The sequence below is a fragment of the Aquarana catesbeiana genome, linkage group LG09 (assembly GCF_042186555.1).
Source record: "Aquarana catesbeiana isolate 2022-GZ linkage group LG09, ASM4218655v1, whole genome shotgun sequence".
Lineage (NCBI taxonomy): Eukaryota > Metazoa > Chordata > Amphibia > Anura > Ranidae > Aquarana > Aquarana catesbeiana.
In genome coordinates this window covers 2,300,027-2,444,205 of record NC_133332.1, presented here as the reverse complement: position 1 = coordinate 2,444,205, position 144,179 = coordinate 2,300,027, and the positions used below count along the sequence as shown (strand labels likewise).

General features: G+C 48.8%; 3 protein-coding genes and 2 non-coding genes across 11 annotated transcripts; 3 read left to right on the top strand and 2 right to left on the bottom strand.

Annotated features, from left to right (window-relative positions):
- Nucleotides 1–36,767: 36,767 nt before the first annotated feature.
- Nucleotides 36,768–74,266, top strand: RTN2 (reticulon 2). 6 transcript variants are annotated; one of them, XM_073598074.1, is made up of 10 exons: nucleotides 36,768–36,938; nucleotides 39,328–39,378; nucleotides 46,022–46,066; nucleotides 46,151–46,486; nucleotides 59,559–59,766; nucleotides 65,254–65,392; nucleotides 65,703–65,772; nucleotides 68,545–68,591; nucleotides 70,377–70,435; nucleotides 74,020–74,266. In XM_073598074.1, the coding sequence occupies exons 1-10, from the start codon at nucleotides 36,908–36,910 to the stop codon at nucleotides 74,060–74,062; spliced, it is 1,029 nt and encodes a 342-aa protein (XP_073454175.1). In that variant the 5' UTR covers nucleotides 36,768–36,907; the 3' UTR covers nucleotides 74,063–74,266. The 6 variants fall into 6 exon arrangements, with proteins under 6 accessions (XP_073454175.1, XP_073454176.1, XP_073454177.1 ...); XM_073598072.1 differs by having other exon boundaries at nucleotides 36,810–36,852; XM_073598075.1 differs by lacking the exon at nucleotides 46,022–46,066.
- Nucleotides 74,267–79,014: 4,748 nt separating this feature from the next.
- Nucleotides 79,015–92,361, top strand: LOC141107378 (calpain-1 catalytic subunit-like). Of its 2 annotated transcripts, XM_073598070.1 has the most exons (14): nucleotides 79,015–79,053; nucleotides 79,310–79,426; nucleotides 82,059–82,128; nucleotides 83,180–83,304; nucleotides 83,946–84,079; nucleotides 84,276–84,447; nucleotides 84,557–84,640; nucleotides 84,823–84,908; nucleotides 85,513–85,587; nucleotides 86,434–86,573; nucleotides 86,764–86,927; nucleotides 87,044–87,058; nucleotides 90,051–90,253; nucleotides 92,188–92,361. In XM_073598070.1, the coding sequence occupies exons 2-14, from the start codon at nucleotides 79,310–79,312 to the stop codon at nucleotides 92,195–92,197; spliced, it is 1,395 nt and encodes a 464-aa protein (XP_073454171.1). In that variant the 5' UTR covers nucleotides 79,015–79,053; the 3' UTR covers nucleotides 92,198–92,361. The 2 variants fall into 2 exon arrangements, with proteins under 2 accessions (XP_073454171.1, XP_073454172.1); XM_073598071.1 differs by lacking the exons at nucleotides 79,015–79,053; nucleotides 82,059–82,128 and having other exon boundaries at nucleotides 79,304–79,426.
- LOC141107114 (uncharacterized) lies at nucleotides 79,542–81,819 on the top strand. The gene is made up of 3 exons (XM_073597866.1): nucleotides 79,542–79,552; nucleotides 80,987–81,501; nucleotides 81,599–81,819. Exons 1-3 carry the CDS (start codon nucleotides 79,542–79,544, stop codon nucleotides 81,817–81,819), a joined length of 747 nt encoding a protein of 248 aa, XP_073453967.1.
- Nucleotides 92,362–102,937: 10,576 nt separating the features above from the next.
- Nucleotides 102,938–103,024, bottom strand: TRNASTOP-UCA (transfer RNA opal suppressor (anticodon UCA)). The gene has a single exon. It is a non-coding gene; the product is annotated as a tRNA-Sec (tRNA).
- A 940-nt stretch (nucleotides 103,025–103,964) lies between these two features.
- On the bottom strand, nucleotides 103,965–104,051 carry TRNASTOP-UCA (transfer RNA opal suppressor (anticodon UCA)). The gene has a single exon. It is a non-coding gene; the product is annotated as a tRNA-Sec (tRNA).
- Nucleotides 104,052–144,179: the final 40,128 nt, after the last annotated feature.

Here is a 144,179-nt window from a genome sequence, read left to right as displayed (position 1 = left end):
AGAGATGACATCATCTCTCACCACCCGGCGCCCGCCCTGCATTCCTGCAGTTCCCCCCTCACTGTGCAGGCAGCGACGGCAGCGACGGCAGCAGAGAAATGACATCATCTCTCTGCTGCCTGAGAGGTATTCTGCTGTCTGACTCTGGGACACAAGAGACCACCTTAGCAGGAAAGTGACAGAGCAAGTGACTGTCAATCTGCATCTGGTGACAGGCGACGTGGCAAGTGACAATCTGCATCTGGTGACAGGCGACGTGGCAAGTGACAATCCACATTTGGTGGCAGGCGACGTGGCAAGTGACAATCCGCATTTGGTGGCAGGCGACGTGGCAAGTGACAATCTGCATCTGGTGACAGGCGACGTGGCAAGCGACAATCCACATTTGGTGGCAGGCGACGTGGCAAGTGACAATCCGCATTTGGTGGCAGGCAACGTCGCAAGTGACAATCTGCATCTGGTGACAGGCGACGTGGCAAGTGACAATCCGCAACATGTGGCAGGCGACGTGGCAAGTGACAATCTGCATCTGGTGACAGGTGACGTGGCAAGTGACAATCCACATTTGGTGGCAGGCGACGTGGCAAGTGACAATCCGCATTTGGTGGCAGGCAACGTGGCAAGTGACAATCTGCATCTGGTGACAGGCGACGTGGCAAGTGACAATCCACATTTGGTGGCAGGCGACGTGGCAAGTGACAATCTGCATCTGGTGACAGGCGACGTGGCAAGTGACAATCCGCAATATGTGGCAGGCGACGTGGCAAGTGACAATCTGCATCTGGTGACAGGTGACGTGGCAAGTGACACACTCGGGGCTCCCACTGATTCTGCATTATAGTGAGTTAAACTATTTAATTTTTTATAACAATTTAATAATAGTAATAATGCGCTTCAATCATCCTGACACCATAACAACTATGGTGCCGTGATGATTGAAGCGCCAACACCAGCCATTTCCCCGATAGATTTACCCCAAAAATATATATTTTCTGGCAGTGCCCCTCCCGAGACTAGACTCTGGATCCGCCCCTGGAGGGGGGTGATGTGTTCCGAGGTCACCAGTGAGGGGGGGTGATGTGTTCCGAGGTCACCAGTGAGGGGGGGTGATGTGTTCCGAGGTCACCAGTGAGGGGGGTGATGTGTTCCGAGGTCACCAGTGAGGGGGGGTGATGTGTTCCGAGGTCACCAGTGAGGGGGGGTGATGTGTTCTGAGGTCACCAGTGAGGGGGGGTGATGTGTTCCGAGGTCACCAGTGAGGGGGTGATGTGTTCCGAGGTCACCAGTGAGGGGGGTGATGTGTTTTCCGGGGTCACCAGTGAGGGGAGGGGGGATGTGTTCCGAGGTCACCAGTGAGGGGGGTGATGTGTTTTCCGGGGTCACCAGTGAGGGGAGGGGGGATGTGTTCTGAGGTCACCAGTGAGGGGGGTGATGTGTTCCGAGGTCACCAGTGAGGGGGGGGATGTGTTCCGAGGTCACCAGTGAGGGGGGGTGATGTACTCAAAGGTCACCAGTGAGGGGGGTGATGTGTTCCGAGGTCACCAGTGAGGGGGGTGATGTGTTCCGAGGACACCAGTGAGGGGGGGTGATGTGTTCCGAGGTCACCAGTGAGGGGGGATGTGTTCCGAGGTCACCAGTGAGGGAGGGTGATGTGTTCCGAGGTCACCAGTGAGGGGGGGTGATGTGTTCCGAGATCACCAGTGAGGGGGGGTGATGTGTTCCGAGGTCACCAGTGAGGGGGGGGATGTGTTCTGAGGTCACCAGTGAGGGGGGTGATGTGTTCCGAGATCACCAGTGAGGGGGGGTGATGGATGTGTTCCGAGGTCACCAGTGGGGGGGGGATGTGTTCCGAGGTCACCAGTGAGGGGGGGGATGTGTTCCGAGGTCACCAGTGAGGGGGGGGGATGTGTTCCGAGGTCACCAGTGAGGGGGGGATGTGTTCCGAGGTTACCAGTGAGGGGGGGTGATGTGTTCTGAGGTCACCAGTGAGGGGGGGTGATGTGTTCCGAGGTCACCAGTGAGGGGGGTGATGTGTTCCGAAGTCACCAGTGAGGGGGGGGATGTGTTCCGAAGTCACCAGTGAGGGGGGGATGTGTTCCGAGGTTACCAGTGAGGGGGGGTGATGTGTTCTGAGGTCACCAGTGAGGGGGGGGATGTGTTCCGAGGTTACCAGTGAGGGGGGGTGATGTGTTCCGAGGTTACCAGGGAGGGGGGTGATGTGTTCCGAGGTTACCAGTGAGGGGGGTGATGTGTTCCGAGGTCACCAGTGAGGGGGGTGATGTGTTCCGAGGTCATCAGTGGGGGGGATGTGTTCTGAGGTCACCAGTGAGGGGGGGATGTGTTCCGAGGTCACCAGTGGGGGGGGATGTGTTCCAAGGTCACCAGTGAGGGGGGTGATGTGTTCCAAGGTCACCAGTGAGGGGGGTGATGTGTTCCGAGGTCACCAGTGAGAGGGGGTGATGTACTCAGAGATCACCAGTGAGGGGGGTGATGTGTTCCGAGGTCATCAGTGAGGGGGGTGATGTGTTCCGAGGTCACCAGTGAGGGGGGTGATGTGTTCCGAGGTCACCAGTGGGGGGGATGTGTTCTGAGGTCATCAGTGAGGGGGGGATGTGTTCCGAGGTCACCAGTGAGGGGGGGATGTGTTCCGAGGTCACCAGTGGGGGGGATGTGTTCCAAGGTCACCAGTGAGGGGGGTGATGTGTTCCAAGGTCACCAGTGAGGGGGGTGATGTGTTCCGAGGTCACCAGTGAGGGGGGTGATGTACTCAGAGATCACCAGTGAGGGGGGTGATGTGTTCCGAGGTCACCAGTGAGGGGGGTGATGTGTTCCGAGGTCACCAGTGAGGGGGGTGATGTGTTCCGAGGTCACCAGTGGGGGGGATGTGTTCTGGGGTCACCAGTGAGGGGGGATGTGTTCCGAGGTCACCAGTGAGGGGGGGGTGATGTGTTCTGAGGTCACCAGTGAGGGGGGTGATGTGTTCCGAGATCACCAGTGAGGGGGGGTGATGTGTTCCGAGGTCACCAGTGAGGGGGGGGATGTGTTCTGAGGTCACCAGTGAGGGGGGTGATGTGTTCCGAGGTCACCAGTGAGGGGGGGGATGTGTTCTGAGGTCACCAGTGAGGGGGGGGATGTGTTCTGAGGTCACCAGTGAGGGGGGTGATGTGTTCCGAGGTCACCAGTGAGGGGGGGGATGTGTTCTGAGGTCACCAGTGAGGGGGGGGATGTGTTCCGAGGTCACCAGTGAGGGGGGGGATGTGTTCCGAGGTCACCAGTGAGGGGGGGATGTGTTCCGAGGTTACCAGTGAGGGGGGGTGATGTGTTCTGAGGTCACCAGTGAGGGGGGGTGATGTGTTCCGAGGTCACCAGTGAGGGGGGTGATGTGTTCCGAAGTCACCAGTGAGGGGGGGGATGTGTTCCGAAGTCACCAGTGAGGGGGGGATGTGTTCCGAGGTTACCAGTGAGGGGGGGTGATGTGTTCTGAGGTCACCAGTGAGGGGGGGGATGTGTTCCGAGGTTACCAGTGAGGGGGGGTGATGTGTTCCGAGGTTACCAGGGAGGGGGGGTGATGTGTTCCGAGGTTACCAGTGAGGGGGGTGATGTGTTCCGAGGTCACCAGTGAGGGGGGTGATGTGTTCCGAGGTCATCAGTGGGGGGGATGAGTTCTGAGGTCACCAGTGAGGGGGGGATGTGTTCCGAGGTCACCAGTGGGGGGGGATGTGTTCCAAGGTCACCAGTGAGGGGGGTGATGTGTTCCAAGGTCACCAGTGAGGGGGGTGATGTGTTCCGAGGTCACCAGTGAGAGGGGGTGATGTACTCAGAGATCACCAGTGAGGGGGGTGATGTGTTCCGAGGTCACCAGTGAGGGGGGTGATGTGTTCCGAGGTCACCAGTGAGGGGGGTGATGTGTTCCGAGGTCACCAGTGGGGGGGATGTGTTCTGAGGTCATCAGTGAGGGGGGGATGTGTTCCGAGGTCACCAGTGAGGGGGGGATGTGTTCCGAGGTCACCAGTGGGGGGGGATGTGTTCCAAGGTCACCAGTGAGGGGGGTGATGTGTTCCAAGGTCACCAGTGAGGGGGGTGATGTGTTCCGAGGTCACCAGTGAGGGGGGTGATGTACTCAGAGATCACCAGTGAGGGGGGTGATGTGTTCCGAGGTCACCAGTGAGGGGGGTGATGTGTTCCGAGGTCACCAGTGAGGGGGGTGATGTGTTCCGAGGTCACCAGTGGGGGGGATGTGTTCTGGGGTCACCAGTGAGGGGGGATGTGTTCCGAGGTCACCAGTGAGGGGGGGGGTGATGTGTTCTGAGGTCACCAGTGAGGGGGGTGATGTGTTCTGAGGTCACCAGTGAGGGGGAGATGATGTATTCCAAGGTCACCAGTGAGGGGGGGATGTGTTCCGAGGTCACCAGTGAGGGGGGATGTGTTCTGAGGTCACCAGTGAGGGGGGTTATGTGTTCTGAGGTCACCAGTGAGGGGGGGTGATGTGTTCCGAGGTCACCAGTGAGGGGGGTGATGTGTTCCGAGGTCACCAGTGAGGGGGGTGATGTATTCCGAGGTCACCAGTGGGGGGGGGGATGTGTTCCGAGGTCACCAGTGAGGGGGGTGATGTGTTCCGAGGTTACCAGTGAGGGGGGGTGATGTGTTCCGGGGTCACCAATGAGGGGGGGATGTGTTCCGAGGTCACCAGTGAGGGGGGTGATGTGTTCTGAGGTCACCAGTGAGGGGGGGTGATGTACTCAGAGGTTACCAGTGAGGGAGGTGATGTGTTCTGGGGTCAACAGTGAGGGGGGGATGTGTTCTGAGGTCACCAGTGAGGGGGGTGATGTGTTCTGAGGTCACCAGTGAGGGGGGGTGATGTATTCCAAGGTCACCAGTAAGGGGGAGTGATGTATTCCGAGGTCACCAGTGAGGGGGGGGTGATGTGTTCTGAGGTCACCAGTGAGGGGGGGATGTGTTCCGAGGTCACCAGTGAGGGGGGATGTGTTCTGAGGTCACCAGTGAGGGGGGTGATGTGTTCTGAGGTCACCAGTGAGGGGGGGTGATGTGTTCCGAGGTCACCAGTGAGGGGGTGATGTGTTCCGAGGTCACCAGTGAGGGGGGGTGATGTATTCCGAGGTCACCAGTGGGGGGGGGATGTGTTCCGAGGTCACCAGTGAGGGGGGTGATGTGTTCCGAGGTTACCAGTTAGGGGGGGTGATGTGTTCTGAGATCACCAGTGAGGGGGGGGATGTGTTCCGAGGTCACCAGTGAGGGGGGGATGTGTTCCGAGGTCACCAGTGAGGGGGTGATGTGTTCTGGGGTCACCAGTGAGGGGGGGATGTGTTCCGAGGTCACCAGTGAGGGGAGGGGATGTGTTCCGAGGACACCAGTGAGGGGGGGTGATGTGTTCTGAGATCACCAGTGGGGGGGGGATGTGTTCCGAGGTCACCAGTGATGGGGGGATGTGTTCCGAGGTCACCAGTGGGGGGGATGTTTTCCGGGGTCACCAGTGAGGGGGGGATGTGTTCTGAGGTCACCAGTGGGGGTGTGTGTTCCGGGGTCACCAGTGGGGGGGGATGTGTTCCGAGGTCACCAGTGAGGGGGGGTGATGTGTTCCGAGGTCACCAGTGAGGGGGGATGTATTCTGGGGTCACCAGTGAGGGGGGGATGTGTTCTGGGGTCACCAGTGAGGGGGGATGTGTTCCGAGGTCACCAGTGAGGGGGGGTGATGTGTTCTGAGGTCACCAGTGAGGGGGGTGATGTGTTCTGAGGTCACCAGTGAGGGGGGGTGATGTATTCCAAGGTCACCAGTGAGGGGGGGTGATGTATTCCGAGGTCACCAGTGAGGGGGGTGATGTGTTCCGAGGTCACCAGTGAGGGAGGTGATGTGTTCTGAGGTCACCAGTGAGGGGGGGTGATGTATTCCGAGGTCACCAGTGAGGGGGGTGATGTGTTCTGAGGTCACCAGTGAGGGGGGTGATGTGTTCCGAGGTCACCAGTGAGGGGGGGTGATGTATTCCGAGGTCACCAGTGGGGGGGGATGTGTTCCGGGGTCACCAATGAGGGGGGGATGTGTTCCGAGGTCACCAGTGAGGGGGGTGATGTGTTTTCCGGGGTCACCAGTGAGGGGAGGGTTGATGTGTTCTGAGGTCACCAGTGAGGGGGTTGATGTGTTCTGAGGTCACCAGTGAGGGGAGGGTTGATGTGTTCTGAGGTCACCAGTGAGGGGGTTGATGTGTTCTGAGGTCACCAGTGAGGGGGTTGATGTGTTCTGAGGTCACCAGTGAGGGGAGGGTTGATGTGTTCTGAGGTCACCAGTGAGGGGGTTGATGTGTTCTGAGGTCACCAGTGAGGGGGGTGATGTGTTCTGAGGTCACCAGTGAGGGGGGCAGGGGCGGATCCAGGGGGGGGCAACGGGGCGATTGCCCCCTCCAAGAATGATGGTGAGTGAGAGAGCCGACGGGTAGATCCGCGGATGAGAGAGCCACTGGGCGGCTCCGTAGGTAAGAGAGCCGGCGGGCGGCTCCGCGGGAGAGAGACAGCGGGCTTGCCCGGCGGCTCAGTTGGTGAGAGCGCGGATGAGCAGCTGTGCAGCTCGATGTGTGAGTGGGCTGCTGGCCAATCCGGGAGCCGACGGGCGGGGGAGCAGAGAGATGACATCATCTCTCACCACCCGGCGCCCGCCCTGCATTCCTGCAGTTCCCCCCTCACTGTGCAGGCAGCGACGGCAGCAGAGAAATGACATCATCTCTCTGCTGCCTGAGAGGTATTCTGCTGTCTGACTCTGGGACACAAGAGACCACCTTAGCAGGAAAGTGACAGAGCAAGTGACTGTCAATCTGCATCTGGTGACAGGCGACGTGGCAAGTGACAATCTGCATCTGGTGACAGGCGACGTGGCAAGTGACAATCCACATTTGGTGGCAGGCGACGTGGCAAGTGACAATCCGCATTTGGTGGCAGGCAACGTCGCAAGTGACAATCTGCATCTGGTGACAGGCGACGTGGCAAGTGACAATCCGCAACATGTGGCAGGCAACGTGGCAAGTGACAATCTGCATCTGGTGACAGGCGACGTGGCAAGTGACAATCCACATTTGGTGGCAGGCAACGTCGCAAGTGACAATCTGCATCTGGTGACAGGCGACGTGGCAAGTGACAATCCGCAACATGTGGCAGGCAACGTGGCAAGTGACAATCTGCATCTGGTGACAGGCGACGTGGCAAGTGACAATCCACATTTGGTGGCAGGCGACGTGGCAAGTGACAATCTGCATCTGGTGACAGGCGACGTGGCAAGTGACAATCCGCAACATGTGGCAGGCGACGTGGCAAGTGACACACTCGGGGCTCCCACTGATTCTGCATTATAGTGAGTTAAACTATTTAATTTTTTATAACAATGTAATAATAGTAATAATGCGCTTCAATCATCCTGACACCATAACAACTATGGTGCCGTGATGATTGAAGCGCCAACACCAGCCATTTCCCCGATAGATGTACCCCAAAAAAAAATATTTTCTGGCAGTGCCCCTCCCGAGACTAGACTCTGGATCCGCCCCTGGAGGGGGGGTGATGTGTTCCGAGGTCACCAGTGAGGGGGGGTGATGTGTTCCGAGGTCACCAGTGAGGGAGGTGATGTGTTCCGAGGTCACCAGTGAGGGGGGGTGATGTGTTCCGAGGTCACCAGTGAGGGGGGGTGATGTGTTCCGAGGTCACCAGTGAGGGGGGGTGATGTGTTCCGAGGTCACCAGTGAGGGGGGTGATGTGTTCCGAGGTCACCAGTGAGGGGGGTGATGTGATCCGAGGTCACCAGTGAGGGGGGGGTGATGTGTTCTGAGGTCACCAGTGAGGGGGGGTGATGTGTTCCGAGGTCACCAGTGAGGGGGGGTGATGTGTTCCGAGGTCACCAGTGAGGGGGGGTGATGTGTTCCGAGGTCACCAGTGAGGGGGGGTGATGTGTTCCGAGGTCACCAGTGAGGGGGGGTGATGTGTTCCGAGGTCACCAGTGAGGGGGGGGTGATGTGTTCCGAGGTCACCAGTGAGGGGGTGATGTGTTCCGAGGTCACCAGTGAGGGGGGTGATGTGTTTTCCGGGGTCACCAGTGAGGGGAGGGGGGATGTGTTCCGAGGTCACCAGTGAGGGGGGGTGATGTGTTTTCCGGGGTCACCAGTGAGGGGAGGGGGGATGTGTTCTGAGGTCACCAGTGAGGGGGGGTGATGTGTTCCGAGGTCACCAGTGAGGGGGGGTGATGTGTTCCGAGGTCACCAGTGAGGGGGGGGATGTGTTCCGAGGTCACCAGTGAGGGGGGGGTGATGTACTCAGAGGTCACCAGTGAGGGGGGTGATGTGTTCCGAGGTCACCAGTGAGGGGGGTGATGTGTTCCGAGGACACCAGTGAGGGGGGGTGATGTGTTCCGAGGTCACCAGTGAGGGGGGATGTGTTCCGAGGTCACCAGTGAGGGAGGGTGATGTGTTCCGAGGTCACCAGTGAGGGGGGTGATGTGTTCCGAGGTCACCAGTGGGGGGGGATGTGTTCCGAGGTCACCAGTGAGGGGGGGGATGTGTTCCGAGGTCACCAGTGAGGGGGGGATGTGTTCCGAGGTTACCAGTGAGGGGGGGTGATGTGTTCTGAGGTCACCAGTGAGGGGGGGTGATGTGTTCCGAGGTCACCAGTGAGGGGGGTGATGTGTTCCGAAGTCACCAGTGAGGGGGGGGATGTGTTCTGAGGTCACCAGTGAGGGGGGTGCTGTGTTCCGAGATCACCAGTGAGGGGGGGTGATGTGTTCCGAGGTCACCAGTGGGGGGGGGGATGTGTTCCGAGGTCACCAGTGAGGGGGGGGATGTGTTCCGAGGTCACCAGTGAGGGGGGGATGTGTTCCGAGGTTACCAGTGAGGGGGGGTGATGTGTTCTGAGGTCACCAGTGAGGGGGGGTGATGTGTTCCGAGGTCACCAGTGAGGGGGGTGATGTGTTCCGAAGTCACCAGTGAGGGGGGGATGTGTTCCGAAGTCACCAGTGAGGGGGGATGTGTTCCGAGGTTACCAGTGAGGGGGGGTGATGTGTTCTGAGGTCACCAGTGAGGGGGGGGGATGTGTTCCGAGGTTACCAGTGAGGGGGGGTGATGTGTTCCGAGGTTACCAGGGAGGGGGGGTGATGTGTTCCGAGGTTACCAGTGAGGGGGGTGATGTGTTCCGAGGTCACCAGTGAGGGAGGTGATGTGTTCCGAGGTCATCAGTGGGGGGGATGTGTTCTGAGGTCACCAGTGAGGGGGGGATGTGTTCCGAGGTCACCAGTGGGGGGGGATGTGTTCCAAGGTCACCAGTGAGGGGGGTGATGTGTTCCAAGGTCACCAGTGAGGGGGGTGATGTGTTCCGAGGTCACCAGTGAGGGGGGTGATGTACTCAGAGATCACCAGTGAGGGGGGTGATGTGTTCCGAGGTCACCAGTGAGGGGGGTAATGTGTTCCGAGGTCACCAGTGAGGGGGGTGATGTGTTCCGAGGTCACCAGTGAGGGGGGTGATGTGTTCCGAGGTTACCAGTGAGGGGGGGTGATGTGTTCTGAGGTCACCAGTGAGGGGGGGTGATGTGTTCCGAGGTCACCAGTGAGGGGGGTGATGTGTTCCGAAGTCACCAGTGAGGGGGGGATGTGTTCCGAAGTCACCAGTGAGGGGGGATGTGTTCCGAGGTTACCAGTGAGGGGGGGTGATGTGTTCTGAGGTCACCAGTGAGGGGGGGGGGATGTGTTCCGAGGTTACCAGTGAGGGGGGGTGATGTGTTCCGAGGTTACCAGGGAGGGGGGGTGATGTGTTCCGAGGTTACCAGTGAGGGGGGTGATGTGTTCCGAGGTCACCAGTGAGGGAGGTGATGTGTTCCGAGGTCATCAGTGGGGGGGATGTGTTCTGAGGTCACCAGTGAGGGGGGGATGTGTTCCGAGGTCACCAGTGGGGGGGGATGTGTTCCAAGGTCACCAGTGAGGGGGGTGATGTGTTCCAAGGTCACCAGTGAGGGGGGTGATGTGTTCCGAGGTCACCAGTGAGGGGGGTGATGTGTTCCGAGGTCACCAGTGGGGGGGGATGTGTTCTGGGGTCACCAGTGAGGGGGGATGTGTTCCGAGGTCACCAGTGAGGGGGGGTGATGTGTTCTGGGGTCACCAGTGAGGGGGGATGTGTTCCGAGGTCACCAGTGAGGGGGGGTGATGTGTTCTGAGGTCACCAGTGAGGGGGAGGTGATGTATTCCAAGGTCACCAGTGAGGGGGGGATGTGTTCCGAGGTCACCAGTGAGGGGGGATGTGTTCTGAGGTCACCAGTGAGGGGGGTTATGTGTTCTGAGGTCACCAGTGAGGGGGAGGTGATGTATTCCAAGGTCACCAGTGAGGGGGGGATGTGTTCCGAGGTCACCAGTGAGGGGGGATGTGTTCTGAGGTCACCAGTGAGGGGGGTGATGTGTTCCGAGGTCACCAGTGAGGGGGTGATGTGTTCCGAGGTCACCAGTGAGGGGGGTGATGTGTTTTCCGGGGTCACCAGTGAGGGGAGGGGGGATGTGTTCCGAGGTCACCAGTGAGGGGGGGTGATGTGTTTTCCGGGGTCACCAGTGAGGGGAGGGGGGATGTGTTCTGAGGTCACCAGTGAGGGGGGTGATGTGTTCCGAGGTCACCAGTGAGGGGGGTGATGTGTTCCGAGGTCAACAGTGAGGGGGGGGTGATGTACTCAGAGGTCACCAGTGAGGGGGGTGATGTGTTCCGAGGTCACCAGTGAGGGGGGTGATGTGTTCCGAGGACACCAGTGAGGGGGGGTGATGTGTTCCGAGGTCACCAGTGAGGGGGGATGTGTTCCGAGGTCACCAGTGAGGGAGGGTGATGTGTTCCGAGGTCACCAGTGAGGGGGGTGATGTGTTCCGAGGTCACCAGTGGGGGGGGATGTGTTCCGAGGTCACCAGTGAGGGGGGGGATGTGTTCCGAGGTCACCAGTGAGGGGGGGATGTGTTCCGAGGTTACCAGTGAGGGGGGGTGATGTGTTCTGAGGTCACCAGTGAGGGGGGTTGATGTGTTCCGAGGTCACCAGTGAGGGGGGGGATGTGTTCTGAGGTCACCAGTGAGGGGGGTGATGTGTTCCGAGATCACCAGTGAGGGGGGGTGATGTGTTCCGAGGTCACCAGTGGGGGGGGGGATGTGTTCCGAGGTCACCAGTGAGGGGGGGGATGTGTTCCGAGGTCACCAGTGAGGGGGGGATGTGTTCCGAGGTTACCAGTGAGGGGGGGTGATGTGTTCTGAGGTCACCAGTGAGGGGGGGTGATGTGTTCCGAGGTCACCAGTGAGGGGGGTGATGTGTTCCGAAGTCACCAGTGAGGGGGGGGATGTGTGCCGAAGTCACCAGTGAGGGGGGATGTGTTCCGAGGTTACCAGTGAGGGGGGGTGATGTGTTCTGAGGTCACCAGTGAGGGGGGGGGATGTGTTCCGAGGTTACCAGTGAGGGGGGGTGATGTGTTCCGAGGTTACCAGGGAGGGGGGGTGATGTGTTCCGAGGTTACCAGTGAGGGGGGTGATGTGTTCCGAGGTCACCAGTGAGGGAGGTGATGTGTTCCGAGGTCATCAGTGGGGGGGATGTGTTCTGAGGTCACCAGTGAGGGGGGGGATGTGTTCCGAGGTCACCAGTGGGGGGGGATGTGTTCCAAGGTCACCAGTGAGGGGGGTGATGTGTTCCAAGGTCACCAGTGAGGGGGGTGATGTGTTCCGAGGTCACCAGTGAGGGGGGTGATGTACTCAGAGATCACCAGTGAGGGGGGTGATGTGTTCCGAGGTCACCAGTGAGGGGGGTAATGTGTTCCGAGGTCACCAGTGAGGGGGGTGATGTGTTCCGAGGTCACCAGTGAGGGGGGTGATGTGTTCCGAGGTCACCAGTGGGGGGGGATGTGTTCTGGGGTCACCAGTGAGGGGGGATGTGTTCCGAGGTCACCAGTGAGGGGGGGTGATGTGTTCTGAGGTCACCAGTGAGGGGGGTGATGTGTTCTGAGGTCACCAGTGAGGGGGAGGTGATGTATTCCAAGGTCACCAGTGAGGGGGGGATGTGTTCCGAGGTCACCAGTGAGGGGGGATGTGTTCTGAGGTCACCAGTGAGGGGGGTTATGTGTTCTGAGGTCACCAGTGAGGGGGGGTGATGTGTTCCGAGGTCACCAGTGAGGGGGGTGATGTGTTCCGAGGTCACCAGTGAGGGGGGTGATGTATTCCGAGGTCACCAGTGGGGGGGGGATGTGTTCCGAGGTCACCAGTGAGGGGGGTGATGTGTTCCGAGGTTACCAGTGAGGGGGGGTGATGTGTTCCGGGGTCACCAATGAGGGGGGGATGTGTTCCGAGGTCACCAGTGACGGGGGGTGATGTACTCAGAGGTTACCAGTGAGGGAGGTGATGTGTTCTGGGGTCAACAGTGAGGGGGGGATGTGTTCTGAGGTCACCAGTGAGGGGGGTGATGTGTTCTGAGGTCACCAGTGAGGGGGGGTGATGTATTCCAAGGTCACCAGTGAGGGGGGGTGATGTATTCCGAGGTCACCAGTGAGGGGGGGGTGATGTGTTCCGAGGTCACCAGTGAGGGGGGATGTGTTCTGAGGTCACCAGTGAGGGGGGTGATGTGTTCTGAGGTCACCAGTGAGGGGGGTGATGTGTTCCGAGGTCACCAGTGAGGGGGTGATGTGTTCCGAGGTCACCAGTGAGGGGGGGTGATGTATTCCGAGGTCACCAGTGGGGGGGGGATGTGTTCCGAGGTCACCAGTGAGGGGGGTAATGTGTTCCGAGGTTACCAGTGAGGGGGGGGTGATGTGCTCAGAGGTCACCAGTGAGGGGGGGGTGATGTGCTCAGAGGTCACCAGTGAGGGGGGTGATGTGTTCCGAGGTTACCAGTGAGGGGAAGTGATGTGTTCCGAGGTCACCAGTGAGGGAGGTGATGTGTTCCGGGGTCAACAGTGAGGGGGGGATGTGTTCCGAGGTCACCAGTGAGGGGGGTGATGTGTTCCGAGGTCACCAGTGAGGGGGGGTGATGTGTTCTGAGATCACCAGTGAGGGGGGGGGGATGTGTTCCGAGGTCACCAGTGAGGGGGGGATGTGTTCCGAGGTCACCAGTGAGGGGGTGATGTGTTCTGGGGTCACCAGTGAGGGGGGGATGTGTTCTGAGGTCACCAGTGAGGGGAGGGGATGTGTTCCGAGGACACCAGTGAGGGGGGGGTGATGTGTTCTGAGATCACCAGTGAGGGGGGGGATGTGTTCCGGGGTCACCAGTGAGGGGGGGATGTGTTCCGAGGTCACCAGTGAGGGGGGGTGATGTGTTCCGAGGTCACCAGTGAGGGGGGTGATGTGTTCTGGGGTCACCAGTGAGGGGGGGATGTGTTCTGGGGTCACCAGTGAGGGGGGATGTGTTCCGAGGTCACCAGTGAGGGGGGGTGATGTGTTCTGAGGTCACCAGTGAGGGGGGTGATGTGTTCTGAGGTCACCAGTGAGGGGGGGTGATGTATTCCAAGGTCACCAGTGAGGGGGGGGTGATGTGTTCCGAGGTCACCAGTGAGGGGGGTGATGTGTTCTGAGGTCACCAGTGAGGGGGGGTGATGTGTTCCGAGGTCACCAGTGAGGGGGGGATGTGTTCTGAGGTCACCAGTGAGGGGGGGTGATGTATTCCAAGGTCACCAGTGAGGGGGGGTGATGTGTTCCGAGGTCACCAGTGAGGGGGGTGATGTGTTCTGAGGTCACCAGTGAGGGGGGGTGATGTATTCCGAGGTCACCAGTGGGGGGGGATGTGTTCCGGGGTCACCAATGAGGGGGGGATGTGTTCCGAGGTCACCAGTGAGGGGGGTGATGTGCTCAGAGGTTACCAGTGAGGGAGGTGATGTGTTCTGGGGTCACCAGTGAGGGGGGGGATGTGTTCCGGGGTCAACAGTGAGGGGGGGATGTGTTACGAGGTCACCAGTCAGGGGGGTGATGTGTTCTGGGGTCACCAGTGAGGGGGGGGATGTGTTCCAGGGTCAACAGTGAGGGGGGGATGTGTTCCGAGGTCACCAGTGAGGGGGGGGGATGTGTTCCGAGGTCACCAGTGAGGGGGGGATGTGTTCCGAGGTCACCAGTGAGGGGGGGATGTGTTCCGAGGTCACCAGTGAGGGGGGTGATGTGTTCCGGGGTCACCAGTGAGGGGGTTGTTCCGAGGTCACCAGTGAGGGGGGGGTGATGTGTTCCGAGGTCACCAGTGAGGGGGGGATGTGTTCGGGGGTCACCAGTGAGGGGGGTGATGTGTTCCGAGGTCACCAGTGGGGGGGGGATGTGTTCTGGGGTCACCAGTGAGGGGGGATGTGTTCCGAGGTCACCAGTGAGGGGGGGTGATGTGTTCTGAGGTCACCAGTGAGGGGGGTGATGTGTTCTGAGGTCACCAGTGAGGGGGAGGTGATGTATTCCAAGGTCACCAGTGAGGGGGGGATGTGTTCCGAGGTCACCAGTGAGGGGGGATGTGTTCTGAGGTCACCAGTGAGGGGGGTTATGTGTTCTGAGGTCACCAGTGAGGGGGGTGATGTGTTCCGAGGTCACCAGTGAGTGGAGGTGATGTGTTCCGGGGTCACCAGTGAGGGGGGGATGTGTTCCGGGGTCAGCAGTGAGGGGGTGATGTGTTCCGAGGTCACTAGTGAGGGGGGGTAATGTGCTCAGAGGTCACCAGTAAGGGAGGGTGATGTGTTCCGGGGTCACCATTGAAGGGGTTGATGTGTTCCGGGGTCACCAGTGAGGGGGGGTGATGTGTTCCGGGGTCACCATTGAGGGGGGTGATGTGTTCCGGGGTCACCATTGAGGGGGTTGATGTGTTCCGAGGTCACCAGTGAGGGGGGGATGTTTTCCGGGGTCACCAGTGAGGGGGGTGATGTGTTCCGAGGTCACCAGTGATGGGGGGGTGATGTGTTCCGAGGTCACCTGTGAGGGGGTGATGTGTTCTGAGGTCACCAGTGAGGGGGGGTGATGTGTTCCGGAGTCATCAGTGAGGGCGGGTGATGTGTTCCAGGGTCACCAGTGAGGGGGGTGATGTGTTCAGAGGTCACCAGTGAGGGGGGTGATGTGTTGCGGGGTCACCAGTGAGGGGGGTGATGTGTTCCGGGGTCACCAGTGAGGGGGGTGATGTGTTCCGGGGTCACCAGTGAGGGGGGAGTGATGTGTTCCGGGGTCACCAGTGGGGGGGGGTGATGTGCTCAGAGGTCACCAGTGAGGGGGGGATGTGTTCCGAGGTCACCAGTGTGGGGGGGGGGTGATGTGCTCAGAGTTCACCAGTGAGGGGGGGTGATGTGTTCCGAGGTCACCAGTGAGGGGGGTGTGATCTCCTGACCCTACATAGGAGGATGGCTAAATTTGAGCTTCTGACCCTACATAGGAGGATGGCTAGGTGTGATCTCCTGACCCTACATAGGAGGATGGCTAGGTGTGATCTCCTGACCCTACATAGGAGGATGGCTAGGTGTGATCTCCTGACCCTACATAGGAGGATGGCTAGGTGTGATCTCCTGACCCTACATAGGAAGATGTCTAAGTGTGAGCTCCTGACCCTACATAGGAGGATGGCTAGGTGTGATCTCCTGACCCTACATAGGAGGATGGCTAGGTGTGATCTCCTGACCCTACATAGGAGGATGGCTAGGTGTGATCTCCTGACCCTACATAGGAGGAAGGCTAAATTTGAGCTTCTGACCCTACATAGGAGGATGGCTAAGTTTGAGCTCCTGACCCTACATAGGAGGATGGCTAGGTGTGATCTCCTGACCCTACATAGGAGGATGGCTAGGTGTGATCTCCTGACCCTATATAGGAGGATGGCTAAGTGTGAGCTTCTGACCCTACATAGGAGGATGGCTAAGTGTGAGCTTCTGACCCTACATAGGAGGATGGCTAGGTGTGATCTCCTGACCCTACATAGGAGGATGGCTAGGTGTGATCTCCTGACCCTACATAGGAGGATGGCTAGGTGTGATCTCCTGACCCTACATAGGAGGATGGCTAGGTGTGATCTCCTGACCCTACATAGGAGGATGGCTAGGTGTGATCTCCTGACCCTACATAGGAGGATGGCTAGGTGTGATCTCCTGACCCTACATAGGAGGATGGCTAGGTGTGATCTCCTGACCCTACATAGGAGGATGGCTAGGTGTGAGCTTCTGACCCTACATAGGAGGATGGCTAGGTGTGATCTCCTGACCCTACATAGGAGGATGGCTAGGTGTGAGCTTCTGATCCTACATAGGAGGATGGCTAGGTGTGATCTCCTGACTCTACATAGGAGGATGGCTAGGTGTGATCTCCTGACCCTACATAGGAGGATGGCTAGGTGTGAGCTTCTGACCCTACATAGGAGGATGGCTAGGTGTGATCTCCTGACCCTACATAGGAGGATGGCTAGGTGTGAGCTTCTGACCCTACATAGGAGGATGGCTAGGTGTGATCTCCTGACCCTACATAGGAGGATGGCTAGGTGTGATCTCCTGACCCTACATAGGAGGATGGCTAGGTATGATCTCCTGACCCTACATAGGAGGATGGCTAGGTGTGATCTCCTGACCCTACATAGGAGGATGGCTAGGTGTGATCTCCTGACCCTATATAGGAGGATGGCTAAGTGTGAGCTTCTGACCCTACATAGGAGGATGGCTAAGTGTGAGCTTCTGACCCTACATAGGAGGATGGCTAGGTGTGATCTCCTGACCCTACATAGGAGGATGGCTAGGTGTGATCTCCTGACCCTACATAGGAGGATGGCTAGGTGTGATCTCCTGACCCTACATAGGAGGATGGCTAGGTGTGATCTCCTGACCCTACATAGGAGGATGGCTAGGTGTGATCTCCTGACCCTACATAGGAGGATGGCTAGGTGTGATCTCCTGACCCTACATAGGAGGATGGCTAGGTGTGATCTCCTGACCCTACATAGGAGGATGGCTAGGTGTGATCTCCTGACCCTACATAGGAGGATGGCTAGGTGTGAGCTTCTGACCCTACATAGGAGGATGGCTAGGTGTGATCTCCTGACCCTACATAGGAGGATGGCTAGGTGTGAGCTTCTGACCCTACATAGGAGGATGGCTAGGTGTGATCTCCTGACCCTACATAGGAGGATGGCTAGGTGTGATCTCCTGACCCTACATAGGAGGATGGCTAGGTGTGATCTCCTGACCCTACATAGGAGGATGGCTAGGTGTGATCTCCTGACCCTACATAGGAGGATGGCTAGGTGTGATCTCCTGACCCTACATAGGAGGATGGCTAGGTGTGATCTCCTGACCCTACATAGGAGGATGGCTAGGTGTGATCTCCTGACCAGTTGTAATCATTGCTGTGGATATATAATTACATTGTAACATTGTGAAAATGTTAGTTCTTTACATGCCCAAGTCCTCTATGGTGGTGACAGGTTCTTTTTATCAAAATTCAGAGATAAGCAAACTACAAGAAGATATTTGGAATAGATTGACTAGATCTTTCCCCGCTGTACACTGGTACATGTACCCCATGGCAGTGCCCGGCTTCGCATGAATAGACAAACAAGATATTTGGGGGGCACACCCTAAAAGAGGCATTAACCCCTTGCTTACCGGGCACTTAAACCCCCCTCCTACCCAGACCAATCTTCAGCTTTCAGTGCTGTCGCACTTTGAATGACAATTACTCAGTCATGCAACACTGTACCCAGATGAAATTTTTATCATTTTTTTCCCCACAAATAGAGATGTCTTTTGGTGGTATTTAATCACAGCTGGGATTTTTATTTTTTGCTAAACAAACAAAAAAAGATGGAAAATTTTGAAAAAAAAAAAAAAAAATCATGTTTCATAGTTTGTTATAAAATTTTGCAAACAGGTAATTTTTCTCCTTCATTGATATGCGATGATGAGGCGGCACTGGTGGGCACTGATAGGCTGCACTGATGGGCACGGATAGGCACAGTTAAGGTGGCACTTATAGGCACAGTTAAGGCGGCACTGATAGGCACAGTTAAGGCAGCACTGATGGGGACAGATAAGGCGGTACTGATGGGCACAGATAAGGCAGCACTGATGGCCACTGATGGGTGCTGATGGGTGGCAGGGATAGGTGGCACTGATGGGCACTGATAGGTACCACTGATGGGGGGGCACTGATGGGCGGCACTGATGGGGGACACTGATGGGTGGCACTGATGTACAGTGATGAGCGGCACTGATGGGCACTTATGGGCACTGGTAGGTGACACTGATGGGCACTGATAGGTGGCACTGATGTGCAGCACTGTTGTTGTGGCACTGATGTGGGCGCTGATGGGTGGCACTGTGGGTGCTGATGGGTGGCACTGATGGGTGGCACTGTGGGCACTGATGGGTGACGCTGGTAGGTGGCACTGCTGCCTATTGCTAGGTGTCACTGGCAGGGGGCACAGATGATCGCCGTGATCGGGACTGATGTCCCTCTCACGGCCGCCGGTGATCGTTTTTTTTTTTTCCTCCTCACGCTGTCAGCGCGAGGAGAAAAAATAGCCGATTACCGGCTCCGTTTACATCAGATGATCAGCTGTCATTGGCTGACAGATGATCATGTGGTAAGGGGTTGGGACCGAACGCAGGCATTATCAAAAAATATGGGGATTTGGTCACACTGTATTGCTATATGGTGCTAAGCCCACTTACTGCGACAAAGTACCCCATGATTAGTGGGTCCTACACGATCCATAGAATGGGAAATCCTGCTTCTCTAAACCATGAGAGACATACACTCCTCTATATGGGAGAACTTGAGGTCTCCACCCTGCATGTGTGCGCTGTAATATTTTCTTCTACTGTACGGTCTTATAGCTGCACCATCTTTAATGCATCTTTTAGGGTGTGCCCCCCAAATATTTTGTTTGTCTATTGTATGGATTCTGACCAAATCCCTTTGGGTGAGGAGCACCCCTCCCCCTCATTAAGAACCTCTAATTAGTGTCCACTTGTGTGATGGGTGGAGACCTCAAGATTCTCCCATATAGAGGCGTGTACGGCTCCCATGGTTCAGAGAAGAGGATCTCCCAGTCTATGGATAGTGTAGGACCCACTAATCATGGGGTACTTTGTCGCAGTAAGTGGGCTTAGCACCATATAGCAATACAGTGTGACCAAATCCCCATATTTTTCGATAATGTTTTTTTGAAAATGTTCAGGTGTTTTAAACTAGCCTTGCTGGAGGTAAATGTCTTTTTTGCATGTGTGCGCTGTAATATTTTCTTCTGCTTCGCATGAATAGACCCTCCCCCGCTGTACATTGCTATATGTCCCCCATGGCAGTGCCCAGCTTCCTATAAATAGACCCTCCCCCGCTGTACATTGCTATATGTCCCCCATGGCAGTGCCCGGCTTCCCATGAATAGACCCTCCCCCGCTGTACATTGGTACATGTCCCCCATGGCAGTGCCCGGCTTCCCATAAATAGACCCTCCCCCGCTGTACATTGGTACATGTCCCCCATGGCAGTGCCCAGCTTCCTATAAACAGCCCCTCCCCCCCTGTACATTGGCACATGTCCCCCATGCCAGTGCCCAGCTTCCTATAAACAGCCCCTCCCCCCCTGTACATTGGTACATGTCCCCCATGCCAGTGCCCAGCTTCCTATGAACAGACTTTATGGCAGATCTTCTTCTAGGAGAACATAAAGATTCTTCCCACATTTCATTACACAATAATGAGGAAACTGAAATTCTCTGATTATTATTAATATTATATACAAAGCATAATGAGTCAATACTTTGTAGAACCCCCTTTCTCTACAAGTCTTTTTGGGGATGTCTCTACCAGCTTTGCACATCTAGAGAGGACATTTCTGCCCATTCTTCTTTGTAAAATATCTCAAGCTCTGTCAGATTGGATGGAGAGCGTCTGTGAACAGCAATTTTCAAGTCTGGCCACAGATTCTCAATGGGATTTAGGTCTGGACTGTGACTGGGCCATTCTAACACATGAATATGCTTTGATCTAAACCATTCCATTGTAGCTCTGGCTGGATGTTTCGGGTCGTTGTCCTGCTGGAAGGTGAACCTCCGCCCCAGTCTCAAGTCTTTTGTAGACTCTAACAGGTTTTCTTCTAAGATTGTCCTGTATTTGGCCCCATCCATCTTCCCATCAACTCTGACCAGCTTCCCTGTCCCTGCTGAAGAAAAGCATCCCCACTACATGATGCTGCCACCACCATGTTTCACGGTGGGGATGGTGTGTTCAGGGTGATGTGCAGTGTTAGTTTTCCCCACACATAGCGTTTTACTAGGCCATAAAGTTGAATTTTGGTCTCCTCTGACCAGAGCACCTTCTTCCACATGTTTGCTGTGTCCTCCACATGGCTTCTCACAAACTACAAACAGGACTTCTTATGACTTTCTTTCACCAATGTCTTTCTTCTTGTCACTCTTCCATAAAGGGCAGATTTGTGGAGAACACGACTAATAGTTGTCCTGTGGACAGATTCTCCCACCTGAGCTGTGGATCTCTGCAGCTCCTCCAGAGTTACCATGGACCTCTTGGCTCTTCTCTGATGAATGTTCTCCTTGCCCGGCCGGTCAGTTTAGGTGGACGGCCATGTCTTGGTAGGTTTGCACTTGTGCCATACTCTTTCCATTTTCCGATGATGGATTGAACAGAGCTCCGTGAGATCTTCAAAGCTTGGGAGATTAGGTGACTTCTGAAGGCAATTGGTTCCACTAGATTGTAGTTAGGGGTATCAGAGTAAAGGGGGCTGAATACAAATGCCCCCCCACACTTTTCACATATTTATTTGTATCATTTATCATTTTCCTTCCACTTCACAATTATGTGACACTTTGTGTTGGTCTATCACATAAAATCCCCAATAAAATACATTTATGGTTTTGGTGTAACATGATAAAATGTGGGGAATTTCAAGGGGTATGAATACTTTTTCAAGGCACTTTACATTCTAGATATAGCCCACCCATGGGATATTACCGATCCAAGCCAATGCAAACCCCTCCCCCATGTGCACAGTTATTCGTAGCATTTCTCCCCTCTCAATGTTCACACCGTTCTTAGAACAATACAAAGTCTATCACAACACGTTGACCCCGGCGTTAGGTTTGTGGTTGGGACAAAACTAAACCAAGTCCTCCATCTTCTCTGTGGAAACATCTCCCGTACTTCTCCCTTCAGAGCAACATATTAAAGGCTCGGCTCACACCGGAGCGATGTGGGAACCCTGCGAATCCAGTGCATCGCATACAACTCGCAGGCAGGTCACACTGCCCTATGCAAACTGCTGGGGATGTCAATAGAAAGCTAATGACACCCCCAAATCAGTTTGTGTATCGCAGAGCGAACTGCAGATTCGGACAGGAATCGTATCGCATCAAATCCGATTCTGCTGCGGACCAAAATAAGTGTTCTGTGCAGGTTTGGTCAGAATGCGATGCAAATCCAGCCATACTATATCTGTATACTATATCTGTATACTATATCTGTATACTATAGCTGTATACTATATCTGTATACTGCATCTTTATACTATATATATATATATACTATATCTGTATACTACATCTTTATACTATATATACTATATCTGTATACTATAGCTGTATACTACATCTGTATACTATAGCTGTATACTATATCTGTATACTATATCTGTATACTACATCTTTATACTATATATACTATATCTGTATACTATATCTGTATACTACATCTGTATACTACATCTGTATACTACATCTGTATACTATATCTGTATACTATATCTATATACTATAGCTGTATACTATATCTGTATACTATAGCTGTATACTATATCTGTATACTATATCTGTATACTATAGCTGTATACTATATCTGTATACTATATCTGTATACTACATCTTTATACTATATATACTATATCTGTATACTATCTGTATACTATATCTGTATACTACATCTTTATACTATATATACTATATCTGTATACTATATCTGTATACTATAGCTGTATACTATATCTGTATACTATAGCTGTATACTATATCTGTATACTACATCTTTATACTATATATACTATATCTGTATACTATATCTGTATACTATATCTGTATACTACATCTTTATACTATATATACTATATCTGTATACTATATCTGTATACTATATCTGTATGGCTGAGTTCGCATCGCACAGAGATCGCATGTGATTTGCACAGCAGTGTGAAGCGGCCCGTAAGGAGTAATAACCCAAAACAAGAAATATATAATAGGGGGCTCTACAACACCTCTTTCAGTTGTTGTAGTGTAGAGTGAGGTTGGCACAGTATGGGGTACGGTTGTTGTAGTGTAGAGTGAGGTTGGCACAGTATGGGGTACGGTTGTTGTAGTGTAGGGTGAGGTTGGCACAGTATGGGGTACGGTTGTTGTAGTGTAGGGTGAGGTTGGCACAGTATGGGGTACGGTTGTTGTAGTGTAGGGTGAGGTTGGCACAGTATGGGGTACGGTTGTTGTAGTGTAGGGTGAGGTTGGCACAGTATGGGGTACGGTTGTTGTAGTGTAGAGTGAGGTTGGCACAGTATGGGGTACGATTGTTGTAGTGTAGGTTGAGGTTGGCACAGTATGGGGTACGGTTGTTGTAGTGTAGGGTGAGGTTGGCACAGTATGGGGTACGGTTGTTGTAGTGTAGGGTGAGGTTGGCACAGTATGGGGTACGGTTGTTGTAGTGCAGGGTGAGGTTGGTACAGTATAGGGTACGGTTGTTGTAGTGTAGGGTGAGGTTGGCAGAGTATAGGGTATGGTTGTTTTAGTGTAGGGTGAGGTTGGCACCATATAGGGTGTGGGGTACAGTGTAGTGTATGCTTGCAACAATGTAGGGAGAGGTTGGCACAGTGTATTGTATGGTTGGCACAGTGGAAGGTATGGTTGACACAATGTGGAGTAAGGTTTGCCCAAGCATAGTGTGTAGTTGGCACTGTGTAGGGTACTGTTGGCACTGTGTAGGATTAGGATGGCACAATGTAGTGTATTCTTGGCACATTGAAGGTTACTACTACTACTACTACTGGCACGGTGTAGGGTGAGGTTGGCACAATATAGAGGGAGGTTGGGTTGTTGGATGAGGTTGGCACAATGTGGGGTGAGGGTAGCACAATGTATAGTAAGGTGACACAGTGTGGGGTGAGGTTGGCACAGTAGGGAGCGGTTGGGTTGTTAAATGAGGTTGACACAATGTGGAGTGAGGTTAGCACAATGTAGGGTGAGGTTGGCACAATGTAGGGTGAGGTTACCATAATGCAGGGTGAGATTGGGTTGCATTAGATTGACTCAATGTAAGCTGAGGTTGGCACAGTGTGAGGTGAGGGCGGCACAATGTAAGGTGAGGTTGGCACAGTGTAAGGTAGGGTTGGTGCAATGTAAGCTGACGTTGGCAAAGTGTGGAGTGAGGTTAGCACAATGTAGGGTGAGGTTGGCACAATGTAAGGTGAGGTTGGCATAATGCAGGGTGAGGTTGTTGAATTAGATTGACTCAATGTAAGGTGAGGTTGGCACAGTGTGAGGTGAGGGCGGCACAATGTAAGGTGAGGTTGGCACAGTGTAAGGTAGGGTTGGTACAATGTAAGCTGACGTTGGCAAAGTGTGGAGTGAGGTTAGCACAATGTAGGGTGAGGTTGGCACAATGTAAGGTGAGGTTGGCATAATGCAGGGTGAGGTTGTTGAATTAGATTGACTCAATGTAAGGTGAGGTTGGCACAGTGTGAGGTGAGAGCGGCACAATGTAAAGTGAGGTTGGCTCAGTGTAAGGTGAGGTTGGCACAGTGTGGGATGAGGTTGGCACAGTGTTGGGTGAGGTTGGCACAGTGTTGGGTGAGGTTGGCACAGTGTGGGATGAGGTTGGCACAGTGTGGGATGAGGTTGGCACAGTGTGGGATGAGGTTGGCACCATGTAGGGTAAGGTTGGCACCGTGTAGGGTAAGGTTGGCACCGTGTAGGGGGAGGTTGGCACAGTGCAGGGTGAGATTGGCACAGTGTGGGATGAGGTTGGCACAGTGTGGGATGAGGTTGGCACCATGTAGGGTAAGGTTGGCACCGTGTAGGGTAAGGTTGGCACCGTGTAGGGGGAGGTTGGCACAGTGCAGGGTGAGATTGGCACAGTGTGGGATGAGGTTGGCACAGTGTGGGATGAGGTTGGCACAGTGTAAGGTGAGGTTGGCACCGTGTAGGGTGAGATTGGCACAGTGTGGAATTAGGTTGGCACAGTGTTGAATGAGGTTGGCACAGTGTTGAATGAGGTTGGCACAATTACACCTCCAGTTCCAGTTTCTCACTCTTGCGGTGTCAGGCGGAGTAGTTGGGCCTCTCTTGGTGCCAGCAGCACACTGTCTTCTGCCATCTTTGCTCCATTGTGGCCCTGCTGGGTGGAGAGCAGGAGTTTTGCCGTGGCGGTGTAGTGTGGGAGGTTCAAGGGGAAGCTCTGGGATTGGTTGGATGGATTGATGGCGATTAGGAGGGTAGAGCAGCCCCAGTGGCTCAGGACGCTGAGGGTGGAGTTATCAGACAGAGATTGTAGCCATCCAGAGTAAAGGGCGGGGTTCTGGAGGCGCAGGAAGAGCAGAGGGCGGAGCCAGGAGGGCGGCGGATGTGTCTGCAGAAATAGAAAGGAGGAAACTTGGTCACAGAATATATTCCCACCATTCCCGTACCAGCCAGACAGCCCCCCCCCCCCCCCCAACAATTCTGTATTCTGGGGTCACAGCATCAGAAATGCCCCCATCTGGGGTCAGAGGTGTATGACAGAGACCCCCCATTAATGCTCCCTGTCTAGGTACAGGTGAGGTGACCCACCTGGCTGAGTGACAGTTTGATGGTTCCCGGCAAGGTGACCGCCATAAATTGCAGCAGTTTTGGAGAAGTGAGAGACGAAACCTGAAAAGAAGACAAAACTTCACCGATAGTCCATAAATGACCCCCCCACCCCTCCCCCCCGACTTCTCACCTCCCACGCGGTTTTCATGACCTCTGAACTCTCCTCGGCCTCCCATGGCTTCCAGTCAAGTACGGGACGGGTGCGCAGGAAGCGGGACTTGTTGATGGCGGCCTCCTCACCCAGCCAATCAGGGAGCAGAACTATCCTAATAGTAGACTTGTGTTAGAATTGTGTCATGTAGGTTGTCATTGTGTGACTCTGTAATATTGTGGTGTCACCTGTCATGTCCACTGACACCATCCAGCTCCTCCTGAAGACTTTCCACCACCTGAGACAGAGAGAACAGGTAAGTGATGGTGATATAGAGGAGAGAACACAGGTAAGTGATGGTGATATAGAGGAGAGAACACAGGTAAGTGATGGTGATATAGAGGAGAGAACACAGGTAAGTGATGGTGATATAGAGGAGAGAACACAGGTAAGTGATGGTGAGATAGAGGAGAGAACACAGGTAAGTGATGGTGAGATAGAGGAGAGAACACAGGTAAGTGATGGTGAGATAGAAGAGAGAACACAGGTAAGTGATGGTGAGATAGAGGAGAGAACACAGGTAAGTGATGGTGATATAGAAGAGAGAGCACAGGTAAGTGATGGTGAGATAGAAGAGAGAACACAGGTAAGTGATGGTGATATAGAAGAGAGAGCACAGGTAAGTGATGGTGATATAGAGGAGAGAACACAGGTAAGTGATGTTGGGATAGAGGAGAGAACACAGGTAAGTGATGGTGATATGGAGGAGAGAACACAGGTAAGTGATGGTGATAGATGTCTCTCCCGATGTATCTATATATGAAGAATGACGGAACCCAGGAACTTCTCACTTCCATCTAGAGGAAAGGTTCAGTGTAAAGGATTGTACGGGGGAATCCTGGAGCAGAGTTATCCCAGGATCTATCCCATTAATAAGATATGATTGGACCCCCTGTGGTGGTCTCTGTCCTGGTCCTCAGTAGTGGTCTCTGTCCTGGTCCTCAGTGGTGGTCTCTGTCCTGGTCCTCAGTTGTGGTCTCTGTCCTGGTCCTCAGTTGTGGTCTCCGTCCTGGGACTCAATGGTGCTGTCTGACGTGGTCATCAGAGGTGGTCTCTGTCCCGGTCCTCAGTAGTGGTCTCTGTCCTGGTTCTCAGTTGTGGTCTCCGTCCTGGGACTCAATGGTGCTGTCTGACGTGGTCCTCAGTAGTGATCTCTGTCCTGGTCCTCGGGGGTGGTCTTTGTCCTGGTCCTTAGTGGTGGTCTCTGTTCTGGGCCCTCAGGGGTGGTCTCTGTCTTGTTCCTCTACTGTGGTCTCTGTCCCAGCCCTCAGTCCTTGTCCTTAGTGGTGCTGTCTGACCTGGTCATCAGTGGTGGTCTCCCTCCTAGTCCGCAGTGGTGGTCTTTGTCCTGGTCCTCAGTGGTGGTCTCTGTCCTGGTCCTCAGGGTAGTGTCTGCACACACAACGTAGAGCACAGGGACCGACCACACACAGTCAGAGAACAGACATACAATACCAGCTCATCATGTGGCAGTTTGTGTGTCGGACAGTATGGAGGCCACAAGGTAGAACTTCAGTCCCGATGTCCCTCACCCGTACATGAGGTCTAAGTCCTCCATAATGTTATAATGCCCCCAGTCTATGTAGTAAGGACATTGTATACATTGAATATTATAAAACTCAACATTCCAAAGCCTCCATTTCTGTATTCTGCCACCATCCTGATATCATCCTAATATTAGATCATCACAACTTATAATTCTTCTATCTTACCGTCATCAGGGCCTCTCTGTGCCCCCCGGCCAGGCTGAACCCCGATACTCCGTCCTGTATCCATCGCCTCACCGCATGCTGTATATGGAGGACATACAGAGGATAAACCGGGGAAACCCCCCACACTGCACCCCCCCCCATAATGACATCTCCACTACCCCCCCCCCCCATAATGACATCTCCACTACCCCCCCCCCCCCATAATGACATCTCCACTACCCCCCCCCCCCCCATAATGACATCTCCACTACCCCCCCATAATGACATCTCCACTACCCCCCCCCCCCCCATAATGACATCTCCACTACCCCCCCCCCCCCCATAATGACATCTCCACTACCCCCCCCATAATGACATCTCCACTACCCCCCCCCCATAATGACATCTCCACTACCCCCCCCATAATGACATCTCCACTACCCCCCCCCCCCATAATGACATCTCCACTACCCCCCCCCCCCATAATGACATCTCCACTACCCCCCCCATAATGACATCTCCACTACCCCCCCCCCATAATGACATCTCCACTACCCCCCCCCCCCATAATGACATCTCCACTACCCCCCCCCAACACTGATATTTCCCCTCCCCCACACACACACCTTTACTGTCTGCTCCTGGCTAGTGTTGGATTCCTCTGATAGTACAAAGTCCAGCAAAATCCGAATATCTGGAGAAGAGAAATATAGGACAAAACTTTCCATCATCATCTGTGTAATGTGTACCCTGAATCCGGTGGGCTGTCACCCCAACAATGACCCCACCAAATATCTCCTCCCCCTCTATATATAATATATTATACAGGAGTGACATCACCGCTCTCCAGATATAAGATATATTATACAGAGTGACATCACCGCTCTCCAGATATAAGATATATTATACAGAGTGACATCACCGCTCTCCAGATATAAGATATATTATACAGAGTGACATCACCGCTCTCCAGATATAAGATATATTATACAGAGTGACATCACCGCTCTCCAGATATAAGATATATTATACAGAGTGACATCACCGCTCTCTAGATATAAGATATACAGTGAGCCTTACAAAGAAATGAAGGGTCTATAATTTTTATCATAGGTGTATTTTATATGATAGAGACAGAATATCAACCAGAAATCCAGAAAAATCACACAATACAAATGTTATAAACGAAGTAAAATAAGTATTTGACTCCCCAAGCAAAACATAGTTACATAGTTATATAGTAGGTGAGGTTGAAAAAAGACACAAGTCCATCAAGTCCAACCTATGTGTGTGATTATGTGTCAGTATTACATTGTATATCTCTGTATGTTGTGGTCATTCAGGTGATTATCTAATAGTTTCTTGAAGCTATCAATGCTCCCCGCTGAGACCACCGCCTGTGGAAGGGAATTCCACATCCTTGCCGCTCATGACTTAGTAGTTGGTGGAGAAACCCTTGTTGGTGATCACAGAGGTCAGACGTTTCTTGTAGGTGGTGATCAGTTTCCACACATCTCAGGAGGGATTTTGGTCCACTCTTCTCTACAGATCTTCTCTAAATCCTTAAGGTTTCTTGGCTGTCTCTTGGCAACTCAAAGTTTCAGTTCCCTCCATACATTTTCTATAGGATTAAGGTCTGGAGACTGACTAGTCCACTCCATGACCTTAGTGTGCCTCTTCTTGAGCCACTCCTTTGTTGCCTTGGTGATATGTTTTGGGTCATTGTCATGCTGGAAGACCCATCCATGACCCATCTTCAGTGTTCTGGCTGAGGGAAGAAGGTTCTCATCCAAGATCTTACAATACATGGTCCCGTCCATTGGCCCCTCAATACGGCAAAGTCGGCCTGCACCTTTAGCAGAGAAACAGCCCCAAAGCATCATGTTTCCACCTCCGTGTGTGACTGTAGGGATGATGTGTGACTCTAGGGATGATGTGTGACTGTAGGGATGATGTGTGACTCTAGGGATGATGTGTGACTGTAGGGATGGGGTGTGACTGTAGGGATGGGGTGTGACTGTAGGGATGATGTGACTGTAGGGATGATGTTTGACTGTAGGGATGATGTGTGACTGTAGGGATGATGTGTGACTCTAGGGATGATGTGTGACTGTAGGGATGGGGTGTGACTGTAGGGATGGGGTGTGACTGTAGGGATGATGTGACTGTAGGGATGATGTTTGACTGTAGGGATGATGTGTGACTGTAGGGATGATGTTCTTAGGGTCATAGTCACCATTTTTCTTCCTCCAAACCCGGCGAGTCGAGTTAATGCAAAAGAGCTGAATTTTGGTCTCCTCTGACCACAGAACTTTCTCCCAATCCTTCTCTGAATCATTTAGATGTTCATTGGCAGACTTCAGACGTTCCTCTACATGTGTCTTCCTGAGGAGAGGAACTCGCCGTGTTTGGAGGAAGAAAAATGGTGACTATGACCTTAAGAACACCATCCCTACAGTCACACATCATCCCTACAGTCACACATCATCCCTACATTCAAGCACGGAGGTGGAAACATGATGCTTTGGGGCTATTGCTCTGCTAAAGGTACAGACTGACTTTGCTGCATTGAGGGGCCAATGGACGGGACCATGTATTGTAAGATCTTGGATGAGAACCTTCTTCCCTCATCCAGAACACTGAAGATGGGTCATGGATGGGTCTTCCAGCATGACAATGACCCAAAACATACCGCCAAGACAAGGAGTGGCTCAAGAAGAAGCAAATTAAGGTCATGGAGTGGCCTAGCCAATCTCCAGACCTTAATCCTACCGAAAATGTATGGAGGGAGCTGAAACTTTGAGTTGCCAAGAGACAGCCAAGAAACCTTAAGGATTTAGAAAAGATCTGTAAAGAAGAGTGGACCAAAATCCCTCCTGAGATGTGTGGAAACTGATCACCACCTACAAGAAACGTCTGACCTCTGTGATCACCAACAAGGGTTTCTCCCCCAACTACTAAGTCATGTTTTGCTTGGGGATCAAATACTTATTTTACTCACTGAACTGCAACTCCATTTATAACATTTGTATTGTGTGTTTTTTTCTGGATTTTTGGTTGATATTCTGTCTCTATTATATAAAATACACCTATGATAAAAATTATAGACCCTTCATTTCTTTGTGAGTGGGCAAAACTTACGCAATCTGCAGGGGAGACGATCACTATTTTCCCCGCTGTATTATACACAATTACATCATCTATATACTGTATGTGGCTCCCGCTGGATTACCGTATCTCTGTCCCTCGGTCACCAGGCTCCGTACGCTGCTCCTCATATCTGCCATCCTCAGGAGGACTCCTCCGCACCCCAGTAGTGAAGCTCCTCGTATGGGCAGTCTGAGATCTGAGGACACAGAGATGGAGATACTACTGATCCAATACACAGTAGATCTCCACCAGTCAATGGATATGATCAGACATACACAGCTCAGTGACTGCCTGCATTGTAATAATCCAACAATGAGAAATAATAATCCGAGGTGTGACTCCAGCATGCTGGAAAACTGATCACAGACTTGTCACAGCCGGGCACTGGAGGAAGAATCAGATTGTGATGAGTATCTATCAGTGATGAGTACTGTCAGGGCTGGGCTCAGCCCTTTCTTCTCTGAGCTGGCTGCTCACCTGTCGGCTAATTGCCAGCTCCTATCTCTCCACAGTGACTCACCTGTTGATGATATCCTGCTCGTCAGTCCTGCCGCTGTTCTGCCCCAAACGCCCTGTCCATTATTCCATGAAGCCTGTGCTCCAACAGGAAGACTAGAGGGACAGTATCACTGATGCATGCATTGTCACTGCTCACCATCCTCGTGGCTTCCTCAAATGGTGACAAGACAGTGCATGCATCCTTGATCAGTAGCCACTGGCAAGGCGAAAAGAAACCAAGCTCCCCTGACCCTGTCCTGGTGCCATACTCACACAGGTACTCCTTGATGGCCCTCTGCTGTGTGTGCAGCCACTGCAGCATTACCAACGTTGAGTTCCACCTGGTGGGCATGTCACAAATGAGGCGGTTCTTGGGCAGGTTGCATTCCCTTTGGTCAGCCAGCTGAGCACTGGCATTGTATGACCGGCTGAAATGACCACAGACTTTTCTGGCCTGCCTCAGGAGATCTTTTAAGCCTGGGTACTTGCTCAAGAACCGCTGCACCACCAAATTCAAGATGTGTGCCAAACAGGGAACCTGTCAGAGGGTGGTGAGAAGGTTGGTGCCTTTGTCTCATTCAACCATTCCTGGCTGAAGCTGGCGTGGCGTCAACCACCTCTGAACCTGCCCCTGCAGAGCTGACAGAATCTCTGCCCCAGTGTGGCTCCTGTCCCCTAAGCAGACCAACTCAAGCACCGCATGGCATCTAGTAGCCCCTTGAACGCCTACGGAGCACCGCTGGTTCAGAGGACAAATCTGCACAGGAAGAGGCCATAGAGGAAGAAGAAAAGGAGGGGGAGCAGGAGAGAGCTGTGGCAGAATCACCACTAGCATTTTGGAGGCGTGGTGGCAGAACAGTCTCCAACAATACTGAACCCTGTCCTGCATCCTTCCCAGCTGCCAGCAGAGCTACCCAGTGCATCATGAAGGAAAGGTAACGTCCCTGCCCATGCCTGCTGGACCATGAGTCAGCAGTAATATGCACCTTACTGCTGACCGCACTGTCCAACGAGGCCAAAACATTGCCATCCACATGCTGGTAGAGAGCCGGAATGGCCTTCCGTGAAAAGAAATGGCATTTTGGAACCTGCCATTGAGGTACAGCACATTCCACAAATTCACGAAAGAGGGCAGAGTCTACCAGCTGAAGAAGCTCAAGTTGCAGTGCTAGCAATTTAGCCAAACTAGCATTCAGATGCTGAGCATGTGGCTGGCTGGGACCGAATTTCTTTTTACGGTTCAGCAACTGGGGTAGGGAAATTTGCCTGCTAAAATTAGATGGGGGTGTACTGATAGCAGATTGGCTGCAAGTACTTGGGACACCTATAGCTACACCTTCATTCCTCTATGTGCAGGTTTAAGAGAGGACTGGAGGTATAGTGGGGTTGGAGATCCCAGATGAGGAGCAAGGAGAAGTCCGCCTGTCTTTGATGTGGGTCTTTTGTGGTGCAGCTACCAACGAACTGCATGGGAGGTCTTCAGTATCTATCAGTTATGAATATCGGTGAGCAGTATTTTATTAGTGATGAGTATTTATCAGTGATGAGTATCTATCAGTGATGGGTATCGGTGAGCAGTATTTATCAGTGATGAGTATCTATCAGTGATGAGTATCTGTGGTGAGTATCGGTGATGAGTATCTATCAGTGATGAGTATCTGTGGTGAGTATCGGTGATGAGTATCTATCAGTGATGAGTATCGGTGTGCAGTATTTATCAGTGATGAGTATCTATCAGTGATGAGTATCGGTGAGCAGTATTTATCAGCGATGAGTATCTATCGGTGATGAGTATTGGTGAGCAGTATCTATCGGTGGTGAGTATCAGTGATGAGTATTTATAAGTGATGAGTATCTATCGGTGGTGAGTATCAGTGATGAGTATTTATTGGTGATGAGTATCTATTGGTGATCAGTACCTACCAGTGATGAGTATCTATTGGTGATGAGTGGTGGGTAACGATGACACGTATCAGTGATGAGTATCTATTGATCATGAGTATTTATCAGCGATGAGTATTGGTGATGAGTATCTATTGGTGATCAGTACCTATCAGTGATGAGTATCTATTGATGATGAGTATCTATCGGTGATCAGTATCTATCAGTAATGAGTATCTATTGGTGATCAGTACCTATCAGTGATGAGTATCTATCAGTGATGAGTGATGGGTAACAATGATAAGTATCAGGTGATGAGTATCTATTGATGATGAGTACTTATCAGCGATGAGTATCAGGTGATGAGTATCTATTGGTGTTGAGTATCTATCGGTGATGAGTATCGGTGATGAGTATCTATTGGTGATGAGTATCTATTAGCGATGAGTATCAATGAGTGTTGGTTATGAGTATCTATAGGCGATGAGTATTGGTGATGAGTATCTATTAGCGATGAGTATCAATGAGTGTTGGTGATGAGTATCTATCGGTGATGAGTATCTATTGGTGATGAGTATCGTGATGCATTTCAGTGAGGAGCAGTCATACTGAGCAGTGAAAGGTCTTCTTTATCCTCAGACAGTCCCATATATAGAACGGACGGCTCTCAGTGGAACCTTCTACAGGTGGACAGTGTAAGGTGACAGGAATGGTAGTTGTACATAATCCCCCCGCATGCGGGACAATCTCTGCTCTGCCGGCCCTTCTCTTCAGATTGTATTGTCCAGGTGGTGTGTCTGACGTAGAAGGTCCAATGGTCTCAGCGATGACATTCACCTACCTATGTGACCACCTACCACCTATGTGACTCACCTACCACCTATGTGACCACCTACCACCTATGTGACCACCTACCACCTATGTGACTCACCTACCACCTGTGTGACTCACCTACCACCTATGTGACCACCTACCACCTATGTGACCACCTACCACCTATGTGACTCACCTACCACCTATGTGACCACCTACCACCTATGTGACCACCTACCACCTATGTGACCACCTACCACCTATGTGACTCACCTACCACCTATGTGACCACCTACCACCTATGTGACCACCTACCACCTATGTGACCACCTACCACCTATGTGACTCACCTACCACCTATGTGAACAACAAAGTGATTTTGCGCAGAACACTAAGGACAATAACACGTCACAATATAAAATAAAGGAATAAATAACATGTGAAAAAATGTAATTAGAGTGCTTGGTTGCTACATGTGGAATTCTACGTGAAAGATCCAAGTGATCCTATGAAGGTAGTGATAATACAAAACCATATCAATAATGATGAAGAATAATGATGACGTGTGAAAAAATAGGTTGAATGTGAAATAACAATAAAGATTCATGGAAAAAAGCGTGATGGTATAAATCAATTAATGCATCACTGAGTCCGCACCAATGGTGAATGTTGTTCATGAATCTTCTCATCTACCTATATGACTCACCTACCACCTATGTGACCCACCTACCACCTGTGTGACTCACCTACCACCTATGTGACTCACCTACCTATATGACTCACCTACCACCTATGTGACCCACCTACCACCTATGTGACCCACCTACCACCTATGTGACTCACCTACCTATATGACTCACCTACCACCTATATGACTCACCTACCACCTATATGACTCACCTACCTATATGACTCACCTACCACCTATGTGACCCACCTACCTATATGACTCACCTACCACCTATATGACTCACCTACCACCTATATGACTCACCTACCTATGTGACTCACCTACCTATGTGACCCACCACAGCAGAGATGAGGAATATTTCCAGACTAAGCACTGAACTCACCGGTCTCATTTCCATCTGGAAGGTCCATGTAGGAGCAGAGGACTCTGCGATGGTACCAGGCAGTACTAGGCGGAGGCTCATGCGATCGCACCACCAGCAGGACTGCGATTCCAGACATGACAGCATAAGAGACCCAGAAGAGAACTACTAGTCTCCCGCGGAGACGCACCCAGAACTCAGAATTCTGCTCCAAGGGGTGCACAGGCAGAAGATGCTGGAACTCCATCCTTGGCTCTCCCCATCGGCCTCTCCGGCCTTCTTATAGAGGACTGTGTGCTGAGTAGAAGGTCACAGAGAGGTGTGAGGAGGAGAAGAAGAGGAGGAGGACATTCTGTACCCAGCATGACAAATAACACCTTCTATAGAAATACATAAATACTTGGCCAAGAAGATTCCACAGTTCTGGAAAATAAACTCCGTACAAAACAGGCGCCAACCGCACTACATGTCCCAGACTGGGGGAGGGGGGGGACACAGAACTGGAGGATAGAAACTGGAAAATCTCTACTGCCTGAAATACTGACACCGGATGACCGGAAATATGGACACCGGATGACCGGGAATATGGACACCGGATGACCGGGAATATGGACACCGGATGACCGGAAATATGGACACCGGATGACCGGAAATAAGGACACCGGATGACCGGAAATATGGACACCGGATGACCGGGAATAAGGACATCGGATGACCGGGAACATGGACACCGGATGACCGGGAATATGGACACCGGATGACCGGAAATATGGACACCGGATGACCGGAAATATGGACACCGGATGACCGGAAATAAGGACACCGGATGACCGGAAATATGGACACCGGATGACCGGAAATATGGACACCGGATGACTGGGAATATGGACACCGGATGACCGGGAATAAGGACACCGGATGACCGGGAATAAGGACACCGGATGACCGGAAATATGGACACCAGATGACTGGGAATATGGACACCGGATGACCGGAAATATGGACACCGGATGACTGGGAATATGGACACCGGATGACCGGAAATATGGACACCGGATGACTGGGAATATGGACACCGGATGACCGGGAATAAGGACACCGGATGACCGGGAATAAGGACACCGGATGACCGGGAATATGGACACCGGATGACCGGGAATAAGGACACCGGATGACCGGGAATATGGACACCGGATGACCGGGAATATGGACACCGGATGACCGGGAATATGGACACCGGATGACCGGGAATAAGGACACCGGATGACCGGGAATAAGGACACCGGATGACCGGGAATATGGACACCGGATGACCGGGAATAAGGACACCGGATGACCGGGAATAAGGACACCGGATGACCGGGAATATGGACACCGGATGACCGGGAATAAGGACACCGGATGACCGGGAATAAGGACACCGGATGACCGGGAATAAGGACACCGGATGACCGGGAATAAGGACACCGGATGACCGGGAATATGGACACCGGATGACCGGGAATAACATTGTATCAGTGTGTGATCTCCTCGATCGTTATTCTGTACATTGTATTGGTGTGTGATCTCCTCGATCGTTATTCTGTACATTGTATTGGTGTGTGATCTCCTCGATCGTTATTCTGTACATTGTATCGGTGTGTGATCTCCTCGATCTTTATTCTGTACATTGTATCGGTGTGTGATCTCCTCGATCGTTATTCTGTACATTGTATCGGTGTGTGATCTCCTCGATCGTTATTCTGTACATTGTATCGGTGTGTGATCTCCTCGATCGTTATTCTGTACATTGTATCGGTGTGTGATCTCCTCGATCGTTATTCTGTACATTGTATCGGTGTGTGATCTCCTCGATCATTATTCTGTACATTGTATCGGTGTGTGATCTCCTCGATCTTTATTCTGTACATTGTATCGGTGTGTGATCTCCTCGATCGTTATTCTGTACATTGTATCGGTGTGTGATCTCCTCGATCATTATTCTGTACATTGTATCGGTGTGTGATCTCCTCGATCGTTATTCTGTACATTGTATCAGTGTGTGATCTCCTCGATCGTTATTCTGTACATTGTATCAGTGTGTGATCTCCTCGATCGTTATTCTGTACATTGTATCAGTGTGTGATCTCCTCGATCGTTATTCTGTACATTGGATCAGTGTGTGATCTCCTCGATCGTTATTCTGTACATTGTATCAGTGTGTGATCTCCTCGATCGTTATTCTGTACATTGTATCAGTGTGTGATCTCCTCGATCGTTATTCTGTACATTGTATCAGTGTGTGATCTCCTCGATCGTTATTCTGTACATTGTATTGGTGTGTGATCTCCTCGATCGTTATTCTGTACATCGTATCAGTGTGTGATCTCCTCGATCGTTATTCTGTACATCGTATCAGTGTGTGATCTCCTCGATCGTTATTCTGTACATTGTATCAGTGTGTGATCTCCTCGATCGTTATTCTGTACATTGTATCAGTGTGTGATCTCCTCGATCGTTATTCTGTACATTGTATCAGTGTGTGATCTCCTCGATCGTTATTCTGTACATTGTATCAGTGTGTGATCTCCTCGATCGTTATTCTGTACATTGTATCAGTGTGTGATCTCCTCGATCGTTATTCTGTACATTGTATCAGTGTGTGATCTCCTCGATCGTTATTCTGTACATTGTATCAGTTTGCTGTCATGGTAGCGGCGGTGGTTGTGGCCCCCCCTCCTCCTCCGTGGTCCTTTGTCTGTGCGGAGCCCCTCCCAGCGGCCCCAGTCTGTGTGATGGTGTGTGTGTGTGCGGGTGTATATGGTGAGTATAGTGTGCTGTGCCGGGGCTGTATGGGTGTCACAGGCGATCGGAGGATATGGGACACGTCCTGTCGTTCACACATTGCAGTAAGTCCGTCCTGCTGTGTCATTCTGTCCTTCTTCTCCTCTCCATCCATTGTGTCTGATTGTGAGCCACCCCGCCGCAGGCCTGACACACACACACATATATATATATATATACACATGTATACTCACATATACACACGGGCATGTATACACTAATATATACACACACATACATGTATACTCACATATATATATATATGTACACAACTAGCTGCATACATGTGTCATGTCCATCATCTATTCTCCATATGTGTATATCCCGGGTGTGATTGTACCTTATAGAATATCTCTGTATCTGTTTCTGGGACTCATTCGCAAATCTTGTTTTTGTTCCACCACCTGTGCATTGGGGAACATATATAGAGGATCATATATGGGGGTACACATACAGAGGATCATATATGATCATACGTTGGGGTACACATACAGATCATATATGAGAATACACATATAGAGGATAATATCTGGGGGTACACATACGGAGGATCATATAAGGAGGTACACATACAGAGGATCATATATGGAGGTACACATACAGAGGATCATATATGGGGGTACACATACAGAGGATCATATATGGGGGTGCACATATAGAGGATCATATATGGGGTACACATACAGAGGATCATATAAGGGGGTACACATACAGAGGATCATATATGGGGGTGCACATACAGAGGATCATATATGGAGGTACACATACAGAGGATCATATAAGGGGGTACACATACAGAGGATCATATATGGGGGTACACATACAGAGGATCATATATGGAGGTACACATACAGAGGATCATATATGGGGTACACATACAGAGGATCATATATGGGGGTACACATACAGAGGATCATATATGGAGGTACACATACAGAGGATCATATATGGAGGTACACATACAGAGGATCATATATGGGGTACACATACAGAGGATCATATATGGGGGTACACATACAGAGGATCATATATGGAGGTACACATACAGAGGATCATATATGGAGGTACACATACAGAGGATCATATATGGGGTACACATACAGAGGATCATATATGGGGGTACACATACAGAGGATCATATATGGGGGTGCACATACAGAGGATCATATAAGGGGGTACACATACAGAGGATCATATATGGGGGTGCACATACAGAGGATCATATATGGGGGTACACATACAGAGGATCATATATGGAGGTACACATACAGAGGATCATATATGGGGTACACATACAGAGGATCATATATGGGGGTACACATACAGAGGATCATATATGGAGGTACACATACAGAGGATCATATATGGAGGTACACATACAGAGGATCATATATGGGGTACACATACAGAGGATCATATATGGGGGTACACATACAGAGAATCATATATGGGGGAACACATGCAGTGGATAGTATATGGGGGTACACATACAGAGGATCATATATGGAGGTACACATACAGAGGATCATATAAGGGGGTACACATACAGAGGATCATATATGGGGGTGCACATACAGAGGATCATATATGGAGGTACACATACAGAGGATCATATAAGGAGGTACACATACAGAGGATCATATATGGGGGTGCACATACAGAGGATCATATATGGAGGTACACATACAGATGATCATATATGGAGGTACACATACAGAGGATCATATATGGGGGTACGCATACAGAGGATCATATATGGGGGTACACATACAGATGATCATATATGGGGTACACATACAGATGATCATATATGGGGTACACATACAGAGGATCATATATGGGGTACACATACAGAGGATCATATATGGGGGTACACATACAGAGGATCATATATGGGGGTGCACATATAGAGGATCATATATGGGGGTACACATACAGAGGATCATATATGGGGGTGCACATATAGAGGATCATATATGGGGTACACATACAGAGGATCATATATGGGGGTACACATACAGAGGATCATATATGGGGGTACACATACAGAGGATCATATATGGGGGTGCACATATAGAGGATCATATATGGGGTACACATACAGAGGATCATATATGGGGGTGCACATATAGAGGATCATATATGGGGGTACACATACAGAGGATCATATATGGAGGTACACATACAGAGGATCATATATGGGGGTACACATACAGAGGATTATATATGGGGGTACACATGCAGAGGATCATATATGGGGGTACACATGCAGTGGATAGTATATGGGGTGCACTCTTGTTATATGGAGTACACAGTCATTATATAGAGGTATGTCTCTTCATATATTGTCCTTATACTACCATCCCCCGGTCTATAATATCAGTTCCTATCATACTGTATATACCCCACTCAGTGTACATTGGTAATAATAATATATGTCTGCTCTTCCTGCAGAGGACGCTCCATCTACTACCTCTAGCACCCCGGACTCCTGCCCCCCGGATGGTATGAGCTCTGTATACATTATATAGAGGGATCTTCTCATACATAATGACCGGTCTGTAGGATCTTATTATATGATACAGATATATAATAACTGGTCTATATGGAGGGATCTTGTTATATAATACCTGATCTATATGTACAGTATGTGACAAAAGTAAGTACACCCCTCAGTGACATTTGTGTAAATCTTTTCTTCTATCTTTTCATGTGACAACACTGAAGAAATGACACTTGTCTACAATGTAAAGTAGTGAGTGTACAGCTTGTATAACAGTGTAAATTTACTGTCCCCTCAAAATAACTCAACACACAGCCATTAGGCCCCTTTCACGCTGGGGCGGGGGCGTCGTCAGCGGTAAAACGGCGCTATTTTTAGCACTGCTTTACTGTAATTTTAGCGGCGTTATTCAGGCGCTAGCGGGACGGTTTTATCCCCCTGCTAGCGGCCAAGAAAGGGTTAAAACCACCACAAAGCGCTGCTGCAGCAGCGCTATGCCAGCAGTATAGCCACACTGCCCCATTGATTTTAATGGGCAGGAGCGGTGAAGGAGCGGTGTATACACCACTCCTTCACCGCTCCAAAGATGCTGCTACCAGGACTTTTTTTACTGTCCTGCCAGCGCACCGCTCCAGTTTGAAAGCACTCGGGGCTTTCACATTGGAGACACAGCAGCGGCTCTTTCAGGGCGCTTTGCAGGTGCTATTTTTATCGCTGTAGCACCTGCAAATCGCACCCGTCTGAAAGGGGTCTTAATGTCTAAACCGCTGGCAACAAAAGTCAGTACACCCCTATGTGAAAATCTCCAAATTGGGCCCAAAGTGTCAATATTTTGTGTGGCCACCATTATTTTCCAGCACTGCCTTAACCCTCTTGGGCATGGAGGTCACCAGAGCTTCACAGGTTGTCACTGGAGTCCTCTTCCCCTCCTCCATGATGACATCACAGAGCTGGTGGATGTTAGAGACCTTGCGCTCCTCCACCTTCCGTTTGAGGATGTCCCACAGATGATCAATAGGGTTTAGGTCTGGAGACATGCTTGGCCAGTCCATCACCTTTACCCTCAGCTTCTTTAGCAAGGCAGTGGTGGTCTTGGAGGTGTGTTTGGGGTGGTTATCATGTTGGAATACTGCCCTGCGGTCCAGTCTCTGAAGGGAGGGGATCATGCTCCTCTTCAGTATATCACAGTACATGTTGGCATTCATGGTTCCCTCAATGATCTGTAGCCCCCCAGTGCCGGCAGCACTCATGCAGCCCCAGACCATGACACTCCCACCACCATGCTTGACTGTAGACAAGACACACTTGTCTTTGTCCTCCTCACCTGGTTGCCCCCACACACGCTTGTCACCATCTGAACCAAATACGTTTATCTTGGTCTCATCAGACCACAGGACATGGTTCCAGTAATCCATGTCCTTAGTCTGCTTGTCTTCAGCAAACTGTTTGTGGACTTTCTTGTACATCATCTTTAGAAGAGGCTTCCTTCTGGGATGACACCCATGCAGACCAATTTGATGCAGTGTGCCGCGTATGGTCTGAGCACTGACAGGCTGACCCCCCCACCCCTACAACCTCTGCAGCAATGCTGGCAGTACTCATACGTCTATTTCCCAAAGACAACCTCTGCATATGACGCTGAGCACGTGACCTCAACTTCTTTGGTGGACCATGGCGAGGCCTGTTCTGAGGGGAACCTGTCCTGTTATACCGCTGTATGGTCTTGGCCACCGTGCTGCAGCTCAGTTTCAGGGTCTTGGCAAACTTCTTATAGCCTAGACCATCTTTATGTAGAGCAACAATTCTTTTTTTCAGAACTCAGAGAGTTCTTTGCCATGAGGTGCCATGTTGTACTTCCAGTGACCAGTATGAGAGAGTGAGAGCGATAACACCAAATTTAACACACCTGCTCCCCATTCACACCTGAGACCTTGTAACACTAACGAGTCACATGACACCGGGGAGGGAAAATGGCGAATTGGGCCCAATTTGGACATTTTCACTTAGGGGTGTACTGACTTTTGTTGCCAGCGGTTTAGACATTAATGGCTGTGTGTTGAGTTATTTTGAGGGGACAGTAAATTTACACTGTTATACAAGCTGTACACTCACTACTTTACATTGTAGACAAGTGTCATTTCTTCAGTGTTGTCACATGAAAAGATAGAAGAAAAGATTTATGCAAATGTGAGCTGTATACTTACTTTTTGTCAGATATAGATTATATATATATATATATATAGATTATATATATATATATATATATATATATATATATATATATATATACATACATACATACATACATACATACACACACACACACACACACACATACACACACACACACACATATATATATACACACACACACACACATACATATAATGGCTGGTTTGTATAGAGATATTATTATATGATAGTGATATAAAATAACTGGTCTGTAGAGAGATTATATATTATATTGATGCTAATTTATAAGGACCAGTCAGTATATAAGGATATTATTATATGATAGTAATATATAATACCCGGCCTGTAGGGGTGTAACAAAATGTCACGCACTCCACTTGAGTGCTTTCATCACAAAGCGCTTCCTCCCAGTCTGAATATAGATATCAGATATTCCAACAACTCACAAGCACAAAACAAGATGATACTTGTTTAGTTGCTGAACATGGACTCTTTTATTAGAACCAAAATACAAGTCTTATATACAGTAAAAGAGGAGGTCCCTCTCTCCTGCTCATATTACTCTAATGCCCCGTACACACGAGTGGATTTTCCGTCGGAAAAAACTTGGATGTTTTTTCTGATGGAATTCTGCTCAAGCTTGCCTTGCATACACACGGTCACACAAAAGTTCTTTGAACTTTCGACTCTCAAGAACACGATGACGTACAACGCTACGACGAGCCGAGAAAATTAAGTTCAAAGCTTCCGAGCATGCGTCAAATTGTTTCCGAGCATGCGTAGGAATTTTGGGAGTCGGAATTTGTACAGAGGATAGCATTTTCGGATAGGAACTTTTCCCAACCAAATAGAGAACAGCAAAAGACCGATGGAGCATACACACGGTCGCATTTTCCACATTTTCTGGGTGGTTTTTAACATTCCGGGGCTCGGTCTGCTGCTGGGCAGAGGGGCCAATCGCCCCAGCCTCCTGAAGCTGTAGAGACACTGTAGGTGCTATGCAGTGGCCAGCGGCGCTCTGCCCTGTTGCCAGTGATTCAGCTGGGAGTAGCAGCTTTACTACATCAGCTTGTTGCTGGAGAGAGGGGCCAACTGCCCCGGCTCCCTGGAACTCCACAGTTGTTGCCGGTGCTGGGCAGAGGTTGGTAGCACTCTGCCCTGTTGCCAGCACTTCTGCCGGGGACTCCACAACCTCTGCTCTGGCTAACCGTTGGGCCAGGAGGCTGAGTTCCTCCACTCCCAAACTGTGTAGCTGCCATTGGGGAGGTGAGCCAGCTGCTTCCTTTTCTATTCCCTCATCTGGCTGCTGGGACGACATGTCTGTGGTACTGTCTCCCAGGTGCACAGATCTTTGCTGGGGAGGAAAGTCCGCTTCCTCCACCCTGGCCAACTATTGGGGAGGGACGACGAACACCTCCTCTCCCTTCTCCCCCTGTATCCTGATCTGCTGCTGGGAAGTGACCACCTCCTTCTCACCCTGAGCCTCCAGAACTGCCACAGATGTGGGGCAGAGGTCTTGGACCCTCTGTCTGGTGGCCAGCGCTTCAACTGGGGAAGTTCCTTGCAACTCCACAGATACTACTGTTGGTGCTGGGCAGAGCACAGTGAAGTTTGGCCCTAATACCAGCTCTTCTGCTGGAGGCTCATCAAGGTCAGTCAGCACTTGCTGGATCCGCCATAAGACCTCCTCCTCCATAGCTGCAGGGGCAGGTTGGCAAAGCACACTATAACTCTGCCACATTGCCGACTCTTCAGCCAGGATTTCAGAGTTGTCACCTGGTATTTTCTGATAGTCCCAGGCAAAGGGAGCCCAGCCCTGGCGCTGAGCAGAGTCTAGCAGCCGTCTGTAGGCGATCTCCAGCTCCCATTCCTGAACGGCCAGAAACTCCAAATCTTCCTGTGCCCAGTGCACTTCTGAGCAGTGGCGTCTCCAGCTTTCATATTTAGGGGGGGCACATGGGGGGACAGGGACAAAAATAGGGGGGCAATATAAAATGCAAATATATATATATATATATATATTTTATCTATCCTGGGGCCCTTTACCCCTTTACTACGATCCCACAACGGCCCTTTCACATGTTCTGCAGTGAGCTCCCTTCCTACTGGGGCCCCCAGGGTGACAGAGAACAAGAGATATATGTCACCAGCATACCAAGAAAATATAAGGGTCCAAAGCAGTGGGAGAACTATCAGGGTTGCAAAGGTTGTCTTGCCACCGGGCCCTGGTGTTCTGCCACTGTGGGGTTCCCCAGCCTCCTCTTGCTGTCCTGCCCCTGCTATTGACAGCGCTGGTCAGGCATTTCTTGGAATTTACAGGCTCGTTCTCCTGTCCTAAGGACGGGAGAAATCAGTCTGTTTTTTCAGTAACAGAGTCCTGGTGGAGTCCTTCCTGCAACTCGCTCTTCTCCCTGCCAATGAGGATGCAGGGGAAGAAGCAGATCGGGCGGCTGTGGTTGTGTGAGCGCTTGCATTATGCAGTGTCAGCGAGCAGAGGGAGGGGGGAGGAATCACCCGCAGGAGCTGACTGGGGACGTTCTCCCTCTCAATAGAGACTGTGTTACCCCAGCGGTGGCCCGAGTAAGATGCGGCACATCCGATATGAATACAAACAAAAAGAAATTGCCTTTTTGTAAAAAAAAAAAAATAAAAATGTTTTTTTTTTTGGGGGGGGGGGGGGGGGGGGGGTCAGGGCCCCCTCTGGCCCCCCCCTAGGGTCGCCATTGCTTCTGAGATGTTCAGTAGCCCTTCTCTGAAATCCATGATTTCGTCAAACCGCCACTCCAAATCACTCCCACAGTTAGGGTCCCCTGTCAGCTTCACATACAACAGTCCCAAGCCGCCATAGCCAAAGCCTTCCGTTGGGCTGTCATCCGCTATCCAAGGGCATGCTTGGGATACATGCCACCGGAGGGCTCTGTAGCTCTCATCCAGCCGCATCTCTGCCCAGACCAGCCTGCTTAATTCAGCTGTCTGCTCCTTGTGCGTTTTTTCTCCCAAAAACAGCACCCGCAATCCATACTGCGACCAGTACCTTTCATGGATGGAACGTTTTGCTGGTGTCGCTGTTCACGGGCTAGCGCTTCCTTCCACAGTTTGCAGCAAATAGAATCAAAACATCCCAGCAGGACCTGCTCCAATACGGGTCCTCTGTGCTGTATCTGCATCTCTCGTAACCTCCTTCTGAATTCCTCTTCCATGGCGGCTGGTATCTGTACCTCTCCTCTCCTCTCCTCTCCTGCTATCTGGACCTTGGATCCAGGTGGAGGTTTGGATGTCCCAGACTGCAGGAAGCATCCCACTGCTTGCCACCATTGTAACGCTACGTCCCACACTCTGCTTGAGTGCTTTCATCATATACCACTTCCTCCCAGTCTGACTCTAGATATCAGATATTCTAACAACTCACAAGCACAAAACAAGATGATACTTGTTTAGTTGCTGAACAAGGACTCTTTTATTAGAACCAAAATGCAAGTCTTATATACAGTAAAAGAGGAGGCCCCCCCCTCCTGCTCATATTACTCTAACAATACACCTGTAACCAGAAACAGAATTAACATGAGCTAATTAACTAATCCCTTAAAGCAGCCGATGTGACTCCATGCCCTCCTGAGCATTGTTATGATTAATCAGGATTTCACTACAGATCAGACTTGTTGTCACTGAGCTTCACACAATAGATTATACATTATCATAAACATCAACACAGAACTCCCTCATACAATAGCAAGGTTAATTAGAACAAACAACAATGGGTGAAATACTCTTAGAAGCTGTGGCAAGCCAGACCAAACTCATTTACATTATAAAAGACAACAGACAGGTGGCTGGAGTTGATGACATTAGCATCTAACAGTATGTGTCCCAACAGTATGAATCAGTCGCTATTTCTAATATGACATATAAAGGGTCCCCACAGTCTGTGTGTCTTGGGGGACATGGACCTGAATCTAAAGTAACACCACCTCAAGGGTCCCCAGGCATACAGCTCACAAGAGCACCATTCCCCCAAATGCCAGGGCCCATAATAGGCAAGAGGCTAGCATTCAGTCCCCTCCAAAAGCCTCTGTCCTGGCTAGGTCTGTCACAAGGCGTATCTACTATTATACTGTATAGTGACCGGTCTGTATAGTATTTCCTCGTTGTTACTGTTTTTGGAATGTTTTTTCCCTCCACAAATTTCTATCCTCATCCCTCACAAGGGACCCCTGAACGGCGTTGTTAATATCCTCCCACAGATTTGAGAGGGGAAGATATTCTGCTGTGCTCAGGGGACTTCCTGCTCAGTAATTGTACCGTTTCCTGTTCGGGTCACCCAGTGCCTGGCTGCCATTTTGTTTGTATATGTCGGTGTAGACTGTCCCGTGATTTTCTCTCATGCCGTGTTTCTTGTCCTCCCTCAATTGGCCTTCCGGCTCTTCATGTCTGTGTGTGAACCAATGAGATCAGAAGTCCATATGCCAGACTCCTCCTATCCGGCCCCCGCGGATCAGTGTAGGTGTTTCCCAATTCACAGAGCGCAGGGAATAGGGACTTGCCTCCATCACCGCCTATCTCACCTTTGTATATTTATTGCAGATGATGCGGATGACACCACGGTGACCCTGGCTGACCTGTGGCCCCTACCTTCACCTCAGGAACCCACCTTCTCCTACATCACTATTGGAAGCTCCATCCCTATAGCCCGCCCCCCAGCTAGGGGCCGCAGGGGGCGTGGCCTAGGCAGAGGGCAGGGTACTCGGAAAGAAGAACCAGGTGAGGACATAGTGTCCTATGTTCTTCTAGAGAAGGTGCGTCACATGACCCAAGCCCTGCCACCACTCAGGGGCCAGGAGGAGATGACCTTCATGGAACGACCTCAGCCAAGATTGGATCTTCACCAACCTCAGCCAAGATGGGATCTTCATGCTGTAGGTGAGAAGAATGAAATGTACATTGTGTAGAATCACAGAGAGCCCTGTTCCCCATGACACATGCAGATGGGTGATTAAAGGCTAACTGGAGGAGACACCAGTTTATGGGGTGTCGGAGATGTGTAGTGGTGTTGTAGAGTATTAGGGCTGGGGGGGGTGTAGGAGGTGCGTGCTGATCTTGTAGGGTGTCAGGCTGGGTGTGTATCGGTGTTGTAGGGTATCAGGGCTGAGTATCGGTGTTGTAGGGTATCAGGGCTGAGTATCGGTGTTGTAGGGTATCAGGGCTGAGTATCGGTGTTGTAGGGTATCAGGGCTGAGTATCAGGACTGAGTATTAGTGTTGTAGGGTATCAGGGCTGAGTATCAGGACTGAGTATTAGTGTTGTAGGGTATCAGGGCTGAGTATCAGGACTGAGTATTAGTGTTGTAGGGTATCAGGGCTGAGTATCAGGACTGAGTATTAGTGTTGTAGGGTATCAGGACTGAGTGTCATTGTTGTAGGGTATCAGGGCTGAGTATCGGTGTTGTAGGGTATCAGGGCTGAGTATCGGTGTTGTAGGGTATCAGGGCTGAGTATCGGTGTTGTAGGGTATCAGGGCTGAGTATCGGTGTTGTAGGGTATCAGGGCTGAGTATCGGTGTTGTAGGGTATCAGGGCTGAGTATCGGTGTTGTAGGGTATCAGGGCTGAGTATCGGTGTTGTAGGGTATCAGGGCTGAGTATCGGTGTTGTAGGGTATCAGGGCTGAGTATCGGTGTTGTAGGGTATCAGGGCTGAGTATCGGTGTTGTAGGGTATCAGGGCTGAGTATCGGTGTTGTAGGGTATCAGGGCTGAGTATCGGTGTTGTAGGGTATCAGGGCTGAGTATCGGTGTTGTAGGGTATCAGGGCTGAGTATCGGTGTTGTAGGGTATCAGGGCTGAGTATCGGTGTTGTAGGGTATCAGGGCTGAGTATCGGTGTTGTAGGGTATCAGGACTGAGTATCGGTGTTGTAGGGTATCAGGACTGAGTATCTGTATTGTAGGGTACCAGGACTGAGTATCATTGTTGTAGGGTATCAGGACTGAGTATTAGTGTTGTAGGGTATCAGGACTGAGTATTAGTGTTGTAGGGTATCAGGACTGAGTGTCAGTGTTGTAGGGTATCAGGACTGAGTGTCAGTGTTGTAGGGTATCAGGACTGAGTGTCAGTGTTGTAGGGTATCAGGACTGAGTGTCATTGTTGTAGGGTATCAGGGCTGAGTATCGGTGTTGTAGGATATCAGGATTATCATTGTTGTAAGGTATCAGGACTGAGTATCTGTGTTGTAGGGTACCTGGCCGGAGTATCAGTTTTGTAGGGTATCAGGACTAAATATATGTGTTGTAGGGTATCAGGGCCAGGTTATGAGGTGTAGGAGATGTTTAATGGTCTTGCAGGGTGTCAGTAATAGGGTTATGGGTTGTAGAAGGTGTGTGCTGGTCTTGTATGGTTCCAGGGTTGGGTTATAGAATGTAGGAGGTGTGTAGTGGTGTAGTAGGGTGTCGGGACATGGTTAAGGGATGTAGGAGGTGTGTTTTGGTCTTGTAGGTAGAGTGTCAGGGCTGGGTCATGGGATGTATGAGGTGTGTGCTGGTCTTCAAGGGTGTCAGAGCTAGGTTTTGGGGTGTAATAGATGTGTGGTGGTCATGTATGGTATCAGGGCTGACTTACTGTGTGTAGGATGTTTGTGGTTGTGTTATAGGGTGTGAGGGCTAGGTTATAGGGTGTGGGAGGTGTTTGGTGATCTTGTAGGGTGTCAGGGCTGGATTATGGGGAGAAATGAGATGTGTTGGTCTTGTAGAGTTTTAGGGCTAGGTTATGGGGTGTAGTAGGCGTGTAGTAGTGTTGTAGGTTGTCAGGGCTGGGTTATGGGGTGAAGGAGGCATGTTGTTGTGTTTGAAGGTGTCAGTAATGTGTTATTAGGTGGGGGGAGGGGGAGACATGTAGTGGTGCTGAAGGGTGTCAGGGCCAAGATATGTGGTCTAGGAGATATGTAGTTGTTTTGGAGGTATTAGGAATGGATACATTCTGAAGGGTAGAAGGTATGTTTTGGTTTTGGAGGGCAGCAGGGCTGGGTTATGAGGTGATGGGTTATGGGATGTAGGAGACATGTATAGGCTTTATAGTGTGTCAGGTCTAGTCTGTGTGGATTATAGGTTGTGTTGTGATGTTGCAGGGTGTTAGGGATGGGTATGGGGTAGAAGATGTATATTGGTGTTGTAGGTATAGGGATGTTTTGTGAAGTGGAGTGTAGTGGAATGTAGAATGTATGTAGTGGCTATGTAGAGTGTCAGAGCTGGGGTATAGAATGTAGGAGGTATGTAGAGTGTTGGAGCTGGGGTATGAGATGTAGAGTGTTGGAGCTGGGGTATGAGGTGTAGGAGGTATGTAGAGTGTTGGGGTTGAGGTATGGGGTGTAGGAGGTATGTAGAGTGTTGGAGCTGGCGTATAGATTGTAGGAGGTGTGTAGAGTGTTGCAGCTGGGGTATGGGATGTAGGAGGTATGTGGAGTGTCAGAGCTGGGGTATGGGATGTAGGAGGTATGTAGAATGTCTGAGCTGGGGTATGGGATCTAGGAGGTATGTAGAGTGTTGGAGCTAGGGTATGGGATGTAGGAGGTATGTAGAGTGTTAGAGCTGGGGTATGGGATGTAGGAGGTATATAGAGTGTTGGAGCTGGGGAATGGGATGTAGGAGGTATATAGAGTGTTGGAGCTGGGGTATGGAGTGTAGGAGGTATGTAGAGTGTTGGGGTTGGGGCATGGGATGCAGGAGTTATGAAGACTATTGGGGTTGGGGTATGGGGTGTAGGAGGTATATAGAGAGTGTTGGAGCTGGGGTATGGGGTGTAGGAGGTATGTAGAGTGTCGGAGCTGAGGTATGGGATGTAGGAGGTATGTAGAGCGCTGGAGCATGGAAAGTAGGAGGTATGTAGAGTGTTGGAGCTGAGGTATAGAATGTAGGAGATATGTAGAGTGTCAGAGCTGGGGTATGGGGTGTAGGAGGTATGTAGAGTGTTGAAGCTGGGGTATGAGATGTAGGAGGTATGTAGAGTGTTGGGGTTGGGGTATGGGATGTAAGAGGTATGTAGAGTGCTGGAGCTGGGGTATGGGATGTAGGAGGTATGTAGAGTATTGAGGTTGGGGTATGGGATGTAGGAGGTATGTAGAGTGTTGGCGTTGAGGTATGGGGTGTAGGAGGTATATAGAGTGTTGGGGTTGAGGTATGGGGTGTAGGAGGTATATAGAGTGTTGAGGTATGGGGTGTAGGAGGTATGTAGAGTGTTGGCGTTGAGGTATGGGGTGTAGGAGGTATATAGAGTGTTGGGGTTGAGGTATGGGGTGTAGGAGGTATATAGAGTGTTGAGGTATGGGGTGTAGGAGGTATGTAGAGTGTTGAAGTTGAGGTGTGGGGTGTAGGAGGTATGTAGAGTGTTGGAGTTGAGGTATGGGGTGTAGGAGGTATGTAGAGTGTTGGGGTTGAGGTATGGGGTGTAGGAGGTATGTAGAGTGTTGGGGTTGAGGTATGGGGTGTAGGAGGTATGTAGAGGGTTGAGGTATGGGGTGTAGGAGGTATGTAGAGTGTTGGGGTTGAGGTATGGGATGTAGGAGGTATGTAGAGTGTTGGGTTTGAGGTATGGGGTGTAGGAGGTATGTAGAGTGTTGGAGTTGGGTTATGGGGTGTAGGAGGTATGTAGAGTGTTGGGGTATGGGGTGTAGGGTGTAGGAGGTATGTTGTGGTGTTGTAGGGTGTTTGGATCAGGGAATGGAGTGTAGATTGTGTGTAGTGACTTTGTACGTTGTGGCTTATGGGGTGTATGACATCTTGTAGTGCTGTAGTGAAGACCAAGGTATTGGTTGTAGAATGTATGTAGTGGCTGTGTAGAGTGTCAGGGCTGAGTTATGGGGTGTAGGAGGGAGGTATGTTGTGGTGTTGTATGGTGCTAGGAATAGGTTATGGGATGTAAAACATCATGTTGTAGGGTGATACGACTAGGGGTTTTGAATGATGTGGAGACTAGGTTATGGATAATAGTATGTGCTATAGGGTGTTAGGACTGAGTTATGGGGTGTAGGGGGTGTTAGTGATGAGTTATGGGTGTGTTATAGGGCTTTAGGACTGAGTTATGGGGTGTACTGTAGGGTATTAGGGCTGAGATATGGGTTGATTGGGGGTGTGTAGTAGGGCGTTATAGCAGAGTTTTGGGGTTTTGTAGGGTGTTGGAACTGAGTTATGTGGTGTAGGGGTGTGTTGTAGGGGGTTAGGACAGAGTTATGGGGTGTAGGGGGTGTCTACTGTGATCACACCCCCAGATCCCCCACCACATACCTCCATTCTAATCACTCCTCCAGATCCTCCACTAGAATCCTCCTCCAGATCCCCTCCAAATCCCTCCACTCTGATACCTCCAGATAACCCCCTACCCCATCACACACACAATCCCCCCCACATCTCACCAGTCTGGCAGCACAGGGTACAGGGGGGTTATCTGTGTGCCATGCCACCCCTCCCCTGTGTACAGCATGGCGCTCACTGGCTGCACACTCCCCTACCGGGACCCTCTCCTCTACCGGGACCCTCTCCCCTACCGGCAACCTCTCCCTTACCGGGCACCCTCTCCCTTATTGGGCACCCTCTCCCCTACAGGGACCCTCTCTCAAACCGGGCACCATCTCCTCTACTGGGCACCATCTCCTCTACTGGGCACCCTCTCCCCTACCAGGCACCATCTCTCCTACTAGGACCCTCTCTCCACCAGTACCCTCTCTCCTAACGGCACCCTCTCCTCTACCGTCACCCTCTCCCCTACTGGGACCCTCTCCCCTACCGGAACCCTCTCCCCTACCGGAACCCTCTCCCGTACCGGGCACCCTCTCTCCTACCGGGCACCCTCTCCCCTACCGGGACCCTCTTCCCTACCGGGACCCTCTCCCCTACAGGGACCCTCTCTCCTACCGGCACCCTCTCTCCTACCGGCACCCTCTCTCCTACCGGCACCCTCTCTCCTACCGGCACCCTCTTCCCTACCGGCACCCTCTTCCCTAACGGCACCCTCTCTCCTAACGGCACCCTCTCTCCTAACGGCACCCTCTCTCCTAACGGCACCCTCTCTCCTAACGGCACCCTCTCTCATACCGGGCCCAGGGTTTTAGTTTGCCTGCTATCTGGGCTGCTGTATGGTGGCGCCAGCCCTGTCTGTCTGTCTGTCTGTCTGTCTGTCTGTCTCTCCTACCGGGACCCTCTCCTCTACTGGGGCTCCTCTCCCCTACCGGGCACCCTCTCCCCTACCGGGACCCTCTTCCCTACCGGCACTCTCTCTCCTACAGGGACCCTCTCTCCTACCGGCACCCTCTCTCCTACCGGGCACCTCTCCCCTACCGGGCACCCTCTCCCCTACCGGGCATGCTCTCTCCTACCAGGACCCTCTTCCCTACCGGCACTCTCTCCCCTACCGGCACTCTCTCTCCTAACGGCACCCTCTCCCCTACCGGGCACCTCTCCCCTACCGGAACCCTCTCCCCTACCGGGCACCCTCTCCCCTACCGGGATCCCCTCTCATACCGGGCCCAGGGCTTTAGTTTGCCTGCTATCTGGGCTGCTGTATGGTGGCGCCAGCCCTGTCTCTGCCCCTCTAAATGTTTCACCTCGGGCAACCTCACCGGCTGCCCCATTCCCCGCAATGCTACGCTACTGTTAGCACTGAGGTATGGGGTGTCACCCGGGTGTTTCCTGGCCACTGTAATCTGATTACGAGGGCGCTCTGCTCTCTCCGCCCTCAGATTATCGCTGCATCCTCAGATTATCTCTGGACCCTCAGATTATCGATGTGCCCTCAGATTATCGCTGCACCCCTGCGCTCACCTGACTCCTATACTACAATCTCTCCCAGCTTCTCCCCCCCCACCTCTATGGGGTCATCACACAGAAGTCCTGACCTCTCCCGGTGTTAAGTGGCTGTTTATTGCCCCTTGGCCCGTGCCAGTTTGGGAGCATCTGCACATCAGAATATTGAAGGTGCCGTGTCATCCGGGGACACAGAGCCGGGCGAGGACTCAGATATTTATCCTGGATAAATATTGATGGACAATATTGGTTCAGCTTTCTGTATTGACTGAGATAATTCTACCTACCGGGCCAACCTCCAGAGACACGGTCACAGCCAATCAGGGCTTCTCTTAAAGTGGGAAATTGTTGGGTTGCTATGGGAAACAGTTTCGGGTTCATCTAGGTCCGTGTGATTCTACAATGAGATTCTGGGATTTTCGCTGTTTGGTACGACATTCCCTGTCCACTTAGCCCCAAAACTTTTCTTGGGCACTAGGCCTTACCCCAAATTCTTTACCCCCCTGGACTTCCTATGAGAGGCCGTTATCATTGAATGCCCTTCCTACATTTATTCTCAAGCTGTTCCTCTACTAAGCTTTGTATCTGGAGATCTGCCACATTCTTCAATATAAAAAGATTCTTACCGCGACAGAGCTACGTCCTCCAACCGCGAATGGGGCAACTACCATTACCCTGTGACCCAGGGATCCCTGACCACCATTATTTCATGACCCTGGGATCCCTGACCCCCATTATTTCATGACCCCGGCATCCCTGACCACCGTTATTTCATGACCCTGGGATCCCTGACCACTGTTACCCTGTGACCCCGGGATCCCTGACCACCATTATTTGATGACCCCGGGATCCCTGACCACCATTATTTCATGACCCCGGGATCCCTGACCACCATTATTTCATGACCCCGGGATCCCTGACCACCATTATTTCATGACCCCGGGATCCCTGACCACCATTATTTCATGACCCCGGGATCCCTGACCACCATTATTTCATGACCCCGGGATCCCTGACCACCATTATTTCATGACCCCGGGATCCCTGACCACCATTATTTCATGACCCCGGGATCCCTGACCACCATTATTTCATGACCCCGGGATCCCTGACCACCATTATTTCATGACCCCGGGATCCCTGGCCACCATTATTTCATGACCCCGGGATCCCTGGCCACCATTATTTCATGACCCCGGGATCCCTGACCACCATTATTTCATGACCCCGGGATCCCTGACCACCATTATTTCATGACCCCGGGATCCCTCACCACCATTATCCTGTGACCCCAGGATCCCTCACCACCATTATCCTGTGACCCCAGGATCCCTGACCACCATTATCCTGTGACCCCAGGATCCCTGACCACCATTATCCTGTGACCCCAGGATCCCTGACCACCATTATCCTGTGACCCCAGGATCCCTGACCACCATTATCCTGTGACCCCAGGATCCCTGACCACCATTATCCTGTGACCCCAGGATCCCTGACCACCATTATTTGATGACCCTGGGATCCCCGACCACCATTATTTCATGACCCCGGGATCCCTGACCACTATTATTCTGTGACCCCGGGATCCCTGACCACCATTATTCTGTGACCCCGGGATCCCTGACCACCGTTATTTCATGACCTCGGGATCCCTGACCACCATCAGCCCCCCATACATTACCCAGAGCACACCTGGACTTTGCCCCACCATCAGTACATACCTATCCCACCTGGACATCTCCCCCCACATGTCTGTGTATGGTGATCCCCCCATAGATCCCCTGAGGAGTCCCTCCACCCCTGATCTGGAGTCTGGGGGGGTTGCGGAGAATCACATGGAGCAGAGTCTGGCACTCAGACATGGCAGATAATGATTACCGGTTTAGCTGGACTCTGCGGAGGATTTTCACCCCCCATCCCACTCTACCCCCACATATTCCACTGAGCCGGCCAGATCTCCGGACAATGCCAAAAATGTCATCGGCCTCATCGCCCCCTCCAGAGATTCCCTCCCCTCCAATATTGTCCTCTATCACTAGGGGTACCACCGCCCTGACCACCCCCCCCCAGTATTACCACCCCGACCCCCCTCCAGAGATTCCCCCCCCCCGTCTTCTGCAGTGTTGTTGTCCTCTCCTCCAGCTTTGTGTGTGAAGACAGATGGACAACAAGAGCTTCTCAACCCAAACAGCTTCCAATTCCTCACAAAGTGCCCCCACCCCACCCCCAAAGACAGGTGTATCTGCACTCCACCCCACCCCCAAAGACAGGTGTATCTGCACTCCACCCCTCCCCCAAAGACAGGTGTATCCACAGAATGATGCTGACACCCATCCCCCATCCTGGGAACACCAGACTCAGCTGTAGGCCGACGATGGAGGTTGTGACTGCAAACTTTAGACTGACCAAGGAAGAGGGCCAGGCACCCCAATATACCAGACACCCCAATATACCAAACACTCCCAACCTCACCCCAATATACCAAACACTCCCAACCTCACCCCAATATACCAGACACCCCAATATACCAAACACCCCCAACTTCACCCCATTATACCAAACACCCCCAACTTCACCCCATTATACCAGACACCCCAATATACCAGACACCCCCAACTTCACCCCAATATACCAGACACCCCCAAACTCACCCCAATATACCAGACACCCCAATATACCCAACACCCCCAACTTCACCCCAATATACCAGACACCCCCAAACTCACCCCAATATACCAGACACCCCAATATACCCAACACCCCCAACTTCACCCCAATATACCAGACACCCCAATATACCAGACACCCCCAGTCTCACCCCAATATACCAGACACCCCAATATACCAAACACCCCCAACTTCACCCCATTATACCAGACACCCCAATATACCAGACACCCCCAACTTCACCCCAATATACCAGACACCCCCAAACTCACCCCAATATACCCAACACCCCCAACTTCACCCCAATATACCAGACACCCCAATATACCAGACACCCCCAGTCTCACCCCAATATACCAGACACTCCAATATACCAAACACCCCCAACTTCACCCCAATATACCAGACACCCCAATATACCAGACACCCCCAACTTCACCCCAAAATACCAGACTCCCCCAGTCTCACCCCAATATACCAGACACCCCCAGTCTCACCCCAATATACCAGATACCCCAATATACAAAACACCCCCAACTTCACCCCAATATACCAGACACCCCCAAACTCACCCCAATATACCAGACACCCTCGGCCTCACCCCAATATACCAGACACCCTCGGCCTCACCCCAATATACTAAACACCCCCAACTTCACCCCAATATACCAGACACCCCCGGTCTCACCCCAATATACCAGACACCCTCTGCCTCACCCCACTAGACCAGACACCCCAATATACAAAACACCCCCAACTTCACCCCAATATACCAGACACCCTCTGCCTCACCCCAATATACCAGACACCCTCTGCCTCACCCCAATATACCAGACACCCCAATATACTAAACACCCCCAACTTCACCCCATTATACCAGACACCCCAATATACAAAACACCCCCAACTTCACCCCAATATACCAGACACCCTCTGCCTCACCCCAATATACCAGACACCCTCTGCCTCACCCCAATATACTAAACACCCCCAACTTCACCCCAATATACCAGACACCCTCGGCCTCACCCCAATATACCAGACACCCCCAATCTCACCCCAATATACCAGACATCCCGGCCTCACCCCAATATACCAGACACCTCAACCTCATCCCAATATACCAGACATCCCAATATACCAGACACCCTGGCCTCACCCCAACATACCAGACACCGCAGTCTCACCCCAATATACCAGACAACCCCAAACTCAGCCCAATATACCAGACGCCCTCCAACCTCACCCCAATATACTAGACACCCCCAACCTCACCCCAATATACCAAACACCCCCAATCTCCCCCCATAATACCAGACACCCCAACCTCACCCCATAATACCAGACACCCCAGTTTCACCCCAATATACCAGACACTCCGGCCTCACCTCAATATACCAGACACCCCTGGCCTCACCCCAATATATCAGATCCCTGACCACCATTATCTCGTGACCCCGGGATCCCTGACCACCGTTATTTCATGACCCCGGGATCCCTGACCACCGTTATCCTGTGACCCCCAAAATCCCTGACCACCATTATCCTGTGACCCCGGGATCCCTGACCACCATCAGCCCCCCATACATTACCCAGAGCACACCTTTTCTTCACCCCACCATCAGTACATACCTATCCCACCTGGACATCTCCCCCCACATGTCTGTGTATGGTGATCCCCCATAGATCCCCTGAAGAGTCCCTCCACCCCTGATCTGGAGTCTGGGGGGGTTGCGGAGTATCACATAGAGCAGAGTCTGGCACTCAGACGTGGCAGATAATGATTACCGGTTTAGCTGGACTCTGCGGAGGATTTTCACCCCCCATCCCACTCTACCCCCACATATTCCACTGAGCCAGCCGGATCTCCGGACAATGCCAGGACAATGCCAAAAATGTCATCGGCCTCATCGCCCCCTCCAGAGATTCCCTCCCCTCCAATATTGTCCTCTATCACTAGGGGTACCACCGCCCTGACCACCCCCCCCAGTATTACCACCCCGACCCCCCTCCAGAGATTCCCCCCCCCCGTCTTCTGCAGTGTTGTTGTCCTCTCCTCCAGCTTTGTGTGTGAAGACAGATGGACAACAAGAGCTTCTCAACCCAAACAGCCTCCAATTCCTCACAAAGTGCCCCACCCCCAAAGACAGGTGTATCTGCACCCACCCCTCCCCCAAAGACAGGTGTATCTGCACTCCACCCCCTCCCCCAAAGACAGGTGTATCTGCACTCCACCCCCTCCCCCAAAGACAGGTGTATCTGCACCCCACCCCTCCCCCAAAGACAGGTGTATCCACAGAATGATGCTGACTATGGTTGCCACCTCATCCCTTTAAACCCGAACACATATTAATTACACAGGTTCTGTGTCTGATTAAGGTGGTAATTAAACTCACTTGGTGCCTTATCTGCATTTAATTAGCCTCAGAACCCGTGTAATTTATATGTGTTCGGGTTTAAAGGGATCCCCCATCCCGGGAACACCAGACTCAGCTGTAGGCCAACGATGGACGATGGAGGTTGTGACTGCAAACTTCAGACTGACCAAGGAAGGGGGCCAGACACCCCAATATACCAGACACCCCAATATACCAGACACCCCCAGTCTAACCCCAATATACCAGACACCCTCGGCCTCACCCCAATATACCAGACATCCCGGCCTCACCCCAACATACCAGACACCCCAACCTCACCCCAATATACCAGACACCCCAATATACCAGACACCCCCAGCCTCACCCCAATATACCAGACACCCCAACCTCACCCCAATATACCAGACACCCCAATATACCAGACACCCCCAGCCTCACCCCAATATACCAGACACCCCAATATACCAGACACCCCAACCTCACCCCAATATACCAGACACCCCAATATACCAGACACCCCAACCTCACCCCAATATACCAGACACCCCAATATACCAGACACCCCCAGCCTCACCCCAATATACCAGACATCTCCAGCCTCACCCCAATATACCATACATCCCCAGACTCACCCTAATATACCAGACACCCCCAAATTCAACCCAATATACCAGACACCCCCAACCTCACCCCAATATACCAGACACCCCAAACCTCCCCCATAATACCAGACACCCCAGTTTCACCCCAATATACCAGACAACCCTGGCCTCACCCCAATATACCAGACACCCCGGTCTCACCCCAATATACCAGACACCCCCAACCTCCCCCCACAATACCAGACACCCCCAACCTCACCCCAATATACCAGACACCCCCAACCTCACCTCAATATACACCCCAATATACCAGACACCCCAGTTTCATCCCAATATACCAGACACCCCTGGCCTCACCCCAATATACCAGACACCCCTGGCCTCACCCCAATATACCATACACCCCCAACCTCACCTCAATATACACCTCAATATACCAGACACCCCTGGCTTCACCCCAATATACCAGACACCCCTGGCCTCACCCCAATATACCATACACCCCCAACCTCACCTCAATATACACCTCAATATACCAGACACCCCTGGCTTCACCCCAATATACCAGACACCCCTGGCCTCACCCCAATATACCAGACACCCCTGGGCTCACCCCAATATACCAGACACCCCTGGGCTCACCCCAATATACCAGACACCCCTGGCCTCACCTCAATATACCAGACACCCCTGGGCTCACCCCAATATACCAGACACCCCTGGGCTCACCCCAATATACCAGACACCCCTGGCCTCACCCCAATATACCAGACACCTCTGGCCTCAACACATTGTACCAGACACCCCCAACCACCCCCCGAGTATTGCCTCCTCATAGACCTGAAGACATTTTCAGGACCTATTTTGGGGTGTTTTGGGCTGTTAGAGGCTGCGGTGTCCTATTATACCTCAAGAGGGAGGCCGTCCCTGCGTGTCTATTATTATCCCCCCCCCCTCGGGTGTCACACATACAGTCCCTCCGACACACAGGCCGGTCACATCGTACGGGGAGAGGACCGCACACAGCAACCATGAGGAAAGCGGGTGAGTGGAGGTCCGGGGCGAGGGGAGACCATGGGGGGAGGGGGAGACCAAGAATGGGGGAGATCGGGGGAAGGGGGAGGGGGGACAGAGATCCGCACCTGTGCCTGTCACTCCTCACAGACCTAAAATAACCCCTCTGTGTGTGAGAGCGAATAATCCCCCATCCCCCGGGGGCCGAATTCCATCACAATCCCCAGATATCATCCCAGCAGTCCGTATAATTCCCCGTATTATACAACCGAGACCACCGGTCCGTATATTATATGGAGAGCGAATAAGGCCCCATCCCCCGGGGGCCGAATTCCACCACAATCCCCGGATATCATCCCAGCAGTCCGTATAATGCCCCGTATTATACAACCGAGACCACTGGTCCGTATATTATACTATAATAGAGAACAGAGACCACCGGTCTGTATATTATACTATAATAGAGACCAGAGACCACCGGTCTGTAGATTATAATCCAGTAGAGAAGAATAGGCGTGTATATTGAGTGCTCTGCTCCCTCTCCCCGCAGTGATGGATCTCCTGTATTGGAAGGATGTGGCGCTCTCGGCGGGGAGTCTCACCGGGGTGACGGTCAGTCTTCTGTGTCTCATCCAGTTCAGTGTGATCAGTGTTCTCTCCTACGCGGCTCTCATCCTCCTCTGCGGATCTCTGACTATCAGGACGTACTCCGCGCTTCTCAATGCCATGAAGAGAGGAGACGGGGCGCACCCCTTCCAGTGAGTGTATGGGGGGGCCACACTGTGGGGGAGGAGAGTGTATATTGTGAGAGGGTATAGTGCGTATTGGGGGTGTGATGTGCGTATTGGGGGTGTGATGTGTATATTGGGGGTGTGATGTGTGTATTGGGGGTGTGATGTGTGTATTGGGGGTGTAGTGTGTATATTGGGGGTGTGATGTGTATATATTGGGGGTGTGATGTGTATATATTGGGGGTGTGATGTGTGTATTGGGGGTGTGATGTGTATATTGGGGGTGTGATGTGTGTATTGGGGGTGTGATGTGTATATATTGGGGGTGTGATGTGTATATATTGGGGGTGTGATGTGTGTATTGGGGGTGTGAGGTGTATATTGGGGGTGTGATGTGTGTATTGAGGTTGTGATGTGTATATTGGGGGTGTGATGTGTATATATTGGGGGTGTGATGTGTGTATTGGGGGTGTGATGTGTATATATTGGGGGTGTGATGTGTGTATTGGGGGTGTGATGTGTGTATTGAGGTTGTGATGTGTATATTGGGGGTGTGATGTGTATATATTGGGGGTGTGATGTGTGTATTGGGGGTGTGATGTGTGTATTGGGGGTGTGATGTGTATATATTGGGGGTGTGATGTGTGTATTGGGGGTGTGATGTGTATATATTGGGGGTGTGATGTGTGTATATTGGGGTTGTGATGTGTGTATATTGGGGGTGTGATGTGTGTATTGGGGGTGTGGTGTGTGTATTGGGGGTGTGGTGTATGTATTGGGGGTGTGGTGTGTGTATTGGGGGTGTGATGTGTGTATTGGGGGTGTGATGTGTGTATTGGGGGTGTGATGTGTGTATTGGGGGTGTAGTGTGTGTGTGTATTGGGGGTGTAGTGTGTGTGTGTGTATTGGGGGTGTGATGTGTATATATTGGGGGTGTGATGTGTGTATTGGGGATGTGATGTGTATATTGGGGGTGTGAGGTGTATATTGGGGGTGTAGTGTGTGTATATATTGGGGGTGTGATGTGTGTATTGGGGATGTGATGTGTATATTGGGGGTGTAGTGTGTGTATATTGGGGGTGTGATGTGTATATATTGGGGGTGTGATGTGTATATATTGGGGGTGTGATGTGTATATTGGGGGTGTGATGTGTATATATTGGGGGTGTGATGTGTATATATTGGGGGTGTGATGTGTATATTGGGGGTGTGATGTGTATATATTGGGGGTGTGATGTGTATATATTGGGGGTGTGATGTGTGTATTGGGGGTGTGATGTGTGTATTGGGGGTGTGATGTGTGTATTGGGGGTGTAGTGTGTGTATATTGGGGGTGTAGTGTGTGTATATTGGGGGTGTGATGTGTATATTGGGGGTGTGATGTGTATATATTGGGGGTGTGATGTGTATATATTGGGGGTGTGATGTGTATATTGGGGGTGTGATGTGTATATATTGGGGGTGTGATGTGTATATATTGGGGGTGTGATGTGTGTATTGGGGGTGTGATGTGTGTATTGGGGGTGTGATGTGTGTATTGGGGGTGTGATGTGTATATTGGGGGTGTAGTGTGTGTATATTGGGGGTGTGATGTGTATATATTGGGGGTGTGATGTGTGTATTGGGGGTGTGATGTGTATATTGGGGGTGTGATGTGTGTATTGGGGGTGTGATGTGTGTATTGGGGTATTGTAATGGAACGTCCCACACTCCGCTTGAGTGTTTCCGTCAGTATACCACTTCCTCCCAGTCTGGATACAGATATCAGATATTCCAATCGCTCCCAAGCACAAAACAAGGCGACACTTGCTTAGATGCTAACATGGACTATTTTTATATTTATAAACAGAATACAGTCTTATATACAGTAGAAGATGAGGTTCCCCCCTCCTGCTCATATTACTCTAACAATATAACTGTAACCTAATTAACATGAGCTAGCTAACTAATCCCTTTAAGCAGCTGATGTGACTCTGTGCCCATCAGGATTTCATGACAGGTCAGACTTGTTGTCCCCGAGCTTCACACAGTACATTAAACACAATAACAGGAGCTAATTACAATTAACAATACAAACAACAATGAGTTGAATACCCTTAGAACCTGTGGTAAGCCAGACTAAACTCATTTACATTAAACACATTATAGCTGACATCAGACAGGTGAGTGGAGTTGATGACATTAGCATCTCCTCACAGTATGAGTCCCAACAGTATGACTCAGTCACTATTGCTATTATGGCAAATACAGGGTCCCCAGAGTCTGTGTGTCCTGGGGGACAAGGACCCGAAGCCAAAGTAACAACACCTCAAGGGTACCCCAAATGCCAGGGCCCATAATCTGTAGGCAAGAGGCTCACATTCAGTCCCCTCCAAAAGCCTCTGTCCCGGCTAAGTCTGTCACAGGTATAGTGTGTATATTGGGGGTGTGATGTGTGTATTGGGGGTGTGATGTGTATATTGGGGGTGTGATGTGTATATTGGGTGTGATGTGTGTGTATTGGGGGTGTGATGTGTGTATTGGGGGTGTGATGTGTATATTGGGGGTGTGATGTGTATTGGGTGTGATGTGTGTGTATTGGGGGTGTGATGTGTGTATTGGGGGTGTGATGTGTATATATTGGGGGTGTGATGTGTATATATTGGGGGTGTGATGTGTATATATTGGGGGTGTGATGTGTGTATTGGGGTTGTGATGTGTGTATTGGGGGTGTAGTGTGTGTATTGGGGGTGTAGTGTGTATATTGGGGGTGTAGTGTGTATATTGGGGGTGTAGTGTGTGTATTGGGGGTCTAGTGTGTGTATTGGGGGTGTAGTGTGTATATTGGGGGTGTAGTGTGTATATTGGGGGTGTAGTGTGTATATTGGGGGTGTAGTGTGTATATTGGGGGTGTAGTGTGTATATTGGGGGTGTGATGTGTGTATTGGGGGTGTGATGTGTGTATTGGGGGTGTGATGTGTATATATTGGGGGTGTGATGTGTGTATTGGGGGTGTGATGTGTGTATTGGGGGTGTGATGTGTGTATTGGGGGTGTGATGTGTGTATTGGGGGTGTGATGTGTGTATTGGGGGTGTGATGTGTATATTGGGGGTGTGATGTGTATATTGGGGGTGTGATGTGTATATTGAGGGTGTGATGTGTATATTGAGGGTGTGATATGTGTATTGGGGTGTAGTGTGTATATATTGGGGTGTAGTGTAAATATTGGGGGTTGTAATGTGTATATTGGGTGTGTAATATGTGTATGTTGGGGTGTAGTGTGTATATTGGGGGGTGCAGTGTGTATATTGGGGGGTGCAGTGTGTATATCGAAGTGTAGTATATTGAGGAGTTTACTGTATGTATTGGGGTGTAGTTTTTTGTGTGGATGTAGTCTATATATTGGGGTATAGTGTGGTTTTTGGGGGGTGTAGTGTGGTTTATGGGGGGTGTAGTCTATATATTGGGGTGTAGTGTGGTTTTTGGGGGGTGTAGTCTATATACAGTATATATTGGGGTGTAGTGTTTTTTTTTGGGGGGGGGGGGGTGTAGTCTATACATTAGGGTGTGGTGTTTTTCTTTGGGGGGTGTAGTCTATACATTAGGGTGTAGTGTGGTTTTTGGGGGTGTAGCCTATATATTGGGCTGTAGTGTGGTTTTTGGGGGTGTAGTCTATTTATTGGGGTGTGGTGTTGGGGGTGTAATCTATATATTGGGATAGGATGATTTTTGGGGAGTGTAGTCTATAAATTGTTTTTTTTTGGGTGGGTGCAGTCTATATATTGGGGTGTAGTGTGGTTTTGGGGGGTTTGGTCTATATATTGGGATATAGTGTGTTTTTTGCGGGATGTAGTCTATATATTAGGGTGTTGTGTGGTTTTGGGGGGGTAGTCTATATATTGGGGTGTGGTTTTGGGGGGTGTAGGCTATAAATTGGGGTGTAGTGTTGATTTGGGGGGTGTAGTCCATATATTGGGGTGTAGTCTATATATTGGGTTTAGTGTGGTTTTGGGGGGTATTGTCCATATATTGGGGTGTAGTGTGGTTTTGGGGGGTGTAGTCTATAAATTGGGGTGTTGTGTGTTTTTTGGGGGTGTAGTCTATATATTGAGGTGTGTCTTTCTGGGGGTGTAGTCTGTATATTGGGATGTAGTGTGGTTTTGGGGGGTGTAGTCCATATATTGGGATATAGTGTGGTTTTTGGGGATGTAGTCTATATATTAGGGTGTTGTGTGGTTTTGGGGGGTGTAGTGTGGTTCGGGGGGGTGTTCTATATACTGGGGTGTGGTTTTGGGGGGTGTAGTCTATAAATTGGGGTGTAGTGTGGTTTTGGGGGTTGTAGTCCATATATTAGGGTGTAGTGTGGTTTTGGGGAGTGTAGTCCATATATTGGGGTGTAGTGTGGTTTTGGGGGGTGTAGTCCATATATTGGGGTGTAGTGTGGTTTTGGGGGGTGTAGTCCATATATTGGGTTGTAATGTGGTTTTGGGGATTGTAGTCCATATATTGGGGTGTAGTGTGCTTTTGGGGGGTGTAGTCCATATATTGGGGTGTAGTGTGGTTTTGGGGGGTGTAGTCCATATATTGGGTTGTAATGTGGTTTTGGGGGGGTGTAGTCCATATATTGGGGTGTAGTGTGCTTTTGGTGGGTGTAGTCCATATATTTGGGGTGCGGTTTTGGGGGTGTAGTCTATATTTTGGGGTGTGTTTTTCTGGGGGTGTAGTCTATATATTGGGGTGTAGTGTGGTTTTGAGGGGTGTAGTCTATATATTGGGGTGTAGTGTGGTTTTGAGGGGTGTAGTCTATATATTGGGTTATAGTGTGGTTTTTAGGTTTGTAGTCTATATATTATGGTGTTGTGTGGTTTTGGGGGGTGTAGTGTGGTTTTGGGGGATGTATTTTATATATTAGGGTGTGGTTTTGGGGGGTGTAGTCTATAAATTGGGGTGTAGTTTGGTTTTGGGGGGTGTAGTCCATATATTGGGTTGTAGTGTGGTTTTGGGGGATGTATTTTATATATTAGGGTGTGGTTTTGGGGGGTGTAGTCTATAAATTGGGGTGTAGTTTGGTTTTGGGGGTGTAGTCCATATATTGGGTTGTAGTGTGGTTTTGGGGGGTGTAGTCCATATATTGGGGTGTAGTGTGGTTTTGGTGGGTATAGTCTATATATTGGGTTGTAGTGTGGTTTTGGGGGGTGTAGTGTGCTTTTGGGGGGTGTAGTCCATATATTGGGGTGTAGTGTGGTTTTGGTGGGTATAGTCTATATATTGGGTTGTAGTGTGGTTTTTGGGGGTGTAGTGTGCTTTTGGGGGGTGTAGTCCATATATTGGGGTGTAGTGTGCTTTTGGTGGGTGTAGTCCATATATTGGGGTGCAGTTTTGGGGGGTGTAGTCTATATATTGGGATATAGTGTGTTTTTTTTGGGGTGTACTCTATAAATTGGGGTGTTGTGAGGGTGTGTTTTTTGGGGGTGCAGCTCATTGGTGGCTCGGTGAATGTTGATTGGTGGGGTAACTTTCAGTTTGTCTCTCAGGAAGTATCTGGATGCGGAGCCCCTCCTCCCACCAGCGCAGGTTGAAGCGGTGGCGGCACGGTTGACGGTCCTCTTCATTAGCGCTCTCTCCACACTGCGCTGCCTCTTCCTGGTGAAGGACACAAAGGAATCCCTGAAGGTAACAGAGATCCGGATTGTATGGTGGACAGAGATTGTGTCATTACCATGGTACAGCGCTATGGTATATGAAGGTGATGGGGTAGTGCAGACATGTCATCACATAGAGCAGCCATTGGCTGATCCTGCCCTGCTCTCAGCCATGGCGGACCAGAAGCGTGGGGGGTCACGTGACCTCCCCCTGCCAATACAGCATAGTTCTCTCCATCCAACCCCAGATCCCTCTGCGGGGGGCGCTGTAGAGCGATGTCTGCCATGTTTGATGATGATATGATGAGCAATGGGTGACTCTTCTTTCTTCTCTCTGACAGTTCTTGGTCCTCCTCTACCTCCTCACCTATGTCGGAGCCGTGCTGAACGGACTCACTCTGCTGGTTCTAGGTGAGTCCACTGGTATCACATGACCAGAATCCCACAGTCCCTCCTCCAGGCTGGTAGGACAGTCACATGACCAGAATCCCACAGTCCCTCCTCCAGGCTGGTAGGGCAGTCCAATCACATGACCCGAGTCCCTCCTCCAGGCTGGTAGGACAGTCACATGACCAGAATCCCACAGTTCCTCCTCCAGGCTGGTAGGACAGTCCAGTCACATGACCAGAATCCCACAGTCCCTCCTCCAGGCTGGTAGGACAGTCCAGTCACATGACCAGAATCCCACAGTCCCTCCTCCAGGCTGGTAGGACAGTCCGGTCACATGACCAGAATCCCACAGTCCCTCATCCAGGCTGGTAGGACAGTCCAGTCATATGACCAGAATCCCACAGTCCCTCACATGACCAGAATCCCAAATCCCTCCTCCAGGCTGGTAGGACAGTCCAGTCACATGACCAGAATACCACAGTCCCTCCTCCAGGCTGGTAGGACAGTCCGGTCACATGACCAGAATCTCACAGTCCCTCCTCCAGGCTGGTAGGACAGTCCAGTCACATGACCAGAATCCCACAGTCCCTACTCCAGGCTGGTAGGACAGTCCGATCACATGACCAGAATCTCACAGTCCCTCCTCCAGGCTGGTAGGACAGTCCGGTCACATGACCAGAATCCCACAGTCCCTCCTCCAGGCTGGTAGGACAGTCACATGACCAGAATCCCACAGTCCCTCCTCCAGGCTGGTAGGACAGTCACATGGCCAGAATCCCACAGTCCCTCCTCCAGGCTCGTAGGACAGTCACATGACCAGAATCCCCGAGTCCCTCCTTCAGGCTGGTAGGAAAGACCAGTCACATGACCAGAATCCCCGAGTCCCTCCTCCAGGCTGGTAGGACAGTCACATGACCAAAATCCCATAGTCCCTCCTCCTTGCGGGTCGGACAGTCCAGTCACATGACCAGATTCCATAATCCCTCCTCCACGCTGGTGGGACAGTCCGGTCACATGACCAGAATCTCACAGTCCCTCCTCCAGGCTGGTAGGACAGACCAGTCACATGATCAGAATCCCATATTCCCTCCTCCAGGCTGGTAGGACAGTCCAGTCACATGACCAGAATCCCAGAGTCCCTCCTCCAGGCTGGTAGGACAGTCACATGACCAGAATCTCACAGTCCCTCCTCCAGGCTGGTAGGACAGTCACATGACCCGAGTCCCTCCTCCAGGCTGGTAGGACAGTCACATGACCAGAATCCCACAGTTCCTCCTCCAGGCTGGTAGGACAGTCCAGTCACATGACCAGAATCCCACAGTCCCTCCTCCAGGCTGGTAGGACAGTCCAGTCACATGACCAGAATCCCACAGTCCCTCACATGACCAGAATCCCAAATTCCTCCTCCAGGCTGGTAGGACAGTCCAGTCACATGACCAGAATCCCAGAGTCCCTCCTCCAGGCTGGTAGGACAGTCCGGTCACATGACCAGAATCTCACAGTCCCTCCTCCAGGCTGGTAGGACAGTCCAGTCACATGACCAGAATCCCACAGTCCCTACTCCAGGCTGGTAGGACAGTCCGGTCACATGACCAGAATCTCACAGTCCCTACTCCAGGCTGGTAGGACAGTCCAGTCACATGACCAGAATCCCACAGTCCCTACTCCAGGCTGGTAGGACAGTCCGGTCACATGACCAGAATCTCACAGTCCCTCCTCCAGGCTGGTAGGACAGTCCGGTCACATGACCAGAATCCCACAGTCCCTCCTCCAGGCTGGTAGGACAGTCACATGACCAGAATCCCACAGTCCCTCCTCCAGGCTGGTAGGACAGTCACATGACCAGAATCCCCGAGTCCCTCCTTCAGGCTGGTAGGAAAGACCAGTCACATGACCAGAATCCCCGAGTCCCTCCTTCAGGCTGGTAGGAAAGACCAGTCACATGACCAGAATCCCCGAGTCCCTCCTCCAGGCTGGTAGGACAGTCACATGACCATAATCCCATAGTCCCTCCTCCTTGCGGGTCGGACAGTCCAGTCACATGACCAGATTCCATAATCCCTCCTCCACGCTGGTAGGACAGTCTGGTCACATGACCAGAATCTCACAGTCCCTCCTCCTTGCGGGTCGGATAGTCCAGTCACATGACCAGATTCCATAATCCCTCCTCCACACTGGTAGGACAGTCCGGTCACATGACCAGAATCTCGCAGTCCCTCCTCCAGGCTGGTAGGACAGTCCAGTCACATGACCAGAATCCCTCCTCCAGGCTGGTAGCACAGTCACATGACCAGAATCCCACAGTCCCTCCTCCAGGCTGGTAGGCCAGTCCGGTCACATGACCAGAATACCACAGTCCCTCCTCCAGGCTGGTAGGACAGTCCAGTCACATGACCAGAATCCCACAGTCCCTCCTCCAGGCTGGTAGGACAGTCCAGTCACATGACCAGAATCCCACAGTCCCTCCTCCAGGCTGGTAGGACAGTCCAGTCACATGACCAGAATCTCACAGTCCCTCCTCCAAGCTGCATGAACTCGTTATTTCAGTTTACTTGTATCAATTAGTGACAAAATGTGCCCCCTGTAGGGATAATTAGGAACAACTGTAACATTTATTGTAAAGTGTATTTCCTTGGGATTTGATTTCTGGTCCCTCCACTGTCAGTGTGACATCACAGATCTCCTCCATCTTCCTGTCAGTACAATCCTATTCAATGAATATCACTTCTAAGAACCTCGGGAGTGATGATGTTGATGATGATAATGCTATTGAAGGTCTTTTCTCTGTCACAGGTGTGATCGGACTATTCACATTTCCCGTCATATACAAACACAACCAGGTAAGTGCCGGGAGAACAATGAGATACGGTACCTGACAAAAGTAAGTACACCCCTCAGTGACATTTGTGTAAATCTTTTCTTCTATCTTTTCATGTGACAACACTGAAGAAATGACACTTGTCTACAATGTAAAGTAGTGAGTGTACAGCTTGTATAACAGTGTAAATTTACTGTCCCCTCAAAATAACTCAACACACAGCCATTAATGTCTAAACCGCTGGCAACAAAAGTCAGTACACCCCTAAGTGAAAATGTCCAAATTGGGCCCAAAGTGTCAATATTTTGTGTGGCCACCATTATTTTCCAGCACTGCCTTAACCCTCTTGGGCATGGAGGTCACCAGAGCTTCACAGGTTGTCACTGGAGTCCTCTTCCCCTCCTCCATGATGACATCACAGAGCTGGTGGATGTTAGAGACCTTGCGCTCCTCCACCTTCCGTTTGAGGATGTCCCACAGATGATCAATAGGGTTTAGGTCTGGAGACATGCTTGGCCAGTCCATCACCTTTACCCTCAGCTTCTTTACCAAGGCAGTGGTGGTCTTGGAGGTGTGTTTGGGGTGGTTATCATGTTGGAATACTGCCCTGCGGTCCAGTCTCTGAAGGGAGGGGATCATGCTCTGCTTCAGTATATCACAGTACATGTTGGCATTCATGGTTCCCTCAATGATCTGTAGCCCCCCAGTGCCGGCAGCACTCATGCAGCCCCAGACCATGACACTCCCACCACCATGCTTGACTGTAGACAAGACACACTTGTCTTTGTCCTTCTCACCTGGTTGCCCCCACACACGCTTGTCACCATCTGAACCAAATACGTTTATCTTGGTCTCATCAGACCACAGGACATGGTTCCAGTAATCCATGTCCTTAGTCTGCTTGTCTTCAGGAAACTGTTTGTGGACTTTCTTGTGCATCATCTTTAGAAGAGGCTTCCTTCTGGGATGACAGCCATGCAGACCAATTTGATGCAGTGTGCGGCGTATGGTCTGAGCACTGACAGGCTGACCCCCCCACCCCTACAACCTCTGCAGCAATGCTGGCAGCACTCATACGTCTATTTCCCAAAGACAACCTCTGGATATGACGCTGAGCACGTGACCTCAACTTCTTTGGTGGTCCATGGCGAGGCCTGTTCTGAGTGGAACCTGTCCTGTTATACCGCTGTATGGTCTTGGCCACCGTGCTGCAGATCAGTTTCAGGGTCTTGGCAATCTTCTTATAGCCTAGGCCATCTTTATGTAGAGCAACAATTCTTTTTTTCAGATCCTCAGAGAGTTCTTTGCCATGAGGTGCCATGTTGTACTTCCAGTGACCAGTATGAGAGAGTGAGAGCGATAACACCAAATTTAACACACCTGCTCCCCATTTACACCTGAGACCTTGTAACACTAACGAGTCACATGACACCGGGGAGGGAAAATGGCTAATTGGGCCCAATTTGGACATTTTCACTTAGGGGTGTACTGACTTTTGTTGCCAGCGGTTTAGACATTATTGGCTGTGTGTTGAGTTATTTTGAGGGGACAGTAAATTTACACTGTTATACAAGCTGTACACTCACTACTTTACATTGTAGACAAGTGTCATTTCTTCAGTGTTGTCACATGAAAAGAGAGAAGAAAAGATTTACACAAATGTCACTGAGGGGTGTACTTACTTTTGTGAGATATTGTACATGGAGTGTGCTGTACAGACACATGTAGGTTGATGCCCCAGTTGGGGTTGTTAGTGGGGGGGGGGGCTCATTATTGGGGACTGATTATCATTCTCGTTCCTCTGCAGGTTCTGATCGATCGATACGTTTCCATGGTTTCCAGCCGGGTGTCCGCATTCAGAGCCAAGTAAGAAATCTACTGATCCGTCCCTTATAGATATTATTATTATTGTTATTGATTGTTGCTATGGGTAACAGATGTCTTCAGTAGTGGGTTCTGGGGACAGTGGTGCTGTGGTTGGGGTGAGTGTGCTTTACTATTTCTACCACTAGATGTCAGTAGAGCTCCGTCTCTCAGACTCCTGACCTCCGCAGTGTTCCATGACTCCTTATATGGAGGAATAGTCTGCAGAGCAAACATCCCCAGCCCCTCCCCCATCACTGTGTGCAGAGCCCCGCCCCCATCTCACTGATGATTATAATAGACCAATTGCCTTCCCTGATTCTCTCCCGCACTGCGCTGGCATCACACATCAGACTCGGGGGGGATTCTCTCCCGCACTGCGCTGACATCACACATCAGACTCAGGGGGGGATTCTCTCCCGCACTGCGCTGACATCACACATCAGACTCGGGGGGATTCTCTCCCGCACTGCGCTGACATCACACATCAGACTCGGGGGGGATTCTCTCCCGCACTGCCCTGACATCACACATCAGACTCGGGGGGATTCTCTCCCGCACTGCGCTGACATCACACATCAGACTCGGGGGGATTCTCTCCCGCACTGCGCTGACATCACACATCAGACTCGGGGGGATTCTCTCCCGCACTGCGCTGACATCACACATCAGACTCGGGGGGGATTCTCTCCCGCACTGCGCTGACATCACACATCAGACTCGGGGGGGATTCTCTCCCGCACTGCCCTGACATCACACATCAGACTCGGGGGGGATTCTCTCCCGCACTGCCCTGACATCACACATCAGACTCGGGGGGGATTCTCTCCCGCACTGCGCTGACATCACACATCAGACTCGGGGGGGATTCTCTCCCGCACTGCGCTGACATCACACATCAGACTCGGGGGGGATTCTCTCCCGCACTGCGCTGGCATCACACATCAGACTCGGGGGGGATTCTCTCCCGCACTGCGCTGACATCACACATCAGACTCGGGGGGGATTCTCTCCCGCACTGCCCTGACATCACACATCAGACTCGGGGGGATTCTCTCCCGCACTGCCCTGACATCACACATCAGACTCAGGGGGGATTCTCTCCCGCACTGCGCTGACATCACACATCAGACTCGGGGGGATTCTCTCCCGCACTGCGCTGACATCACACATCAGACTCGGGGGGGATTCTCTCCCGCACTGCCCTGACATCACACATCAGACTCGGGGGGATTCTCTCCCGCACTGCGCTGACATCACACATCAGACTCGGGGGGGATTCTCTCCCGCACTGCCCTGACATCACACATCAGACTCAGGGGGGGATTCTCTCCCGCACTGCACTGACATCACACATCAGACTCGGGGGGGATTCTCTCCCGCACTGCGCTGACATCACACATCAGACTCAGGGGGGGATTCTCTCCCGCACTGCGCTGATATCACACATCAGACTCGGGGGGGATTCTCTCCCGCACTGTGCTGACATCACACATCAGACTCGGGGGGGATTCTCTCCCGCACTGCGCTGACATCACACATCAGACTCGGGGGGATTCTCTCCCGCACTGCGCTGACATCACACATCAGACTCAGGGGGGGATTCTCTCCCGCACTGCGCTGACATCACACATCAGACTCAGGGGGGGATTCTCTCCCGCACTGCCCTGACATCACACATCAGACTCGGGGGGATTCTCTCCCGCACTGCCCTGACATCACACATCAGACTCGGGGGGATTCTCTCCCGCACTGCGCTGACATCACACATCAGACTCGGGGGGATTCTCTCCCGCACTGCGCTGATATCACACATCAGACTCGGGGGGGATTCTCTCCCGCACTGTGCTGACATCACACATCAGACTCGGGGGGGATTCTCTCCCGCACTGCGCTGACATCACACATCAGACTCGGGGGGATTCTCTCCCGCACTGCGCTGATATCACACATCAGACTCGGGGGGGATTCTCTCCCGCACTGCGCTGGCATCACACATCAGACTCGGGGGGATTCTCTCCCGCACTGTGCTGACATCACACATCAGACTCGGGGGGGGATTCTCTCCCGCACTGCCCTGACATCACACATCAGACTCGGGGGGATTCTCTCCCGCACTGCCCTGACATCACACATCAGACTCGGGGGGGATTCTCTCCCGCACTGCGCTGACATCACACATCAGACTCGGGGGGGATTCTCTCCCGCACTGCGCTGACATCACACATCAGACTCGGGGGGATTCTCTCCCGCACTGCCCTGACATCACACATCAGACTCGGGGGGATTCTCTCCCGCACTGCCCTGACATCACACATCAGACTCGGGGGGATTCTCTCCCGCACTGCGCTGACATCACACATCAGACTCGGGGGGATTCTCTCCCGCACTGTGCTGACATCACACATCAGACTCGGGGGGATTCTCTCCCGCACTGCGCTGACATCACACATCAGACTCGGGGGGATTCTCTCCCGCACTGCCCTGACATCACACATCAGACTCGGGGGGGGATTCTCTCCCGCACTGCGCTGACATCACACATCAGACTCGGGGGGATTCTCTCCCGCACTGTGCTGACATCACACATCAGACTCGGGGGGGATTCTCTCCCGCACTGCGCTGACATCACACATCAGACTCGGGGGGGATTCTCTCCCGCACTGCGCTGACATCACACATCAGACTCAGGGGATTCTCTCCCGCACTGCGCTGGCATCACACATCAGACTCGGGGGGATTCTCTCCCGCACTGCGCTGACATCACACATCAGACTCGGGGGGGATTCTCTCCCGCACTGCCCTGACATCACACATCAGACTCGGGGGGATTCTCTCCCGCACTGCGCTGACATCACACATCAGACTCGGGGGGGATTCTCTCCCGCACTGCGCTGACATCACACATCAGACTCGGGGGGGATTCTCTCCCGCACTGCGCTGACATCACACATCAGACTCGGGGGGATTCTCTCCCGCACTGCCCTGACATCACACATCAGACTCGGGGGGATTCTCTCCCGCACTGCCCTGACATCACACATCAGACTCGGGGGGATTCTCTCCCGCACTGTGCTGACATCACACATCAGACTCGGGGGGATTCTCTCCCGCACTGCGCTGACATCACACATCAGACTCGGGGGGATTCTCTCCCGCACTGCGCTGATATCACACATCAGACTCGGGGGGATTCTCTCCCGCACTGCGCTGACATCACACATCAGACTCGGGGGGGATTCTCTCCCGCACTGCCCTGACATCACACATCAGACTCGGGGGGATTCTCTCCCGCACTGCGCTGACATCACACATCTGACTCGGGGGGGATTCTCTCCCGCACTGCGCTGATATCACACATCAGACTCGGGGGGGATTCTCTCCCGCACTGCGCTGACATCACACATCAGACTCGGGGGGGATTCTCTCCCGCACTGCCCTGACATCACACATCAGACTCGGGGGGATTCTCCCCCGCACTGCGCTGACATCACACATCAGACTCGGGGGGGGATTCTCTCCCGCACTGCCCTGACATCACACATCTGACTCGGACCACAATGACAATGTTTTTCTCTTTTTTTCAGATTTCGAGCTCAGCTGAAGAAACAAGGAACGAAGAAAGACTGAGGACGGCCCCCTCGGATCTCTTCTCAGCGTTATGATGGGTGGAGCCAGGAGCAGGACACACCCCCGCGGTTCAGACACAAGCAGATGGCCTGCACAGGGATGCAATCACACTGTCACCTTAATAAAGCAGCTCACACAGTTCTTACTTCAGAGTTCAGTTTTTGGGATGATCTTATACTGAAAATAAAGTTTTTTTTATTTGAACTCTTTGGCTCGGTGAGATGATTGGTGGCCATTGGCTGTTTTCATGAGGTAGGAGGGGCATTTGTAGGCTGCCATAAAGATGAGGATTTCACTGTATACTATGAAAGTGTGACCTCACTGCTATGAGATATATACATAACTAACTCCACCCCCATAGCTCCTCCCTCCCCCATAACTGAGCTCTTCCCTCCCCCCATAACTGAGTTTCTCCATCCTCCCCCATAAGTGAGCTCCTCCGTTCCCCATAACTGAGGTCCTCCATCCCCCATAACTGAGCTCCTCCATGCCCCATAACTGAGGTCCTCCATCCCCCATAACTGAGCTCCTCCATCCCCCATAACTGAGCTCCTCCATCCCCCCCATAACTGAGATTCTCCATCCTCCATAACTGATCTCCCCCATCCCCCATAACTGAGCTCTTCCCTCCCCCCATAACTGAGCTCTTCCCTCCCCCCATAACTGAGCTCTTCCCTCCCCCCATAACTGAGCTCCTCCATCCCCCAAAACTGAGCTCCTTCATCCCCCCCATAACTGAGCTCCTCCATCCCCCATAACTGAGCTCCTCCATCCCCCAAAACTGAGCTCCTTCATCCCCCCCATAACTGAGCTCCTCCATTCCCCAAAACTGAGCTCCTTCATCCCCCCCCATAACTGAGCTCCTCCATCCCCCATAACTGAGCTCCTCCATTCCCCATAACTGAGCTCCTCCATCCCCCATAACTGAGCTCCTCCATCCCCCATAACTGATCTCCTCCATCCCCCATAACTGAGTTCCTCCATCCCCCATAACTGATCTCCTCCATCCCCCATAACTGAGCTCCTCCATCCCCCATAACTGATCTCCTCCATCCCCCATAACTGATCTCCTCCATCCCCCATAACTGATCTCCTCCATCCCCCATAACTGATCTCCTCCATCCCCCATAACTGAGTTCCTCCATCCCCCATAACTGATCTCCTCCATCCCCCATAACTGATCTCCTCCATCCCCCATAACTGAGTTCCTCCATTCCCCATAACTGAGTTCCTCCATTCCCCATAACTGAGTTCCTCCACCCCCCATAACTGAGCTCCTCCCTCCCCCATAACTGAGCTCCTCCCTCCCCCATAACTGAGCTCCTCCCTCCCCCATAAATGAGCTCCTCCCTCCCCCATAAATGAGCTACTCCATCCCCCATAACTGAGCTCCTCCCTCCCCCATAACTGAGCTCCTCCCTCCCCCCATAACTGAGCTCCTCCCTCCCCCATAACTGAGCTCCTCCCTCCCCCATAACTGAGCTCCTCCCTCCCCCATAACTGAGCTCCTCCCTCCCCCATAACTGAGGTCCTCCATCCCCCATAACTGAGCTCCTCCCTCCCCCATAACTGAGCTCCTCCCTCCCTCAAAACTGAGCTCCTCCCTCCCCCATAACTGAGCTACTCCCTCCCTCAAAACTGAGCTCCTCCGTCCCCCATAACTGAGCTCCTCCATCCCCCCATAACTGAGCTCCTCCATCCCCCCATAACTGAGCTCCTCCCCCATAACTGAGCTCCTCCACCCCCCCATAACTGAGCTCCTCCATGGTAATAATCTGCTGACATTGCATGCTATTGTTCCGCCTGTCATCTCATAGGACCCTCAGATCCTCTTCTATCCTCCATTCCCCCAGTGGTGCTCCCCCTAGTGTGGGGAAGTTTCCTATGTTGAACCTCATCTGCAATATATCTCTATTACCTCCAGTGTATTCAGGTCTTCCTGGAAGTCTTCTATTCCCTGATGTGTGGTCACCAAACACAGAGACCGAACTGAATTTATCCCATCCTATACAATAACCAATCAGAGTCCTCCTCCCAATCTATACCTGACACTGGAGGAATGACAGCTTGGATGTGATTGGATGTCCAGGTAAGGACACAGAGTCCAGGTAAGGATATGGCGTGCCACCCGGAACGTTGTCAGTGAATCAGCACAGAGAATAATACGATAATCCGTATACTTGGTACAACGGGCATCAACCCCTTCTGTCTAGAACACCTTATCCCTGAGTCCACAGAGCCCGGGTGTCCCCACCCTTCCCAATTATTATTATTATTATTATTATACAGGATTTATATATCGCCAACGGTTTGCACAGCGCTTTACAACATGAGGGCAGACAGTACACTTACAATACAAATCAATACAGGAGGGATCAGAGGGCCCTGATCCTCAGAGCTTACAATCTAGAAGGGAGGGTCAAGTGGAAACAAAAGGTAATAACTGTGGGGGATGAGCTGATGGAGAAAATGATAATACAGTTGTTAGGTGGGGGTAGGGTAGTCTTCTCTGAAGAGAAGGGTTTTCAGGGATCGTCTAAAAGCTAATAAAGTAGAAAATAGATGGACAGATTGGGGTAAGGAGTTCCATAGGATTGGAGAGACCCTGGAGAAGTCCTGGAGGCGAGCATGGGAGGAGGTGATGAGGGAACTAGAGATCAGAAGGTCTTGAGAAGAACGAAGAGAACGATTAGGTTGGTATTTAGAGACTAGGCCAGTGATGTAGCTGGGGGATGAGTTGTGGATGGCTTGGTAAGAAGTTGTTAGTATTTTGAATTGAATTAGTTGGGTGAGCGGAAGCCAGTGGAGGGATTGACAGAGAGGAGTAGCAGAGACAGAGCGATTGGTAAGGTGGATGAGTCTGGCAGCATTCATGATGGATTGAAGAGGTGATAGACTATGTAGAGGTAAGCCAATGAGGAGGGAGTTGCAGTAGTCGAGGCGAGAGATGACCAGCGAGTGAAGAGCTTTGTTGTGTCATTGGTTAGGAAGGGGCGTATTTTGGAGATGTTGCGGAGGTTGAGGCGGCAGGATTTGGACAGTGATTGGACGTGGTGCTTAAAGGAGAGTTCGGAGTCCAGGATAACACCTAGAACCTTGGCATGTGGGGGATGGGCTGATAGTTGCGCCATCGATTTTTGACAGAGAGATCAGGGGAAGAGGCATATGGGGGAGGAAAAAATGATAAGTTCGGTTTTGGATAGATTGGGTTTGAGAAAGTGGTGTGACATCCAGGCTGATATTTCTGATAGTAAATTAGTGATACGTGAGGAGACAGAGGGAGTGAGCTGAGGGGTAGAGAAATAGATTTGGGTGTCGTCAGCGTAGAGGTGGTATTGGAAGCCATGGGAGGCCATCAGATGACCCAGGGAGGAGGATTGAAAATAGGAGAGGTCCAAGAACAGAACCTTGGGGGACCCCAACAGAGAAAGGAAGAGGAGAGGAGGAAGTAGAGTTGTAAGAAGGTGCGGTTGGATAAGTAGGAGGAGAACCAGTGAAGAGTACAGTCACAGGGTTTTTTGAGGAGGAGGGAGTGATCAACCATATCAAAGGCAGCAGAGAGGTCCAGAAGTAGGAGTACAGAATAATGTCCATTGGGTTTGGCCGTTAGTAGATTGTTTGTTAGTTTTAGGAGTGTTGAGGATGAAATCCAGACTGAAGAGGATCAAGAAGGCCATTATCAGTGAGGTGGACGCTCAGTTGGTTGTAGACCAGACGTTCGAGGAGTTTGGATAAGAAGAGGAGCAAGGAGATGGGGTGTAGGTTGTTAAGATTGGATGGATCCAGTGAGGGCTTTTTAAGTATGGGGCGGACAAGTGCATGTTTTAGGGAGTTGGGGAAGATGCCAGAAGAGAGGGAGAGATTGAAGATGTGGGTTAGAGAGTGTAGAATAGAGCCAGAGGGTGAAGGTAGCATTTGTGAGGGAACAGGATCCAGAGGGCAGGTGGTAAGGTGGAGGTTAGCACGTAGTTTAGCAACTTCGTCTATAGTGGTGGGGGTGAAAGAGGGAAGTAATGATTGTGCCTGTGGACATGAAGTGTAAAGCGTGGAGGGTATCGGAACAGTAGAGATCTCCTCGCGAATTGTATCAATCTTCTGTTTGAAGTGATTGGCGATCTCCTGGGCCGGTGTTTCTCCACCTTTTTCCAGTCGGGGCTCCCTTAAAAAGTATTTTCAGTCTTGAGGCACCCCAGTCCAGGGCTTGGTTCCCATTTCTGTGTTCTTAATGGTACCCCACAAACTGGAAAACGTGGGGTGCTTTTGGTGCAGAGCAATTTAAAAAGAAAAAAAGGTCGGGGACTTCTTTCCCTGCATTTTTGTGGGTAGGGAAGCCCATTGAAATGAATGAGCTGCCCTACACGCAGCACGCAGATGTGAACAAAGGGCTTGTTCAGGTTGGAGGGGGCGGTAAAACCACATGGTTGAGCTGTTTTTACCACCCCCAACTTCTCCCTCTTTAGCTGCAGAGGCAGCAGCTGGGGGTGTACACATGCTGTGAATGGGGCTGCACTGCAACTACCCCGCAACTGTGTGCATTGCAGGGTTGCGGTGTGGTGATGCTGCATTAAAACAGGTGGTGAGGAGGCAACATAAAGCCTCTTTACCGCCTGTCAAATGCCTCTGAAAAGTGATCTGTGCATCGATTGCATTTCAGAGGAACAGCAGTGCTTGCTGCTATCACAAACAGGCCCTACAAAAGCAGGAATGGGGGGGGGGGGGGGGGGGGTCAGGATTAAAAGTAACATACAGACACATGGATGTGATTGGATGGTTCATACACAGAGTTCAGGTAAGGATATGGTATGCCACCCGGAAGGTTCTGTCAGTGAATCAGCACAGAGAATAATCCGTATACTTTGTATAACGGGCGTCACCCCCTTCTGTCTAGAACACCTTATCCCTGAGGACACAGAGCCCGGGTGTCCCCACCCTTCCCAATCCATATATATGACCAGCGGGGACACCGGCCAAGAGACTCCGCACTCCACAAGGTGCCCGCCGAAACCTCTGCCTGTTATCTGTCCATCTATCTATTATATCTATTATCTATTATATCTATTATATCTATTATATCTATTATATCTATCTATTGTATCTAACTCTATCTATCTATCTATCTATCTATCTATCTATCTCTCTCTCTCTCTCTATCTATCTATCTATCTATCTATCTATCTATCTATCTATCTATCTATCTATCTATCTATCTATCTATCTATCTATCTATCTATCTATCTATCTATCTAGATGTTTGCAGGTCAGGATTTCCAGGTCCTCAGTGGTCGGTCTCGGAGTCAGGGGGTTCTATTTGAAGATGAGAAGTTTCCTCGGAACATTCCGGGTGTGGAGTGGAAGCGTCCTCCGGTAAGTTTAGGATCTCAGTGGTAGAGAATAATCAGGTCAGAATGTTCTGTAGATGGAGAAATCTGACTCCATCTCACAACTTTTCTCAGAGCTTTACAATTTCTCTGGCCTATAGATGGGATCAATGTGGATGACGGGGGGGGGTTCATCCATCCCTCTTCCCTCCATTCTTTCTTCTGTTAATTCATCCATATACATAGTTACATAGTAGGTGAGGTTGAAAAAAGACACAAGTCCATCAAGTCCAACCTATGTGTGTGATTATGTGTCAGTATTACATTATATATCTCTGTATGTTGTGATCCTTCAGGTGATTATCTAATAGTTTCTTGAAGCTATCAATGCTCCCCGCTGAGACCACCGCCTGTGGAAGGGAATTCCACATCCTTGCCACTCTTACAGTAAAGAACCCTCTACGTAGTTTAAGGTTAAACCTCTTTTCTTCTAATTTTAATGAGTGGCCACGAGTCTTATTAAACTCTCTTCTGCGAAAAAGTTTTATCCCTATTGTGGGGTCACCAGTCCGGTATTTATATATTGTGGGGTCACCAGTCCGGTATTTATATATTGTGGGGTCACCAGTCCGGTATTTATATATTGTGGGGTCACCAGTCCGGTATTTGTATATTGGGGGGTCACCAGTCCGGTATTTATATATTGTGGGGTCACCAGTCCGGTATTTATATATTGTGGGGTCACCAGTCCGGTATTTATATATTGTGGGGTCACCAGTCCGGTATTTGTATATTGGGGGGTCACCAGTCCGGTATTTATATATTGTGGGGTCACCAGTCCGGTATTTATATATTGTGGGGTCACCAGTCCGGTATTTATATATTGTGGGGTCACCAGTCCGGTATTTATATATTGTGGGGTCACCAGTCCGGTATTTGTATATTGGGGGGTCACGAGTCCGGTATTTATATATTGTGGGGTCACCAGTCCGGTATTTATATATTGTGGGGTCACCAGTCCGGTATTTATATATTGTGGGGTCACCAGTCCGGTATTTGTATATTGGGGGGTCACCAGTCCGGTATTTGTATATTGTGGGGTCACCAGTCCGGTATTTATACATTGAAATCATATCCCCTCTCAAGCGTCTCTTCTCCAGAGAGAATAAGTTCAGAGCTCACAACCTTTCCTCATAACTAAGATCCTCCAGACCCTTTATTAGCTTTGTTGCCCTTCTTTGTACTCGCTCCATTTCCAGTACATCCTTCCTGAGGACTGGTGCCCAGAACTGGACAGCATACTCCAGGTGCGGCCGGACCAGAGTCTTGTAGAGGGGAGAATTATCGTTTTATCTCTGGAGTTGATCCCTTTTTAATGCCAATATTCTGTTTGCTTTATTAGCAGCAGCTTGGCATTGCATGTCATTGCTGAGCCTATCATCTACTAGGACCCCCAGGTCCTTTTCCATCCTAGATCCCCCCAGAGGTTCTCCCCCCAGTCTATAGATTGCATTCAGATTTTTACCACCCAAATCCATTATTTTACATTTTTCTACATTGAACCTCATTTGCCATGTAGTCGCCCCTCCCCCATTAATTTGTTCAGGTCTTTTTGCAAGGTAAATCCATCAATCCCTATATCTCTCCATCCATCCATCCCTACATATTACCATCCCTACATCTCTCCATCCATCCATCCATCCCTACATATTACCATCCCTACATTTCTCCATCCATCCATCCCTACATCTCTCCATCCATCCATCCCTACATCTCTCCATCCATCCATCCCTACATCTCTCCATCCATCCTTACATCTCTCTATCCATCCATCCCTACATCCCTCCATCCATCCATCCATCCATCCATCCATCCATCCCTACATCTCTCCATCCATCCCTACATTTCTCCATCCATCCCTTCATCTCTCCATCTATCCCTACATCTCTCCATCCATCTTTTCATCTCTCCATCCATCTCTACATCTCTCCATCATCCATCCCTCTCTCAATCCATCCCTTCCTCTATCCATTCATACATCTCTCCATCCATCCATCCACCCCTACATCTCTCCATCCCTACATCTCTCCATCCATCCCTACATTTCTCCATCCATCCATCCCTCTCTCAATCCATCCCTTCCTCTATCCATTCCTACATCTCCCCATCCATCCATCCCTCTCTCAATCCATCCCTTCCTCTATCCATTCCTACATCTCTCCATCCATCCATCCATCCCTACATCTCTCCATCCCTACATCTCTCCATCCATCTATCCCTACATCTCTCCATCCATCCCTACATCTCTCCATCCATCCATCCCTACATCTCTCCATCCATCCCTACATCTCTCCATCCCTACATCTCTCCATCCATCCATCCATTCCTACATCTCTCCATCCATCCATTTATCTGAGAGCTGTGGTCGGACATTTCTGATTTCACATCTTCTGGCCCTCAGATAAGATTGGCCCTCTGCTCAGTCTCATAATCTGAGGTCTTCCTATCAGATTCCTCCGGCAGGGGTGGTGGGACCACCTTGTAGTGACTGGGCTGGGAAATCAGAGTACTGAGACCCCCCAGAGGAAAAGTCATAAGTCACCAGCAGGGTCCAAGGTCAGAGGTCACCAGCAGGGTCCAAGGTCAGAGGTCACCAGCAGGGTCCTTTCTCTTCACAGGAGTTCTGCTCAAATCCGAAGTTCATAGAGAGCGGAGCGGGTACATCGGACATCTGCCAGGGAGAGCTGGGTGAGTCCCCCCTCATATCATCCCTCATATCACCCCACCTCACCCCCTCATATCACCCCAGACATAGGTCACTCAGCTCCTCATTGGGCCACAAACAAGAAACTTTATATCTTCTGGGTGCCATCAGGTTACCTGGTGGGCAGCAGATCCAGGTGTCCACTTGGTCCAATCTGCCAGTTGAGGAGATGATTGGGGTATATAATAAGTCCAATCGTTCTGCCACAAGGGTCACTAGGAACCCATACAGGACATCCAGTCTTCAGAGGAAAGGGGTCTTTACGGTAAGAGCTGTGACACTGCTGCTGCCTTTCTTCATAAAGTCCCACCTGTACATAAGGCAATGCAATCAGCACCCTGATTCCATGAACCTCAAGTCTCCGGACAAGCCCCTTGTTGGGTGTATTGTAGTTCCAGACTGATCAGAGAGGGTTCTGGGTGTCATTCCTCCGTATACAGGAGCGCCTAGGTCCCTCGCTCTCCAGGAATCATCAGCCACTATAGATGGACACAAATGACATATTGAAGGTTCAGGGTTAGAGGTTGGTCAGATCTCATGGTGTCGGATGTCATCTATGCTGCGAACACAGTGACTCAGGTTAGGCCCCTTTACATGGAGAGGCCTCCGGGGGGGGGGGGGGCGTTTTGGATAAAACCTGAAGGATGCATAGAATAAAGAGCACCCCTCCATTACAAGAGTCCAAGTCATTTTATTTATATGAACAATCCAGCAGATGACATGTTTCAGGGATTCCTCCGCCGCTTCATCAGGGCTCCATTGTCTGCATTCTTTTAGCCCTGATGAAGGGGGAGTCATCCCCGAAACACGTCTGCTGGATTGCTCTCTCTACTACACCCCTAAAATGTATGAAGTGTTGTCACATATAGACGTCTATTATATGATCATGTGATGGTGGACAGATCCCTCCTGATCCCTCCAATGACATCATATCTGGTCTGGACGATGCCCACCTACCCTCCTGACTACTGACTCCTCATGCCTGTTCCATGGACAGATGTAATAGAGATTGATCTATGTCCCTCTCCAACACAGGGGATTGCTGGCTCCTCTCCTCCATGTCGTCACTCACCCTCCACCCCCAGCTCTTCTCGCGAGTCGTTCCTGAGAATCAGACCTTCAACAAGAGCGATGGATACAGCGGAATCTTCCATTTCAAGGTGAGGAGGGTGTGAAAGACTCACCCAGGACAGAGTCTATCACAGAGGGGTCATCGTAGGGCAGGTGGGGACACCACTATGGGCGAGAACGCCATAGGACAGTGGTCTCCAAACTGTGACCTGGGGGGCCAGATGTGGCCCTTTGCTTGCCCTTATCTGGCCCTTGGAATACTACTCCACCAACTGACACCAATGATGCATCATTCCCTCTATTAACACCATCAATGGGGCACTATTCATATCATTGACATTGACAATGGGACACTATTTCTCCCATTAAAACCAATGATGGGGCACTGATGCCGTGGCATTTCCTACTCCCACTGGCCACAATCTGGCCCCTCTAAAACCTGAAGGACATCAAAACAGTACACAAAATTGGGTCCTACCATCCACACAACAAGGCAGGGAGGGGCAGGGTTCCTGAGATTGGGGGGTGGTGACCTGGGGGCGGGGGTTCCTTGGATTGGGGGGGTGACCTGGGGGCTTAGTCCCTGTGTTTGGAGGGGGGGGTGACCTGGGGATTGGGTTCCTGGGGGAAGGGTTTTTGGGATTGGGGGGGGTGACCTGGGGGTGGGGTTTCTTGGATTGGGGCAGTGACCTGGAAATGGGGGTGATGCCTGTTCTTGGTGTCTTGGCAGTTGTCGCAGTTCGGTGAGTGGCTGGATGTGGTCATCGATGACACACTCCCAACTAAGAACAATGCTCTGATCTACACCAAGAGCAACACACTGGAGGAGATGTGGAGCCCCCTGCTGGAGAAGGCCTACGCCAAGTATGTCAACCATCACACCCACTACTGATATACAGTACACTACGCAATACCTTTGCCACCGATATACTACACAAGACCTCCACTACCAATATACTATACAAGACCTCCACTACCGATATGCTACACAGCACCTCCAATACTACCGTAATGTCCCCCATGATAGATGTTGGTAATGTAAGATGTGTGTACTGTGTAGGATGCGTGGAGGATATTTGGCTCTGGAAGGAGGAACCATCCCGGAGGCTCTGGAGGATTTCACGGGAGGCCTGGCGGAGACGGTCAGCCTGACCCGCCACACCTCTGAGGAGATCTGGGACCTGATTGTGGAGTCATCACACAGTGCCTTCCCTATGGCCTGCTATATAGAGGTATATAATATATACTACAAACATATATAGAGATATTTATTATAGAGTATACTGTATATCATACTACAGAGATATAGAGGTATATAATATCATCTTTCTGTCTGGGAAGGTGTCAGGACACGGAGAGGTCGGAGAGGTGAAGGAGGATGGACTGGTCCTGGGTCATGCCTACTCCATACTTGGAGCCAAGGAGGTGAGCGTCCGGAAGTCCAGGGGAAGTCAGGGTCTCCAGAGGTGAAGGGTTGGTTCCTCTCCTGGGTGCGCTCATTGATATCTTTGATACAGCCAGACTCTACACTCTGGTTTGGTCCTCATGGTTCCTGGGAGGTTCACCATCTTGATCCAGTCATTGTCCACTATTCCTTCTCCCTCCAGGTTCAGAATGACTCCGGAGACGTCACCCTCATCCGACTGAGGAACCCCTGGGGATTCACCGAATATAAGGGCCCATGGAGTGATAAGTAAGGAGACCCCTGGGGTCCTCCCATCAGAGAACACAATGGAGATATTTGCCAGCACACCATGGATCGACAAGGTAGCGACCAAATAGATTTTTATTGTATGATCACAACACAAAGCAGTGCAACGTTTTGGAGCCACGCAGGGCCCCTTCGTCATACCCGATGAAGGGGCCCTGAGTGGCTCTGAAATGTTGCACTGGTTTGTGTTATGATCATGCAATAAAAATCAGTTTGGACTCTACCTTGTCGATCCATGGTGTGCTGGCAAATATCTCCATTGTGACTTTCTGAACAGTTCCCACCTGGTTGTTTCTGCAGCACCCAAATCTTTTAGAGCTTATCCAAGAACGTGTGCGATGGGAATATGGAGTATTACTTCCATCAGAGGAGGCCATTACCATCCTCCCGTTACCGTAGAGACAGCTGTACACATTGGCCAGACATTAGTCATATGTGACTGTATTTATCAAATATGTTGATCAATTTACATTTAAAAAAAAACACTAAAAGCTTAAAATTAGACTCAGGGCGTTCCAAAAATGTTAAATAGACAGCACAGACAGTTTTTGTTTCAGACATGAGTAACCCTGAGATGTGGTTCCAGGTCTCCGGAATGGCGGTCAGTATCAGATGAAGAGCAGAAGCAGCTCAACCTTCAGAGGGAAGACGGAGAGTTCTGGTAATCAGTATAGAGGAGGAATTCTCTTCTCTACATTAATTTCCTTCATTTTCCTGCCCAGTGTAGTCACTTGACTCTCTGGGGACCCCTTACACCTTCCTCCTCTATACTGTGGACCTGGACTCCAAGATGAAGCGGCCCCACAGACAGTGTCATTATATAGTTGGTCAGTAGGGGTGTCCCCATGTCCCCCATTCTATGCTTCTCTCTCCATCATGTTGGGATTGGTCAGTGGTGGTGTCCCCCATTCTATGCACTTTTCTCCTTCATGTTGGGGTGGTGGTTTCCCCCGTGGGGAAAGTTGGTCAGTGGTGGTTTCCCCATGTCCCTCATTCTATGCTCCTCCTTCATGTTGGTGTCATTATACAGTTGGTCAGTGGTGGTGTTCCCATGTCCCCCATTCTATGCTCCTCTCTCCTTCATGTTGGTGTCATTAAAAGTTGGTCGGTGGTGGTGTCCCCGTGTCCCCCATTCTATGCTCCTCTCTCCTTCATGTTGGGGTCATTAGACAGTTGGTCAGTGGTGGTGTCCCCGTGTCCCCCATTCTATGCTCCTTCTTCCTTCATGTTGGGGTCATTATACAGTTGGTAAGTGGTGGTGTCCCCTTGTCCCTCATTCTATGCTCCTCCCTCCTTCATGTTGGGATCATTAGACGTTGGTCGGTGGTGGTGTCCCCGTGTCCCCCATTCTATGCTCCTCCCTCCTTCATGTTGGGGTCATTATACAGTTGGTAAGTGGTGGTGTCCCCTTGTCCCTCATTCTATGCTCCTCCCTCCTTCATGTTGGGGTCATTAGACAGTTGGTCAGTGGTGGTGCTCCAGTGTCCCCCATTTCTCCTTCATGTAGGATGCTGTGTGAGGATTTCTGCTCGTTGTTCTCCTGGATGGTCATTTGTCACACCAACCTGGACTCACCTCATTGTGATGTCACTCATCTGCGTGGTCGCTGGCAGCGCGGAGTCAACGCTGGAGGGGGGCGCAGACTTAGTGAGTCCATAGAAACATTTACGTCTCTGCTGGGATTATTGCAGAAACCCCCCACAAAGCCATAATCCCCCTCCCTGGGTATGAATGTTCCTCAGCATGGTCTTGTCATACTCCACCATAAACTGACCAGGACCCAGGGCAAGGGTTCCATGACCACCATTACAGCAGATACGTTTATATCATCTTTCAGGAACATTCTTCAACAACCCCCAATTTCGGCTCCGTGTGGGTGGGTCTTCAGACCAAGAGGTGGAGCATAAAAATGAACAGGATGAACATTGGAGGGTTTTGTTGGAGTTGATGCAGACTGACGGAGGAGCTCAGAAGCTGCATATTGCATGTCACCTGTACCAGGTATGGACCGCTTACGGCTCTTCTAGCTCATCCTCCTGTATTGTGTGAGATATGGAATGTGGAGAGAAGATGAATAGAGTCCGACACTGACGTGAAATTTACTTTTTTATTAACAGGTACCCCAAGATCTGGTAAGAAATGATGAGGACCCAACTGCCCACCTCGTCTCTCTGCCTTCCTGTGCTGCCCATTACATACCCTCCTCCCCCACCAGTCCTCTATGCCGCATCCATAATTCCCCCCAAACCCCCACCATCCCTCCATCCCAACCCCCATCACTTTCCCCCAAACCCCCACCATCCCTCCTTCCCAACCCCAATCACTGCCCCTCAAACATCCACTATCCCTACTTCCCAACCCCCATCACTGCCCCACAAACCCCCAGCATCCTGCCTTCCCAACTCCATCACTGCCTCTCAAACCTTCACTATCCCTCCTTCCCAACCCCCATCACTGACCCTCAAACCTCCACCATCTTTCCTTCCCAACCCCTTCACTGCCCCTCAAACCTCCACCATCACTCCTTCCCAGCACCAATCACTGCCTCCCATACACTCACCATCCTTCTTTCCCAACCCCATTACTGCCTCTCAAACCACCACCATCCCTCCTTCCCAACCCCATCACTGACCCTCAAACCTCCACCATCTCTCCTTCCCAACTCCCATCACTGACCCTCAAACCTCCACCAACCCTCCTTCCCAATCCCCTATCATTGACCTTCAAACCTCCACCATCCCTCCTTCCCAACCCTCATCACTGCCCCTCAAACTTCCACCATCCCTCCTTCCCAGCCCCAATCACTGCCTCCAATACACTCTCCATCCTTCTTTCCCAACCATCATCACTGCCCCTCAAACTTCCACCATCACTCCTTCCCAGCACCAATCACTGCCTCCCATACACTCACCATCCTTCTTTCCCAACCCCATCCCTGCCTCTCAAACCTCCACCATCCCTCCTTCCCAACCCCCGTCACTGACCCTCAAACCCCCACCATCTCTCCTTCCCAACCCCCATCACTGACCCTCAAACCTCCACCATCCCTCCTTCCCAAACCCCCATCACTGACCTTCAAACCTCCACCATCCCTTCTTCCCAACCCTCATCACTGCCCCTCAAACCTCCACCATCCCTCCTTCCCAGCCTACATCACTGACCCTCAAACCCCCACCATCCCTCCTTCCCAACCACCATCACTGCCCCCCCCAAAAAAAACTTCTACCATCCCACCTTACCAACTTCCAGCACTGACCTTTAAGCCTCCACCATCCCTCCTCCCCAACCTCCATCACTACCCCTCAAACATCTACCATCCCTCTTTCCCAACCCCATCACTGCCTCTCAAACCTCCACCATCCCTCCTTCCCAATCCCCATCACTGACCCTAAAACCTCAACATCCCTCCTTCCCAACCCCATCACTGCCTCTCAAACCTTTCCCATCCCTCCTTCCCAATCCCCATCACTGCCCCTCAAACCTCTACCATCCCTCCTTCCCAACCACTATCACTTCCCCTCAAACCTCCACCATCTCTCCTTCCCAACCCCATCACTGACCCTCAAACCTCCACCCTCCCTCCTTCCCAACCCCATCAGTGCCTCTCAAACCTCCACCATCCCTCCTTCCCAACCCCCATCACTGACCCTCAAGCCTCCACCATAACTCCTTCCCAGCCCCCATCACTGCCTCTCATACACCCACCATCCCTCCTTCAAAACCCCAGCAGAGCCTCTCAAACCTCCATCATCCCATCTTCCCAACCCCCACTGACCCTCAAACCTCCACCATCCCTCCTTCCCAATACCCATCACTGTCCTTCAAATCTCCACCATCCCTCCTTCCCAACCCCCATCACTGACCTTTAAACCTCCTCCATCCCTCCTTCCCAACCCCCATCACTGACACTCAAACCTCCACCATCCCTCCTTCCCCACCCTCATCACTGACACTCAAACCTCCACCATCCCTCCTTCCCAAACCTCATCACTGCCCCTCAAACTGCCTCCATCCCTCTTTCCCAACCTTCATCACTGACCCGCAAACCCCCACCATCCCTCCTTCCCAACCTCTATCACTGCCTCTCAAACCTCCACCGTCCCTCCTTCACAACCCCATCACTGCCCCTTAAACCTCTGGCCATCACGCGGGCCTTGTTTCAGGCTAGGAAGATGATAACACTAAGATGGCAATCAAAAGACCCCCCCTCGGTGAAAGACTGGATCTCTACTATTAATGATACTCTGAGTAGGGAAAGAGTGGAGTACATAAAGAGAGGCAACCTTCAGGAATTTGAAAGCATGTGGAAGCCATGGCTAGAGAAAGCAGGAGGCCCCTAATAGGCAAGGCGTAGGATTAGACCAAGAGAGGGGATTAACACAATTATATAGGTAACTGAGATACTTGAGGACAAGGAGCGCTATAGCGAAGTGAATTTGGCGCGCATATTTTCTTTTCTTCTTTTTTTTAGTGTCTTATTTCTTGTTTTCTTGTTTTTTCTTATTTTGATTAAATAAATAATCTAGATGGTTGCAGGTTAAATCTTGAGGGGGGGTGGGGGGGGGTTGATTTGGGAATAAGTAAACTTTTTGTGAAATACTGGGCAGCTCAGAAAGGGATGGGCATGGGGAGCCCATAAGTCTTCTATTATATATCCCCTTCCTGCTTTTCCTTTATCTTTTTTATATTTTTACTTCTTTATACGAGTCCCTCTAACCTCGAACCTGGCCCAGAAAATGATAAAGTCCCACTTGCCACTGGGCTTTAGCGTTACTACAGATGGAGCCTAGGTGTTGGGAATAAGGGAGGACTTGCTGCTAAAGTGATACATTAAAGTATTCAGAGGGTCGATTCAAAAGGAATAGAGGTAATGCATGTTCCACTATGATGTAAACCGGAGAAGGCGACAGTCAATGAACATCGAGCTGATTTTGCCCTCTGCTTATTGGTTTCTGAAGTGGAAAAAAAAGAAAGAAAAAAAAAAAAACCTCTACCATCCCACCTTCCCAACCTCTATCACTGACTCTCAACCCCCCCCCCTCCCCCCTCCTCCCCCCTCCTCCCCCCTCCAATCCTTGCTCCCCAATCACTGTCCGCTGCCAAGTAACACAGATCCCTTTTTAGGTGCCTCTCCCCAGACTGGACCGCGCATTCTTCTCCAGGAATCGCCCTGTGTGTGACACCGGAGAGCCACAGAACAGCCGTGGGGTGACAATGCGGATACGCCTGCCAGCGGGCGAGTATGTCATTGTGCCTTCCACCTACGATGCCAATCAGGAGAGTGACTTCTACATCAGAGTGTGTTGCGAGAGAGACCCCGGCGGCAGGTGAGGGAGTGGAGAAGAGTTCAGGGCTGGATGGGAAGATGACATTTGTGGTATGATTGTTACCTGTGGAGAAATACAAAAAGTTCTTTCGTGTGCAGCACTATTGTGACTGATCCTCAATAAATATTGATCTTTAGCTAATCAATAACTACATTGGGAATGTCCAAGGCCCAATTATCGGCCATGAGGTCCCAGGTGTGATCTTCTAGGGAAGAGAATATTGTCTTTGGATGTTCAGAATGATGGGCGCCAATTGAGATTTTTGTAGATTTAATGCACATTGACATTGAGGACAGGATGGAGGGAGGAGCATGGGAAGCTGTTAAACAGTCTTTGGTCTTCTCCATGTCTTTCTAACCTTCTGGGTCCTTCTGTCACCAGGCTATACTGGCTGGAAACCCTGAAAACTGAGGATCTGGTGGTGTCTCAGTCTTAGTACTCAAGGCAGGACAGCATGGAAGGGTTCCCATGTTACTCACATGCCACTCATCTCCTCCATTGTGCAGGAAAACTGCACTCAGCTTTCTTTAGGCCCAAGAAGAACATCCAGGTCAGCCATTCATTTCAAGGGTTCCTCCCAATAGCAGCAACTCCAGATCCTTCAACCCAAAGCCCTAGGAGCAAGATCATTGTTACCATTATATCACCTCTGGTGCTAAACCCAGGAGGAAAGACCATGTGTAAGGAAGTGCCCCAAATATTTAATGACAATCCCATGATGCAGTAGCAGACCCCTCCCACATCCCACCACCAAATCAGCTGATTTGCTAGACCATCAAATATCCATAATAAAAAAGTGTCATCTTCAGTACACCCTGCTGGAGGCAACTCAGACAGCAAGTGACTGAGATGAATCACCAACAGACATCTATAGACAAGATGACTAAAGCTCTCTACATCCTACCAAGTCACCGAAATACAAAGAGAGTCTAGAAAAATGTATCATCTCTATGAGTGTATTATTGTTCCTGACTGGAAATAGAGGTACCCCACCCCCAACTAGGAGTGATCATTGTCCATTGGGTCCCCATGAGAACCTCTGTCCATCAGGGCCCCCCTGAACCTCTTCATTGGGTCTCATTGAGCACCTCTGTCCATCAGGGGCCCACAACCTCTCCATTGGGTCCCTATGAGCACCTCTGTCCATAAGGCCCCTTTCCCCTAACCTCTCCATTGGGTCCCTATGAACACCTCTGTCCACCCCCCCTCCTCCCATCAACTCTCTATTGGGTACCCTCTGAGCACCTCTGTCCATCAGACCCCCTCAACCTCTTCAATGGGTCTCTATGAGCACCTCTGTCCATCACCTCTCCATTGGGTCCCTATGAGCACCTCAGTCCATAAGGCCCCCCAACTTTTCAATCAGGTCCCTCTGAGCACCTCTATCCATTAGGGCCCCCAAACTCCATTGGGTCACTATGAACACCTCTGTCCACCACCACCCCCCCCAAACCCTCTATTGGTTCCCCCCTGAGCACCTCTGTCCATCAAGCCCCCTCAACTTCTTCATTGGGTCCTTATGAGCACCTCTGTCCATTACTGGCCCCCAACCTCTTCACTGGATCCCTTTGAGCACCTGTGTTTATAAGTCCTGTCCCCTCCCCAACCTCTTCATTGGGTCCCTATAAGCACCTCTGTCCATAAGTCCCCCCCCCCCCCCCAACCTCTTCATTCGGGCCCTATGAGCACCTCTGTCCATCAGTTCCCCCAATCCCTTCATTGGGTCCCTATGAGCAATTCTGTCCAGCAGCCCACCCAACCTCTTCACTGGGTCCCCTGAGTACCTATGTCTATCATTCATTCCTGACCCTATTATTGCATGAAGTTGGTTTGGTCAGGGAGCCTTTGATATATGCGCGTCATTTCATTGTAATGTGTGTTTTAAGGCGGAGTCAATTCTTTGTATACACTGACTGAGATTTGTCTGTTTTCAGTGCAATCTGAAGGTTCAGTGATGGAGGATAAAGAGTCACCTGGGCAAGCATAACTGTATGGGGAGACTATAGATGTGCCACCTCTGGACATGGAGACCCCATGGAGTCACAGCGCTGGGACACAACTAACAATTGTGATCATTGTGACACCATCAAATAAAGTCCTCAGCTATATGATCCTCTCGTTATTGATCACTGAATTCCAATACATTCATTAGATCTCAGAACACTCTGCACTAGACTTTCACAACTGTGGCCCCTCCTCCAGAGGTCACCAGAGGCTCCTTTAGCAATTTCTCACATTTAGCCACTGACCAACAATCTAAGGGACATTCTTCCCACTGATCACCAATGTAAGGAACATTCTTCTCACTGATCACCAATGTAAGGAACATTCTTCTCACTGATAACCAATGTAAGGAACATTCTTCCCACTGATCACCAATGTAAGGATCATTCTTCTCACTGATCACCAACGTAAGGAACATTCTTCTCACTGATCACCAATGTAAGGAACATTCTTCTCACTGACCACCAATGTAAGGAACATTCTTCTCACTGATCACCAATGTAAGGAACATTCTTCTCACTGATCACCAATGTAAGGAACATTCTTCTCACTGATCACCAATGTAAGGAACATTCTTCTCACTGATCACCAATGTAAGGAGCATTCTTCTCACTGACCACCAATGTAAGGAACATTCTTCTCACTGATCACCAATGTAAGGAACATTCTTCTCACTGATCACCAATGTAAGGAACATTCTTCTCACTGATCACCAATGTAAGGAGCATTCTTCTCACTGATCACCAATGTAAGGAACATTCTTCTCACTGATCACCAATGTAAGGAACATTCTTCTCACTGATCACCAATGTAAGGAACATTCTTCTCACTGATCACCAATGTAAGGAACATTCTTCTCACCGATCACCAATGTAAGGAACATTCTTCTCACCGATCACCAATGTAAGGAACATTCTTCTCACTGATCACCAATGTAAGGAACATTCTTCTCACTGATCACCAATGTAAGGAACATTCTTCTCACTGATCACCAATGTAAGGAACATTCTTCTCACCAATCATCAATGTAAGGAACATTCCTCTCACTGATCACCAATGTAAGGAACATTCTTCTCACTGATCACCAATGTAAGGAACATTCTTCTTACTGATCACCAATGTAAGGAACATTCTTCTCACTGACCACCAATGTAAGGAACATTCTTCTCACCAATCACCAATGTAAGGAACATTCTTCTCACTGATCACCAATGTAAGGAGCATTCTTCTCACTGATCACCAATGTAAGGAACATTCCTCTCACTGATCACCAATGTAAGGAACATTCTTCTCACTGATCACCAATGTAAGGAACATTCTTCTCACTGATCACCAATGTAAGGAGCATTCTTCTCACTGATCACCAATGTAAGGAACATTCTTCCCACTGATCACCAATGTAAGGAGCATTCTTCTCACTGATCACCAATGTAAGGAACATTCTTCTCACTGATCACCAATATAAGGAGCATTCTTCTCACCGATCACCAATGTAAGGGACATTCTTCCCACTGATCACCAATGTAAGGAACATTCTTCTCACTGATCACCAATGTAAGGAACATTCTTCTCACTGATCACCAATGTAAGGAACATTCTTCTCACTGATCACCAATGTAAGGAACATTCTTCTCACTGATCACCAATGTAAGGAACATTCTTCCCACTGATCACCAATGTAAGGAACATTCTTCCCACTGATCACCAATGTAAGGGACATTCTTCTCACTGATCACCAATGTAAGGGACATTCTTCTCACTGATCACCAATGTAAGGAACATTCTTCTCACTGACCACCAATGTAAGGAACATTCTTCCCACTGATCACCAATGTAAGGAACATTCTTCCCACTGATCACCAATGTAAGGAACATTCTTCCCACTGATCACCAATGTAAGGGACATTCTTCTCACTGATCACCAATGTAAGGAACATTCTTCTCACTGATCACCAATGTAAGGAACATTCTTCTCACTGATCACCAATGTAAGGAGCATTCTTCTCACTGATCACCGATGTAAGGAACATTCTTCTCACTGATCACCAATGTAAGGAACATTCTTCTCACTGATCACCAATGTAAGGAACATTCTTCTCACTGATCACCAATGTAAGGAGCATTCTTCTCGCTGATCACCAATATAAGGAACATTCTTCTCACTGATCACCAATGTAAGGAACATTCTTCCCACTGACCACCAATGTAAGGAACATTCTTCCCACTGATCACCAATGTAAGGAACATTCTTCCCACTGACCACCAATGTAAGGAACATTCTTCCCACTGATCACCAATGTAAGGAGCATTCTTCTCACTGACCACCAATGTAAGGAACATTCTTCCCACTGATCACCAATGTAAGGAACATTCTTCTCACTGATCACCAATGTAAGGAACATTCTTCTCACTGATCACCAATGTAAGGAACATTCTTCCCACTGATCACCAATGTAAGGAACATTCTTCTCACTGACCACCAATGTAAGGAACATTCTTCCCACTGATCACCAATGTAAGGGACATTCTTCTCACTGACCTTCAATGTAAGGAACATTCTTCTCACCGATCACCAATGTAAGGGACATTCTTCTCACTGACCTTCAATGTAAGGAACACTCTTCCCACTGATCACCAATGTAAGGAACATTACAATTTTTGGCCCCTGAAGCCCAATGGTGACCTCCAGAGATAAGGACAGCTGACATCTTTCAATGTAGAGTGAGTTATAAGACATGGCGGGTGTAATACAAGATGAACAGGTGGGCGCCAGGTACTTTTTGAATGCAAAGAGATTTATTGTCTCTGAAACAGAACTGTGGGAGAGAGCGGATTAGGGCCAAGACACCCTTAGGTAGGTGCAATGATAATTGGCAGACTCCGAGACTTCTATAGGTAGACAGGTGAAGGCCTCCAGCCGGACACCACTTCTATATAGGTAGGACCACTGTCTCCTATGGCGACAATCTTGTAGCTGTTACTAACGGTAAAGCATTCAGCTATCTGCCACAGGAACAGTTCTCTTTACCCCACACTCACTCACTGTGGGTCTTTACTCAACGAGCTCTCAGTCTTTCCCACTAGACTTCAGATCCAATAGCCACTGGATCCCCTGAGCTCTTTCACTGTAGCATTCGGTATCTTCCTCAAGTGTCACCCCTGCTTCACTGCTGGGTCCCTGGCTGGGCACTCACAGATACTGCTCAAGCTTCACCCCTTCTGACACGTTAGGCCCCTGACTTGGCACTTCACAAGCGTCACCTCTGTTGTCCCGCTGGGTCCCTGACTTGGCACTTGCTAAAGCTTTCCCACTCACTTCTTCACCGTCCCTGGTTGGCGAGGAGTCTGCTCTGGTACTGGCCTCATCTTACTCACAATGTTCTCCGGTAGCAAGGTGGTTGGTCCCTTTGTGGCAACAGATTCCCCTCTACCTCTGACCACGACTGTTTCCCCCGGCCGGCGGAACCGTTACTTCTGGTTGGACTACAAGCCCGCAGTCCCAACCCTGCACTACTTCTGGATAGGCTCTCAGCTAGCCTAGCAGCCAGATGTCCCCGGGATAGGCCTTAGGTTTCTGGCCTAGCAGCTCGGGGCAATACGACACTCGTCCACCCAGACAGCTGTCCAGGTGGCACAGAACCCCCGATCATCTGACTCCACCCAAATAAATAGGTTCTCCCAGCAAGCCAAGGGACCCAAGAAAATCCCTGCCCATTGGCTGAGACACCCCATCCATTCATGATCTGTCCTTGCAGTGCCCTTGTCTTATCTAATGTCTCCAGATACCCGGCCATCAGAAGAGACAGAAGAGAGAAGTGCAGCAATTCCAGAATTAGGGTGAAATCAATTGACCTCCTATCAATTGGCCAAGGCAACGATCACTTGGCAATAAATTTAATAGCAACCCTGCCTGAGCATCAGGGTGCTACATCTGGATTTTTGATATTAATTGTTACTTTATTTCCATTATTCCTCCAGAAGGGAATGTTGTGGTATCGGTCGGTTCAGGGTGGTACATATTCTCGGATATCTCAGTCCGTTTTGGAGGTTCAGGCCGGGTTCACACTGTTGTGGATTGGGTGAGGGTTTCTCTGCATCCAATTCGCATGTCAGGAGATTGCGATTGGCTCTCTATGGAGCCGGTTGACACATCTCCGGAGCGGCTCCGCTGTGAATTGCATAGAGTCCTGTGCGTCTTTTGGTCCATTTCAGGTCTGAAATCAGCCAAAAATTTTTTACTGAAATCGGACCTGAACCCGGTAAATGGAGACGCCCCGCACCCCTGCTGTGAGCCGCTCCGTTCTCCAGTGTGAACCCAACCTTAGTAATTATGGTTTGAGGTTCTCGGAGACCAGGAGAGGGATTTCAAGGCTTCCTCCGTGTTGGGAGGGTCGGGTGGGGGCAGGGTCTGTACGGAGGAGAGTCTCGGAGTCCTGACAATGAATAGAAGATTGTTGTTACAGAAGACACATGAAGAGGCTTTTCCAGTCTGTCCGGTTCTAGGAGGATCTTCAGGTTCCATCATCATCAGAGGATGGGAGGAGACCGTGTAAAGGGGAACTCCGGCCCAATCCAAGACAGATGAGAAATCCCCCTAGACATTAATAACCATCATTGGGGTTGTGTCAGGTGACTGTACCTGGAGCCCCCCTTTAATCCGTATAAAGCTCTGATTGAAAGAGTTACGTTTTATAACTCAGAATATGTAAATTGTTACCAACATAACATACAACCTGACAGCAGGGGGCGCTCTTACATATAGGCTGAAATTGGAGGGCACTCTCACACATGACCCGAGAGCAGGGGGCGCCCTCTAATATGACCTGACAGCAGGGGGCGCTCTCTAATATGACCTGAGAGCAGGGGGCGCTCTCTAATATGACCTGACAGCAGGGGGCGCTCTCTAATATGAACTGATAGCAGGGGGCGCTCTCTAATATGATCTGACAGCAGGGGGCACTCTCTAATATGACCTGAGAGCAGGGGGCGCTCTCTAATATGACCTGACAGCAGGGGGCGCTCTCTAATATGACCTGACAGCAGGGGGCGCTCTCTAATATGACCTGAGAGCAGGGGGCGCTCTCTAATATGACCTGACAGCAGGGGGCGCTCTCTAATATGACCTGAGAGCAGGGGGTACTCTCTAATATGACCTGACAGCAGGGGGTGCTCTCTAATATGACCTGACAGCAGGGGGCGCTCTCTACTATGACCTGTGAGCAGGGGGCGCTCTCTAATATGACCTGACAGCAGGGGTCACTCTCTAATATGACCTGACAGCAGGGGGCACTCTCATACTAACTGACAGCAGGGGGCGCTCTCTAATATGACCTTAGAGGAGGGTACGCTCTCATATGAACTGACAGCAGGGGGCGTTCTCTAATATGACCTGACAGCAGGGGGCGCTCTCATACTAACTGACAGCAAGGGGCGCTATCTCATATGAACTGACAGCAGGGGGCGCTCTCATATGAACTGACAACAGGGGGCGCTCTCTAATATGACCTGACAGCAGGGGGCGCTCTCATACTAACTGACAGCAAGGGGCGCTATCTAATATGAACTGACAGCAGGGGGCGCTCTCTAATATGACCTGACAGCAGGGGGCGCTCTCTCATATGAAGTGACAGCAGGGGGTGCTCTCTCATATGAAGTGACAGCAGGGGGTGCTCTCTCATATGAACTGACAGCAGGGGGCGCTCTCTCATATGAACTGACAGCAGGGGGTGCTCTCTCTTATGAACTGACAGCACGGGGTGCTCTCTCATATGAACTGACAGCACGGGGTGCTTTCTCATATGAACTGACAGCAGGGGGTGCTCTCTCATATGAACTGACAGCACGGGGTGCTCTCTCATATGAAGTGACAGCAGGGGGTGCTCTCTCATATGAAGTGACAGCAGGGGGTGCTCTCTCATATGAACTGATAACAGGAACACACTCTCATATGAACTGACAGCAGGGGGCGCTCTCTCATATGAAGTGACAGCATGGGGTGCTCTCTCATATGAAGTGACAGCAGGGGGTGCTCTCTCATATGAACTGACAGCACGGGGTGCTCTCTCATATGAAGTGACAGCAGGGGGTGCTCTCTCATATGAACTGACAGCAGGGGGCGCTCTCTCATATGAACTGACAGCACGGGGTGCTCTCTCATATGAAGTGACAGCACGGGGTGCTCTCTCATATGAAGTGACAGCAGGGGGTGCTCTCTCATATGAACTGACAGCAGGGGGTGCTCTCTCATATGACCTGACAGCAGGGGGCGCTCTTTCATATGAACTGATAACAGGAACACACTCTCATATGAACTGACAGCAGGGGGCGCTCTCTCATATGACCTAACAGCAGGGGACGCTCTTACGTATAGTCTGATATTGGAGGGCTGCAGGTCCCATCAACATACCTCGACGCGTTTCGTTGATGACCTCCACTCAGGTGCATATGCAGATGGTCCTGATGAGTGGAGGTCATCCACGAAACGCGTTGAGTTATGCTGATGCCACTATCATGTTTACAGTTTTTGGATCATTCCATCAATTTTATTCTGTTTTAGTGCAATGTGTTGTAACAATCATGCACTTTTATATATGTATTGTGTGATACACGGGTTATATGTCAGACGTTGTTATTATTATTATGGATTATTATGCTATCTTATTCTGATGTTTTGTTTGTACACATTATATATGGAATAAATTTGTATTCTATTATATTCTTTATGTGCATTGTATTGAAATTTAGTAATTATTATTATACAGTATTTATATAGCGCCAACAGTTTTCGTAGCGCTTTACAACTTGAGGGTAGACAGTACAAATACAATACACTTTAATACAGTAGAAATCAGAGGCCCCTGATCCTTGGAGCTTACAATCTAAGAGGGAAGGTCCAGAGATACAAGAGATAATAACTGTGGGCGATGTGCTGATAGAGAAGATTAATGTAGAGTTCTTAGGTGGGGGCTTCTCTGAAGAGATGGGTTTTCAGGAATCGTCTGAAAGTGAATAAAGTAGGAGAAAATAGACGGACGGATTGGGGTAGAGCATTCCAGAGGATGGGAGAGGCTCTGGAGAAGTCCTGAAGGCGAGCATGGGATGAGGTGACAAGGGAGTTTGAGAGCAGGAGGTCTTGGGAGGAGCGAAGAGAACGATTAGGTTGGTATTTTGAGACTAGGTTAGAGATGTAGCTGGGGGCCGGTTGTGGACGGCTTTGTAAGTTATAGTTAGTATCTTGAATTTAATTGGTTGACTGTGTGGCAGCCAATGGAGGGATTGGCAGAGGGGTATAGCAGACGCTGAGCGGTTTGTGAGGTGGATGAGCCTGGCAGCAGGGTTCATGATGGACTGAAGTGGGGAGGAGCCTATTTAGAGGTAAGCCAATGAGGAGGGGGTTGCAGTAGTCGAGGCGGGAGATGACCATGGAGTGGATTAGAAGCTTGGAGATGTTGCAGAGGCTGAGGCGCAAATTTTGGATAGCGATAGGATGTGGGGCCGAAAGGTTAGTCCGGAGTCCAGGGTTACACCTAGGACCTTGGCGTGGGAAGATGGGTTGATAGTTGAGCCGTTGATATTGACAGAGAAATTAGGGGAAGTGGCACCTGAGGGGGGAAATATCATAAGCTCGGGTTTTGGATAGGTTGAGTTTGAGGAAGTGATGTGACATCCAGGCTGATATGTCTGCTAGTAAGTTGGTAATGCGTGAGGAGACAGATGGAGAGAGCTGGGGGGTGGAGAGATAGATTTGGGTGTCATCAGCGTAGAGATGATATTGAAAGCCATGGGAGGCAATCAGCTGACCCAAGGAGGTGTTGTAGATTGAGAAAAGGAGAGGTTCAAGAACAGAACCTTGGGGGACCCCAACAGAGAAAGGAAGAGGAGAGGAGGAAGTAGAGTTGTAAGTGACACTGAAGGAGCGCTGTGATAGGTAGGATGAGAACCAGCGAAGAGTACAGTCATGGAGATAAAAGGAGTCGAGCTTATTGAGGAGGAGGGGGTGGTCCACTGTGTCAAAGGCAGCAGAGAGATCCAGTAGTACAGAATAGTTTTAGCCATTAGTAGGTCATTTGAGAGTTTAAGGAGAGCAGTTTCCGTGGAGTGTTGAGGGTGAAACCTGGATTGAAGGGGATCAAGAGGTTTATTCATGGTCAGATGGTCGCTCAGTCGGTTGTAGACCAGTCTTTCAAGAAGTGGAGAAGGTGAGTAAGGAGATGGGACGTAGGGTTTTAAGATTGGTGGGGTCCAGGGAGGGCTTTTTAAGTATGGGGGTGACTAGCGCATGTTTTAGAGAGTTTGGGAAGATTCCACAAGAGAGAGAGAGGTTGAAAATGTGAGTTAGAGAGTGTAAAATTGAGTCAGAGGATGAGCGTAGCATTTGCGAGGGAGCAGGATCCAGGGGGCAGGTGGTTAGATGAGTATTAGATAAAAGTTTAGCAACCTCATTAATAGTAGCAGGGTTGAATGAGGGAAGTAATGATTGTATCTGTGGACATGGGGTGTTGCATGGGGGAGGTTTTTGCACATTGGAGATCTCCTCATGAATTGTATCAATCTTAGTTTTGAAGTGATTGGCAATCTCCTGGGCAGTGAGTGAGTTGGTGGGTGGAGGCAGTGGAGGACAGAGTAGAGTGTTGAAGGTAGAGAAGAGTTGACGTGGACTGGATGAGAAGGTGTTGATGAGTGTGATAAAGTAGGTCTGTGTGGAAGTGTGAAGGCAGGAATAGTATTTTAGGAGGGCAGATTTATATTGTGTGAAGTCTTCCTGGAACTTAGTCTTATGCCACAGGCGCTCAAGAGCGCGGCTACGTTTTCTGAGACTTCTGGTGTCATCTGTTTTCCAGGGTTGTAGCAGTCGGGGTCTAATCCTGCGTGTAGTGAGTGGGGCAAGCTTGTCTAGGGAGGAAGACAGTGGGCTGTTGTAGATGAAAGTAGCTTGGTTGGGGCAGGACAGAGGTGAGATTTTGTCATAGAGGTGATCAGTAGCAGAGTAGAGAAGAGAAGGGTTGAGGTGGCGAAAGTTTCTACGGGTAACCGCTAGGCGGTTGGAGGGAGAAGAGGTGGAAGACAGGGAGAGAGCAAAACTAATAAGGTGGTGATCAGAGAGTGGGAGTGGATTGTTGGAAAGGTTGCACGGAGTGCACAGATAGGAGAAGACAAGGTCAAGGGTGTTGCCGTTGGAGGGAGTAGGAGCCTGTATCCATTGCTTCTGGTCAATCGATGAGGTTAGACTGAGAAGTTTAGAAGTAATAGTAGTGTTAGTGTTAACAGGGATGTTGAAGTCACCGAGAATAATTGTGGGGATTTCAGAAGAGAGAAAGTAGGGTAGCCAGGCAGAGAAGTCACCAAGGAAGGCTGATACTGGTCCAGGGGGCCGGTAGATGACAGCAATTCTTATAGAAATGGGAGAGAATAGACGAATGCAATGTGCCTCAAAAGAGGAGAGTGTCAGAGAGGGAGGTGGGTGAAGTAACTGATAGGTGCTGCATGGGGCTAGAAGGATTCCCACTCCACCTCCCTTCCATCCACTTGGTCTGGGGGAGTGAGTCCAGAGAAGGCCCCCCATGGGAGAGGGAAGCAGGAGAAGCAGTATCTGATTCATGAAGCCAGGTTTCAGTAATGGCAAGTAGGTTAAAGGAATTTGTGATAAAGAGGTCGTGGAGGGCGGTGAGTTTGTTACAGACAGAGCGTGCGTTCCACAGGGCACAGGAGAAGGGGGAGGGGGCTGGTTTTGGAAAGAAGAGGAATAGAGACCAAGTTCTGTGGGTTGCGGCTGCTGCCAGAGGGTGTAGGGGGATGGGGAGTGTTGGGCAAAGACAGATGATGGTGGCCCAGGGTCTGGGGATATGTCACCAGCAGTTAGGAGAAGCAGGAGGGTGAGGGAGGTCATATGGGAATGTGATTTATATGAAGGGTCATGTCTCAGAGTACTGGAGGTTTTATCAGTATATGGATGGAGAATGAGCAAGAGTTGGTAGGAGCAGTAGTAGGGAGAGGACAGAAGGGGGGTGGAGAAGAGGGGTGAAGGTAAGAGAGTTTGAGGAGAGAGGACACAAGTATATAAAGAACTGGTCAGACACTGGTCCCCCCCCAGCTGTATTCTTCATACAAAGTCCCAAACCTCTTTCCTTAATGCACTTCATATATGAACTGAAAACGGGGGGAGCGCGTTCCTACAAACAAATAGTACGGGGCGCTCTCGCCTATGACCTGACAGCAGGGGGCGCTCTTACATATAGTCTGATATCAAAGGGCGCTCTTCTGCTGTAGGTTCCCTCTGTATATTGGGGCTCCAGCCATGGAGTCGGTGGTGGCGCTCCCATGGTTGGTGGATCTGGGGGGCGGCGTTCCCATGGCTGGCAAAACTGGGGGATGGCTCTCCCATGGTTGGTGGATCTGGGGGGCAGCGTTCCCATGGTTGGTGGATCTGGGGTGCAGCGTTCCCATGACTGGCAAAACTGGGGGGTGGCTCTCCCATGGTTGGTGGATCTGGGGGGCAGCGTTCCCATGACTGGCAAAACTGGGGGGTGGCTCTCCCATGGTTGGCAGGACTGGGGTGCGGTGCTCCTATGGTTGGTGGATCGGGGGGTGGCGGTGCTCCTATCAGCCTATGGGGAGGATCAGATGGGATGGGATGGGATGGGATGGGGGGGGGGGACATCCTGGTAAAATGAAAGGGCGCTGCGCCCGAAGGGTGTAATTGAACCACTCTGTCGCTAGACAGCTACAAGTTTGAAGCCTGCACCCCAGACCACTGAGGATCATCCGGGCAGATGGTAGGAGGGGCTCCGCCTCTATATATGGCGGGGGGAGACTGCTGGGGGTAGCACCAAATATTCACACCCCTCACCCACCCCCACCCCCACCCTTCACCCCTCCCCCACACCACCTGCCCCACCCATCCACCTCTGCTCCCTCTGACCCCCCCCCCCCGTCACAAATATCACCTTTAGACACCCCGAGAGCACAGACACAGCTGTATGCAAATCAGAGCAGTGCATGCTGGGAGGAGGGGAGGGGCAGTGACACAGGGGGCCGCTCTCACATATAATGGGACAGCAGGGGGCGCTCTGACATATAACCCTAGTGCAGGGAACACTTTCATATATGAACTGAACACAGGAGGAGCGCGTGCATAAAACCTGACAGTAGAGGGCACTCTCACATATCACCTGGAGGCATCAGGCATGTTCATATATGACCTTACAGCAGGGGGCGCTCTCACTTATGACCTGACAGAAGGGGGCGCTCTGACATATAACCCTAATGCAGAGAATGCTTTCATATATGAACTAAAATCTGGGGGGGGTCGTTATACAAACTAATAGTAGGGGGCGCTCTTACCTAGGACCTGACAGCAGGGGGTGCTATTCCCTATAACATTAGTGGAAGGGGTGATGACAAATATGACCTGACAGTAGAGGGAGCTCTCACGTATCACCTGGAGGCATTTTCATATATGACCTTACAGCAGGGGGCGCTCTAACATATAGTCTGATATTAGAGGGCGCTTTTCTGCTCCAGGTTACCTCTGCATGTTGGGGCTCCCATGGTTGGTGGATGGGGGGGAGGGGTGGCGCTCCCATGGTTGGTGGATTGGGGGGGGGCAGGCCGGCGCTCCCATGGTTGGTGGATGGGGGGGGCGGCGGCACTCCTGTCGGCCTATGGGGGGGATTGGATTGGGGTCACCTGGTAAAATGCGAGGGCGCTGCGCCCGAAGGGTGGAATTGAACCACTCTGTCGCTAGACAGCTACAGGTTTGAAGCCTGCACCCCAGACCACTGAGGATCATCCGGGCAGATAGAAGGAGGGGCTCTGCCTCTATATAAGGAGGGGGGAGGCTGCTGGGGGCAGCTCAGGGGGAGCACCAAATATTCACACCCCTCACCCACCCCCACCTATTACTCCTCTCCCACACCACCTGCCCCATCCACCTCTGCTCTCTCTGATTCCCCCCCCCCTCGGGGTCACAAATATCACCCCAGACACCCCGAGAGCAAAGACACAGCTGTATGCAAATCAGAGCAGTGCATGCTGGGAGGAGGGGAGGGGCAGTGACATCAAAGCTCCTGCAGAGAGACGGGGAGGAATGCTCTGCAGAGATAATGATGGGGGGGGGGGGCGCTGGTCATTGGGGTCAGACGGTGACTCAGAAGAGAGCGAGGAGTTTATATATATATATATATTTATATATACAGAGAGAGGGGGAGGGGAGAGGGGATCACCGGGGGAGGGGCATCTCTAATAATAGCCACACGTTGTACTATATATATCTCCGGAGCCGCGTCTGACGTGTGCGCACACAGGATGCTGCGTGGGGCGATCGGGGGCTCTGAGGATAACCGTACGCACACCGCCGGGACCGCGCCGAACGCCATATATATTCATCCCGTATATTATAACAGAGAGCATTCTGAGATTTAATGATCCCGTATATTATAACTGAGGACATTCTGAAATATAATGATCCCGTATATTATAACCGAAAAGGTTCGGAGATATAATGATCCCGTATATTATAACTGAGAAGATTCCGAGATATAATGATCCCGTAAATTATAACTGAGGACATTCCGAGATATAATGATCCCGTATATTATAACCAAGAAGATTCCGAGATATAATGATCCCTTATATTATAACTGAGGACATTCTGAAATATAATGATCCCGTATATTATAACCGAGAACAATCTGAGATATAATGATCCCGTATATTATAACTGAGAAGATTCCGAGATATAATGATCCCGTATATTATAACTGAGAAGATCCTGAGATATAATGATCCCGTATATTATAACAGAGAAGATTCCGAGATATAATGATCCCGTATATTATAACCGAGAACAATCTGAGATATAATGATCCCGTATATTATAACAGAGAAGATTCCGAGATATAATGATCCCGTATATTATAACTGAGGACATTCTGAAATATAATGATCCCGTATATTATAACTGAGGACATTCTGAAATATAATGATCCCGTATATTATAACCGAGAAGATTCTGAGATATATTGATTCTGTATATTATAACTGAGAAGATTCCGAGATATAATGATCCCGTATATTATAACCAAGAACAATCTGGGATATAATGATCCCGTATATTATAACCGAGAAGATTCCAAAATATAATGATCCTGTATATTATAACCGAGAAGATTCTGAGATATAATGATCCCGTATATTATAACCGAGAAGATTCTGAGATACAATGATCCTGTATATTATAACTAAGAAGATTCCGAGATATAATGATCCCGTATATTATAACTGAGGACATTCTGAAATATAATGATCCCGTATATTATAACCGAGAACAATCTGAGATATAATGATCCCGTATATTATAACTGAGAAGATTCCGAGATATAATGATCCCGTATATTATAACTGAGAAGATTCCGAGATATAATGATCCCGTATATTATAACCGAGAAGATTCCAAAATATAATGATCCTGTATATTATAACCGAGAAGATTCTGAGATATAATGATCCTGTATATTATAACCGAGAACAATCTGAGATATAATGATCCCGTATATTATAACCGAGAAGATTCTGAGATATAATGATCCTGTATATTATAACCGAGAACAATCTGAGATATAATGATCCCGTATATTATAACCAAGAACATTCCGAGATATAATGATCCCGTATATTATAACCGAGAAGATTCCAAAATATAATGATCCTGTATATTATAACTGAGAAGATTCCGAGATATAATGATCCTGTATATTATAACCGAGAAGATTCTGAGATATAATGATCCTGTATATTATAACCGAGAACAATCTGAGATATAATGATCCCGTATATTATAACCAAGAACATTCCGAGATATAATGATCCCGTATATTATAACCGAGAAGATTCCAAAATATAATGATCCTGTATATTATAACCGAGAACAATCTGAGATATAATGATCCCGTATATTATAACCAAGAACATTCCGAGATATAATGATCCCGTATATTATAACCGAGAAGATTCCAAAATATAATGATCCTGTATATTATAACCGAGAAGATTCTGAGATATAATGATCCCGTATATTATAACCGAGAAGATTCTGAGATATAATGATCCCGTATATTATAACCGAGAAGATTCCGAGATATAATGATCCCGTATATTATAACTGAGAAGATTCCGAGATATAATGATCCTGTATATTATAACTGAGAAGATTCCGAGATATAATGATCCCGTATATTATAACTGAGAAGGTCCCGAGATATAATGATCCCGTATATTATAACTGAGAAGATTCCGAGATATAATGATCCTGTATATTATAACCGAGGACATTCCGAGATATAATGATCCCGTATATTATAACCGAGAAGGTTCTGAGATATAATGATCCCGTATATTATAACCGAGAAGGTTCTGAGATATAATGATCCCGTATATTATAACTGAGAAGATTCCGAGATATAATGATCCCGTATATTATAACCGAGAAGGTTCTGAGATATAATGATCCCGTATATTATAACCGAGAAGGTTCTGAGATATAATGATCCCGTATATTATAACTGAGAAGATTCCGAGATATAATGATCCCGTATATTATAACCGAGAAGGTTCTGAGATATAATGATCCCGTATATTATAACCGAGAAGGTTCTGAGATATAATGATCCCGTATATTATAACTGAGAAGATTCCGAGATATAATGATCCCGTATATTATAACCGAGAAGGTTCTGAGATATAATGATCCCGTATATTATAACTGAGAAGATTCCGAGATATAATGATCCCGTATATTATAACCGAGAAGATTCCTTGATATATTGATCCTGTATATTATAACAGAGGACATTCTGAGATATAATAGATACAAAAATGGGGCTGTATCATAACACAGAGCGGTGCTGTGGATACATGAACCGTATACGTGTGCCACGTCCTGAAACTGTATTAGCAAATGAAAAACCAAAAAGGGGACTTTGGACTTTGCAGGCACAACAAATACATATAACAAAAATAATTGATTGAAAAAACATGTAGATAGGAGATCAATTTAAAAACCACAAATCACCTCTATGTAGCGAGATATTTATTGGAACCATTTAAATGTGTGATAACTCGGACATGAGGATATTCATCCAGAGTAGCAGCAGGTCCGAGAAGATGGTTGGGCAGCAGGTCAGCGAACGATTAGTTCATATCATGCAGATGCTCAGTGCTCAACAGGTTTCGCCTGTCTTTACGCTTCTTCAGGAGCAGAAAGTGTGTTGTGGCTATCAAAATACATAGCATGTAATTAGTATATAAGTCAATAAAAACAATATACAAAACAAAATACTACGATACAGGAAAATCCGTGTTAGTCAGACCAAAGCGATAAAGGATGGGACGCCAAAAAAGGGGGGCAATGGAAGGTAACCATGGGGGCGTGCACAACATGGTACTCATATGTATTTTGATAGCCACAACACACTTTCTGCTCCTGAAGAAGCGTAAAGACAGGCGAAACCTGTTGAGCACTGAGCATCTGCATGATATGAACTAATCGTTCGCTGACCTGCTGCCCAACCATCTTCTCGGACCTGCTGCTACTCTGGATGAATATCCTCATGTCCGAGTTATCACACATTTAAATGGTTCCAATAAATATCTCGCTACATAGAGGTGATTTGTGGTTTTTAAATTGATCTCCTATCTACATGTTTTTTCAATCAATTATTTTTGTTATATGTATTTGTTGTTACTGTGCCTGCAAAGTCCAAAGTCCCCTTTTTGGTTTTTCATTTGCTTCCGGGATATAATAATCCGGGTTATATTAAAAACGGCAAGATTCCGAGATATAATGATCCCGTAGTTTATAATCGAGAAGTTTCAGAAATATAATGGTTCTGTATATTATAACCAAGAACATTCAGAGATATATAACAGAAAGTTCAGAAATATAATGATCCCGAGTATTATAACTGAGAAGATTCCAAGATATAATGATCCTGCCTATTATAACCGAGAAGATTCCGAGATATCCTGTTTATTATAACTGAGACGATTCTAAGATATAATCTTCCCTTTTATTATAACCAAAAACATTCTGAGATACAATGATCCCGTATATTATAACCGAGAACATCCTGAGATAAAATTATCCCTTTATGTCAGAAACAATGAATCAGACTGAGACAGAAGTACAGGTATCTCACTTGTTTAATAATAATAATAAAAATGTAAACAGAGTAAATGAAGTTAAAACATGTCCAGAGTTCAGGAACCGGAATGGATAGTCAGACAAGCCAAAACGTCAGGGAGCCAGAGATCAGCGTAGTAGAACAGCAAGCAGCATCTGGAGCCAGAAGGAATGTCAGCCGTGGAAGTCTTCAACAGGAACACAGGAGAGTGTCTCTAGAGATGTGACCAAGGTGAAGGCAGAGATTATCTGGGCTGGATGGCTTAAGTAGGCAGGACTGACGAGCAGGAAATCATCAACAGGGGAGTCACTGTGGGGAGATAGGAGCTGGCGAGGGGAGGGGAAAATGTCTATGGAAATCACAGAGGAGGACAGGGGTATCTACGTCCAAGGATGAGACCCAAGAGAGTTCCTCCGGACCGTACCCCCTCCAATGCACCAGGTATCGTATGCGCCCACAGAACCTACGGGGGTCAACAATGGACTGTACTTCATACCCCTCATGGTTCTCAACCTGTACAGGGTGAGGATGAGGCACCGAGGTGGTAAAGTGGTTGCAGACCAAAGGTTTTAATGAGACATGAAATACATTAAAAATACGCATATTAGAAGGAAGGTCCAGGCGTAAGCCACTGGGTTAATTCTGCGAAAAGGCCCAATAAAACGAGGTGCGAACTTCAAAGAAGGAACACGAAGTCAGAGGTTGCGAGATGACAGCCAGACTCTGTCCCCAACCTGGTAGGAAGGTGCAGGCAGGCGTCTGCTGTCAGCATGGAGTCTGTACCTATCATTAGCATGACGCAAAGCCTCCTAGACTTGTGCCCAAGTGGAACGAAGACCACGGAGATGCTCCTCTAACGCAGAAATACTTTGCAGAACAAACGAGTCAGGCAACATGGAAGGTTGGAAACCATAATTCGCCATAAACGGGGACAATCAGGAAGCAGAACTCAAGGATCTGTTGTGAGCAAACTCCGCCCATGGTAATAGGTCTGACCAGTTGTTATGATGGTCAGAAATATAGCAACGTAGGAATTTCTCCAAGGACTGATTGGCTCGTTCTGCGGCCCCATTAGACTGCGGGTGATACGCAGAGGAGAAAGCAAGCTGAATTCCCAACTGTGCAAAAAAGGCTCACCAGAACCGGGACACAAACTGACTACCGCTGTCCGAGACAATCACCTTGGGTAGTCCATGTAAGCGAAAGATCTCCCAAGCAAACATGGAAGCCAGTTCCTTAGAAGTGGGCAACTTCTTAAGTGGGATACAATGAGACATCTTTGAGAACCGGTCAACCACCATGAGGATAACAGTGTTGCCCTGGGAGTTGGGTAACTCCACAATGAAATCCATAGACAGGTGGGTCCAGGGCCTCTCTCCATTGGGTATGGGTTGTGGGAGGCCCAATGGAAGGTGTCGTGGAGCCTTACTCTGAGCACACACGGAACAGGCAGCTACGAAGGCAGTTACATCAGCATGTAGACTAGGCCAACAGAATTGTTGGGAAATGGCCCAAACGAGTTGATTCTTCCCAGGGTGGCCAGCAGCCTTGGGAGAATGATAAGTCTGGAGCATGGCAGTACGGAGACTCTCTGGGACAAAGCAGCGGTCACAAAGTTTCTCAGGAGGAGCATGGACCTGAGCAGCAAGAATTTTGTCACCCAAAGGAGAAGTAAGACTGGTGCGAACCGTAGCCAGAATACGATCAGGAGGAATCACAGGAACCGGAACCGACTCCAACTTGGAAGTGGAGGAAAATTGTCATGACAAGGCGTCAGCCCTTACATTCTTAGTACCGGGTAAGAATGAGACAATGTAATTTAACCTCTTCAGATCCGCGCTATTGCCAAATGACGGCAACAGCGTGGATCTACATTGCCGGGACGACGTCTATTGACGTCGTCCCCTTTCCTCGTTCCCAGCGCGCTCTCGTGAGCGCGCCTCGGGGAAAATCTGTGTTGGCCATGTCCCTTGGACACAGCCAATCACAGATCGCTGTAAATGGCCAATCACAGCGGCCGTTTACAGTGCGATCGCCGTGGCCAATGAGAGATGATCTCAAATGTAAAAAATTGAGATCAACTTTCATTGCTGGCTCTCTCTCCTCACACAGAGACAGCGTGTGAGGAGAGAGAACTTCTGTCAAAAGTGTGTGAGTAATTTTTTCAGTATAAAACACAAAGTGTGCCCAAAAAATGCCCAACAGTGCCCACAGTGACATCTATCTAGTGCCATCTGTGCCCACCTGTGCACATCAGTGCCCACTTGTGCCATCAGTGCCCATCTGTGCCCATCTGCAATCAGTGCGCATCTGTGCCATCAGTGCATCATTTGTGCCATCAGTGCCCGTCTGTGCCCATCTGCAATCAGTGCGCATCTGTGCAATCAGTGCCCACTTGTGCCATCAGTGCATCATCTGTGCCATCAGTGCCCGTCTGTGCCCGTCTGTGCCCATCTGTGCCCATCTGCAATCAGTGCGCATCTGTGCAATCAGTGCGGCGTATCTGTGCAATCAGTGCGCATCTGTGCCACCTCATCAGTGCCCATCTGTGCCATCTCATCAGTGCCCATCTGTGCCATCTCATCAGTGCCCATCTGTGCCGCCTCATTAGTGCCCATTTGAACCACCTTAACAATGCCCATTTGTGCCACTTCAGCAGTGCCCATCTCTGCCACCTCAACAGCGCACATCTGTACCAATCAGTGCCCATCTGTGCCGCCTCATCAGCGCACATCTGTGCCATCAATCAGTGCCCATCTGTGCCGCCTCATCAGTGCCCATCTGTGCCGCCTCATCAGTGTCCATCTTTGCCGCCTCATCAGTGCCCATCTGTGCCACCTCATCAGTGCCCATCTGTGCCGCCTCATCAGTGCACATCTGTGCCATCAATCAGTGCCCATCTGTGCCGCCTCATCAGTGCCCATCTGTGCCGCCTCATCAGTGCCCATCTGTGCCATCAATCAGTGCCCATCTGTGCCGCCTCATCAGTGCCCATCTGTGCCGCCTCATCAGTGCCCATCTGTGCCGCCTCATCAGTGCCCATCTTTGCCACCTCATCAGTGCCCATCTGTGCCACTTCATCAGTGCCCATCTTTGCCACCTCATCAGTGCCCATCTGTGCCACTTCATCAGTGCCTATCTTTGCCGCCTCATCAGTGCCCATCTGTGCCACCTCATCAGTGCACATCTGTGCCATCAATCAGTGCACATCAGTGCCACCTCATCAGTGCAGGCTTAGCACACACCTGTGCAATCTCATAACCACCAGCAGCCATGTCCAAAAAAAGCTTTTCCGCCGAGGAGATATACCAAATTCTTTCCACGGCCGACGAGAGCAACGGGGAGCTCTCATTTTCAGATTCAAAATCAGTAGTGGAACACTGACAGACTCAGAGGAGGAAGAAATTCGGCCCGCCAAACGAAGGCGTTCTGGTGAGGAGGCAGCGGCATCCACCAGCACCGCAGTGCCTCGGCAAGAAAGGCCAAGTACCAGTGGGGTGTCACCTCAGCCCCAAAGGGTTAGGTCCCATGCCAGCCTTCCCTATGTCCTTCAGAACCCCTTGTGGTTTCTTCCTAATTCAGAAGAAGCTAGCGTTCCCCCTTTCACTGCCCAGCCAGGAGTCCAGGTGGATACAGAGAATTTTACCAACAATTAATTTTTTTAATTTAATTTTTACGGAGGACATGTTGGCGTCAATTGTGGCCCAGTGCAACCTGTATGCACAGCAATTTATTTAGCAAAATCCCACATCATATTATGCCCGTCCCTATGAGTGGAGAGACCTGACAGTGGAGGAGTTCAAGGTTTTTTTGGAACTCACATTTAATATGGGACTCACCAAAAAAAATGAATTCCGTTCCTATTGGTCAACCCACCCCCTCCACCACATGCCGCTCTTCTCCGCGGTAATGCCCAGAACCAGGTATCTGATGATAATGAGGTTCCTACATTTCAGCGACAATACCCAGTGCCCTCCCCGAAATGACCCAAATTATGACAGGCTTTACAAAATTCGGCCAATGCTAAATTATTTTTCTGAAGTATTCCCCCAGCTGTTCACCCCGGACCAACACATATGTGTGGATGAGTTCCTTGTTAAATTTAGCGGCAGGCTTAAAATTAAGCTATTTATCCCCAACAAAAGGGCCCGCTATGGGGTGAAGGTGTACAAATGATGTGACCGAGCCACAGGGTACACATATTCCTTCATAGTGTACGAAGGGAAGGACACCCAGCTGCAGCCCCCTAATTGCCCGGACTACTTGGGATCCAGCGGGAAAGTTGTTTGGGACCTCATATACCCCCGACTGGAGAAAGGCTACCATCTGTATGTAGACAACTTCTACACTTCTCTGCCCCTGTTCCACAACCTTCATCTGAAGAAGACGCCAGCATGTGGCACCGTAAAAAAAGAATCGGAAGGGCTTTCCTCAAAGTCTTGTTAATAAGAAGTTGAGAAAAGGAGAAACGGCAAGTCTGCGAAACAAAGAGATTCTGGCAGTGAAGTGGAGGGACAGTAGGGATGTCTACATGTTGTCCTCCATCCACAATAACACCTATGTGGAAATCCCCAGAAGGAATGGCCCCATCCAGAAACCCACATGCATCCATCAATACAATTTGTTTATGGGGGGAGTCGACTTCAACAATCAAATGTTGGAACCATACCTTGCCACAAAGACGGACATACCATTGGTACAATAAAAAGTAGCAATTTATTTTTTTCAATTGGCCATATTCAATTCCTATATCATTTACCGCAACTTCACCCAAAACACCCAACCCTTCCTTGGCTACCAGGAGGAAATTTACACTGCCCTTATATTCCCGAACGGCCCACCAGAAAACATCCGATCAGATGTTGTTAGTCGACTCTCCGAACGCCACTTTCCAGATAAACTCCCTCCCAAACCAACAGGCCAAAGACGTCAAAAAAGATGTAAGGTGTGTACCAGAGCAGGAGTCAGAAGAGACACATCTTATTATTATGCCCAATGTCCTTCCCAACCAGGCCTCTGCATAGGTGAATGCTTCCGCCGTTACCATACTTCAGTAAATTATTAGTGAAGTATGGTAAACGTAATCCTCAGTTCCTGCCTTCACACCCCTTATGCTACTGCCTGCTCTGTAACTGACCCTGGACTGTTATTTGACCATGCTTCTGCCTGCCGATTCTGTACATACCTCTGCCTGCTCTGTAACTGACCCTGGACTGTTATTCGACCACGCTTCTGCCTAACGATTCTGCACAAACCTCTGCCTGATCTGGAACTGACCCTGGACTGTTTGACCATGCCTCTTGCCTGCCTCTTGGACTGATCTTGTACCCTGCAACTGGGCTAGTGGATTCAGAACACAGGGGTCTCACATATTTGAGGGGCTCCAGAATTGTTTTTCTGGATGAAGAAAACAATTTTCTTTGTTTTCTCATTCCTAGATTAGGGTCTGGAGACTCGGAGGCTTCAAAAAGATTTGGGTGGGAGAAGCCTCTACCCCTGTCCCCATTCTGTCCTGAATGAGGCCCTACTTCTGCCTGCTGCCTGTAGGACTTACTGCCGTCATGCCTCTGTTTGTCGCACTGACCACAGCACATGGACCATGTTCCTGCCTACTACCAGGACCAATATTTTGGCACCGCTGACAATCTCTGCCTGCACTGACCCTGGACTGTATATGGACAGTATCCCTGCCTGCTGCCTGTACTGACTATGGACAGTATTCCTGCCTGCTGCCTGAAAAATTGTGTCCGCTGTTGCTGACCAAGTCCCTGCCTGCTGCCTGGACCAGTGTTATCCTCCTGTGGAGAACTGTACTACTAAAACCACAGGTAATCTTTTGTTTCTCTTTGCTCAGCATAAAGTATTTTGGGGTGTAATTCTTGGTATGTGCATGCTATGTGTCCCTGAAACACCTGATGGTGTTTCTTGCATGTTGGGCCTCTGTATGTGGCCAGGCTGTGTAAAGGTCTCACACATGTGGTATTGCCATACTCAGAAGGAGTGGCAGAATGTATTTTGGGGTGTCATTTTTGCTATGTAAATGCCATGTGTTGGAAATATCTTATAAACGGACAACTTTGTGAAAAAAAAAAAAAATGCGTTTTTATTTTTTTCCACATTTTCCAAAAACTTCTGAAAAAAAATGAACTGTTCAAAAGACTCATTATGCCTAATAGATTATACTTTGGGTGTTAGCTTTCCTTTCCAAAATGGGGTCATTTTGTTGGCGTTTCCATTGTCCTGGTGCTCCAGGGCCTTCAAAAGTGTAACAGGTGGGTGAGAAATGAGATGTGTCATTTATGCTCCTTGAACAGCTGATGGTGCTCCTTGCATGTTGGGCCTCTGTATGTGGCCAGTTAGTGAAAAAGTCCCACACATGTGGTATTGTAATACTCAGGAGGAGTAGCCGAATGTATTTTGGGGTGTCATTTGTGGTATGCACATTCCATGTGAGAGAAATAAGCTATTACAATGACAATTTTCTGAAAAGAATATAAAAAATAAAATAAAATCTTAATTTGCAAAGAATTGTGGTAAAAAATGACAACTTCAAATAACTCACCATGCCTCTTACTAAATACCCTGGAATGTCTACTTTCCAAAAAGGGATCATTTGGGGGGCATTTGTACTTTCCTGGCTTGTTAGGGTCTCAAGAAATGAGATGGGCCACCAGTACATCAGATGTGACAATTTATTTATGATTTGCACCATAGCTTGTAGACTCTATAAATTTCACACAGACCACATAATATCCACTAATTTGGGTTATTTTTACCAAAGATATGTAGCCGTATAAATTGTGGCCAACATTTATGAAGAAAAATTGCTAATTTGCGAAATGTTATCACAGAAACGAAGAAAAAAGCATTTTTTTTCAAAATTGTCAGTCTTTTTTCATTTATAGCGCAAAAAATAAAAAAAACCCAGAGGTGATCAAATACCACCAAATGAAAGCTCTATTTGTATGAAGAAAAGGACAAAATTGTCAATTGTCATTGAAAGTGTGAGAGCGCTGAAAGCTGAAAATTGGTCTGGGCAGGAGGGGGGTTTAAGTGCCCAGTAAGCAAGGGGTTAAACTTGACAAGAAAAGAGCCCATCGCGCCCTCCTGGGAGAGAGGCGCTTAGCCTCAGACAAGAATGTGAGATTCTTATGGTCAGTAAGAATGAGAACCGGCACAGTGGTACCTTCGAGGAGATGTCTCCATTCTTTCTGGGCTAAAATAATCGCCAAGAGCTCTCTGTCACCAATCTCATAATTGCACTCCGCAGGTGACAATTTCTCACCTCTGTGCCCCTCTTCTACAGCTCCCCTCTCCACCCCTCTCCCACAGCTCCCCTCTGCACTCCTCTTCTACAGCTCCCCTCTGCACTCCTCTTCTACAGCTCCCCTTTGCACCCCTTGTCTACAGCTCCCCTCTGTATCCCTCTTCTACAGCTCCCCTCTGCACCCCTTCTGAAGCTCCCCTCTGTGCCCCTCTTCTACAGCTCCCCTCTCCACCCCTCTCCCACAGCTCCTCTCTGCACTCCTCTTCTACAGCTCCCCTCTGCACTCCTCTTCTACAGCTCCCCTCTGCACCCCTTCTGAAGCTCCCCTCTGTGCCCCTCTTCTACAGCTCCCCTCTCCACCCCTCTCCCACAGCTCCTCTCTGCACTCCTCTTCTACAGCTCCCCTCTCCACCCCTCTTCCACAGCTCCCCTCTGCGCCCCTCTTCTGAAGCTCACCTCTGTGCCCCTGTTCTGCAGCTCCCCTCTGCTCCCCTCTTCTGCAGCTCACCTCTGTGCTCCTCTTCTGTAGCTCACCTCTGTGCCCCTCTTCTACAGCTCCCCTCTGCTCCCCTCTTCTACAGCTCCCCTCTGCACCCCTCTTCTACAGCTCCCCTTTGCACCCCTTGTCTACAGCTCCCCTCTGTATCCCTCTTCTACAGCTCCCCTCTGCACCCCTTCTGAAGCTCACCTCTGTGCCCCTATTCTGTAGATCCCCTCTGCACCCCTCTTCTACAGCTCCCCTCTGTGCCCCTCTTCTACAGCTCCCCTCTCCACCCCTCTTCCACAGCTGCCCTCTGCGCCCCTCTTCTGAAGCTCACCTCTGTGCCCCTCTTCTGCAGCTCCTCTCTGCGCCCCTCTTCTGAAGATCGCCTCTGCATCACCCCTTCTACAGCTCCCCTCTGCACCCCTCTTCTAGAGCTCCCCTCTGCACCCCTCTTCTACAGTTCCCCTCTGCACCCCTCTTCTGCAGCTCCCCTCTGCACCCCTCTTCTGCAACTCCCCTTTGCTCCACTTTTCTACAGCTCCCCTCTGCACCCCTCTTCTGCAGCTCACCTCTGCACCCCTCTTCTGCAGCTCACCTCTGCACCTCTCTTCTGCAGTTCCCCTCTGCTCCCCTCTTCTGTAGCTCACCTCTGCGCCCCTCTTCTACAGCTCCCCTCTGCACCCCTCTTCTACAGCTCCCCTCTGCTCCCCTCTTCTGCAGTTCCCCTCTGCTCCCCTCTTCTACAGCTCCCCTCTGCACCCCTCTTCTACAGCTCCCCTCTGCTCCCCTCTTCTACAGCTCCCCTCTGCACCCCTCTTCTACAGCTCACCTCTGTGCCCCTCTTCTGAAGATCACCTCTGTGTCCCCCCTTCTACAGCTCCCCTCTGCACCCCTCTTCTAGAGCTCCCCTCTGCACCCCTCTTCTACAGTTCCCCTCTGCACCCCTCTTCTGCAGCTCCCCTTTGCTCCACTTTTCTACACCTCCCCTCTGCACCCCTCTTCTGCAGCTCACCTCTGCACCCCTCTTCTGCAGCTCACCTCTGCACCCCTCTTCTGCAGCTCACCTCTGCACCTCTCTTCTGCAGTTCCCCTCTGCTCCCCTCTTCCGTAGCTCACCTCTGCTCCCCTCTTCTACAGCTCCCCTCTGCTCCCCTCTTCTACAGCTCCCCTCTGCACCCCTCTTCTACAGCTCCCCTCTGCACCCCTTGTCTACAGCTCCCCTCTGCACCCCTCTTCTACAGCTCCCCTCTGCACCCCTCTTCCACAGCTCCCCTCTGCACCCCTTGTCTACAGCTCCCCTCTGCACCCCTCTTCCACAGCTCCCCTCTGCTCCCCTCTTCTGCAGTTCCCCTCTGTGCCCCTCTTCTACAGCTCCCCTCTGCACCCCTCTTCTACAGCTCCCCTCTGCTCCCCTCTTCTGCAGCTCACCTCTGCGCCCCTCTTCTACAGCTCACCTCTGTGCCCCTCTTCTGAAGATCACCTCTGCATCCCCCTTCTACATTTCCCCTCTGCACCCCTCTTCTAGAGATCCCCTCTGCACCCCTCTTCTACAGCTCCCCTCTGCAACCCTCTTCTACAGCTCACCTCTGTGCCCCTCTTCCACCTCTATCCCCTCTTCCTCTCACTTTCACATCATTTTTCTCCTCTTTACAGCCCATCCTGTGCTCAGCGGCTTGGTTGCACCTCTCCTGCCTGGTGGTGTTCTCATTGGGGTGCTGCGGTTCCTCGGGGGCTGTGGTCCGCAGGTCGGGGGGTATGAGCTGGGCCTCAGCCCCGGGTGAGACTTTGTTGACCCAGACCACTTATATATCCCGGGTCATTGGTCGCCATTGACCAATGAATTATATGTAAGCATTATTGAGACATATGTCTCTTTTATACTTACTTTCTATCTATCCATAATTGATTCTATACTAATAGATGTCTCTATTGTTAATTTTTAGTTAATTTGCATCTGACTCCTGATGATTGGTAGAAAGCCAAGAAACGCGTAGAGTTACCAACTTATGGATGCACATATTGTTTTTTATATAAGAATAACAATATTTCTTTTTTCTGTAACTGCCTCGATTATATGAACTATGTCAATTGCTTTATTGCTTATATTGTGTCAAATCACGTTGTACAGTGTATTCTATGAAGCATGTTTTATGCAAACCGTATTAAAATATTTTGTACCATTCTACACTTCGAATGTCTTTGGAGATTATGGTATCCTAGGCTATATGCACATTTATGGTCATTACAATATTTTACCCATTACAGATATAACATCTGTTTCAGGTCAACCCCTTTTGATCTGGAACAACCAGTTTTTGCATCCATTGGCATGTCTCAAGTAAAGTCCCGCTATCATCCCCTCTCTCTTTGTCAAAGAATGCAACAAGAAATGTAAGGGTGCAATAAGGACGACTAAGATAGAACATGAAAGACACATAGCGGAGGAGAGCAAAAAAAATCCCAAGAAATTCTTTAAGTATGTAAACAGTAAAAAAGGGAGGACAGACCATATTGGCCCCATAAAGAATGAGGAAGGACATCTGGTTACAAAGGATGGGGGAGATGGCGAAGGTATTGAATTTATTCTTCTCCTCAGTCTTCACGAGTGAATCGGGGGGCTTCAGTAACCAAAACTGCAGTGTTTATCTTCATGACACAACACAGGAAGCACCTACATGGTTAACAGAGAACAGAATTAAAATTAGACTTGAGAAACTTAACATTAATAAATCACCGGGACCAGATGGCTTGCATCCGAGGGTACTTAGGGAACTCAGTCAAGTGATTGCCAGACCATTGTTCCTAATTTTTACAGATAGTCAACTGACTGGAATGGTACCAGCTGATTGGAGAAAAGCCAATGTAGCACCAATATTTAAAAAGGACCCAAAATACATCCCTGGGAATTACAGACCAGTTAGCCTAACATCAATAGTATGTAAACTCTTGGAGGGGATGATAAGGGACTATATACAAGATTTTAGTAATAAGAATGATATCATTAGCAGTAATCAGCATGGATTCATGAAGAATCGTTCTTGCCAAACCAATCTATTAACCTTCTATGAGGAGGTGAGTTGCCATCTAGATAAAGGAAGGCCCGTAGACGTGGTGTATCTGGATTTTACAAAAGCATTTGACACAGTTCCCCATAAACGTTTACTGTACAAAATAAGGTGCGTTGGCATGGACCATAGGGTGAGTACATGGATTGAAAACTGGCTACAAGGGCGAGTTCAGAGGGTGGTGATAAATGGGGAGTACTCAGAATGGTCAGGGGTGGGTAGTGGGGTTCCCCAGAGTTCTGTGCTGGGACCAATCCTATTTAATTTGTTTATAAACGATCTGGAGGATGGGATAAACAGTTCAATCTCTGTATTTGCAGACGATACTAAGCTAAGCAGGGCAATAACTTCTCCGCAGGATGTGGAAATCTTGCAAAAAGACCTGAACAAATTAATGGGGGAGGGGCGACTACATGGCAAATGAGGTTCAATGTAGAAAAATGTAAAATAATGTATTTGGGTGGTAAAAATCTAAAGTCAATCTATAGACTGGGGGGAGAACCTCTGGGGGAATCTAGGATGGAAAAGGACCTGGGGGTCCTAGTAGATGATAGGCTCAGCAATGACATGCAATGCCAAGCTGCTGCTAACAAAGCAAACAGAATATTGGCATTAAAAGGGGGATCAACTGCAGAGATAAAACGATAATTCTCCCGCTCTACAAGACTCTGGTCCGGCCGCACCTGGAGTATGCTGTCCAGTTCTGGGCACCAGTCCTCAGGAAGGATGTACTGGAAATGGAGCGAGTACAAAGAAGGGCAACAAAGCTAATAAAGGGTCTGGAGGATCTTAGTTATGAGGAAAGGTTGTGAGCTCTGAACTTATTCTCTCTGGAGAAGAGACGCTTGAGAGGGGATATGATTTCATTATATAAATACCGGACTGGTGACCCCACAATATATAAATACCGGACTGGTGACCCCACAATATACAAATACCGGACTGGTGACCCCACAATATATAAATACCGGACTGGTGACCCCACAATATATAAATACCGGACTGGTGACCCCACAATATATAAATACCGGACTGGTGACCCCACAATATATAAATACCGGACTGGTGACCCCACAATATATAAATACCGGACTGGTGACCCCACAATATATAAATACCGGACTGGTGACCCCACAATATATAAATACCGGACTGGTGACCCCACAATATACAAATACCGGACTGGTGACCCCACAATATACAAATACCGGACTGGTGACCCCACAATATACAAATACCGGACTGGTGACCCCACAATAGAGAAATACCGGACTGGTGACCCCACAATATATAAATACCGGACTGGTGACCCCACAATATATAAATACCGGACTGGTGACCCCACAATATACAAATACCGGACTGGTGACCCCACAATAGAGAAATACCGGACTGGTGACCCCACAATATACAAATACCGGACTGGTGACCCCACAATAGAGAAATACCGGACTGGTGACCCCACAATATATAAATACCGGACTGGTGACCCCACAACATATAAATACCGGACTGGTGACCCCACAATATACAAATACCGGACTGGTGACCCCACAATAGAGAAATACCGGACTGGTGACCCCACAATATACAAATACCGGACTGGTGACCCCACAATAGGGAGAAAACTTTTCCGCGGAAGAGAGTTTAATAAGACTCGTGGCCACTCATTGCAATTAGAAGAAAAGAGGTTTAACCTTAAACTACGTAGAGGGTTCTTTACTGTAAGAGCGGCAAGGATGTGGAATTCCCTTCCACAGGCGGTGGTCTCAGCGGGGAGCATTGATAGCTTCAAGAAACTATTAGATAATCACCTGAATGACCACAACATACAGAGATATACAATGTAATATGACATATAATCACACAACATACAGAGATATATAATGTAATATGATATATAATCACACAACATACAGGATATATAATGTAATACTGACATATAATCACACAACATACAGGATATATAATGTAATATGACATATAATCACACAACATACAGGGATATATAATGTAATATGACATATAATCACACAACATACAGGGATATATAATGTAATATGACATATAATCACACAACATACAGAGATATATAATGTAATATGACATATAATCACACAACATACAGAGATATATAATGTAATATGACATATAATCACACAACATACAGAGATATATAATGTAATATGACATATAATCACACAACATACAGAGATATATAATGTAATATGACATATAATCACACAACATACAGAGATATATAATGTAATATGACATATAATCACACAACATACAGGATATATAATGTAATATGACATATAATCACACAACATACAGAGATATATAATGTAATATGACATATAATCACACAACATACAGAGATATATAATGTAATATGACATATAATCACACAACATACAGGATATATAATGTAATATGACATATAATCACACAACATACAGAGATATATAATGTAATATGACATATAATCACACAACATACAGAGATATATAATGTAATATGACATATAATCACACAACATATAGAGATATATAATGTAATATGACATATAATCACACAACATACAGAGATATATAATGTAATATGACATATAATCACACAACATACAGAGATATATAATGTAATATGACATATAATCACACAACATACAGAGATATATAATGTAATATGACATATAATCACACAACATACAGAGATATATAATGTAATATGACATATAATCACACAACATACAGGATATATAATGTAATATGACATATAATCACACAACATACAGAGATATATAATGTAATATGACATATAATCACACAACATACAGAGATATATAATGTAATATGACATATAATCACACAACATACAGAGATATATAATGTAATATGACATATAATCACACAACATACAGAGATATATAATGTAATATGACATATAATCACACAACATACAGAGATATATAATGTAATATGACATATAATCACACAACATACAGGATATATAATGTAATATGACATATAATCACACAACATACAGGATATATAATGTAATATGACATATAATCACACAACATACAGAGATATATAATGTAATATGACATATAATCACACAATCACACAACATAGGTTGGACTTGATGGACTTGTGTCTTTATTCAACCTTACCTACTATGTAACTATGTAACTTTTGGGAATATAATGTATATTATACAGGAGTGACATCACAGCTCTCCAGATATAAGGTGACGTCTCTGTGATCATATTATTGGTGAGGTTGTCTCTTTAAGTGTAGCCACACTCCCACAGACAGAGTCCGCCCTCACCACTCCCACATTCTGGTTACCAGGAAACGCAAACAAAGACAAGCTGAACGTAATGACGTCGCGTACAACGTTGTTTCCATGACAACCAACAACGTGTTTACCTGACGCCTGCAACGCTCTGCATGTGACTACCCACCGCACCGCACTACATACTATTATACTACACACTGCACTACATACTATTATACTACACACTGCACTACATACTATTATACTACACACTATTATACTACACACCGCACTACATACTATTATACTACACACTGCACTACATACTATTATACTACACACTATTATACTACACACTGCACTACATACTATTATACTACACACAGCACTACATACTATTATACTACACACTATTATACTACACACTGCACTACATACTATTATACTACACACTATTATACTACACACCGCACTACATACTATTATACTACACACTATTATACTACACACCGCACTACATACTATTATACTACACACTGCACTACATACTATTATACTACACACTATTATACTACACACCGCACTACATACTATTATACTACACACTATTATACTACACACTGCACTACATACTATTATACTACACACTGCACTACATACTATTATACTACACACTATTATACTACACACTGCACTACATACTATTATACTACACACTGCACTACATACTATTATACTACACACTATTATACTACACACTGCACTACATACTATTATACTACACACTGCACTACATACTATTATACTACACACTATTATACTACACACTGCACTACATACTATTATACTACACACTATTATACTACACACCGCACTACATACTATTATACTACACACTGCACTACATACTATTATACTACACACTGCACTACATACTATTATACTACACACTGCACTACATACTATTATACTACACACTATTATACTACACACCGCACTACACACTATTATACTACACACTGCACTACATACTATTATACTACACACTATTATACTACACACCGCACTACATACTATTATACTACACACTGCACTACATACTATTATACTACACACCGCACTACATACTATTATACTACACACTATTATACTACACACCGCACTACATACTATTATACTACACACTGCACTACATACTATTATACTACACACTGCACTACATACTATTATACTACACACTATTATACTACACACCGCACTACATACTATTATACTACACACTGCACTACATACTATTATACTACACACCGCACTACATACTATTATACTACACACTATTATACTACACACCGCACTACATACTATTATACTACACACTGCACTACATACTATTATACTACACACTGCACTACATACTATTATACTACACACCGCACTACATACTATTATACTACACACTATTATACTACACACCGCACTACATACTATTATACTACACACTGCACTACATACTATTATACTACACACTGCACTACACACTATTATACTACACACTGCACTACATACTATTATACTACACACTGCACTACATACTATTATACTACACACTGCACTACATACTATTATACTACACACTATTATACTACACACCGCACTACATACTATTATACTACACACTGCACTACATACTATTATACTACACACTGCACTACATACTATTATACTACACACTATTATACTACACACTGCACTACATACTATTATACTACACACCGCACTACATACTATTATACTACACACTGCACTACATACTATTATACTACACACTGCACTACATACTATTATACTACACACTGCACTACATACTATTATACTACACACTGCACTACATACTATTATACTACACACTGCACTACATACTATTATACTACACACTGCACTACATACTATTATACTACACACTGCACTACATACTATTATACTACACACTGCACTACACACTATTATACTACACACTGCACTACATACTATTATACTACACACTGCACTACATACTATTATACTACACACTGCACTACATACTATTATACTACACACTGCACTACATACTATTATACTACACACTGCACTACACACTATTATACTACACACTGCACTACATACTATTATACTACACACTGCACTACATACTATTATACTACACACTGCACTACATACTATTATACTACACACTGCACTACATACTATTATACTACACACTGCACTACACACTATTATACTACACACTGCACTACATACTATTATACTACACACTGCACTACATACTATTATACTACACACTATTATACTACACACTGCACTACATACTATTATACTACACACTATTATACTACACACTGCACTACATATACTATTATACTACACACTGCACTACATACTATTATACTACACACTGCACTACATACTATTATACTACACACTATTATACTACACACTGCACTACATACTATTATACTACACACTGCACTACATACTATTATACTACACACTATTATACTACACACTGCACTACATACTATTATACTACACACTGCACTACATACTATTATACTACACACCGCACTACATACTAGTATACTACACACTGCACTACATACTATTATACTACACACTGCACTACATACTATTATACTACACACTGCACTACATACTATTATACTACACACTATTATACTACACACTGCACTACATACTATTATACTACACACTGCACTACATACTATTATACTACACACTGCACTACATACTATTATACTACACACTGCACTACATACTATTATACTACACACTGCACTACATACTATTATACTACACACTGCACTACATACTATTATACTACACACTGCACTACATACTATTATACTACACACCGCACTACATACTATTATACTACACACCGCACTACATACTATTATACTACACACTGCACTACATACTATTATACTACACACTATTATACTACACACTGCACTACATACTATTATACTACACACTGCACTACATACTATTATACTACACACAGCACTACATACTATTATACTACACACTATTATACTACACACCGCACTACATACTATTATACTACACACAGCACTACATACTATTATACTACACACTGCACTACATACTATTATACTACACACTGCACTACATACTATTATACTACACACTGCACTACATACTATTATACTACACACTATTATACTACACACCGCACTACATACTATTATACTACACACTATTATACTACACACTGCACTACATACTATTATACTACACACTGCACTACATACTATTATACTACATACTATTATACTACACACTGCACTACATACTATTATACTACACACTGCACTACATACTATTATACTACATACTATTATACTACACACTGCACTACATACTATTATACTACACACTGCACTACATACTATTATACTACACACTATTATACTACACACCGCACTACATACTATTATACTACACACAGCACTACATACTATTATACTACACACTGCACTACATACTATTATACTACACACTGCACTACATACTATTATACTACACACTGCACTACATACTATTATACTACACACTATTATACTACACACCGCACTACATACTATTATACTACACACTATTATACTACACACTGCACTACATACTATTATACTACACACTGCACTACATACTATTATACTACATACTATTATACTACACACTGCACTACATACTATTATACTACACACCGCACTACATACTATTATACTACACACAGCACTACATACTATTATACTACACACTATTATACTACACACTGCACTACACACTATTATACTACACACTGCACTACATACTATTATACTACACACTGCACTACATACTATTATACTACACACTATTATACTACACACTGCACTACATACTATTATACTACACACTGCACTACACACTATTATACTACACACTGCACTACATACTATTATACTACACACTGCACTACACACTATTATACTACACACTGCACTACATACTATTATACTACACACTGCACTACATACTATTATACTACACACTATTATACTACACACTGCACTACACACTATTATACTACACACTGCACTACATACTATTATACTACACACCGCACTACACACTATTATACTACACACTGCACTACATACTATTATACTACACACTGCACTACATACTATTATACTACACACTATTATACTACACACTGCACTACACACTATTATACTACACACTGCACTACATACTATTATACTACACACTGCACTACACACTATTATACTACACACTGCACTACACACTATTATACTACACACTGCACTACATACTATTATACTACACACTGCACTACATACTATTATACTACACACTATTATACTACACACTGCACTACACACTATTATACTACACACTGCACTACACACTATTATACTACACACTGCACTACACACTATTATACTACACACTGCACTACATACTATTATACTACACACTGCACTACACACTATTATACTACACACTGCACTACATACTATTATACTACACACTGCACTACATACTATTATACTACACACTATTATACTACACACTGCACTACACACTATTATACTACACACTGCACTACATACTATTATACTACACACTGCACTACACACTATTATACTACACACTGCACTACATACTATTATACTACACACTGCACTACACACTATTATACTACACACTGCACTACATACTATTATACTACACACTATTATACTACACACTGCACTACACACTATTATACTACACACTGCACTACATACTATTATACTACACACTGCACTACATACTATTATACTACACACTGCACTACATACTATTATACTACACACTGCACTACACACTATTATACTACACACTGCACTACATACTATTATACTACACACTATTATACTACACACTGCACTACACACTATTATACTACACACTGCACTACATACTATTATACTACACACTATTATACTACACACTGCACTACATACTATTATACTACACACCGCACTACATACTATTATACTACACACTATTATACTACACACTGCACTACATACTATTATACTACACACCGCACTACATACTATTATACTACACACTATTATACTACACACCGCACTACATACTATTATACTACACACAGCACTACATACTATTATACTACACACTGCACTACATACTATTATACTACACACTGCACTACATACTATTATACTACACTATTATACTACACACCGCACTACATACTATTATACTACACACTGCACTACACACTATTATACTACACACTGCACTACATACTATTATACTACACACTATTATACTACACACCGCACTACATACTATTATACTACACACTATTATACTACACACTGCACTACATACTATTATACTACACACTGCACTACATACTATTATACTACACACTGCACTACATACTATTATACTACACACTGCACTACATACTATTATACTACACACTGCACTACATACTATTATACTACACACTGCACTACATACTATTATACTACACACTGCACTACATACTATTATACTACACACTGCACTACATACTATTATACTACACACTGCACTACATACTATTATACTACACACTGCACTACATACTATTATACTACACACTATTATACTACACACTGCACTACACACTATTATACTACACACTGCACTACATACTATTATACTACACACTATTATACTACACACTGCACTACACACTATTATACTACACACTGCACTACATACTATTATACTACACACTGCACTACATACTATATACTACACACTGCACTACATACTATTATACTACACACCCACATACTATTATACTACACACAGCACTACATACTATTATACTACACACTATTATACTACACACTGCACTACACACTATTATACTACACACTGCACTACATACTATTATACTACACACTGCACTACATACTATTATACTACACACTATTATACTACACACTGCACTACATACTATTATACTACACACTGCACTACACACTATTATACTACACACTGCACTACATACTATTATACTACACACTGCACTACACACTATTATACTACACACTGCACTACATACTATTATACTACACACTGCACTACATACTATTATACTACACACTATTATACTACACACTGCACTACACACTATTATACTACACACTGCACTACATACTATTATACTACACACCGCACTACACACTATTATACTACACACTGCACTACATACTATTATACTACACACTGCACTACATACTATTATACTACACACTATTATACTACACACTGCACTACACACTATTATACTACACACTGCACTACATACTATTATACTACACACTGCACTACACACTATTATACTACACACTGCACTACACACTATTATACTACACACTATTATACTACACACTGCACTACACACTATTATACTACACACTGCACTACATACTATTATACTACACACTGCACTACATACTATTATACTACACACTGCACTACACACTATTATACTACACACTGCACTACATACTATTATACTACACACTGCACTACATACTATTATACTACACACTATTATACTACACACTGCACTACACACTATTATACTACACACTGCACTACACACTATTATACTACACACTGCACTACACACTATTATACTACACACTGCACTACATACTATTATACTACACACTGCACTACACACTATTATACTACACACTGCACTACATACTATTATACTACACACTGCACTACATACTATTATACTACACACTATTATACTACACACTGCACTACACACTATTATACTACACACTGCACTACATACTATTATACTACACACTGCACTACACACTATTATACTACACACTGCACTACATACTATTATACTACACACTGCACTACACACTATTATACTACACACTGCACTACATACTATTATACTACACACTATTATACTACACACTGCACTACACACTATTATACTACACACTGCACTACATACTATTATACTACACACTGCACTACATACTATTATACTACACACTGCACTACATACTATTATACTACACACTGCACTACACACTATTATACTACACACTGCACTACATACTATTATACTACACACTATTATACTACACACTGCACTACACACTATTATACTACACACTGCACTACATACTATTATACTACACACTATTATACTACACACTGCACTACATACTATTATACTACACACCGCACTACATACTATTATACTACACACTATTATACTACACACTGCACTACATACTATTATACTACACACTGCACTACATACTATTATACTACACACATCACCCAGTCCATCACCCCATCCATCATCCCTCCATCACCCAGTCCATCACCTCATCCATCATCCCTCCATCACCCAGTCCATCACCCCATCCATCATCCCTCCATCACCCAGTCCATCACCCCATCCATCATCCCTCCATCATCCGGTCCATCACCTCATCCATCATCCCTCCATCACCTGGTCCATCACCTCATCCATCATCCCTCCATCACCCAGTCCATCAACTCGTCCATCATTCCTCCAACATTCCATCCATTATCCCTCCATCGCCCCGTCCATCACCTCATCCTTCATCCATCCATCACCACATCCATTATCCCTCCATCACCCCATCACCTCATTCACCATCCTGTTTATCATGCTTCAATCACCCCGTCCATCATCCCTCAATCACTCCATCCATCTCCTCATCCATCATCCCTCCATCAACCCATTCATCATCCTTCCATCACTCTGTCCATCAGCTAATCCATCATCCCCCCATCATCCTGTCCATCACCTTGTCCATCATCCCATCCATTACACCATCCATCATCCCTACATCATCCCTCCATCATCCTTCCATCACCCCATCCATCACCTCTTCCATCATCCCTCCATCACCCCTCCATCACCCTGTCGATCATCCCTCCATCATCCTTCCATCACCCTATCCATCACCTCATCCATCATCCTTCCATCACCCCGTTCATCATCCCTCCATCACCCTGTCCACAATCCCTCCATCACCCTGTCCATCATCCCTTCATCACCCCATCCATCATCCTTCCATCACCCTGTCCATCACCTTGTCCATCACCCTGTCCATCACCTCATCCATCATCCTTCCATCACCCCGTCCATCATCCCTCCATATCTCCGTCCATTATCCCTCCATCACCCCATCTATCACCTCGTCCATTATCCTTCCATCACCTTGTCCTTCGTCCGTCCATCACCCCTTCCATTGTCCCTCCATCACCCCGTCCATCATCCCATCCATTACCTCATCCCTCTATCATCCTTTCATCACCCCATTCATCACCTCATCCATCATCCTTCCATCACCTCGTCCATCACCCCATCCATCACCCCATCCATCATCCCTCCATCACCCCATCCATCATCCCTGTATCATCCTTCCTTCACCCCTTCCATCCCCCATCCAACATCCCTCCATCACCCCATCCATCACCTCTCCATCATCCCTCTATCACCCGGTCCATCACCTCATCCATCACCTCATCCATCACCTTGTCCATCACCTATCCATCATCCCTCCATAACTCTTCTATCATCCTTCCATCACCCTGTCCATCACCGGGTCCATCACCTCATCCATCATCCTTCCATAACCCCATCCATCAACCCATCCATAATCCCTCCATCACTCCATCCATCATCCCTCCATCATCCTTCCATTACCCCATCCATCACCTCGTCCATCATCTATCCATCATCCCTCCATAATCCGGTCCATCACCTCTTCCATCACCTAGTCTATCACCTATCCCTCATCCCTCCATATCTCCTCCATCATCCTTCCATCACACCATCCATCACCCCTCCATAATCCCTCCATCACTCTGTCCATCTGTGACAGACTCACCCGGGACAGAGGCTTTTGGAGGGGAATGAATGCAGCCTCTTGCCTACTGACTATGGGCCCTGGCATTTGAGGGAAATACAAGCATTTAGGAAGATGTCCTGTTATGTAATGCAAAAGGAGATTATTGTGGAGGCCATGATGGTCTCTGCCAGCTTGGAACTCAGTGGACAGATGTATGTGATAAGAAAGCTGGTTAATGAGATCTGGAAAGCCCTGGGTCTCCTGTTGTCTACTAATTTGAGGTGGGGTGAGATCACTGTTTGTATTGTTAATTGTGCTGATTAACACATCTATTGTCTGCTAGCAGACTACTGTGGGGATGTGTTTATACTTTTAATAATGTGTATTGTACTTTGTGAGCTCAATGCCGGCAAGTCTGACCTGGAATGAGACCTCTGAGTGTCCAGGTGGCTAGTTGTTTAATGAATTAAATAGTTATAGTATATGTTGGTTGTTGTAATTATATTCCTGTGTACAGTTTGTATTGTTAGGGTAATATAATCAGGAGGGTGGGGTATATATTCTGTGTGAGTTTGTTCAATAAGAGTTCCAGTTTTGCAGCTAAACTAGTCCTACCTAGTTCTTGGTTGCAGTATGAGGCTATAATATCTGATATCTATGTTTAGACTGGAGGAATGTCAGAAACCATGAAATCGGGCCGAGACAGAAGTACAGTTAAATCTCACTTATTTAATAATAAAAGTAAAAAGAACAAACGTAGTCAAAACATAGCCAAAGTTCAGTAACCGGAACGGATAGTCAGACAGGCCATACGCCAGGGATCAATGTAGTGGAACAGCAAGGAGGATCTGGAGCCAGAAGGGATGTCAGAAAAGCAAGTCTTGAACAGGATCGCAGGAGATAGTCTCTGTGATGTTGACCAAGGTGAAGGCAGAGATCCTCTGGACTGGACGGCTTAAGTAGGCAGGACTGATGAGCAGGATATCATCAACAGCCGAGTACTTGTGGAGAGATAGGAGCTGGCAATTAGCCGACAGCTGAGTGGCCAGCTCAGAGAAGGAAGGGCTGAGCCCAGCCCTGACAGTACCCCCTCCTCAATGACCCCTCCCCCTCAGAGTACGGAGACTCTCTGGGACAAAGCAGCGGTCACAAGCTTTCTCAGGAGGAGCATGAACCTGAGCAGCAAGAATTTTGTCACCCAAAGGAGAAGTGAGAATGGTGCGAACCGTAGCCAGAATACGATCAGGAACCGGAACAGGAACCGGAACAGACTCCAACTTGGAATCAAGGAAAATTGTTGTGACAAGGTGTCAGCCCTTACATTCTTAGTACCGGTAAGAATGAGACAATGTAATTGAAACTAGACAAGAAAAGAGCCCATCGCGCCCTTCTGGGAGAGAGGTGTTTAGCTTCAGACAAGAATGTGAGATTCTTGTGGTCAGTAAGAATGAGAACTGGCACAGTGGTACCTTCGAGGAGATGTCTCCATTCTTTCAGGGCTAAAATGATTGCCAACAGCTCTCTGTCACCAATCTCGTAATTGCACTCTGCAGGTGACAATTTTTGGAAAAGTAGCCACACGCATGCATAGCGCTCTCAGAGTCAGGATGTTGAGACAGAAGGGCGCCAACACCAGTCTCAGAAGCATCAACCTCAAGGATAAAAGGTAACGTAGGATCAGGATGTGCCAACACAGGAGCAGAAACAAAGGCAGCCTTGAGACTCTCAAAGGCCTTAATGGACTCCGGAGACCAACTCTGTGGGTTACCGTCCTTTCTGGTCATATCAGTCAGGGGCTTGACCAGAGACGAGAAGTTACGAATAAACTTCCGATAATAGTTGGCAAAGCCCAGGAAACACTGCAGAGAACGTAAACCCACAGGTCGGGGCCACTGTAGAACTGCCAAGAGTTTCTCTGGGTCCATCGAAAAACCAGCAGTGGAAAATCCCAGGAATTTAATCTGTTCACAATGGAACTCGCACTTCTCCAGTTCACAATAGAGATTGTTCTCTCTTAGTTTCTGAAGCACACGACAGACATCTGTGTGGTGGCTCTCCAGTGACTTGGAAAATATGAGGATATCATCGAGATAAACCACCACACATAACTGCAACAAATCTCAGAGGACATCGTTAATAAATTCCTGGAAAACTGCTGAGTCGTTACAAAGGCCAAAAGGCATCACGAGCTACTCCTAACGGCCTGTTCTGGTATTAAATGCAGTCTTCCACTTGTCGCACCTCCTTAATCCTCACGAGATTGTATGCCCCTCTCAAATCAAGCTTCATGAAAACCGTTGCTCCCTTGAGGCGGTCAAATAATTCCGTAATCAACAGAATTGGATAGGCATTCTTAATCATGAAACTATTGAGACCCCTATAATCAATACAAAGTCTCAGTTCACCACTCTTCTCTTCACAAAGAAGAAACCAGCACCAGCAGGGGACGAGGATTTGCGGATGAAACCTAGAGAAAGTGCGTCTGCAACATACTCCTCCATGGCCTTATCCTCCAAGACCGACAAAGGGTAAACCTGGACACGAGGGGGTATGGCACCAGGTTGAAGGTCAATTGCGCAATCATACAGCCAGTGTGGAGGCAAACTACCGGCTTGATCTTTGTCAAAGATATAGCTAAAATCACAGTACTCCTCCGGCAGGGAGGAGAGTGAAGAGGAGCACCGGACCTTGGCTACCTTCTGGAAGCATGTTTTACTGCATTGTGGTGACCAGGAAAGAACCTCAGCATGGAGACAATCAAAAGAGGGGTTGTGCCTCTGTAACCAAGGATAACCAATAACCAGTGGAAACTTAGGTGAGGAAACAATGTGGAATTGGATTATCTCATGGTGAAGAGCCTCTACGGCCATGGACAACGGAACAGTCTCATGAGTCACATGGGCAGGCTGTAGAGGTCTCCCGTCAAGAGCCTCAATGGCAAGTGGAGTGTCATGCAGCTGCAGCGGAATTGAGTGCTTCGATACAAAGGCAGTATCAATGAACAGGCCTTCAGCCCCAGAGTGGATTAGAGCCTGTATCTCAACGGACGACTCAGCCCAAGAAAGGGTAACCAGAAACCAGGGGCTTATCCTTCTGGATAGCTGAGGAAGAAACAACGTCACCTAAGGTCTGTCCATGACAGGACCTCAAGGTTCGGGCATTCCCTGGACGGGTAGGACAAGACTTCAAAAAGGGACCTGCCTGGCCACAATAAAGGCACAATCTCTCCCTCCTCCTAAGGGTTCTCTGATCCACAGAGAGACACGTGATACCCAAGTGCATGGGTTCATCTTCACTGACCGACTCCGTATCAGGAGGCATGGAAGGTGAGGGAGGCACGGGTGGCACTGCAAAGCTCAGAGGCAAACGTACAGGAGGCTTCCGCAAGCGATCCTTAAAAGAAAGTCTTTCTCTGAGTCTGGAATCAATGAGGATGGCAAATGAGATCAAGCTCTCCAGCTCAGTGAGTATATCTCGGGCTGCTATCTCATCCTTGATGGAATCCGGGAGACCATGAGAAAAAGCAGCCACGAGGGCCTCATTGTTCCAAGCAACCTCTGCTGCCAGAGTACGGAATTCAATGGTGTAGTCGGCAACAGTTCTCATACTCTGTTTGATGGACACGAGGCACTTGGCAGCAGAAGTGGATCGTGCAGGAACGTCAAACACCCTTTTAAACAAAGCCACAAACTCGGGGTAACTCAAGACAACAGGTTTTTGTGTCTCCCATAGAGGGTTTGCCCAGGCCAAGGCTCTCTCAGAAAGCAAAGATATCACAAAACCTACTTTGCTTCTGTCCGTGGGAAACGCCTGGGGCAGCATCTCAAAGTATATCTCAACCTGATTGAGAAACCCTCTGCATAGAACTGGATCACCCCCAAATTGCTGGGAAAGCGCGGCGGAACCAGACTTACCTCTTATAGAGGTAATACTTAAGGCGGGTGCCTGCACAGAGACTGGAGCAGTGCCAGGGATGGCCTGCAACTCAAGTTGTACCGGAGCAGCCACAGTGGAAGATTCCAGGTGAGCCGTGCGACTCAGGAGCATCTGTAATGCCATGGCAAACTGATCCATGCGGTGATCCTGATCATCCATTCTGGAAAAAATATTACCAACAAGTGGATTGACTGTATCTTCTGAATTCATGGCCTTCGCCTACTGTCAGAAACCATGAACCAGACCGAGACAGAAGTACAGTAAAATCACACTTGTCTAATAATAAAAGTAAAAAGAACAAACGTAGTCAAAACATAGCCAAAGTTCAGTAACCGGATCGCAGGAGATAATTTCAGTGATTTTGACCAAGGCAAAGGCCGAGATCCCTTGGACTGGATGGCTTAACCACTTGATATCCACGCTATAGTCGAATGATGGCTACAGCGCGGACCTGAATTCTCGGGAGGCCGTCATATGACGGCCTCCCTTGTGCACGCGCCCTACAGGGCGCGCGTGGAGCGCGCTGTGATCACAGAGTCACTGAGACTCGGGTGAACACCGATCCAAGTAAGCGGCCGGTCCCGGGCCCTTACCATGTGATCAGCTGTCAGCCAATGACAGCTGATCACATGATCAAAACAAAACCTCTGTGATCGTTTTTTTTTTCTCCTCGTGCTGACAGTGCGAAGAGAAAAAAAAGCCGATCACCGGCTCATCAGCAAGGGACATCGGTCCCGAAGAGGAGGAGGCAATAATGCCTCAATTGTGCCACCAGTACCCCCTGCCAGTGCCATCTGACATTGCCACCTGACAGTGCTACGTATCAATGCCCATGAGTGCCACCTATCAATGCCCACCAGTGGTGCCAATCAGTGCCACCAAGCAGTGTTGCCTATCAATGTACCAGATCAGTGCCCATTATTGCCACCAATCAGTGCCCATCACTGCCACCCATCAGTGCCGATCACTGCCACCTATCAGTGCCCATCAGTGCCGCCTCATCAGCGTACATCAATGAAAGAGAAAAATTACCCTTTTTAAAATTTTATAACAAAATATAAAAAAAAATAATAATTATTTTTTTTTACATTTGGTCTTTTAAAATTTTTTTAACAAAAAATAAAAACCCCAGAGGTGATCAAATACCACCAAAAGAAAGCTCTATTTGTGGGGAAAAAATGATAAAAATTTCATTTGGGTACAGTGTTGTATGACCGCGTAATTCTCTTTCAAAGTGCGTCAGTGCTGAAAGCTGAAAATTGGTCTGGATAGGAGGGGGGTTTAAGTGCCCTGTAAGCAAGTGGTTAAGTAGGCAGGACTGATGAGCAGGATATGATCAACAGCTGAGTAACTGTGGAAGAGAGATGGGAGCTGGAAATTAGCCGACAGCTGAGTGGCCAGCTCAGAGAAGGAAGGGCTGAGCCCAGCCCTGACAAGGAAGCGTTGTACTGACGGATGCACTCAAGCGGAGTGTGGGACGGTTCCGTCACATTTGTTGCAAGCAGTGGGACGCTTCCTGCAGTCTGGAACATCCAAACCATCACCTGGATCCAAGGTCCGGATATCAGGAGAGTAGAGGTACAGATACCAGCCGCCATGGAAGAGGAATTTGGAAGAAGGTTGCGAGAGATGGGGATACAACACAGGGGACCAGTGTCAATGCAGGTGCTGGGATAGTATGATTCTGTCCACTGAGAACACTGGAAGGAAGCGCTAGCTCGTGAGCAGCGCTTCCTTCCAGTGTTCTCAGTGTACAGAAGCGCTAGCTCGTGAGCAGCGACACCAGGGAAAAATGCTCCCCTCCATCCAGGAAAGGTACTGGCCACAGAAGGAGTGGAAAGCTGAGTTAACCAGGCTGGTCCAGGCGGAGTTGCGTTTGAATGAGAGCTACAAAGACCTCCGCTGGTATGTAGCCCACATCTCATAAGCCCTACCCTTTATTTAATCCACCCACTCCGTCCCCTGTATTCCACTTGCTTCCACCAATACTGTCAGGAGTATACAACTCAGCATCACAGGAGAGAGTATACAGCTCAGCATCACAGGACAGAGTATACAGCTCAGCAGCACAGGACATAGTATACAGCTCAGCAGCACAGGACAGAGTATACAGCTCAGCATCACAGGACAGAGTATACAGCTCAGCATCACAGGACAGAGTATACAGCTCAGTATCATAGGACAGAGTATATAGCTCAGCCTCACAGATCAGGGTATATAGGTCAGCATTACAGATAGGGTACAAGACTCATGGCCACTCATTAAAATTAGAAGAAAAGATGTTTAACTTTAAACTACGTAGAGGGTTCTTTACTGTAAGAGTGGCAAGGATGTGGAATTCCCTTCCACAGGCGGTGGTCTCAGCGGGGGACATTGATAGTTTCATGAAACTATTAGATAAGCACCTGAATGACTGCAACATACAGGGATATACAATGTAATACTGACACATAATCACACACATAGGTTGGACTTGATGGACTTATGTCTTTTTTTAACCTCACCAACTATGTAACTATGGGTATATAGCTCAGCATTACAGATAGGGTATATATCTCAGAATTACAGATAGGGTATATAGGTCAGCATTACAGATAGGGTATATAGCTCAGCATTACAGATAGGGTATATAGCCCAGCATTACAGATAGGGTCAGGGGTGGCCACAGGGTCCGCGGCACTGTCAGCCAGCACCCCTCACCCCCGCGGGAAGACCGGCACTTACTATGCGGCAGGCTGCTCTCCTGCTGTGTCCTCCTCTACTTCTGTGTCCTCCAGGCAGCGGCGGATCCGGCTCCAGCGTGTCTCCTCTTCCAAAGTGCTAGGCATCCAATAGGATCGCCTGGTCCTTTGGCCAATCAGGAAACAGGACTCAAGACCTGCCTCCTGATTGGCAGGGAGGAACTGTAGTGTGAAAATAGCGAAAATGAATTCGCTGTGGTCATACACCCTATTTTGAAGCCTATTAGAGCCTCTGGCTCTAATCAGGTGCTTCAAAATACATACCCTCCGCCTATCCCCGCTATAGGAATTCATGCGCCCGGCATCCCGAAAGGGGCCAGGCGCATGGATAGGGAGGGCAGCGGCGGTGTTAGGGGGGCATGGAGCCCGTGCGCCCACAATGCACGGGCTGCCCCTGAGAAGAGCTAGCATCAGGGCAGAGCGCTGCTGACATCTGCCTGCAACAGTTAGTGACCCAGGAGGATGTGAGCAAGGCTACCGACTTTTCAGTTTACTTCCCAGCAGAACAGCGGGCATCAGAGCAGAACATCACTGAGCTCTGCCCAGCACCAACAGCAGCTTCAGCCTTCCTGAGAGAAGAAGAAGCCGGCCTTTCTCCCACACCACTGACAGGGACATGGGATTTCCTGCCACCAGCATCTGTGGAGTTACAACAAACTTCTCCAGCTGAAGCTCTGACAATCGGACAAAGGGTCCAAGACCTGTGTCCCACACTTGCGGCAATTCTGGAGGCCCAGGGTGAGAAGGTGACAGTCACTCCCCAACAGCAGATCAGGATCCAGGGGGAGAAGGGAGAGGAGGTTGTCGTCTTCCCTCCCCAACAGCAGAGTAGGGACTCAGGAGTGAAGGAAGTCGTCCCCGCTCCACAGCCAGAGTCCGGCATTCTGGGAGATGGAGCAGCCGGCTCCCCAATGGCAGATACACTGTTCGGAAAAAAAATGTGGTCGTCCTTCCTCCCCAACGAGAGATCCACAGTCTGGGAGTGGAGGAAGCTGGCCTCCTTCCCCAGCAGTTAGTCGGAGCGGATTATGTGGGGTCCCCAGAAGAAGTGCTGGCAACAGGGCAGAGTGCTATCAACCTCTGCCCAGCACTGTCAACGACTGCGGAGTTCCAGGGAGTGCTTCCGGCCTCCGCCCTTAACTAACAAAAGATGGATCTCCTGTGAAAGTGGATGGGACTTTGGTCTCCACTGACACAACCCCTGAAAAACGTTTGGCACTGGGACAGGAGGATATCAGCCGTGCTCTGCAAGCACTGAGGGATTTTTTATTCTAGCAAAAGTGGATGGGACTACAATCTCCACCTGTATACCCAGGGATACTGGGCAGTCAGCCCAGATCCCCAACAGCATGACGGAGTGAATCCACCCACCCTGTCTTCTCTTCAGCGGCTGAAAGGATTCCAGGGAGAAGGGCCAGTCCACACTTTTACCCAGTGGCAGGTATGTTCTACAAGAGAGGCAGAGGTTGGCTGGGTGAGTAATGCTATGTTCGGGACAATCTGTTTGGGGTACTGTGTGGGTACGGGCATTGGGGGACTGAAACTACAGACTAACTTCGAAAGTCAACCCATCTGGGGTCTCCTCCTGTGTTGGTCTTTTGCGGAAAGGGGAAGAATTGTGACAGACTCACCAGGGACAGGGGCTTTTGGAGGGGTCTGAAGGCTAGCCTCTTGCCTACCGACTATGGGCCCTGGCATTTGAGGGATCTACAAACATTTAGGAAGATATTCTGTTATGTAATGCAAAAGGACATTATTTAGGAGGCCACGATGGTCGATGCCAGTGTGGGAGTCATAGCAGATGTATGAAAGGAATGCTGATTAAGGAGATCCGGAAAGCCCTGGGTCTACTGTTGTCTACTAGTCTGGAGGGTCCTAAAGTCGTTTAGGACATTCCATACCCAAACACAAAGGCAGCTACCGAACACTCCAATCAGCCGAACCAGGAACCCATACAAATAATTCTCCCCAAATACGAGACAAGGCTCTGTCTTGAGGGTCAAACAGGAATCAACACATTTATTTTCACACATGGACACAACAGATAAAATTACTCAGAGACTCTTTTCCCCCCACCCTTGGAAAAGAGGGCGGGTTAAACTGTCCAATGACAATAGACACACAGGTCAGGTGTGTACAAACTTCTCATCAGCACACAGTCTTATCAGCAAGGAGAGCTGCTGGAGGAATCCCCCCTCCCTCCATAGAGATACACATCCTGTGATATCCAAGGCAGACAACCACAATAGAACATTGAAATACAGCCCCACCCCAAACTAGCACAGCAAACAGTACACAACGGCATGAGACAACACATAATATATACACATTGTGAAGCAGTCACTATCTATAATATGGCACATACGGGGTTACCAGAGTTTTGTGTTTTGGGCGGACATGGACTTGAATCCAAAGTATCATTAGTTCAGGGTCCCCAGGCATACACCTCACAAAGAGTATTGTTCCCTTAAAATCCAGGGCCCATAATCGAAAGGCAAGAGGGCTGCATTCAGTCCTCTCCAAAAGCCTCTGTCCCGGATAGGTCTGTCACATTTCTCCCCTTTCGGCAGGAGACTAACACAGGAGGAGACCCCAGACGGGTTGACTCCGAAGTTAGTCAGTAGTTCCAGCCCCCCAATGCCGGTATCCAGACAGTACCCCAAATAAATTTGCCCAAACAGAGTATTACTCACCCAGCCAACCTCTGCCTCTCTCAGAGAACATATCTGCCGCTGGGGAGAGGCCTGGACTGGCCCTTCTCCCTGGAGTCCTTTCTGCCGCTGGAGAGAAGACAGGGTGTCTTGGCTCACTCCGTCATGTTGTTGGGGATCTGGGCCGACCGCCTAGCATCCCTGAGGTATACAAGTGGAGACTGAAGTCCCATCCACTTTTGGTAGGTGAAAATCCCCCAGTGCTTGCAAAGCATGGCTGCCATCCTCCTGTCCCAGTGCCACACCAATTTTTGGGGTTCTGTCAGTGAAAACTGAAGTCTCATCCACTACCACAGGAACTCCCTCTTCTGTTAGGTGAGGGCAGAGGCTTGCAGCACTCTGCTCTGTTGCCAGCTCTTCTGCTGGGTTGGTGGCATCATTCTGTGGTGCCATCTGCTGCTGGGAAGGGACCATCTCCTTCTCACCCTGAGCCTCCAGAACTGCCGCAGGTGTGGGGCAGAGGTCTTGGACCCTCTGTCCGGTGGCCAGCGCTTCAGCTGGGGAAGTTCATGGCACAGTGAAGTTTGGCCCTGATACCAGCTCTTCTGCTGGAGGCTCATCAGGTTGTTCTTCCTCAACAGAAAAGTCTATCAAATCCCCTGTCTCTGCAACTGGTGTCTGGGGATAGAAGTCCGTGGAACCCAGAAGATGCTATCAGTGCTGAGCAGAGGTTAGCAGAACTCTGCACTGTTGTCAGCATTTCAGCTTTGGGGATGGCAATCTCCAGATTTTCCACTGCCGATTCTTCAGCCAGGATTTCAGAGTTGTCAGCTGGTAATTCCTGATAGTCCTAGGCAAAGTGAGCCCCACGCTGCTGCTGAGCAGAGTCTAGCAGCTGTCTGTAGGCGATCTCCAGCTCCCATTCCTGAACGGCCAGAAACTCCAAATCTTCCTGTGCCCAGTGCACTTCTGAGACATTCAGTCTTCGCTCTCTGTGCTCCATTATTTCCTCCAAACGCCCCTCCCGATCACTTCCAAAGTCAGGGTCCCTGGACAGCCTCCAGTATAACAATCCCAGGCCATCATAGTCAAAGCCTTCCGTGGGGCTGTCATCCGCTGTCCATGGGCACACTTGGGCTACATACCATCTGAGGGCTGTGTAGCTCTCGTCCAACCGCATTTCTGCCCGGATCAGCCTGCTTAACTCAGCTGTCCACTCCTGGTTTAGTTGTTCCCCCAATAACAGCATTCATACTTCATACTGCGACCAGTACCTTTCCTGGATGGAGGGGAGAATTTTTCCCTGGTGTCCCTGCTCACAGGCTAGCACTTCCTTCCAGAGTTCGCATCGGATAGAATCAAACCATCCCAGCAGGACCTGCTCTGATACTGGTCCTCTGTGCTGTATCTACATCTCTCGCAACCTCCTTCTGAATTCCTCTTCCATGGAGGCTGGTATCTGTACCTCTCCTCTCCTGGTATCTGGACCTCTCCTCTCCTTTCAGTTGGTGCTGCTGTGACTTTTGCTGCTGCAGCACCTCTTTGCTGTGGCCAATCTGCATCCACAGCCGCTATAACTAGGTCTATGATCTCCGCTGTAAGGGTAGGACCATAATGTGCCAGTCTTATTTTAACAGCCCGATCAAACCATGCCTCTTCGGGTGTCCTGTCTGTTACGCTGGGCCTTTTGATTATGTTGGGTCTTTCGGCTCTATCCATTTTGACTAGTTCTGCGATAATGTCCCTCTTCTTACGGTTGTTGGCGGGTCGGCCCCGGTTCTCCAGTAAGTTCTTGAGGGAAGAGAGCTTTAGCCGTTCATACTGTGCTTCCATTGTCCTGTGTCCTCTTGTACCTGTCCTTCTGGGCTGAGGGAATGATCCCGCTGCTTGCCACCAGTTGTAACGACACCCCGAGTATGAAAGGGGTTAAAGTCGTTTAGGACATTCCATACCCAAACACAAAGGCAGTTACTGAACACTTCCATCAGCCGAACCAGGAACCCCATACGAATAATTCTCCCCCCAAATACGAGACAAGATGCTCTGTCTTGAGGGTCAAACAGGAATCAACACATTTATTATCACACATGGACACAACAGATAAAATAACTCAGAGACTCTTTTCCCCCCACCCTTGGAAAAGAGGGCGGGTTAAACTGTCCAAGGACAATAGACACACAGGTCAGGTATGTCCAACGTCTCATCAGTACACAGTCGTATCAGCAAGGAGAGCTGCTGGAGGAATCCCCCCTCCCTCCATAGAGATACACATCCTGTGATATCCAAGGCAGACAGACACAATAGAACATTGGAATACAGCCCCACCCCAAACCAGCACAGCAAACAGTACACAACAGCATGAGACAACACACAATATATACACAACATTGTGAAGCAGTCACTATCTATAATATGGCACATACGGGGTTCCCAGAGTTTTGTGTTTTGGGGGGACATGGACTTGAATCCAAAGTAACATTAGTTCAGGGTCCCCAGGCATACACCTCACAAAGAGTATTGTTCCCTTAAAATCCAGGGCCCATAATCAAAAGGCAAGAGGGCTGCATTCAGTCCACTCCAAAAGCCTCTGTCCCGGATAGGTCTGTCACACTCATTAACTGACTTTTGTCTCCTAGCAAACTATTGGGGGATGTGTTTCTACTTATGTGTATTGTAAGTTGTGAGTTAGGAGACGGCAAGTCTACCCTGAAAGGTCATATCTCAGAGTCACCTTGTCTGGGTAAATGATTAGTTAATTAGCTCATGTTAATTAGGTTTCTGGTTACAGTTTGTATTGTCAGCCTGCTGTATATATTTGTATATATAAATAAATCAAATAAATCAGTTCATGTTCAGCAGCCAAAACGAGTACTGCCTAGTTCTTGGTTGTCAGCGGTTTGGAACATCTGATATCTATATTTAGACTGAGAGGAAGCGGTATACGAGTAAAGCACTCAAGTGAAGTGTGGGACGTTTTGTTACAACCATCTCATCTGTTCCTGGTGGAGAGTACAGGCCTTGCTGACACATATTGTACTGACATGATTCACTGTTATCCCTGTAAGGAAGGACAGCTGAGAGCTGAATGGGGCTACATTGTGTGTAATGGCTGGATGTGGTCATGAGCACCCAGGATGACATCATGTTGTAGACTAGACATGTGCATTCATTATCGTCCGAATGCATTTTGGGGATTTTCCTGTTCGTTTTAACAAAAGGATAACGAACGCGCAGAATCCACAATCGGAAAGATCCGAAATAAAAA

Coding starts and splice junctions, on each gene's coding strand:
- LOC141107114 (XM_073597866.1), top strand. Junction 81,502..81,598: donor CATTTCTCCATCCATCCATC/CCTCTCTCAATC, acceptor ATTCCTACATCT/CTCCATCCATCCATCCATCC.
- LOC141107378 (XM_073598070.1), top strand. CDS start 79,310: ATGTTTGCAGGTCAGGATTTCCAGGTCCTCAGTGGTCGGTCTCGGAGT. Junction 82,129..83,179: donor CATCTGCCAGGGAGAGCTGG/GTGAGTCCCCCC, acceptor TCTCCAACACAG/GGGATTGCTGGCTCCTCTCC. Junction 86,574..86,763: donor TGGAGGGGGGCGCAGACTTA/GTGAGTCCATAG, acceptor ATCATCTTTCAG/GAACATTCTTCAACAACCCC.
- RTN2 (XM_073598074.1), top strand. CDS start 36,908: ATGGGACACGTCCTGTCGTTCACACATTGCA. Junction 65,393..65,702: donor ACACAAAGGAATCCCTGAAG/GTAACAGAGATC, acceptor TCTCTCTGACAG/TTCTTGGTCCTCCTCTACCT. Junction 68,592..70,376: donor TCATATACAAACACAACCAG/GTAAGTGCCGGG, acceptor GTTCCTCTGCAG/GTTCTGATCGATCGATACGT.